The sequence below is a fragment of the Eleutherodactylus coqui genome, chromosome 8 (assembly GCF_035609145.1).
Source record: "Eleutherodactylus coqui strain aEleCoq1 chromosome 8, aEleCoq1.hap1, whole genome shotgun sequence".
NCBI lineage: Eukaryota > Metazoa > Chordata > Amphibia > Anura > Eleutherodactylidae > Eleutherodactylus > Eleutherodactylus coqui.
This window is the reverse complement of record NC_089844.1, coordinates 116,755,746-116,878,776: the sequence shown is the minus strand read 5'-3', so window position 1 is coordinate 116,878,776 and position 123,031 is coordinate 116,755,746. Positions and strand designations below refer to the sequence as shown.

Below are 123,031 nucleotides of genomic sequence, written 5' to 3'. Positions count from 1 at the left end.
AAAAGCCTTGATCCCCCATCTTTGGCTACAGAGGTCTGCCCCCTCTGTGGTCCAGTGGAGGGAGAAGGTAGACTTGATCTGCAATTTAGAAGAACTTTCAAGCTGGACAAGAGGAAGGCATGATGGATTTGTTCAGATGTGGAGTCCCTGGAAAGCCCTTAAATAGAGAACTTAATTGAGAAGGTACTGAGGAATACGTGCCGTGCCATTGATTATATCCCTCCTAAACGGGTTCCTATTTCTCCCCAGACGTCATATTCAGATATAGTACGCCCTTGGTAGGTGGTGTTGTGCCCCCGGACCGGGTCCCCAGATTGGCCCCCAGTGTAGGAGACTGACCCGGGAGTCTTTGAGGTTTTTACCGGATCAAAAAATTAATCATACTCTAAATATTCTACCCTCCTCCTTCACATGTCTTGTCTTCCCCCTTCCCTACCCTCCCTCCCTCCCTCCCTCCCTCCCCCCCTTCCTCCCGAACACCATGGAGGTGCCCAAGAAAGGAGAGTTGAGAATAAGGTGTTGGGAGAGGGGTCGGCTTTCTCATGCCCTACTTACTGTTTATGGTTATTAATGTATAAGTAATGCTCCAGGTCCTATTTGGACCAGGAAAAATTTGATCTATGGTTCTTTTTTTCTTCTTAAGCCATGTATGTAAAAACTCTGAAAAATTTCAATAAATCTTGAATTAAAAAAAAAAAAAAAAAAAGAGTTAAAAAAAAGAACTAAAACTTTAGCTGTGGGCAAGCTTATTGGCTTGGTGGGGGTTGATAATAGTACCGTAGGCCAGCAATTAGCTTGGTTTGCAATCTCCAAGCCAATCCTCTCGACTGAATTAACCAATGATGGGCATCAAAATCCAACTACAGTATTTATTGATAGCAGGTCGAGAGTAAAATTTAATTGATCAGCAATTTTCTAAGCTGATGGATCTATCTATAATTTCTCTTGCTAAACTTATATCGTTATTTGCAATTGATTCCTCACCATTGTAACAAAAACACCTTAAGCTCTGTGTTCATGGGGTGTGTTGGAAAATCAGGTTATTCCATCAAGATTTTCTCCCAGCGCAAGACGTGCTAGGAATGCCATGCTTAATCCAGTCATTGATTGTGAGCCCGGCGACATCTGTCGCTGGGCGAAAAGCGGTTTTGATGGGGTATTTTAAGTAACATGGCGACAATTGAGACCAGTCCTCTTCCCAATTATATTGCAGATTATGCAGCCATTTACTCTAAGGTGAATTCTAAAAAATGACTACCACATAGAGAATATAATTGCGCTATTGAGCTAGTTCCAGGTGGCAGGCTGCCAAAAAGTTGTAATCTCACGGGCCCATGACGAGTAGCTCTGCAGGAGTATATTACAGAGAATTTGCAGAAAGAACATATTCATCCCTCAAATTGATCGGTGACGGACGTATTTTTCTTAGTTAATAAAAAATATGGGGGTTTACGTCCGTCCTTGTTTAGATTTTCGGAAATTAAACAAGATTTCCGTGAAAAATCCATATCCACTTCCACTCATCCCTGTTTAACCAATTGGTAGGGGTGCAATGGTTTTCCAAACTAGATTTAAGTGGCGCATACAACCGTATCCGTATTGGGTAAGTAAGTGGATGAGTGGAAGACAGCGTTTAATACCAACAATGGGCATTGTGAATACTTGGTCATGCCGTTTAGGTTATCGTCTGCTTGGACGATATCTTGATTCATTCCCCAGATTTATATTCTTACAAGAATGATTTATGACAAATGTTACAGGTCTTGAGAGACCTTTTTGTATTGCAAGACATTTTCTTCTTAGGGTACATTAATTCTTCATATGGTTTTAAAATGGATCCAGTAAATGTACAGGCAGTTCTAGACTGGGTCCAACCTTAGAATTTAAAAGGTCCTTCAAAGGTTTCTTAGATTATAGAAAATTTATTTGTGGATAGTGAAGCCTCTTATTTGAGTAAAAAGGAGCTGATCTTTATAATTGGTCTCCCACTGTAAGGCTGCTTCCACATGGCAGAGCCAGATTCCACATGCGGAATCCAGAAACGGAACCCAAATCTGGCCGCAGCGGAGTCCGCATGTACCTGCTCTGTCGCCATCTTTCCTGCACTGCGGATGGACCTGCACATGCGCAGTACAGATTTATTTATTTTTAATTTTTCCGTGCCGTCACTAGGTGCTGACGTGGAATATGCAACGTGTCCACAATGTTCGTTGCAAATGGGCCACGAGTCGGACGACACAGGTCACATCAATTGTACCGTGACTTTGGGACTTATATGGTATCCATAGACATTGATTTGTCTCAGTCTGCCTGGGCAGGTAAGGTTAAGCACTCTTTCTGCTGTTTAGCTTCTAGGCTGGCTGAGATGATTGATAATCCAGCCAGCCATTCACTTTCTTCCTAGGGCTGTTTATTCCAGCTATTAGGGAAACACCCTGCTAGTTATATTCTTTGTGTACTGCCTATATAGCTAGCTTTAGTTAGTTTGGTTATTCAGCTCCAGGGATTAAGTGTTAGCTTGATAGTCATCAGATAGCTCAGATCGGTTGTGGTCTTTCTTCTATGCTGGGGTTGTCCATTTCGGGATGGGTGCTCCGCTTGAGGATCCGGTCTGGTTCAGGCAATTCTGGTATTCTGTCCTTGTAGTCCTCCATTTCTACCTATATCCGATTCCACTATTACTTGTAACCTTCTGTTCTGTAACTGTTTGCACCAGACGTGACATAGCGTCCAGAGAACGTAAAGCCAGGTAATTTTCAGGTGGTCATAATGAGATGCTGAGACCCACTTAAATAGACAACAGGAAGTTTCAGGTGGAATAACCAAGGTAATTCTAGCCGACCAGTTACATAATGAATGAAAAAAAAATCACCAGTGTGACCCTTTAACAGTAGTCCAACCACACTTGAACCATTGTCCCTTTTTGCTACCCAAAGAGGTACTTTGCCCTTAGTTTTCTCACTCCTCTCTGGACATTGAATTTTATAATTTATTTCTATGGTTATACAGAAGATTTGCAGGACCATATCAGAAAATTTGAGTTCTAACCCCTAAAAAGCTATATTATATAAATTAATCTGTATTAAAAGTTGGTCTAAGGCTGGGTTCACAGGGCGGATTTGTTGCGGTTTTGCTGCATTTTTTCCGTTGCAGTTTTGTCGCGGAAGAAATGCTTCTGTGGCAAAACCGCTTCAAAGGTTATTTTTGTCTTGCGGATTTTCTTGCCGAAAAATCCGCAAGCCTTTTTTTTTCCGCAGTGCTTTTTTACTTTTGCAGCGGATTTTGCTGCGTCCATAGACGTCTATGGACAAAAAAGCGCAGCGGAAAAGACAAAAGAATGTCACAGCGCTGCGGCTGTGCGGAAAAAATGCATCCTGTGAGAACAGCTTTTTGCCCAAACACATTTGTACTGCATTGCACTGCAAACGCAGCGGTTTTGCCGCAGTGCGGATATGCAACGGCAAACCGCGGCAAAACCGCAGCAAATCCGCCCTGTGTGAACCCAGCCTAAAATGACATAATGTTAAAATAGACATCGACATTTGAGTTTAAAAAGTAAATGCTTACAAATCTGATTTGTTGCTATGGGTAGCATTTTTCAGTTTTTGTCTGCATAGGATTGCTGCACGAATCTATAAATGATTCTGTGAACTGAAAAGACTTTTGTGATATTACTCACATCATAATTATTTCTCACACCTAAGTGAATACAATATGCGCAACAGCACTGAACAGATGATTATGGAATGACCTGGCATCTGTGTTTTGTGGAAAAAAAATGGCTGTGCCCAAGGGACGCAGTTGTATCATAGATGAATAATACCTTTGGGGACACTGCTTTCTCCATCACATCATGTTCTCACTTTGAGGCTTTATAATTACTGTGTTTATACTGTTACAAAAAGCTTTGCTCGAGAAGTATGCTCCGTCTCATACCGTCTCATACCATGGTAATATTTTTCACCGCGGCACTGATTAACCAATGTGAATAAATAGAATGAAAAACATGAGCAAGATAGCGAACTGTGCTATGGTTGCTCTGTCTCCATCTTTCAGTTGAGACTGTTTTGTATAGCCCCTTCCCCAGCCTATAGGCTACAATGTAGAATGGCCATAAGCAGTAGATCCGGTACTGTTGTATCTTGACGCCACCGGAAGTGGCGGGTGTAGCCAAGTGTTAGGCTGCTTGACAGACAGTACCTGATTGGCTGCACTCACCCCTCCGCCGCTGTGCATTGTGCTGGACCGCTGACAATAGTTTTTGCCGGCTGCGGTGAGTGATGCTGGCACTGTGGCTTGTCGTGGCCTCCTCCTCTCCCTACACTCTCACGCGTGGAATGCTGTTCAGCATCCAGGCTCCAGGCCCTGGTGATTGCCGTCAGTAATGCTGTGGCGTGTGGCCTCCCGGGTTGGTACCGGCAGTGGGGGTTCACACTGCAGGGGAGAGTAGCTCACAGGCCCTAGTGGAAAGGCCCTAGCGGCGGCAGTGTGGGAGGGGGTTCAGACATGGGCGCCTAAGTTCCTAGCAGCATGGAAGGAGTTTGTGCTGGGATGGAGGCTTAGGGTTAATTTAAGAGTTAGGCACACATTATTAGCTGTAAATGCTTCCATGTTAATGCCGGCCGGCTCAGCCATGGAAGCATTTACAGCTACTAATGTACGCCTAACTGTTAAGCTAACCCTAACCCTCCATCCCAGCACAAACTCCTTCCACACTCCTAAGACCTTGCAGCAGGCAGACAATCAGGAGCTTTGCAGACAATCAGGCACGGGGGACGTCACCTGGCTGTCAAGCAGCCTAACACTTGACTACACCCATCACTTCCTGTGGCGTCAAGATACAACAGTACCAGTAGATCCTGTAGTGGCCAACGTACTGGCTGGTCCATAGTGCAGGTGTGGCATTTATATGCATGTCGATCTATTGCAGAGACTGCGCATGCGCGCTTTTCTCACAGCAAGAGTTCATATACTATTCCAGAGAGACAGCACGCATGCGCAGTCTTGGCAATAAATCGTTATTCCCTACTAGGCAGAGAACGCTACATCTCTAGTGACCTAACCTACACTACTTTTTTTTAATGACAGGACCCTTTTAATCCCATTGTTCAGCAGAAGACATCCTTGTTAAAAGATGACCTTGGAATCTATCACTTTTGTTTTTTGTTGCTATTAACCCTTCACTACCAAGCCCTTTTTTGTTTTCTTTGTTGTTGTTGTCTTCTCGGCCCTGTCTTACAAGAGCTATAACGTTATTTTTCCATCATCATAGACATATGGGCATATACGATTATGGTGATACCACATTAACTTTAATTTTTTTGTACTACTTTAAAACAAAATTTTTAAAACGCAACCACGAATGCCGAACACATATGAACGTCCTGCGGTCCTGAAGTGTGTATAAAGTGGGCTTGGGAGCTAAGTCCGCTCCATACCTGACAGCTATTAGCTGTTTGTAACAGCTCAAAGCCATCAGTCACTACTGTAATCAGAGTTAGCTCTGATTGCGGTGGTTTACTATTGAGATCCTGTGGTTAAAACTGACTGCGTGTTTAAACAGTTAGGAAGGGGGGACTCTTTTCTATGGCCCATAGGCATCCCCATGAAGGCTCCAAGGGCTGCTACACATCGATGCTTATCAAGCCCTGCTTGTGGCGGGGTTTGAAAGGCAACATCAAAAATCACTATATAATGTAATAATGAAGTATTGCAGTATATAGTTCAAGCGATCAAGTGATCACAAATTCAAGTCTCCTGTCTGTAAATAACAAATGGGTACGATAGGTATTCCAGGCACTATGTGCTGCAAATAGGAAATGGCCACTTTCCCACAATGACATATGAAAGAAAACTTTTATGCACTCCTTAGGTGCCTAGAGGATGCAGTCACATAGGTGGAAGTAGCGAGCACGATGTTGCGCCCTGAAACTCGGCCTGATATCATGCTCATGAACATGCGATTTACCCTTGGATGCGAGACATTTTCAGGCAACAACGCCTTGCATTTCATCTATGAACTTCTGATCCTCATGCGTAAGTTTCATATGCGATAGAGGATTGAAAGTGTTTCCCATTGATTTCAATAGGAAACCTCGCATTGTACTCGCATGCACATCGCACGACATGCGGGAGCATGCAAAGCATTCAAGGTCCCATTTAAATCAATGAGTAATGTGTTTCAAAGAGCAAGCAATGATGGAGCATGCCACAAAAACATAGCTCGAGTATCTGACTGCATTCACAAGAATGGGGTTCATATTCGTGCGAGATGTGTGCGTCTCAAGCAATTTTTTCAGCCACATGAAAGCGGCCTAAAGGTTTGTTTTTTTTTTTTACATAAAACTCAGCTCTCCCTGCCAAAAAAACAAGAAATAGTCATATATTCACCTCTTCATGCTCCCACTGTGTCCTGTGCTGCCACTCCAGCTCTTCCCCGTGACATGACGTTTACTGGCTACCCCAGCCTGTTTATGGGATGTCACATGCTGCTGCAGCCAATCCCTGAGCTCTGTCATTGGCTGCAGCATCTGTGACATTCCGTAAACTGGGCAGGACTGCAGCCTGTAAACAAACACTTGGAGTGAGGACTGAGCAGCAGCGCGGGACAGGCAGCGAGCGGGGAGAGGTGAGTATATGCCTATTTCTTGTTTTATGGCAAGAGGAACTGGATTTTATGTTAAAGGGACCCTCAGTTATTTTTAACATTTATTAATTATGTAGCTATTCCCCAAAATATATATGTGAACTAGTATTATCTTGGTTAGTTATTTCTATCCATCTGAAACTCCTGGCCTCTTTCTCCTCAGATGGTCATCTCAGTTCTAACCAGCTCAGATCTGCTTGGACTTATGCGTTTGTGTTCTAGTCAGTTTCTCAGTCTGTCTGATGCTGTTACACAAGGCTTGTCTGCAGGGGGCACAGGCATTCCTATCACAGTTACTCATGAGGATCACACAGCTATAATAGAGGAGATCACAGCTCATCCTCCTGACTGTATACTTATGGTCTGTAGCTTATTTAGAAGACTATAGGAGCTAGTAATAAGTAAACTGCCCCCCTTCCTGCAGAAAGAAAGGAAGAAAGGGTATAGCTGTGCTGATGCATCATGGGATACATGCAAAAGTGAAACCAAAGTGGCCCTTAAAAAAAGGGTCTTGGAAAACCCCTTTAAGTATCTCAGAGAAAACATAAAGACTGGTACATGAGTGAGTGTCTATAGTTCTGTACTATGTCATGTTGAGATATGGAGTGTGATTAATAACTGACACAGCCAGGGAGACATTGAATTATCTCCTCCTCAAATGTGATTATAATTATGGTAAATTGTTTTTCTGGCTTTGCATAAATAAATGTAATTGATCCAAGCACCGCATGTGCTGATACATTGTAATGTATCTTTCACACTAATTTGTCCCCGGAGAGTGAATATCGGAGGCTGAGGCTCGCAGCCAGGTGTACTTACTTATATCCAGGATAATGGATCTGTGCAGAGGACACAATGGATAATGGATATTACTAAAAAGCAGCAGCAGTCTCAGATATTTGTAGAGAAAAAACAAGGGCCAATCACAAGGACCCCTCCTCTATCCCACTCGCTTTTATGTCCTGAATACAGAGATATAGAACAAAAAAACAGGGCTCTCAATAAAGAATGACTGCACTTTCGACATGTCATAGAGACATGGCCAAAGATTTGATGGGGGAGGGTATCTGGGTGCTGATTGCTGAAATACAAGGGCTGTAGTGCTCATTGGAATGCTGTGACCCCTGAGCTGTTTTTAATACTCTTTGGCTGTTTTCGCAGCAGAAGATGGGCCAAGAGGAGCAACAAACATGATGGGCCAAGAAGAGCAACAAACATGGCCAAACACAGCCAAAGGAACACCTTGACACCCCTGATTAAAACTTTTGACCTTATTACGTTTCTTCCTCTGTAGATATCCATTATCTCTGAGATACTTAAAGGGGTTGTCTCGCGGCAGCAAGTGGGGTTATACACTTCTGTATGGCCATATTAATGCACCGGTGCTCGCGCCGGAGAGCTGGTCTGCGCATGCGCAGAAGACCTCGGCGGCGCGAGCACGCCGGAGTGGCTCCATTGAACACAGCAGAAGACCGCACAGCACAAGCGCGTCTAAATGGAAGGAGAAGACAGCGTTAGACGGCACCATGGAGACGAGGACGCCAGTAACAGAGCAAGTAAGTGTATAACTTCTGTATGGCTCATATTTAATGCACGATGTATATTACAAAGTGCATTAATATGGCCATACAGAAGTGTATAACCCCACTTGCTGCCGCGAGACAACCCCTTTAATGTAAATGAATACACCTGGCCAGGGGCCTAATTCTGATATTCTCAGGAGAAAAGTTAATGGGAAAGATGCATCACAAAATATCAGTATAATGCCTTATTCACACGAGCGTTTAATCACTGCTATTTTGCCACAATTAAATGTTGGCCGAAAACCGCGACCATCTGAAGCATTGGATTGCAATGAATTTGTTCAGATGGGTGATTTTCCGACACGTAAAATTGGACGGCTGGAAAAGATAGCACACACACTGCCAATTCCAGCGGCCACCTTTATACATGGCCAGAAAAGATAGGTCTTGCCCTAACTTTTGGACACGATCAACCGGCTGCTCCCATAGCTCAACTAGCGTTGCTAAACTTCTTCCCCCTCCCTTTGTCGGCAGTTCCCATAGGCTTCTATGGGAGCTTCTATTGCCGCAATCAGCCAGCAAAGGGAGGGGAAGAGAGTTTAGCATCACTAAAGTATCTCCCCCCGGATGACGGAATTCTGGGTTGTGGCGTATATATGCCGCACCTGGCCGTGTAAATGGATGAGAAAACGCGAGATTTAGCCGTGACTTGGTCGCGGCTTTCTCTCTTTTATGCGATTTTCGTCCGCGATGGGCTGAATGATCATCTATAGAATTTGGCTCATGTGTTTCCATCACATCCTACTGCTCCTATGGGACCTCCTGCTGACAAGGAAGGTCTTACTGTAGTGTACCCAGAGGATTAGCAGAGGGGGCGACGTCAGCACATGGAGCAGGTGCCACCTTGGATTTTGAGCTCCGCCTTGCACCTTCACAACGCTGTGTTCAGCAACTCATAGGTGGTGACAGCTCTGACGGCTCTACGCAGGTACCCTAGCCACCCCCCAAGGTAGGAAGCTCGGTGCTAAAGAGGTAGAAGGGGCTGTCTGGGAGCACTTATCTGTGCAAACACATGTTTTCAATAATGAATCTGAACAGAACTAAGCACAGATCACACATCACAGGTGACAACCTCCATGCTGTTTAACGGATTGCTACAGTACAAGACCTAAAACCAGACATTGACACACTGACCATGGGAAATGAGTCAGATATCATTTTTAAAAACCTAAATTAAAAACACAATAAAATGTATTTAAACCAAGAAATCTGGTTGAATTTCATTTTAACCATTGGAATACATTTGAATGGGGGTGCTTGCATTTTGTTTTTTGTTTGTTGTTATCTTCAGAACATGAACCATGGAAGAGGTTGGCATGTAATATGGTGTCTCAGGTTATTTAACAATATGCTAGTAAATAGTTACATTTATACAGTCTTAGGGCGCATTCAGACGACCGTATATCGGCTGGGTTTTCAGCCCGGCAGATATACGGCGTCCCTCTCTGCAGGGGGAGGAGGCTGGAAGAGCCAGGAGCAGTGCACTATGTTCCCGCCTCCTCTCCGCCCCTCGCCATTATTTGCAAAGTTTCCGGGATGCAGCTCCGCCTCCGTCCCGCCCTCCCATTGCAAAAAGTGGCAAAGGGCGGAGAGGGGGCGGGAGCTCAGTGCACTGCTCCTGGCTCTTCCAGCCTCCTCCCCCTGCAGAGAGGGACGCCATATATTGTGAAAACCTAGCCGATATAGGGTCATCTGAATGCACCCTTAATGTTTCATTCACACGGGTGTATATTGGACGTGTTTTTATGGCCAGCTGATATATGCCACCCATCTGATGCATTGGTTTCAATGCATGTATTCAGATGGGTGATTTTCTGCTGCGTAAAAGCGCCCGGTCAACATAGTGCATATTGTGTGCATTCCAGCCCGATGCTTTTACGATGGCCAGAAAAGATAGTTCTGGAACTATCTTTTCCGGACGGAATATGGCCGCTGCCATAGACTCCTTTGGGAGCCTATGACACCTGCCTGAGAAGGGAGGTGAGAGGAATTTTAGCAGCATAACTGCTAAACTCCTTTCCCCTCTCTGACCCTTGCCGTCTGTCTGCAATGGTTGGGGGTGGGATGGGGCTGGGCGGGAGCTAGTGTGGTAAAGTCCTGCCCCCTCCCTGTTGCCGGCAGCTCCCATAGGCTGAAGTGGAGAGGGTGAGGGACTAGCTCTGCTAAGCTCCCGCCCCTCCCATTGCTGGAAGCCGACAAGGGTTAGAGAGTGGGTGGGAGTTTAGCACACTAGCTCCTGTCCTGTTCCACCCCCTCGTCTTGCTGATAGCTGGCGAGGGGGCGGAGAGGGGGAGGCAGTTTAACAGAGCTAAACTGTCTCCCCCCGCCCGACGGTATTCAGAGTGCAGCATATAATCACTGCACTCGGCAGTCTGAATGGGCATTAAAACGGGAGTTGCAGCCGTGACTTGGTCACAGCTGCCTCTCGTTCACACGATTTTCTGCCAGCTGAAAATCTTCATGCAAATGTGAAAGAACCCTTAGGGCTCTTTCGCACAAGCGTAGGCGTTTTTACGTCCCTGACATTTATTGGCATAAATGGACATTTTTCCGTGATCATGGACAGCATTTTCTCGCCCATTCACATGACCGTGATTGTCGTCCAAAATACATTGCACCCCGGAAAACCCTCACTCTGCAAAAATCCTCGGGATGCCTTCCAATTCCTATATAGAGGCACCTGTAAGCTTTTCGCAGCATTGGACGCTGTTAAAATAAAGGGACGCTCCTATAAGAGTCTATGGGAGCAGCCAATGTATATCAAAAGATAGTTCCAGAACGGTATATGCGTTGGTGCGTATTTCGGTCACGTATGTTCCATTTTTCATGGTTAAACACCTTTACACTCCGTATATTCGCCCATGTGAACGGATGCATTGGAAACCAATGGCTCAGATGGTTGCGTATATCGGTCTGGCATAAAAACATTGCATTATGCGCTCGTGTGAAAGAAGCCTTACAACTACAAATGTCCCTTTGAAGGCAACCATAAGACTAATGTGGCCATCGGTGAAAATAAGTTTGACACCCCTGGTGTATTGGCTTCCTCAAGTTCTGCAAATAGGGAAATGTGGAGTGCTAAGGTGGAGTTGAAATGGGGTTATTATAGATATATGATTCCTGGCTATGAAAGCTGCATTGTTTCTGCGCTGGCAGCAGCAAAGCAGGAAATAAGCAGCTTGGCAACAGCTACAAGTCATTTTGTCTGCGGATCTCATAGAATGGTAGAGTTGGAAGGGACCTCCAGAGTCATCTGGTCCAACCCCCTGCTCAGTACAGGATCACTAAATCATCCCAGACAGATATCTGTCCAGCCTTTGTTTGAACACTTCCATTGAAGGCAAACTCACCACCTCCCGTGGTAATCTGTTCCAATCATAGATCACTCTCACTGTCAGAAAGTGTTTTTTAATATCTAATCTGTCTCCTCCCTTTCAGTTTCATCCCATTGCTTCTAGTCTTTCCTTGTGCAAATAAGAATAGGGCTAATCCGTCTGCACTGTGACAGCCCTACAGATATTTGTAGACCGCTATTAAGTCTCCTCTCAGCCTTCTTTTTTGCAAGCTAAATATTTCCAGATCCTTTAACCATTCCTCATTGGACATGATTTGCAGACCGCTCACCATCTTGGTAACTCTTCTCTGAACTTGCTCCAGTTTGTCTCTGTCTTTTTTTAAAGTCGGAGGGCCCAGAACTGGACACAGTATTCCAGATGAGGTCTGACTAAGGAAGAATAGAGGGGATAATTATATCACGTGATCTAGACTCTATGCTTCTTTTAATACATCCCAGAATTGTGTTTGCCTTTTTAGCTGCTGCATCACACTGTTGACTCATGTTCAGTCTATGATCTATTAGTATCTGAAAAATACAGAGGTTGGAGAACCTCTTCAGTTTCCACAGGCTACCTAATTGTATTACTAGAGTGCTCCTGTAGGGTGTCCAAGTCTAGTAATAATATTATATTATGGAATGGCTTTATAATGCAACCTAAAATCTGCTATCATATTGTTGGGCCATATTTACATGGCCGATTTTATCGCGCGAGTTTTGTGCGTTGCAAGACACACGAAACTCACATGACAATAGAATCCATTTTTTGAAAATTTTCTCTCCAGCAATGCTGCAGGATAGAAGAATTACAGCATGTTCTATTTTTTTGCATTTTTGCCCTTAATTTCTTGTGCGAGTATAAAAAAATTAATAAATCTCACTTGCATACGGATTTGATTTTTATATGAAAATTCTCGCAAAACGCATTTCACTCACAGGAAAAATTGCAGGAATACAAGACTGATATTGGGTAGAGTTTATTGGATCTATATAGTGCTCGTCACTATAAATATGGCCTCAAAGAGGTTTGGTTTTCTTGCAGTAGCAGTCTTTCCTGTCCTGTAGCTTCCTTTGGCCTTGTCCCGGATCCATGGTGCAGTTGGCGTTGTTTTCGTGGATGGAGTACCCTGCAGTAGGAGAGACCCCTTTACCTTCCACACTGCGTTATGTCATTTTTGGCCCTCAGATCATCAAGGCCCTTTACTGGCAGCTTGCATCTTCGACCCCCTGGTCATCAGGACCCATTCCTGCGCTGCCCACCAGCATAGGAACAGTGCTGATGTTGCACTTTGCTATCAGCATTCTCCGCCACTTTGGAGGCTCTTCTGATGCTCTGCTCCCATACTGCTCTCTTGCGAAACTTAGCCCCGCCCCACCTCTTCCCATTACAAATAGTGCAGAGGGGCGGAGAGGAGGCGGAGAGGAGGCCGGGAGATCAGTTTCTGCTCCTGGCTCTTCCATCCTCCCCCCCCCCTCCCGCTGCACACGAGGACAACGTATATCGGCTCGGCGTAAAAACCGAGCCGATATACGTTCGTGTGACTTCACCCTAATTCTCAAGGGCAATGTGTTCCACAGAATGGGTGTAACAGGGTAGACATCCTGGAGAACGGAGTGAGAGGATGTAGTAAGGGAGAATGGGAGTTGTAGGTAATTGGCTGAGCAAAATGCAATAGTGTGTTGGTAGAGGAGATGAGCGCTAAAACACATCTATGGACAAATTGTACAGCAGTGGTTCTAGGTGGTAGATAGGGGTGCCCAGACTGCAATATGGGTTAAATCTGGACAGCATTTTAGCGGTCTATGTGCCTCTAAAGGCCTTATTCACACAGGCTATACATACGCAGCTAATGTGGTAGTGTTAAAAAATCGTGACCCTCTGAAGCATTGTTTTCCAATCTATTCATTCCGATGATCGATTTTTAGGCACGTGAAAATATCTCCTAAAATAATAGGATTTCGGAAACCGAAAACAGCAACCGATTTTATACAATGCATGAAAAGATAGGTCTTGCCCTATTTTTTGCCAAGGTATGCTGGAGGCTCCCATAGACTCCTATGGGAGCTGAAAAAAAAGGGAGGTGGAGGGAGTTTAGCTGCGTCCAACGCTGGGAAATGATTACAGCTGCCTCTCTGTAACCATTACAAGTCATTCCGACGATTTCTGCCAACCGAAGGATTTCTGCGCTGCAGCATATTTGTTCACCGATATGCTGCAGCTGCCCATGTGAATGAAGAGAAAGAACGGCTAAAGCTCAAGACCTGATCGCAGCTATTCTTAAATCACGTGATTTTTGCCCACTATGCGGCGAGCATAAAAACGCATACGGTCGTGTGAATAAGGCCTAAAGGGCACAAAAAACAGCAAGAAAAAAAGTAACAAAAAAAACAAACGAAGGCCAATGTCTTCCAGGCAGTCTGTAGCTATATAGGGAATTTGTCAGTCATTAGTATACCTGTAATTAGTGAGGGATTCCGGAACAAGAGAGAATCACAAGTGAGTCAGAACTCATTACAACAATGCTTGTTCCCAGGACGCTTCTTTTTTGCAGACCCGTCACTTGCGTAGGACAGCAGTGGGGTTTACTTCTGAGAACTAGTGCAAATAAAGTGGTGGTGCAGCGCATAGCAATCAATCAAATCACTCCAGACCACTAATCTATGCGACATAAATACATTTGTCGCTATAAACATTACAAATATTAGTCTGTATAAGGGCTAATGCCCACGGACGGATTATCGCTGCGGAATTCGCGGTCAGACACCCGCCGTGAATTCCGCAGCAATGTCCATCCATAGACATGCTGTGGTAAACGATTCTCCCCTGCCCACGACCAGAAATCAACTGCGATTTTCCGCTCGCAGGGAAGAATCGCAGCATGTTCTATTCTGTGCACAAAATCGCGTGGGAGTGGCTTCCATTGCAGTCAATGGAAGCCGCCCGTCCCATGATACTTCCGCTGTGAGCACTGCGGGCGTACCGCCAGAATCCGTGTCAACGCCCAGCGCCGATATGTCATGCGCTGCGGGTCATCGGGCGAGACACTTGCGGAGGAACACGAAAGGGGAGTATAGGGTCTTTCGCAGGCGGAATCCGACCCGGCTGTGGGCATGAGGCCTAAGTGTGTACCCCACTGAGCATCTGGGGTAAAATGCCTCCAGTAAGGCCACCTGCACGCGGCCGAGTCCGATCCCGCTGTGAGAATTCACCCCGGTATTGAGCTTATACTCACCCGTCTTGCGTCTTCTCTCTCTGCACTGAGATGTACCGGCTGGCGCACAGCCGCACATGCGCAGTACAGTGCCGTCGCGTCACCAGTGATGTTTCTGTGCAGGCCTCTGTGAGGCTCGCACAGAAATAGGATGTGTCGCGATTAGTTTACTACGCGAGTTTTCACGCAGTCAAATCGCAACTGTCTGCATAGGGTTGCATTATCTAATGCAATTCTATGGCAGCGTGCATGGCGGAAATTCTGCGGGAAATCCCACCACGGAATTTCCGCCCGTGTGCTGGAGGCCTAAAATAGCATTTGTGGAGATTTTAATAATTTAATATTGATTATAAACAAAGAAGTAAAAAAAGTGGTTCCACTGGGGCTCGAACCCAGGACCTTCTGCGTGTAAAGCAGACGTGATAACCACTACACTATGGAACCATCTGGTGGGGCTGTTGCTATCTGTAGGAAAATCGGATATAGTATGACTAGTACTACTTGTTTGGGAATCTTATATAGAGGTTTTGCTATCCCTTTTAGCTATTTGTACCAAATGTACCATTAACCTTTTCCTATTCTGTGCCATACATGAACCGCATAGTTGAAAAGTTATTCCTAAAAATCACTGTGCATGTTTGGCATAGTGATGGCTTGTGCTCGGAAGCTCAGCTTGGACTATAGAATAAACTTTCACAAACAATTATTCAAGACAATGCAGGTACAATTCTCTTAAGGGCAAGTAGACTAGAGCTCAGAGGTCATGGAGGATATACGGGATGAAACCGGTCCTACAGTCCACGTTATCTGTACGGCACCATCCCTGGACTGGGAGCACTCCAGAGGAGGAAAGGGGGTAGGGGTCACTCCACAGATACTCTGGCAGACAATTATTTATATGAAGGCTTAAACAGTATCACTCCACACGGCAGGCGCATGGTTGTGGCTCAGTAACGTACCTCTGTGCAGTGATCCTGACTTTGGAAGGCCACACAGGAAAAGCTTGTAGTGTGAATTGGTTCCTTTATACAGAGCTATTGGGAATTGCTCTCTCTCTCTCTCTAGGATCTTGGAACTCACTCCATTCACATCCAGATTCCAATCGCTACGGGCTATCTCTCCTCTTCTTCCATCCCCACCTACACAGGCGCTAAAGGTGCTTCCATGTGACTCTATGTTAGCACTCTCTCAGTAGACAAGATGGAAGACCTCTTCCGGCTCTCAAGCACTCCTATTTATACCCTCACTCACACCATATGACATGACAAGCTCATACATCCACATGCAGGCAATGATTTTATTAGAGTTAACCTCTCAAGCGCCGCAGCTGTGCAACACACACGCTGGATATGACAAGACAAGCTTTGCACAGTGCATCTACATAGGACAAACATGTATGACATTTATGGAGGGGACCAGAATGGTGTTCTGGGCCACTACAAAGGGGATGCGCAAAATACTAAACTGCTGGGAAAATTACACATCTGGACCTCATTAAGCTAAATACCCTTTCCATAAAGGAAGGGGGGTGTATCTAAACAGGTACCGGAAAAAACGTACAGTACAATGCTCAGACACATACACAAATAAACCTTGTTCATAGCGCGAATATGTTGCGCTAAGGCGTGCGCAAAGATGCATACACCCTTACTGCAAAATCCAAAAATATGCAGCTATTGGCTCCCACAGGTAAACGGGTTTCAGAAGATATGATTTACTCTGCATCCTCCACCTAGCTTTAGCAGCGTCACCCAATAAATAACAATGCAAGGCATTTAGAACTGAAAATATTATAGTACCTTTCACATTAGGATGTCTAAGGCTGGTTTCACACGGCTGAAAAAATATTGCGAGACGCACAAATATGAACGCTATTTGTTTGAATGGGGTCATTTACATGAGCAATGTTTTCCTGCATGACACCGCAGGAAAACATGTCCTCGCATCCCACCACCCATTATTTTTAATGGGGCCGCAGGTCCCATTGAAGCAGTGGGAGAAGCTGTGACGGCTGCACCGGAGGATCCCTGCACCCCCCCCCCCCCCCCCCCCGAAGTGATGTAGGGCTGTTTTCACATGAAAACAGCCTCGCATCCCTGGGGAATTCACATGATGGGGAGTGCGATATGGGGGCGAGATTCATGGCCCCGTATCGTGCTTATCCGTGTGAAGTTAGCCATATGGTAAACTACAGCAATCAACTAGACCCACTAAAAGGGTTCCAAGGCGTAATCGGCAACAACTTACCACATATGTTAATAGGGCAGCTCCCCTCCAGCAGATTATTGGGGGGACAGGGTAGGATTCCCTGCATGTCTGACCAGAGGACAAGAAAATAATGGTGAGGAGCTCCTTTTATGTCATTTATGTTAGTGGAAATGACGATAAAAAATAGCTGAAATTCCAATGAAAAGTTTTGTATGCTCAAAAGAAATTGTCATTAAAATGTGTTTTGAAGCTTTAATATGCCAAGCAATAATTAATTACTATCATTGATTAAGATAGATTGGGTGAATGTGTCTGCTGTACACAGTCCTAGGAACTGAACAATAAATGTGATTTCTCATCCTGGTAACTCAGACTGAGCCAAAAACCCGTTTACGATAGAAATTTGAGAACCACTGAGCCTGGATTGTTGCTAGGTGCATGAAGGTCTCACAGGATATGTATCTGGCAGACAAGGGATTTGAGGCTAACAGGTGATTTAAGGGGCAAGTCACAAAGATTGGAACGTCGAAGTCAATTCTCCCCAACAGAAAGAGGTGAAATGAGAGTGTGGAATCTGCAATCATTCAAGCTATAATGAAAGACTTTTGTGTTGCCTCCCTAAAAGCAAACATAATGAAAGTCCAGGTTATTATTTCCAGCAAGGACTCAATTAGAGATGAGCGAACGTACTCGTCCGAGCTTGATACTCGTTCGCGTATTAGCGTGTTCGAGATCCTCGTTATTCGAAACGAGTACCACGCGATGTTCGAGTTACTTTCACTTTCATCTCTGAGACATTAGCGCGCTTTTCTGGCCAATAGAAAGACAGGGAAGGCATTACAACTTCCCCCTGCGACGTTCAAGCCCTATACCACCCCCCTGCAGTGAGTGGCTGGCGAGATCAGGTGTCACCCGAGTATATAAATCGGCCCCTCCCGCAGCTCGCCACAGATGCATTCTGACAGAGATCAGGGAAAGTGCTGCTGATGCCGGAGCTGCTATAGGGAGAGTGTTAGGATTGATTTTAGGCTTCAAGAACCCCAACGGTCCTTCTTAGGGCCACATCTGACCGTATGCAGTACTGTTGAGGCTGCTTTTTGCAGTGTTGCACTTTTTTTTTTTTTTTTGTATATCGGCCGTGCAGAGCATTGCGTCCAGAGCATTGCGTCCTGCAGTAATTTTACATAGTCCAGGGCCAGTAGTGGTGAGGCAGGGACAGTGAAAGACATATACAGTCTATATAGGCAGTGGACTTTTCAAAAAAAAAATCTATTTGGGCTGCCTGTGACCGTCCTCAGTGTACTGCGTCTCTGCTGGGGGTAGTTGTCCTAATTCATACGCAGCCAGCTAAGTGTTACAGCAGGCTTGCGCAAAAGTGTTTCCTGGCTCTGCGTTGCCTCTTATATCACCGCTGTATTCCTGTCCAGAGTGAAACAGTCTGCAGTAATATTACATAGTCCAGGGCCAGTAGTGGTGAGGCAGGGGACAGTGAAAGACATATACAGTCTATATAGGCAGTGGGCTTTTCCAAAAAAATTTGGGAAAAAAAATCTATTTGGGCTGCCTGTGACCGCCCTTAGTGTACTGCGTCTCTGCTGGGGGTAGTTGTCCTAATTAATACGCAGCCACCTAAGTGTTACAGGCACAAAATTCTTTCCTGGCTCTGCTGTGCGTTCCGTAAGCGAAGTCAGCCTCCAACCACAGGCCAATAAGCGGCACATTTAATTACAGCGTTCTGTTTCTGCACTACTGGTAATACAGCATGCTGAGGGGTAGGGGTAGGCCTAGAGGACATGGACGCGGGCGAGGACGCGGAGGCCCAAGTCAGGGTGTGGGCACAGGCCGAGCTCCTGATCCAGGTGTATCGCAGCCGACTGCTGCGGGATTAGGAGAGAGGCACGTTTCTGGCGTCCCCACATTCATCTCACAATTAATGGGTCCACGCGGTAGACCTTTATTAGAAAATGAGCAGTGTGAGCAGGTCCTGTCGTGGATGGCAGAAAGTGCATCCAGCAATCTATCGACCACCCAGACTTCTGTGCCGTCCACTGCTGCAACTCTGAATTCTCTGGCTGCTGCTCCTCCTTCCTCCCAGCCTCCTCACTCCATTACAATGACACATTCTGAGGAGCAGGCAGACTCCCAGGAACTGTTCTCGGGCCCCTGCCCAGAATGGGCAGCAATGGTTCCTCTCCCACCGGAGGATTTTGTCGTGACCGATGCCCAACCTTTGGAAAGTTCACGGGGTCCGGGGGATGAGGCTGGGGACTTCCGGCAACTGTCTCAAGAGCTTTCAGTGGGTGAGGAGGACGATGACGATGGGACACAATTGTCTATCACTCAGATAGTAGTAATTGCAGTAAGTCAGAGGGAGGAGCGCACAGAGGATTCGGAGGAAGAGCAGCAGGACGATGAGGTGACTGACCCCACCTGGTTTGCTAAGCCTACTGAGGACAGGTCTTCAGAGGGGGAGGCAAGTGCAGCAGCAGGGCAGGTTGGAAGAGGCAGTGCGGTGGCCAGGGGTAGAGGCAGGGCCAGACCGAATAATCCACCAACTGTTTCCCAAAGCGCCCCCTCGCGCCATGCCACCCTGCAGAGGCCGAGGTGCTCAAAGGTCTGGCAGTTTTTCACTGAGAGTGCAGACGACCAACGAACAGTGGTGTGCAACCTTTGTCGCGCCAAGATCAGCCGGGGAGCCACCACCACCAGCCTCACCACCACCAGCATGCGCAGGCATATGATGGCCAAGCACCCCACAAGGTGGGACGAACGCCGTTCACCGTCTATGGTTTGCACCACTGCCTCTCCCCCTGTGCCCCAACCTGCCACTGAGATCCAACCCCCCTCTCAGGACACAGGCACTACCGTCTCCTGGCCTGCACCCACACCCTCACCTCCGCTGTCCTCGGCCCTATCCAGCAATGTCTCTCAGCGAAGCGTCCAGACGTCGCTAGCGCAACTCTTTGAGCGCAAGCGCAAGTACGCCGCCACGCACCCGCACGCTCAAGCATTAAACGTGCACATAGCCAAATTGATCAGACTGGAGATGCTGCCGTTTAGGCTTGTGGAAACGGAGGCTTCCAAAAGCATGATGGCGGCGGCGGCCCCGCGCTACTCGGTTCCCAGTCGCCACTACTTTTCCCGATGTGCCGTCCCAGCCCTGCACGACCACGTCTCCCGCAACATTGTACGCGCCCTCACTAACGCGGTTACTGCCAAGGTCCACTTAACAACGGACACATGGACAAGCACAGGCGGGCAGGGCCACTATATCTCCCTGACGGCACATTGGGTGAATTTAGTGGAGGCTGGGACCGAGTCAGAGCCTGGGACCGCTCACGTCCTACCCACCCCCAGAATTGCGGGCCCCAGCTCGGTGCTGGTATCTGCGGCGGTGTATGCTTCCTCCACTAAACCACCCTCCTCCTCCTCCTACGCAACCTCTGTCTCTCAATCAAGATGTGTCAGCAGCAGCACATCGCCAGCAGTCGGTGTCGCGCGGCGTGGCAGCACAGCGGTGGGCAAGCGTCAGCAGGCCGTGCTGAAACTATTCAGCTTAGGAGAGAATAGGCACACGGCCCACGAACTGCTGCAGGGTCTGACAGAGCAGACCGACCGCTGGCTTTCGCCGCTGAGCCTCCAACCGGGCATGGTCGTGTGTGAGAACGGCCGTAACCTGGTGGCGGCTCTGCAGTTGGCAGCCTCACGCACGTGCCATGCCTGACCCATGTCTTTAATTTGGTGGTTCAGCGCTTTCTGAAAAGCTACCCACACTTGTCAGACCTGCTCGGAAAGGTGCGCCGGGTCAGCGCACATTTCCGCAAGTCCAAGATGGACGCTGCCACCCTGCGGACCCTGCAATTTCGGTTTAATCTGCCAGTGCACCGACTGCTGTGCGACGTGCCCACAAGGTGGAACTCTACGCTCCACATGTTGGCCAGACTCTATGAGCAGCGTAGAGCTATAGTGGAATACCAACTCCAACATAGGCGGCATAGTGGGAGTCAGACTCCTCAATTCTTTACAGAAGAGTGGGCCTGGTTGGCAGCCATCTGCCAGGTCCTTGGAAACTTTGAGGAGTCTACCCAGATGGTGAGCGGGGATGCTGCAATCATTAGCGCCACCATTCCTCTGCTATGCCTCTTGAGAAGTTACCTGCAAAGCATAAAGGCAGACGCTTTGTGCTCGGAAACAGAGGCGGGTGAAGACAGTATGTCGCTGGATAGTCAGAGCACCCTCATGTCTATATCTCAGCGCGTTGAGGAGGAGGAGGGGGAGGAGCATGAGGAGGAGGGGGAAGAGACAGCTTGGCCCACTGCTGAGGGTACCCATGCTGCTTGCCTGTCATCCTTTCAGCGTGTATGGCCTGAGGAGGAGGAGGAGGATCCTGAAAGTGATCTTCCTAGTGAGGACAGCCATGTGTTGCATACAGGTACCCTGGCACACATGGCTGACTTCATGTTAGGATGCCTTTCTCGTGACCCTCGCGTTTCACGCATTCTGGCCACTACGGATTACTGGGTGTACACACTGCTCGACCCACGGTATAAGGAGAACCTTTCCACTCTCATACCCGAAGAGGAAAGGGGTTCGAGAGTGATGCTATACCACAGGACCCTGGCGGACAAACTGATGGTAACATTCCCATCCGACAGCGCTAGTGGCAGAAGGCGCAGTTCCGAGGGCCAGGTAGCAGGGGAGGCGCGGAGATCAGGCAGCATGTACTCTCCAAGGCCTTTGCCAGCTTTATGGCTCCCCAGCAAGACTGTGTCACCGCTCCCCAGTCAAGGCTGAGTCGGCGGGAGCACTGTAAAAGGATGGTGAGGGAGTACGTAGCCGATCGCACGACCATCCTCGGTGACGCCTCTGCCCCCTACAACTACTGGGTGTCGAAGCTGGACACGTGGCCTGAACTCGCGCTGTATGCCCTGGAGGTGCTTGCTTGTCCTGCGGCTAGCGTCTTGTCAGAGAGGGTGTTTAGTGCGGCTGGGGGAATCATCACGGATAAGTGTACCCGCCTGTCAACCGACAGTGCCGACAGGCTTACACTCATAAAGATTAACAAAGCCTGGATTTCCCCAGACTTCTCTTCTCCACCAGCGGACAGCAGCGATACCTAAACAATATGTAGGCTGCACCCGCGGATGGAAGCATCGTTCTCTATCACCATCAAAAACGGGGACCTTTTAGCTTCATCAATCTGTGTATTATATTCATCCTCCTCCTCCTGCTCCTCCTCCTGAAACCTCACGTAATCACGCCGAACGGGCAATTTTTCTTAGGCCCACAAGGCTCAGTCATATAATTTTTGTAAACAATTTTTATACGTTTCAATGCTCATTAAAGCGTTGAAACTTGCACCTGAACCAATTTTTATTTTAACTGGGCTGCCTCCAGGCCTAGTTACAAATTAAGCCACATTAACCAAAGCGATTAATGGGTTTCACCTGCCCTCTTGGTTGGGCATGGGCAATTTTTCTGAGGTACATTAGTACTGTTGGTACACCAATTTTTTTGGGCCCTCGCCTACAGTGTAATCCTATTAATTTTTAGCTCACCTGCATTAAACCTGACATTACCTCAGCTGTGCTGGGCACTGCAATGGGATATATTTATGTACCGCCAGTGGGTTCCAGGGAGCCACCCATGCTGTCGGTCCACACGGAGTTGTAACTGCATGTGTCCACTTCTAAAGAACCCCAGTCTGACTGGGGCATGCAGTGTGGGCCGAAGCCCACCTGCATTAAACATCACATTACCTCAGCTGTGCTGGGCACTGCAATGGGATATATTTATGTACCGCCGGTGGCTTCCTGGGACCCACCCATGCTGTCGGTCCACACGGAGTTGTAACTGCATGTGTCCACTTCTAAAGAACCCCAGTCTGACTGGGGCATGCAGTGTGGGCCCAAGCCCACCTGCATGAAACCTGACGTTAGCTTTGCTGTCCAGGGCACTGCAATGGGATATATTTATGTACCGCCAGTGGGTTCCAGGGAGCCACCCATGCTGTCGGTCCACACGGAGTTGTAACTGCATGTGTCCACTTCTAAAGAACCCCAGTCTGACTGGGGCATGCAGTGTGGGCCCAAGCCCACCTGCATTAAACATGACATTACCTCAGCTGTGATGGGCAATGCAATGGGATATATTTATGTACCGCCGGTGGGTTCCAGGGAGCCACCCATGCTGTTCGTCCACACGGACTTCACAATAGGGAGTTGTACCTGCCTCTGTCTACTTATAAAAAACCCCAGACTGACTGGGGCATGCAGTGTGGGCCGAAGCCCACCTGCATTAAACCTGACGTTAGCTTTGCTGTCCAGGGCACTGCAATGGGATATATTTATGTACCGCCAGTGGGTTCCAGGGAGCCACCCATGATGTCGGTCCACACGGAGTTGTAACTGCATGTGTCCACTTCTAAAGAACCCCAGTCTGACTGGGGCATGCAGTGTGGGCCCAAGCCCACCTGCATTAAACCTGACGTTAGCTTTGCTGTCCAGGGCACTGCAATGGGATATATTTATGTACCGCCAGTGGGTTCCTGGGACCCACCCATGCTGTCGGTCCACACGGAGTTGTAACTGCATGTGTCCACTTCTAAAGAACCCCAGTCTGACTGGGGCATGCAGTGTGGGCCCAAGCCCACCTGCATTAAACATGACATTACCTCAGCTGTGATGGGCAATGCAATGGGATATATTTATGTACCGCCGGTGGGTTCCAGGGAGCCACCCATGCTGTTCGTCCACACGGACTTCACAATAGGGAGTTGTACCTGCCTGTGTCTACTTATAAAAAACCCCAGTCTGACTGGGGCATGCAGTGTGGGCCGAAGCCCACCTGCATTTAATCTGACGTTAGCTCTGCTGTCCAGGGCACTGCAATGGGATACATTTATGTATAGCCGGTGGGTTCCAGGGAGCCACCCATGCTGTGGGTGCACACAGAATTCCCATTGCGGAGTTGTACCTGCCTGTGACTATTTATAAAAAAAACACGGTCTGACTGGGGCATGCAGACACCTTGACAGAATGAATAGTGTGTGGCACATAGGTTCCCCATTGCTATGCCCACGTGTGCAGCTCCTGATGGCGGTGGCACAGGATTATATTTCTCATTGCTTCTGTACAGCATTGTGGGCTATCGCCCCGCCCCTTTTAAAGAGGGTCGCTGCCTAGCCGTGCCAACCCTCTGCAGTGTGTGCCTGCGGTTCCTCCTCATGGCAGACGCACTTATAAATAGACATGAGGGTGGTGTGGCATGAGGGCAGCTGAAGGCTGCGCAGGGACACTTTGGTGTGCGCTGTGGACACTGGGTCGTGCGGGGGGCGGGGGGGGGGGGGGTTGGGCAACATGTAACCCAGGAGAAGTGGCAGCGGAGTGTCATGCAGGCAGTGATTGTGCTTTGTTGGAGGTAGTGTGGTGCTTAGCTAAGGTATGCATTGCTAATGAGGGCTTTTCAGAAGTAAAAATTGTTGGGAGGGGGGGCCCACTCTTGCCGCTATTGTGGCTTAATAGTGGGACCTGGGAACTTGAGATGCAGCCCAACATGTAGCCCCTCGCCTGCCCTATCCGTTGCTGTGTCGTTCCCATCACTTTCTTGAATTGCCTAGATTTTCACAAATGGAAACCTTAGCGAGCATCGGCGATATACAAAAATGCTCGGGTCACCCATTGACTTCAATGGGGTTCGTTATTCGAAACGAACCCTCGAGCATCGCGAAAATTTCGTCCCGAGTAACGAGCACCCGAGCATTTTGGTGCTCGCTCATCTCTAGACTCAATCACTTTGGACCACATGTCAAAAGCTGAAGAATCTTAAAGGTTTTTTATCAGAAAAGTTCTCTTTTAACCTCATTTCAGAATTACGGCTGAACAACATTCTTTGTAATGCAGTTTGTTTTGGGTATGCATTTTTAATTAGTTTTTAATTCAAGAGGGAAGATTAATAGGAAATGAAGGAATTCAATCATTCACTTTAACTGCTGTTCTGGTATTTTTCTCATATGCGATTTAAGCATGTCATAAAATTGCATACAAGAGCCAAGATCCCTACAAATGAAGAATTCCATGACTAGGACCAGTAGGGGGACGAAGGTGGAGGTTCAAGTTTAGGGCTTTTTTTTAGCATAGAGAAGAAAGGTTAGGACTGATGCAGGTCCTTAAATCTAGGAAAAGTGTTAAAAGACTGCCTCCTGAGACCTATGTAGACCGCCCACTATGTGGCACATTTATGGTACGGTGAATAGAATAGGCTCATACATTTTGCTGATTTAGCTCATAGTTTATGCAAGTGACCTTATTACAGCTATGTGCATGAACCATTTATTTAAAGCCAGAGATGAGATTGGACGCTGTCCTGGGACGTCAGAAAATAAAATCTTCCCTAAATCTGTTTTGGAAAGGTTTTCCTGATCTAGCAGGACAGGATCCAGGTCTGTCTTTAGCACTAATGCAGCATCCCGTAGCGTGACCCTGGACACATGGCATACCCTGAGGAGCTGGGAGGGCAAGATGCTGGCTTGTCATGGCGGCACTTACCATGCTCCCTCCCGGGGGGACGCACGCAGCCAAGGCCAGCATGGGGATGCCCAATAAACATTAGGACAGGTGAAAAAATTGTCATGGGTGACGCCACCGTTCTGGTACCCACTGGCATGAACATCGGTGTGGAAATATACGAGCCACAGACAGTAGTATAGTACCTCAGGTCCCCGGGAATGGTCAGGGCCTGGAAATAAATTTACTGGGTAACAACTCAAAGGATACAAGGCAAAAACAATCAGTATTGCAAGTGCAGGTAAAATTAGAAGTATATTCAGACAGACTTGAAGATGAGTACCTCCACACAGCGATCCCAGACTTCAGGACGCCTGTGTGTGTGACAATTGTAATCGTGTACCTCCACCCAGTGGTCCCAGACTTCAAAACGCTTGGGTGCCAACAATTTAGAAAAGAAGAGTACCTCTGCACTGGGCCTTGAGCAGAAAAAGACTTGGGACTGGCTCACGCTCTCTCTCTCTGCGGTGGACTCACTCACTATTCATGCTGATCTTTGCTGATCTTTGCACTCGTGAAATCTCTCCTCCTCTTCCATCTTCAACACATGAGGGCTGAAGGTGCCCCCATGTGTATTTTCTCTCAGCTCCAGAAGATGGACTAACCGAACTCCTTTTCCTGCTCTCAAGCACCCACATTTATATCTTCACTCATATCACGTGACAGGATAGAATTGATACATTCACAGACAGTCAGCTCAAACTTTGCAGACATTAGGCCGGCTGCATACAGCCGTGACGGGCTCCGCGGCGAAATTCGGCGGAGGAGCCCGTCACGGCGCCCCCCAGGAGACTCCAAACTTACCTGCGGATCCGGCGTCCTCGCTCCCGCATGACGCTTCCCCGCCCACCTCCGCCGTGTCATGTGACACGCCCACTGCGTCAAATGACACGGCCGGCCGCGTCATATGACGCGGCGGCGGTGGGCGGGGAAGCGTTTTCACGCTATCTTCCGCTGTGCTACAGTGGAAGATAGCGTGAACGGACGGCTTCCATTGACTGCAATGGAAGCCATCCGCGCATACACCCGCGGCAAATAGAGCATGCCACGGGTGAGGACGGGAGATTTCACAGTGCGGAATTCCGCGGTGGAATTCCGCACCGTGAGCATTGAGCTATTAGGTTCAATAGAACCTAATAGCTGTGGGCAACGCCGTGGATTTCCGCCACGAATTACGCGCCGGAAATCCGTTCTTGGGAAGGAGGCCTTAACCTCTCATTTGCTGCAGTGCATGTATATTATATGGCCTGTATAGATAAAACATTTCAGCAAGATAGCATTAAGCTGGGTAGGACTATTTTTAAAAGCCCTTTTACACGGAACGAGTGTCAGACAAACGATGCCCGACACTCGTCCCCGTGCTGTAACACAGAAGCGAGTATAGCTGGATTGCTGAGAGCGCGGCCAGCAGGGAGGCAGAGTGGCTGGAGGAGCGTTCTCTCCCACGCCCCTCTCCATTTGCTGTAAGCAGCGGACAGTCAGTACTGAACCGCTGCTGTTTACACTGAACGATGGTCGTTCGGATTTTAAGCATGCTTAAAACTAAACAACTGGACGATTCTCGCCCAGTCATTCAGTTTCTGCATGCTTCTACATGGGAGGATTATCGTTCAAAACCCAGCGAGAATGCAGGAGCCTGAACCATACTGTGTAAAAGGGCCTTAAGAGCTAAATCATCTTGGAATCCTGATCATACACTCCAAGCGATTTTGTCACCTACTTTTAGCTCTATAAGCTAAGCTTATCGGCTGAAAGTATGTGACCCGCTGAGTCCGGGGATGTAAGTGTACTTACCTTCCCCGTTGTTCCCCCCGGTGTGAACGCTGAAAGCTGCCACTGCAGTGCATTGAGCGGTGCGCTAAGTAGTCTGCTCATTATAAAATTAGAATGGGTGGACTACTTAGCGGGCCACTCAATGCATTGACTGGTAGCTTTCAGAGCTGACAGCGGGGGAATGAGAGGGGAGGTAAGTATAAGGCTTCTTTCCCACGAGTGCATATCGTCCGGCTGTTTTCACAGCCGGCCGATATGCGCTTTGATCTGATTCCAATGCATCAGATCCCATGGGTGTATTTGTAAGACGTAAAAATGCCCTGCCAAGCCAATATAGCATCAGACATTTTTACATCGAGCCCAAAAGTCCTGGAATAGAGATGAGCGAGCATACTCGCTAAGGACAATTACTCGATCGAGCATTGTCCTTAGCGAGTACCTGCCCGCTTGGAAGAAAAGGTTATCTTATTTGAGAACAGTGTTTCTTTCCCCACATATCAGCCTCTCCTCTTGCCTTTTTATCAGCCTCTCCTCTTGCCTCTTCCCTCCTGCCTCCTGTACTGATCATTCTCTCTAAGGCCACCTGCACACGAAAGGGTCAGATTTCGCATGCAGGAGCCTGCAATGGAATCCAACTCCGCGCATACCTCACCGTCGGATATGCGCAGTACAGTTTTTCTTCTTAAAACTACTGCTTTTTCCGTGTGATCGCATAGCGATGACGCAGAATCCGCTACCTTTCCGCAATGTCAATTACAGAAGGGCTGCAGTTCAGACAGCTTCCATTGACTTCAATGGAAGCTGTCTGGGAGGAATTAGTATGGCGTTCCGAGCAATTGATTTCAATGGGGCCTCACAGACCAGTGCTCGAACGCGGCGTATATAACGCTGTAATTTTCTAGGACTATGTGTTCTATTTTTCAGCGTTTTCGTGTTTTTAACACACCCCATCAACCATCGCAAACGCGGTTTGAGATCATGGTAAAATATTGCGGTTTCGAGTGCAGTTTAATTGAACGCATGTGTGAGAGTGGCACGAGTTTTGTGTGTTGCAAGGTACACAAAACCTGTGTGGAAATACAAATCGTTATTTGCAATGAGTGTATTTACATGCGTGCTTTTTCCCTTGTAGCAAGTTCTATTTTTTAGCGATACCGCAAAAATCTTGCCCATTTTCTCCTATGGGTGAGTTTCTAAAATTGCATTGCTCTCACTTGTACATGCAAGTGCAATGCAAGTTTTTAATTTTCCTATTGAAACAAAAGAATATTTTATTAATGCATTTTTTAAAAAAGTTAGGGCTCATTAAAACAAACTAAGAAACAAATAAATAGTTTGCGGGGACCTCACAGAGGTTTGATTCACTATCGTTGAGGGGATATATGTGTGATAATGTAATTGTAGGTACCCTGAAGAAACACACATAACATAAAGTAATTCAAGCTTAGGTAACAAGGTCTGTGTTGTGGCAAAAATGCTGACCACTAGGTCATCACTGAGAGCGTCCCAAGGGTACTTAGTATAAATACCCAGGGAGACGTCCAAGTCAGTGAGACAGAGCAAGCCCATGAGTTAATGGAAGGGAGTACTCACTCAGACCTGGAAGAGAGAGATATGATATAAAGCTGGGCACTCACAGCATATAGTGATGCATAAAGTGGGTGCTTAGTTTAAGGTGGGTAGTTTTGATGACACCTTAGGCACCGTGTTCCCCATGTGCTAGGATGAATTTAGCACTAGGTGAACCTAACAAAAAATAAGAGTGTCCCTAGAGGAAACTGATAAGCCAATGCATAATAGCTAGCTAGCTATGTTGTCATTGATCTCTAATGATTTTTTGTCATTCACCCTCAGTGGTAGACTTTCAGTTGACCGAAGATAAAGGTGGTTTCATGGATGCATGGGACCAGAAGATCTGATCTGTTTTGTTGAATGGCAAATTGATAAGCATTCTGGTAGTCCCAAGTAGTATGATAAGCATTGGGTAGTCCCCATTAAAGAATCTCTGAGTGAGTTTAACGCTTTCTTCATTGAAGGCAGCGTCATCAGAACAGTTCCGTCTAACTCGCAGAAATTGGCTTTTGGGGATCCCTTTTTTGAGAGATGGTAGCTTTTCCAACTCAGTAAGTTGTTTGTGGTTTACAAAACATTGTTGACGATATGGAACCATCCAAATACCACAGGGCTTATTGCAGCATTTATTTCTTTTCTTTTCTTTATTTCCTTTCATTTTTTCAACAACTGCACTGTGTGGACATGACCTTCCATCCATACACGTCAGTCCTGTTGTCCTGCTTTAGGCCGCCTGCAGATGGCCGGGTCGGATCCGGCTGCAAGAATTCTCGCAGCGGGACCCGACCCGAGTGTCTGCAGAGGGCAGCGTGGCACTCACCTGCTCCCGCGGCCCCGGCTCTTTCATGTGAGCCCCGCACAGAAATAGAGCATGCCGCGATTTAATTGCCGCGCGAGATTTCTGCCTGTCTGCAGGCGGCCCTATTAAGAGAATACATGTGGTTTCTCTACTTGTAGCTCCTCATAGCAGATACTATATGCTGAATTACTGAACACATACTAATTTAATTGCAACATTGAGATTTGAGCAGCACGGTTAGAGGTGTCCCAGACTGGTTGCAATGTACTGTACGTAATCTATTGTGTTTGCACTACAGTAACATTTCTGTGGCCTCACCCATAGAAAATACCTTGTCAGCTGAATCAACACTGTGACTGTGAAGGACACATCATCTTAATAAAGCCTACATAGGAGTAAATGAGTAGTCATTTGGAAGCTATGGGTGGTGTTTAAAGCGGTTGTCCCATTGCAATATGAGTGTTTAAAATTAAATCCAAATCAGTTAAAACAATAAAACTAGTTGTACTTACCTGTCCTCTCCCCCCCCCCCCCCCCCCCCACCCGTGTTCCAGAGCCACGTGACCACTGCAACTAATCAGGTCAGGTGCCTTCTATGGCATATGCACTCACAGCATCTGAGTAGACATGCCAGGGGAACTGCACCCGACTACTGCGGCCTCTGACCAGCTGCAACTGTCACGTGTCCATTCCACAAGAAAGACCTGGAGGACCATGGGGCAGCAGCCCTGGATTGTTGGTGTTGAGGACAGGTAGGTACCATTGGTTTTATGCTTTTAAGTGATTTGGATCAAATTTTAAAAACTCATATTGCAACCAGACAACCCTTTTACTTACTTCCCTGAGTTATTACACACTACTGTATAGTTCACATATTGTAAAATGTATCCTGAAAAGTAAATGTTTATCACAAAGGAGCAACGATTGGAAGATATTATGGGCATGTGCTCAGCTCAACTATGAACTAGGAAGCTCTCATATGTCAATAGAAAAATAGAAAAGTATGGCTTATGAAAAGTGAAGATGAAAATCCCAAATAAGAGTTTCGTCCTTAGCTCTGAAATAGGCTGCGTCCCTAAGGAGTTAATGACATTATCAAAATGGTTAAATATTTCTGTTAACTGTATATATATATTTATATTGAAAAGATATGAGAGATAATATTTAAGATATTAAACAGCATTAAAAAATGCTTAGCAAACATGGTGTTTTTCATTCAGAAGCCCTCCTACTGACAATGTAGCTTAGAGCTTTATTTACTATTATTTTAGGGAATTGCATTATGAGCATATAATGTTCTAATTGAAAGTTGCCTCTTTTCATTTGGGAGTAATTCCAGTAATAAACCAGCAAGGCTGCCAAGAGCTCAGGTTCCCCTCTGCTTCCTTGCAGCACTCTCAGCACTTTCTGGCAGGTATCACAACATCCATTGTCAGGAGGACATTGACAAATAGAAGTAGGAAGACACTGAGTGTCAGAAATTTAATGCAATAGTGTGGAATTTTAATTACCTCAATCCCTGCAGTCGTATTATTGGATAATTCCTGACTGTAAAGGGAACATTACTGCTAATAAGATTATACTAGGGAATTACTGATAATACAATTCCCCAATGTAATAATTAAAGTGGCTCAAAATCTCATATTCATTTAAAGGGGTTGTCCCACAAAAATATTGTTTAGTTAAACCAGACCAGAATTATAAACATTTTTTGTATTTAGGCCCAATGCACACGGACGGATTTGCATTGCCTCCGGATTCCGCAGCAAATCCCAACCATAGCATGCAATGTAAAAGTGGGTTTACATGCCCACGAGCAGAAATCAATTGCGCTTTTCTGCTCGCAAGGGGAAAAAATTGCAACATGCTCTATTTTGTGCCGGATTCCGTGCAGATGGCTTTCATTGAAGTCAATGGAAGCTGTCCGTCCCGTGGCCCTTCCGCAATCAACATTGTGGAAAGGTTGTGGAATCCGCCTCATCGTCTAGCGGTGGTGCAGTCACATCTATACTGCTCATGTGCGCCAGCGCGCCCGACGGCACATCTGCAGAACAGACGAAAACCATCCGGACATGTACGCAGGAGCCACAGGCCGGACACCAATTCGGATTCGCTGTGGGATTCCGCATGCGGAACCTGACCCCGTCAAGTGCATACAGCCTTACACGTATTAAAAAAAGTTTATACCCCAAGATATTCCAGGGCTAATGTTAGAATAGTGCCATCTACTGATTCTATTGAAGAGTCTTTCTCTGTCCGGTCCACTTCAGTAAATATTTCAATGCTTCTCTGTAGTAACCCTGTCTCACTCTCTTATCACTTGCTCAACATCTCTTTTGATATCATAGAAGATACAGCAACTTCAGGAGTGGCCACTCACCACACCACATATCCAGTGGAGCAGAGAGGGAAGTAAGACTGGGCATGGGCATATGGAAAAATGACTGAGGTGGATAGAAAGAGCAAATGGCGGTATTCTAACATTAGTCATGGAATATACTATTCTACCTGAGTGAAAATCAAAAGCAATATTTATTTACATTTGTTAATACTGAGTGGGGCCTCCTCTGCCTCTAATGACATTGGATCCTCTCTGTGGCATACTTTCTACTAACATCTGATACACATCATCTGGTTTTTCCCTCCATTCTTGCTGCAAATGTCTGGCGAAGATGGACGTTGTTCATGTTTCCTCACCCAACATTCCAGTTCATCCCAAAGATGCTAAATAGGGTTCAGGTCGGGACTCTGTGTAAGCCAGTCCAATCATGGAACATCCATATCCTCCAACCAACGTAACAGCTGACCATTGCTGACCATTCCCAGAATATTGCCACATTGTCAGCAGTACATTATTTTTTAGAATGCACCTCCGTATTCATGCCTCTTGCCACTATAACCAATGGACCGTGACCATGCCACATAAAATATCCCCAGACCATAACAAAATTATTGGCTCAACATACTTAGGCAAAAGGTGTTCCCCAGGCTTCTCCACACCCAGGTACCTCCATCTGATCTGAAGATGGAATAGTGTGATTCATCACTCCACAAAACGTTCCTTCACTGCTCAACTGTCCAATGAGAACGCTCCTCTGTAGACGGGCAGATGCACTGCGTTTTGTAATGGACGGCTTGTGTGCAGTGGCATAACCCATATATCCAATGGCATGTAGTTCCTATCACAAATTGTGGCTGATACCTCCAAGGGTCTGCATCTTATGTGGCATGGTTTAGAACAGGTGGCATGCTAAAAACACATGATCCATTCTACTGATAGTGGTGTCCAAATACTTATGGTTGAATAATGTTTCTGGGGATAGAAATGTTTTTTATGTATAAATATAAAAAGGTTCATAATTTTAATTATAAAATCCGCACATGGACCCCCACACGGGATATCCGCAGCTTTAGCTACCCATAGGGATGCATTAGCATCCATAGGGCAACTTTATCCATGCGGATGCAATTTTATTTCTCAGCGTTCAGATCGCACGGATGGGAAGAAATCGCAGCATGCTCCATTTTTCTGCGGATCCCACAGGGACGGCTTCCATTGAAGTCAATGGAACCTGTCTCTGCCATGGCACACCCGCAGCTGTCACTGTGGAGGTGCCGCAGATCTGCAGGAAAGCAGGGGATTCAAAAACAAAAAAGCAAGCACTGCACATGCGCCGGGCGTCAGCCGGAGCTCCAAGACACATCCACCATGCTGAAGAAAGAAGATCCATTGGTCTCAGAGGAGATCCGCGCTGGACCCGGAGAGGTAAGAAACAGTCTTTTTATCTCCATGTCCACGGGCACACACCGATACCACTGTGGGATTCAGCAGTGGAATCTGAGCGTGCAAGTGGACATGAGGCCTAAATCTGCATTGTGTCATTCTACTGTCATTACTCCTAGAAAGGTATGAATAAATTGACAACTGGGGATTGCTGTTTCCCTTTTCAAAGTGGTATGTGCTGACCGAAAATGGAACAGAAATGGCACCCATTCATCTGAACGGATAGATGCAAATAGCCTTTTTTTTACTTGAACGAAAAGTCTTAGTAAAAAATCGACACATATCCTATTCTTGCCCAATTGTTGGACAAAGATAGCTCAGGTACATGTGCGGGGTGCGGTACATCGCACAGCATGGGAGGTCTGTGTACTATCTGATGCAAGTTGCACCTGAAAACATCAGACGCAACTTTTTAACAGTCCGTGTACAAGTAGCCTTAGAAGAGGACTGTTTCCATACAACATATGTAACCCTGCAACCAGTTTTAGCCTTTCTGGCCAAGCCCCATTTTTTCAAATTTGACATATGTCACCTCATGTGGCAATAATTTTGGAATGCTTTTATTTATCCAAGCGATTCTGGGAATTTTTTGTTACACATTACACATTACACTTCATGCTAGTGATACATTTTGGTTGATGTGTTGGTTTAAAAAAAAAAGGAATTTAGTCGAAATTTTAAAAATTTGCATTCATAAAATGTCTTTTTATATTTTCAGGACCTCACAGGGCTTCTAAGTATAGAAGCATTTTTTTTTTCAATTTTCTTTTAGGGACCAATTCAGTTTTAAAATGGCTTTTAAGGTCTATATATCAGAAAAACACCCATATATAGCTGCATTTTGAAAAAAGTTTTCAAAACGCTGTTTATGAAGTTTGCTAATTCTTTAGGTGTTTAACATTGAGTAAAGTAAAGTGGAGGCGAAATTTAAATGTTTAATTTTTGACAGATTTTCAATTTTAAAGGTTTTTTTTTATTTCTGTTACACAGCAGGAATTAATGTCAATATTAATTACCATGATTCCGCAGTTTTTAGAAATATCCCTTGTGATCCTAATGTGCAACATAACTCAAATACAGGTCTCAGAAATGAAGGAGCACCCTGTGGATTATTTGGCCTCCGTTCTGTTAGGACTTCATCCAGGCACCATTTCAGGTTTGCTGAGGCTGTGAGGTGCCAAAACATAAGAAACGTTTCCCTAAAAAGTCTGTTTTGGAAACTACACCTCTCAAGCAATTCAGCAAGGGGTTGTCACGGCTCACCGGCTACAAATGAGGATTGTGACCGGGGTGACGTCACAAAATCAGCGCCAACTAACGCCGGCGGATGCTTACTGCATTTCAATGCTGGACGCTAATGGGGACACTTCTCTGCTGGTTTATGGACAGACTAGTTGGCCAAGAGGTGAGCCTCCTAGCAGCCAATCAGCCGAAGGGCTCCTTCACACGGGCGTATTTTTCATCAGTATTTTGTGAGCCAAAACCAGGAGCGGGTCCAAAGTACGGAAGAAATGCGAATCTCATCATTATACTTTCTCGCTGTACTTTCCACTTCTGGTTTCGGCTCACAAAATACTGATGAAATATACCCCCATGTGAAGGAGCCCTTAGGCCTGTGTCATACGGCCATATTTGTGCACGCGTACACAGAGAATAGAACCCATTGATTTCAATGGATTGGTTCACATACGCATATTTTGCGTGCACATTTGCGCAGGGAAAGAACACTTTGAATTCATTAAACTAATTGGCCATTTCAATGGCTGAGAGCTTTGTTGCGTATTTTCTGCGCATCCAAATGGGCACGATTTGTGCTAAAAAAGTACAGTAGAAACAGCATTTGCGTGCGCAAATACGCGGTGCCCATTCAACGAAAGCGGGCATAATTGGTATATGCTTGTGCGACACAGGTGTTATAGGAGTCACTTCACTTCTCCATCTAGGAGCACGCTATGAATAGTAGGAAAACCATTGAGGCCTTTTGGTTGTTTCCATAGGTATTGCAGTGTAATTGACTTATCGTAATGTCCTGCAGTACCGGCCTCATTTTTTAGCATTTTTATTAGGAAACTAGTAACATTTTCAGGTTTATTAACAGGTACAGTAAATGTTTGTGTCTAGGAGTCGTTAAAAAAGAAAAAGCTCTGAGTTTCCACCATTTGCAGGACGGACATGAGCAGTATTGCTCTTTATGTGGTAATGCAGAAAAATGCATTAAAAATGAACTGAACTATAAACTGATGTGAGTGTAGACCAGCAGGCCATGTTTTCAGGATTTCCTCAGTATTACACAGGTATCATTGCCACATATGTTCTGAGTATAGGCTATCCTGAAAACATGAGGGCTTGTGAGGACTGGAGTTAGGAAACTTTGCTGTAGAAATTCCAAGGATGGTTCTAGAATCCCCACAGTTTTCCCTCAGGACTCATCTGTGAAGGCAAAGAATTTTCTAGGACGAGCTCCCTTTAAGGGGGCGGGGCTTAGTCGTGGGACACCAGAGAAGGGGCGTGCCCAGAGGCCGAGTCTCCCCACGTCACCCTTGCCTGAGCGCTGTTTCCCAGCATCCCTTGCGCTCGCTGCAGTTAGGCCACGTCCCCGGGCCACGTAGCTCGGCGCTCGCCATTTTCACGGATTGAAGTCAGCGGCTGCAGCGGCACAGCTCGTCTCCGCGGTCCCCGGGTTACCTCTGCCCTCTCTTCTCCCCCCCGGTCACCGTAGACCCCTTATCCCGCATCTTCTAGCACAATGAACGTCTTCAGGTTAACCGGGGACTTGTCCCATTTGGCAGCCATTATTATCCTGCTGCTGAAGATCTGGAAAACCCGGTCCTGTGCCGGTAAGTGATGGCAGATCCCGGAGGAGGCATTGGTGCCAGTCTGTGTGCCCTCTCAGCTGCTCTACCAATGCAGCCATGCACAAAGCGGCATGTGCCAACCAGACTTGTGCCAGGGTGCTATTGTTTGACTTCGTCCTGTGCTGCTTCTAACCACCTAATCGGCAGTATAGAAGGCAGGCTGCAAGCTTGGTTGGCATATCTGTGCAGAGGGCAGTGCCAGCTGTGCCAACCTGGGCAGGTAAACTTTATATACAGCCACCTTGTATTCTATAACCTGCAACTTTGGGCATAGCCGGGACCAGCTATGCTTTGTTATAAGCGGAGGGGTGACTTGCCCACTATGATGCATGGGTGGCATGACTTAATTCACATTATACAAATCTTTATTTTTAATTTTTTCCCCAAAATTTTAGTGCTTTTTTTTTTTTGCACTGTGCATTAATGATTGTCAAGGGGGTTGTGCTGTAACCGTGCCGGCTGCAAGAATTCCGAAACTGTTGGGATTTTTAGTTGCAAGTAACTTCCTGTGGAAGCTGCCTGCAACTTTTTATTTGTTTATTTGTTTTTTATTTATTTTTTATTTATTTAAATCCCAAACATTTCTGCAACTTTTTATGTTTTTTTTTTTTTTTTTTTAGTTATTTATTTAAATCCCCTAACATTTCTGCAACTTTTTATGTTTTTATTTATTTGTATTTATTTTTTTAAATCCCCTAACATTTCTGCAAGCAGAATGCCTGTAAACTCCTCTGCTCTCGTAGAAGTCAATATTTAAGGTAGTAATGGAAACAATAGTAACATTCACTACTGACTCTTATTAACGTCGCCTGATTTGCGCTAACTTTTCGCTCTAATGACCTTCGTTCATTTATGAATTCCGCCTCTTCTAGGTGTCGCTCCTTTGCACAGAGCTAATACTATTGGCTTCAGGCATCCAAATTCTTCATGGTAGATGTCATGCTTGTCCTATAGATACAATGTAACTCTTTCCTTGGCCACACAGTTGCAAGTGCAACTAAATCTCTAGGCTTGAGTGTATCTGTGCTGCCCGCTTGTCCCGGGCCTTCCCTTCTATTCCCGGATGCATGTGCTGGAAGTAAATGAATCAGTGCTTGCTCTAAAAGATAGACTCTGGCTTGAACTGTGCGAGGATCTGACGTGGCAGCCGGCTGCAAGGCGTGGTGACACCGTAATCCGTTATTACATGTCAGCGATTAACTCTTTCTCCACTGCAGCTGATTAGATGCTGCTTCCCTTAACTATTCCAATTCCCCGAGACTTGGATTCCTTCCAGATCTAGTGTGACAATGTTAGTTGTGTGCCTGGGGCAGTTAGCGAGGAGGATGCGGCCACATCATCACCTCCTGATAGGCGATCGCCTACCTGCTGCAGTGTCGGCACAGGGCTGCTTGCAGCGTATTCGGTGCAGCCCCTTTGTGGACTGATCATTAGATGCAATTTGTTTCTGCTTGTGTTTGAGCTATTTATTTCAGCTTCGGAGGCGTTCGGTGATTATATATCTTAGATTCAGCATTGCACTCATGGTTGCTCTTGGACACAGCCTTGTGCATGGATTTCGTATTCTTGCAAATTCACGACTAATGCATCTGGATGTGCGAGAAACCTTAAATAATGCATTTCCCCTTTTAAATAAAAAACGGTGAGTCATGACATCTTATGATTAGTTTTCTTTTATCTGTCCCTAGGAAACCTAGGTGACAAATGGTGTTGCTGCCATAAAAACGAACAGTGGTTCTCACTCCGCTTTAGGCCGGGTGCGCACTTTCCATGTGTGCGATTTGCGCCCAAGATGCTCAGGTACAACTCGCATCGGATAGTACACGGACACAGCGCATAGATGTGCATTAACATGTCCTGTGTCATCTGTGATACAGACAGGAATAGGACATGCGATGAGGGTTTCATGCGAACTGTGGATCCGTGGGAAAATCAATCTGCATGGCCCCATAGGTTATAATTCAGACAGCACGTGGCCCAAAATACACTGGCGGAAGCCTTAAGGGCCACTAACGTGGGATGATGATCGTTCAAAATTTGTTCAAAGATAGGAGGATTGACAGTTTGAGTGATCATTTTGCATAAGCTGCTAATGGGCACTAATGCCCATTAGTAGCTTTTTGACTTCATTTGCATGTAAATGAGGCTCCCTTTGGTGTATGCAGCAAACAGCAGGTGGTCTGTTATCTGCATATAGCTCCATTGTTTTCCCATGGGACAGCAGCTGAATACAAGATTATCAGCGCTCCCGTGGAGAATGGCAGCCTGCAGTCCCTGCTATCAGCTCTCCCACCGAAGTATGGATTTTAAGCTGAACTAAAAATCATAGTTCGGACGTAAAGCAAAAATTGTACCATTTGCATGCAACAATTATCACTCAAATGACATAGTTTTGAGCAAATTTTGAGTGATAATTGTTGCGTGTAAATGGGGCTTTAGTGGACAACTAAGTTAGTTGTATGTGCCGCCACACATTGCATGTCTTGGGCTACATTCCCACGGGCAAGCGCGATGTCGAGCTGAGAAACTCTGCCCTATATCGTACTTGCTAATTTTTCACACGCATGCGAAGTGTTTGACTTAAAAAATCGCATCGCTTCTGTGAAATGGCGATCCTCACGTTTTGTGATAAAATCGCAACTGTTTCCCATTGACTTGCGAATGGCCTATATCATATTTTAAGGTCTCCCTGAAAATAACGGGTGGGCATTTGGAGGGAGCGCCCAAAGAGACAACATGCCATGATGATTTTCAAACTTTGATAAATCGGTGTGAAAATTGCGCATGTGAACCCCTCCGATTCTAGGTTCTCTTTCCGTGTACGTTCCTCCCGTTTTGGACAGTGAGAGAACTTGGGAGCGAATATCAGCCGTGTGACTACAGCCTTAATCGTCCCTTGCTCCTGTATTATTGGGCATGTGCCAGGTGGGGGCCCTGCTGCAGACTTTGCTTTGAGGTTCAAAAGCCTCAAATAACACCCAATTTGTTAGGGTGGCAATTCGTAAGCACCAGCTGTCGCCCCTGCTAGGGTGTGTGGTAACATCAAGGCTGCATATGGACTGAACCATAGCGTTTAATATGCCCAGCGGAGACGTCTTGGGTCTCTGTTCGCCTTGGTTAACATCCTCGTCAGTCGTCTTAGCTGGATAGAAAACTGGTGGTCCTCGGCACCAATGGGAAAGGCGAAGTAGGTGTCCCCCCGTTGCTGCTGGTTTGGGTCCCAGCTGTCTGGACAGATTGCTTTGCGTTCCGCTGAAATGTATGAGACTTACGGCAAGCGCTGGATTCCTCGTATACGGTACATTAGCGAGCGCTGCTTCCCTGCTTTTATACTAGTCTTTGCCTGCGGGCTGGATTTCGGATTGCAGCTTGCACCACTTGTTTTCTGCAGCCGTATATGCTGGGAAATAACGCCAAAATAATCCTTCATCCGCCATTTATATCTGTCTGCAAAACGGAAAAAAAAGGGTAACTACAAGATTACTTGGTTTCTCTCACTGAGAACAATCACACTTTTATCTATCTGCAAAAACCTGAGAAAACCTTTCCGGTGCCGCAGTGGCTGCGATACTAGTCATGAGCCAAACTCGGGGACATAGACAAGATCGAAGAGCTCGTTCACTCCGGCGTATTTGCGCAGTTTGTTCACTTGAGCGTTTTTTTGGGTTGTTTTTTTAAGCGACCATGTGAAAAACGTGACGTGTAGAAGCCCATTGAAATCAATGCGTGTGTGAAATGCGCAGGACCCCTGCATATTGGCACGCACAATCAGTGCAGCTTTGTGCTGTTGTCTTTATGCGCCCAAATACACGCAGGGAATCAATGTATTTTGGCCTGCATTTTCACGTGCCGCAATAAGCCTATAGATGTGTGAATGCACCCTTAGGCCGGACTCACACGAGCGTATGGTCAGTGTATTACACCCAGGGGGCTTTTGTGCAGAACACGCTGTAGCAATCTCCCATAGGCTACCATCTTCCCACTCACACATAAATAGTGTGAAATGTGCACTTACATGCCAAGATGGTGTATGGCAATTTGCAGCATGCAATGCCATTGCGTACTTGCTTTGCGCTGCCTCGCGCATAGCATGCAGCGAATTGCGGTAATCTGAGCCTGGCTGTAGTTTAAAATCATAAGTAGCCTCCACCACCCCCCTTGATTATGGTTCATTTAATTTTCCAGGACAAGCGTATCCTGGTCCCTTGTTTCATTAGGAAGTAAAATGCACATGCCATACAATGTGTGAGCTGTGTATCCATCCACTGCCAGTGGTGGTGTACAAGGAATCTTCACCTGCAGAGAACTTTTGTTTAGTGGGAACACCCATTTAATATCTGTGTGGTTAGCAAGCCATTTGACAACTGCACCAGACCTCATTGCAGAGCAGTCTGTGTCTTCCCTTACAGCCATTGTACTCAAAGGGTGTATCTGTAATAAGGACTAGTAGGTTATATGCATCTGGTGGGCCTCATACATCTTGTAGTGCAGAGTAAGGCTGTCTGCACATGGCAGAGTTGGATTTTGATGATCCTGCATACCTATATTTTCTCTTTCTGTTCTGCAGATGGTCACGGCAGGCCACTGTCGGACATGTGCAATACGGATTTTTTTTTTTCTTCAAATGTTTATCTTTCCTGCGCCGCCGCCATGCGATGAATCAGAATGTGACCTGTCCACAATAATAAATGGAAGCAGTCTCTGCAGAATCCATGCAAAAATGGCGTATGCTACAATTTTTTTCTCCATGAGCGGAAATTGAAAATTGATTTCTGCTCATGCGCAGGAAGAATCGATTTTTCTCATCGCATGCCATGGACGGTGTTTGCTGTGGATTCACGGTGCGGATGCTACCACGGATTCCTCAGCAAAAATCCGCCTGTGTGCAGGTGGCCTAATGTATCAGAATCTGGGCCTACCAGCACATTCTCCGGTGCTCTGATAGCCGAGTCTAAGGGCCCTTTTACACGCAAAGATAATCTTTCAAACTTCAGACTGAAAGATTTAGTGATCTCTTTGCAAAAACCGTTAATGGCCATTGACCCTTTATCATCTTCATTTGCATGTAAACGGACCTCAAGGAGTTGTTTGTAGAGCCCAGCATGTGTTTAAACGCACTCCCAACTGTGCAAACACCTGCCAGCAGATTGCATTGTTCTCAGTGTAAACATGCAGCGGGGACAATATCCTGCAGTCTATTAAAAGATGAGTGAAATACAATCAGATGGAACGCATTTGCTCAGTCTTTCAGCGGCTAAACGATGGATTTTAAGAGCTCCTGTCCACGGGCGATAGTGCATTGCGTTACTCGCAGCGATAATCTGGCCGTGACTAACGAAGTGCACTCTTTCCATAGTGTTGCTATGGAAAGCACAGCCCCCTGTCCACGAGCGAAGAATCATATCGATTCTCTGCTCGTGGGAGTCAAATCGCGACATGCTGTGATTTGCCGCGATTGTTCGCGGTGAGCCTGACCGTTCTCTTCCCTGCTCCCCGGCAGCGGAATATCGCTAGCCTTATTCTGCCTCGCCCATGGGCAGGGCACCTAAGTGAACTAAAATCCATTGTTCAAACAAAAAGCGCCCAATGCCTGTGTTTACTTATTTAATTATTGCTCATTTTTGGCCGTTTGTACTAATTTTGAGCGATCAGCATTGCGAGTAAGAGGGCCGTAACTCTGGCATGACTCTTCTGGCACTATTGAGTCAGAAAGACGTTAATCTGTTAACTGTTTGGGTCATTTTTAAAATTGCTTTTATTGTCATTTGCAGGCATTTCTGGAAAGAGTCAGCTTCTCTTTGCAATGGTGTTCACTACTCGATACCTGGATCTTTTCACATCATTCATTTCATTGTACAACACTTCTATGAAGGTAAGAGAATGTGCACTCAAATGTCTATTTAGGTATAGTACGGAGGCTCCAAGGTGCTGCTGATAGTTCACCTTAGTGGTCTCTCCAACCTGTAGTTGTCCAGTTATTGCAAAACTACAACTCCCAGCATGATCTGATAATAGCAATGTGTCTGGGCCTACTGAGAGTTGTGGTCTTGCAATAATTAGAAGAGTATTATCTTGGAGACCCCATGGTTTACCTGCAGACCTGTTCAAACCAGGTAGATTAGGCATTATCGGCGCTTGCCGGATGAGCTGGTTCCGTAGTTCCCCCTGACCAACTATAGCGCAGCAGTTGGCACAATGGTGGATTTGGCAGTTGGCACTATATCTGCTGCTAGAACATGCATATGGCTGTACCTTACTCTAGGACTTGTACAACTTCAGGAGACAACTTGCGTGTCACAGATGGCCGACCGTAGGAAATAGAAGGTGCCAGTAATACATATAAAGGGAACTGATCGTCATCGGAGGGGGGCCAACTACTAACGCCTCTGCTGGTCAGCTTTTGAAGAGACCATGGTGCTCAGGCGAGCGCTATAGCCTCTTCTCTCACCTGTGATGGCATGTTCGCTGCTTACATTACCTTTGTGTTAGGGCCTTTTTACATGGGACGATTATCGTTTAGATTGTCGCTGTATCATGAGAATCTGAACAATCATCTTTCAGAGTAAACGCTGCCGGCAAAAAAAAAATGAAACGACAATCATCCTGTGTAAACAGGAATTTGTTCATCTATGAATGACTGCCTGTTTACTGTGAATGGAGGCGGGTGAACAGAAGAGTTCTCCAGCAGATTCCGCCTCCGTTCACTGAGCCATCATTGCTTCCGTGTGAAAGCACAGTGACAATCGTTCTGTGTAAAAGGACCCTAAGGACCATTTTACATGGACCAATAAGTCTTTCACCTTCCTGCGTCCAGCAGAATCTGAATAATTATCGTCCATGACTGATGGCGATTCGTTCAATTCTCGCTTGTCATTTAGCTTCTGCATGCAGAAAACTGAACAAGGGATTGGACTGTGTAAACGGCCAGCCATTTACTTATATACGACTGCCTGCTTACCGTGAATGGAGGCGGGCGGGCCGTAACAATCCACGGCCCCTCTCGGTCTGTATTTACTAGTGATGCTCATTCCTGTGTTAAAGGGCACTAACTCCGCCCTAGCCAAACAAATGGGACTGCAATACAATGCCAGGCACTGCTAAGAACTGTAGTGCTGTACCTGGTATGTAATGGACTGGCCAGAGCGCCATAGCCCCGCATCCAGCTAATTAGCAGGGGTTCAGAGAGGTGGACTCTCACCAACCCTCTTTGTCCTATGGAGAAGTCATCAGTATTCTAGTCCCAGATGACCCCTTTAATCACTTTGGCTACCCGGCTCTGGAGATTCGTTCAGCTCTGTTCTACGTGGACATCTGTACATGGATCTCTAAGAACTTATCAGGTTCATGTTGGCTCTTGTACACAATTTAGTTTGCTTTCTCCTCCTCTTGATGGGATCATCAGACTGCAGGCTCATCCCGAATCTGCGCTTGTAAGGGATGGTGCAGTTATTACACATTCCCTGCTCTCAATAGCTATTCACTGAGCTCTTATGATGTTGGGCTGACTGGCAATAAGGCAGCACCTGTTTATTTCAGTTTTTCTATAATGACATCTCTATTAGACGTTGCCGTTTTCCATGGTAGAAATGCTTTGCCTTGTAATAATGGAGCTGAAAACTTACTGCTGCAGATCTTGTTTGTCCATGGAAAAATAACTCATTTTCACATAACTTATATTGGAAAAGCTTATATGGCTCTCGTATAACTATATGCCTGTATTGATAAGTTGACAGGTACTGAATTTGCATTTCTTTTACCCCTTTAAGGATCAAGCGCAGTAAGTTTACGGTGCTTGGTCCTAGGGCTTTAATCCCAGCTGATAGTAAAAATGTGGCGCAGGGTTAAAGCTACTGCAATCTAACAGGAGCAGGTCGGGTCCTCGGCTGTGACTGTAACAGCCAAGGACCTGGAGGAGAGGGCAGAAGCATTTTAACTGCTTCTGCCTTCTGCTTTGCAGACTACATAGCGCTTAATGAGCACTATGTAGCGAAGAAAAAAAAAGCGTAAGTGTTACTTCCACTATTCGACCCGGCAATCAAGTGACCACCGGATTCCTTGTCCTAGCAGACCCAGATTAGCTCTGTTAGTGACTGTTGTCATTAATAGGGGAATGTTCTCCCCTGTAGCTGGGGCTTGTGTGGATGCCCCAGGAACAGTGAAAAACTGTAAAATAAAATAAAAAAAGACAATGTGAATGACCCCCCAGAGGGCTTATGGGACAAAGATGGTAATGTATGTATGTATGTATGTATATATATGTATGTATGAAAATGACCAGTTGTCGGCAAAACTGTCGCCATAAGAGTCCTGTAATTTGAGACTATACAAATTCTATATCAAAATGTCCAAACCAAAAAGGGGAACCCATTCCTGTGCTTTGTTTTAGCATAAATTATACCCTATATACTCGAGTATAAGCCGAGTTTTTCAGCACAAAAAAAATGTTCTGAAAATGTCGTCCTCAGCTTATACTCGAGTGAGGTATAAAAAAAACCTCAATACTCACCTATCAGCCGGCGTCTGTGTCCCCGGCGCAATGCTCTCCCCGGCAGTCCGGCCAGCTGCTGCAGTCTTCTCCCCGCTGTCGTCTTCTTGGCTTGCTTTTGAAATCCCTGCCATCAGCGCTGTGATTGGATCAAGCGCTAGTCAATCACAGCCAGCGCTCGATAAACAAATCATAGCCATTCAGTGATGTCATTCTGAATGTCTGTGATCAGCCGGCGCTCGATCCAATCACAGCACCGACGACGGGGATTTCAAAAGCAAGTTGGGAGAAGACTGCAGCAGCTGGCCGGACTGCGGGGGAAGAGCATTATGCCAAGGACACAGATGCCAGCTGATAGCTTTTTTTATTTTTTACCTACTATATACTTGAGTCAATAAGTATTTTTTTTACCAATTTTTTTGTGGTAAAACTTATTGATTTGGCTAATACTCGGGTCGGCTAATACTCGGGTCGGCTAATACTCGGGTCGGCTAATACTCGGGTCGGCTAATACTCGGGTCGGCTAATACTCGGGTCGGCTAATACTCGGGTCGGCTAATACTCGGGTCGGCTAATACTCGGGTCGGCTAATACTCGGGTCGGCTAATACTCGGGTCGGCTAATACTCGGGTCGGCTAATACTCGGGTCGGCTAATACTCGGGTCGGCTAATACTCGGGTCGGCTAATACTCGGGTCGGCTAATACTCGGGTCGGCTAATACTCGGGTCGGCTAATACTCGGGTATATACGGTACTAATTTTAAAAATAAACTTTAAATTTAACACGTTTGTTAGCTTTTTAACCCTAAAATAACTGAAAAAGTCAGTGAACAAACATAAAATAATAGCCCTATGTCATAGGGGAAAAAACACTGTAAAAATTCCTTTTGAGGGGGGGGGGGGGGCGGGGGGCGGTTCCGCACTGATGCACAGGGGATCGTCCACGCAGGGGAAAAAATCCACCTCCCTGCCTGGTCTCCAAGCAACCTGAGAAGTATCCGCCTATAAATCCGCAATATAATTGTGGACTGAACACTTCCATAGAGATTATTGGAGCCCGTCTGCGCTAAAATGGAGCATGCTGCAAATTCTATTCCGTTCACAGAATCCACAAATCATGTGTGCGTGCAGCTGAGGACGCTCCATGCTTTCCTATGGGACCCTTGAACAGCGGTTGACACGCGCGGGTGCCGATCGCAGATTTTGCAATTCAAATCCTCCCGTGTGCAGCAGGCCTTAGGCAGAACTTGCACACGTGCTTACTGTTATAGGCTTGTTGTCCGCTCATGAGCATTTACCGCAGGTGTCATTTGGGATGTATTGCTGGCAGGGCTGCATCTGGAGACCAAGGCTAGTGCAGGTACTGCCCTGCGACTGCCCATAAGTGAGTGTTATCTGTGTCCGATAACGGTCCGTTTAGATGAGCTTTTTTTTTTTGTTTGTTTGATCAGGCGACCGAAGTCCGAGTTCACTCATGCAGCCTGTTTGAACAAGCCAACGATGTTTAACCTGGAAGTCATTCAGTCGTTCATTCACTGTAAAAATGAATGAGGATTGAATGATTGCTATTTAAACTAAACGATAAGTGAGCATAAAATGAACAGCGAACAAAAAGTTGACTTGTTTATTTAATATATATTTTTTTTAGTGTAAAAGGGCCCTTCCACTTGAACCCTGCCTTAGAGTGGCATTACTCAGTGTTTTCACGTGGATTTCAGCTTGTAATCTACATGTACTCTGCACCAAAATTCACATCCCATTGTTGTCCATGAGAGTTTGTGTCGTACTTCATATGGTGCCGATTTTTTCCACCACAGATTTTAAAATCAGTGACTAGCATATTATCCGAAATTCATTCAATTCTGTGTGTTACAAACAGAAAATCTATGGTTAAACATGAAGTTGTTTGTACAACATCATTGCTGTCTGCAGACTTCAAAACTGCATCAGAATTTTTTGGGAAAAAAAGAACTTGTCCCTACATGACACCAATTATGCGCTACAGTCTTCCATTGTGGTCAATATAATTTTTTTTTTTTAAGTTACGGCTTTCAGCCAGAATACTATGGATAACCTATCCTAAGGATAGGTCATCGTTTAGTTGATTGGTTGGGGTCCACTCCTTGGAATCCGGGCCGATCAGCTGTGTTGGGCGAGTGTAGACATCACTGCTGCTACATACGGGTTGGAGCGAAAGCTGCTGCTCAGCCCTCGGTGTAGTGGCTGGCACTTGTAACTGCAAGCACAGATCCCATGGCTTTCAGTAGACCACAATCTACAGTTACAAGTATCAGCCACTACATAGGTCTGAGTAGCTTCCACCTTAACCGCTGTGTGTAGCAGTACTGACAAGCAGTCAGCTGATCGTCCGGGATCACAAGTGGCAGACCACAGCCAATCTACTATTGATGACCTTTTCTGAGATATAGATCATCAATTGTATTTTGCCTGGAAAACTCCTTTTTAAGGGTGAATGAACACGGGAGGAAGTGAATTGCGGAATCCAGAGCGGATGATCACCTCCGGATTCTGCAGCAAATACTGCCCATAGCATGCAATGCCAAAGTGATTCTTTATGTACATGAGCGGAACCCAATTGCATTTTCTGCTTGCGGATGAAAAATCGCAAAGTGCGGAATCCGCAGGGAAATGGGGCATGGATGGCTTCCATTGAAGTCAATGGAAACCGGATGGGCCGCGGATTCCGCAAGAAAAGCAGGAGTTTAAAAAAAAAATCTCTACTGTGCATATCCATCCGCAGTGCGGAAAAGAAGAAAATGTAGGTATGCGTGGATTCCGGTTGGGCGCAGGGTTGGATTCTGTTGCAGGCTTCCTCTTTAAATCTTCATCTGAATGTACAGCATAGTGCAAAAGTGTGATTTAAATTGCTTTACTGGTACTAGGTAACATAGTCATACAACATATGGTGCAAAGATTTATCTCTATGCAGGAATACAACGCCAGTATATATATATATATATCGCACACCGGGTATCCACATATGACGATATATTAGTCAAGTTATTGTGAGCTGTTTACGACTGAAAACTTAGGAGGAAGCCCTTAAGGATCCCCCGGGGGTTCATATAATACATATTAACACAAACATCGTATCCATAGCAACTGCAATATTATGTTTGTCAGTATAGCATTAGAAAATATAACCTTTTACAAACATTAGGTAATAATCTCTTAAAGGGAAAATGGAAGAGATAAGAGACTCGGGGAGAGTGAGAGGAAAAAAGGGGAGATGGAGGTGAGAGGTACCAGGGGAAGGGGTAGTAAAGAGGAGGTGAGGGGATAAAACGTATCCTGTCTGGTTGTGCTCATTTAACTCCATATTTGAGACTGCCTTGATCTACCTACCCTAGGAATTCCTGGAAATCTGCCGTCTCTAAGAGGGTCCAAGTGGACCCCTTTCCCATGCAGTCCCCGCGCTCTGGGTATTTCAGGTGACACCATTCTTGAAACAAATTCAAGTTTCGTGGGGGGCTGTGTACTCCGCCAGGGCCTAGGGATCACGGCTCTCGCCGCTGTGAGAAAGTGGCGCAGGAGGCCCTTTTTAATCGCTGACGGACTCCCCAGTATAATGGAGAGCAGTGCCAGCTGTGCTAACTGAATTACCACTCCATGTGTCACTCTTTCCTACAGGCAGAATACATCATTCCAGAAAGACCTCAGGTCCGGCCATTCCCACCATATGTGGAGCACCGTTACACCGGCAGCACTAGTCTGAAACTGATGGATATATACGGTGGATTAGAACCGGGCACCTATACCACCTGCAGAGGATCTTATGGTTCTTTTCCTGGGCATCCCATGCCACTGGTAGCTTGAGTGAGAACAGACATGTCCTATCCCAATTGGGGGTCCGGTACCGAAACGGCCAATTCTCTCTCCCAACCGAAGACAAATGAGGGGGTATCTGGAGTCATGATACTCAGTAATATACTATATATCTTAGGAAGGCCATGGGAGGGGAGGAAATCCTGCAAGAACAAGTTTTCAAATGCCGTGGGAGCATCTCCCAGTTGGAAGGGCTTTGTTTATAAAGTGAGAATGGCTGATCGCTGTCTGCGTTCGAACCAGGAGAGCGTCCTGACTGGCGTGTGGGCAATGAGGGTATAACACCCCTGTGGGGGCTACCTCTGCCAGTCTTGCGTTATCTGATGCCTTCCAACGCAATGTATTTACAAAGTAACAACTTTTTTTGTAGGTTTTATCTAGATGTAAACGACATTTGGGTTCAAAGTTGAACCAGGGTTTTAAAACCTCAACTTTAAACTCTTAAGTGGTATATTGGTTAGAAGAAGGTGAGATAGCAGAAGCTTGCAGAATCTGCACACTCGGGCGGTTTTTAACCTTTGGCCGGCGTGTTTGACAGCCTCCTTATCCCAGTTATATTGGCTGGCCGTTGGTAAATACCGTTTAATAACTGCTGTGTATTTTTCAGTAGGCAGGAGATGTGCCAGGCTTATCACTATGGTGCCCGCTGTGTGATTGCCATGTCTATCAACATGTACCAAGTCTGACACCAGAGATCACCCTACATATTTTCCAGCAGAATTAAAATATTTTTAGCCTTTCTAAGTATTTTTAGCTGAGGAGGAAGTAATTTTCAGTAATTCCAGTTAATGAGTATATGTGGTGCTAAAGAACATGCCATTTATACAAGGAAATGACTTGCAACAACTCTGCCGTGCATAAATGGGGGATTTTAGGTAATTCTTAAGCTTTTGTACAGCATACATTACCAGGTGTGAAACCCTAGCTTTCTCGAAGCCTGAAATCTATCCAGGAAGCAAAACCGCGTGTGCCTAGCAGCGATGGTGGCAGTGGGCAGCACTTGGGACAGTAAAACCAGAGGCATTAATGGTGGCATTGTGGGTGATACTCTAAAAGGTGACATCACGGTAACGGGAGAGGGGACTCGGGTTACCCCCTGTGTAAACAGGAGCAGCATGTCTCAAATGCCCGTAAATTAGGGCTTACCTAGCTAGGAGCATGTATTTTGTGAGATTAAAGCTGTTGGATCAGCTCAGGCTGCTTATATTGGGTTGCATCTGTTTAACATGCACAGTTCTGACCCGTGACCACTGGAAATCTGATCGCCCCATGAAACACATCCTCCATACCTGTACCAGTAGGCTGCTTGCCAGTCACCAGCAGTAGGAATAGCATTCATGGTCCAGATCTCCATCTGCAGAGGCTGCACCGCTGGTATATCTTTTGTTTCCGCCATCCACTAAAATGAACCAATCAGCTGCTGCCTGCTTACCCAAGACAGAACTCCTTACTGGCTGCCTGCTATTGGCGGTGAGTAAGGAGCTTTATTATTGGCTGTCTGCTGCAGCGCCATGTGGTTCATGTTCAGAGTCGTGTATAGATATATACGTGAGACGGATTTAATGTGTGAAACTGCCTGTATGTGGTCCACTCAGCAGAGCTAAGACGACCATAAACTCCCAAGATGATCCATGTTCAGTGCTGGGTCTTGTGACTGTATTATACCAGTCTGAGGCTGTGCTCACGCGGGGCTGATTTCCAGTGGAATGCCCACAGCAGGCATTCCGCTGCAGATCAACCGCGGAATGCCTGCCTCCAAATAGTGCGGCTTTCATCGTGAATTCCGCAGCAGAGACGACGACATAATTGACATCGCAGATTTGAGTTCCGTGTGGGTTATTTCTGCAGCTTGTGAACAAGATTTTCAAAATACCCTGTTTCCCTGAAAATAAGGCATACCCTGAAAATAAGACACAGCATGATTTTTCCAGAATTTTTGAGGATGCAAAATGATTTTTCAGGCTTTTTGAGGATGCTTGAAATATAAGCCCTACTCCAAACTTAAGCCCTGCTAACAGTTAATTAAAGTCAATCCACCTGCGGCCGCTAATCTAGGGGTTAGCCAGCCATGTGGACGAGATTTCTCAGAAATCTCATCCACACGGGACGGCCAATCCGCTGCGGTTAATTGGGCCGAAGCTGTGGCGTGGCTTTGCCGACTGCAGCATGTCCATTCTTTTTTTCTTTCCGCTGCGGCCGCGCGCTCATCTATGGGAGGGTTTTTCCGCGGCGCTTCTCCCGGCGGAAATCTTGCGGTTTTTGCTGTGGCCAAACCGCGAGATTTCCGGGGAAAACCGCCCCGTGTGACCCCAGCCTTAATGCAGTGGAATGTCCATGCGGAGGGGCTGCATGGAAATTCCGCTCCATGTGAACCCAGCCTAAAATGGGCCTAACTCCTGTTTACAGCTCTTTGCATTATTGATCTTTGTTGCAATTCTCTTATATGTAGCATTTTTCTTTCTTCCAGCTCATCTATATCGCCTGCTCATATGCAACAGTCTATCTGATATACATGAAGTTCAAGGCCACCTATGATGGGAACCATGACACCTTCCGAGTGGAATTCCTTGTCGTTCCTGTTGGTGGATTGTCCGTCCTTGTCAATCATGACTTCTCTCCTCTTGAGGTACTGTTTGTTTTAGGTGATACCATTACTAAAGGGAAAATTGGGAAATCCATATGCATCAAACTAGTATATTGTGGAATGATGGTCCACTGTGTGACAGCAGTTTTGGAATGGGGTGGTTTTTACAGATCTATTTGGTGTTTATTCCCCTAAGCTTTGCTATTGTTTCCTCTTCATTCATCTAAACTAATACTAACTTCCCATGACTATTTGGGAGAGGAGTTTCGGAAATGTATACTTATTAAAGGGTAGGATCACTTTTTTGATCTTCATTCTAGTTTATGTATATAGGTTTTTATCAAAAAAGGTGATTCGTTTTGCAAACACTTTGCTTAACTTATTTTGGTCTTGTGTATTTCCTGCTTGTTGACTGTAATCTGCAAGTACTTCAGTGCAGACACTGAACCAGCAGGAAGTTGCTTGCACATTTGTAAGATAAGCTAGATCTGAAAAGAGCTGATAAGACATAGTGTTTCTACACTGGAGGGTCTGTCTGGTGCAGATGCCCAGCAAGTCACTCCAGCGATGATCGCTAGTGAATGGAGGCAAAGCGGGCTCGAAATCATTCCAGCTCGCCTCCATTCAGAGTAAACAGGTAGTCATAGATGAATGACTGTTTACACTGTGCAATTTTTCTAAAGTCCTTTCCTGCTTGTGAGCTTTCTTCCACATGGATGATACGCTGTCCATACGTGTACATCCGCGTGGAAAATGGCACGCATATGTGACTATTTGTGTGGGAAAAAATTTCAATCTTGTGGCCAATACACCCCGTGTGAACCCCACATTATTCTTGTGATTGCTGAAGTTACCAGCAGCTGAGTAGCCACTAATTAGACACCTATCACCTATCCAGTGGCTAAAGGGAACCGGTCGTCATGTTTTACCCAAGTCAACCAAGCACAGCGCTACAATTATGACCTACATGTGTTTCCCAAACTTATTTTACCACGTCTTTTTTTATAAAAGTATGCCTGAGGAATCACTATTTCCCGCTCCACATGTTAATTATGCAAAGTGGTCTAGTTGGGGGCCGGACCATTTCTGCTAGCTGCAGGTTTTATCCCAAACTGCATCACCCCTGAAGTGCTGCATACTCTTGCACTTTGCATCATGATTTTGCAGCATACACAGATCTGTCCCTTTTCCGGCCAAATTTGCCGTATACATGTGTGTATCGGTCAGTGCTCCGTGGGTGCTGCGTACGTCCTCGGCATCATAGGGAAAGAGGGGGTAGACTTTTGGGCAAAACCTGTGGCTAGCAGAGACGGTACAGTCCGCTCACCAAACTGCACTGCATAATTCACATGCGGCACAGTAACATTTAAACAGGGCTTGCCGAGGTATGCTTTTACAACAAGGTGTGGCACAATAAGTTTGGGAAACGCGTAGGTCATAATTATAGCGCTGTGCTTGGTTGACTTGGGTAATAAGTGCTGGCAGGTGCGCTTTAAGCAATGTTTGTTTTGGGCTGTGCTCAATTTTGCAACCAATTTTCTTGCTCCAATGTATTTAAAATGATGCAACTTTGCAAATAGTTGTGGATGAAAATATCCTGCTGTCTTGTGTACACAGCTCCTATGCTAAGCAATGTGTCTCCATGAAATCCGACTGCAATTAAATTCCCCATGCTTCATACATACAGGCTACATTCACACGTGCAAGCGCGATCTCTGGCCTGGAAACGCTTTGCGACTTTTTTTTTTTTTTCTCACTGAGAATAGGATTGCTTAAAAATAGCATCACCTCATCACTGCGATGTGAGACAAAACTTGTGTTTTTTTTTTTCGTTTTTTTTTTTTTACATGCACATGAAAAAGGGAAAAAAAATAATGTAAAATTTTCTTTTTCATGTGCATTTTGAATAAATCCGTTCAAAAGAATGGGTTTCATGTTCATACGAGTTTTGGTTGTCTCACATCGCACAAAACTCGTGCGAGATTCTCACCAGTGTGAATAAGCCCTCATTTTAAAAAGTGCATATTGAAGGAAATGTCTGACAAAAGGACTCGGAAAAGCGACACATGACTATTTGGGGGTTATTGTTGCATTTATTTTGATTGGCTTTTCCACTATAACAAGCAATGGCATACTGACTGCTGGTACCCCGTTCAATCCTCACAGGGGTCACGGCCATAGTTAAAGTGGTAGTCTGGGCCCTTTTCAACTAATGACCAATGCTCCGATAGGCCATTGATAGTTGGTAGATGGAATTTTGCCGCTCAAGACGGATGCTGTCCTCAGCGACCGGCAGAGGAAGTGCGAGCCCCAGCATTTAAATCGTGTGGAAGTACCGCGTTGCTATTCCATTTCCTGCTCCTGTTTTTGACAACCTGTCCTGGACAGGAAATGGAATAGCAGTATGCTGCTCCCATTGATTTCAACGGGAGTAAAGTCGGTGTTCCTAATTTCCCTCCTGTCCACTGAAGACCACATCTGGACAGTTGGCCGGGTGATCAAATAGAAAGAAAGTTTGTTTGGCTCACCTTCTCAAACAGGACCTCCAGCTGCCTGATGCAGACCCTCCACGGAGCTCAGACTTAAGCCTCCAGCTTCAGCAGGGCAAGCAATGTGTAAAAAAAAGTTTCAGTAAGAGCCGGCTTCAGGTGGGGTAATCTTTATTAACGTTCCTTTTAAAACAGAGACAACCTCCAAAGTGCCAGACATGTTTCGGCTGCAAACCAGCCTTTTTCGCAGCTGATTAAGAGGGTCCATTATATGTATTGGGTGGATTTAAATGGGCGATCTTTCTTTCGCAGTCATGCTGCAAGATGGGAAAAATATCACTGCATGCTCTTATTTTCCTGCGAGTCTCGCATGAGAATGGAACATACAGATGTGCGGCTCCTGTACGTCGCACGGCACGTGGGCGGAGTGTCCATGTGATGCGAGTCGCACCCGAGAATGTTGGGCGCAACTCGCTGTCATCCATGTAAATGCACCCTTAGTGACGGCTTTGACTAGGTCCATCGGAAAATGTTTAGTTTTATCTCCTAGACTTGCTTTAGTATGTTGGCTCCTTGGCTATTGTTAGACTACACATGTAACGTGTTCTACTACTCTGCAAAATTGATGATTCCTTAAAAAAAAGTGACTTGTCCATCCATGAAGCAGCTGAGCAGTCCTGCACCTCCACGCTAGCGCCACCGTGTGAGCACATGGTATGGATTGTTTTTATTTATTTTTTTTGTTTTATTTTACTTAAAGGGGTTGTCTCACGCCGAAACGGGTTTTTTTTTTATTCAATAGGCCCCCCGTTCGGCGCGAGACAAACCCGATGCATGTGTTAAAAAAAACAAAATGGGTAGTACTTACCCGAATCCCCGCGCTGCGGCGACTTCTTCCTTCTTACTTACCTTCGTAAGATGGCCACCGGGATCTTCACTGTGAGGTCCATTGCCTATTCCAGCCTCCTGATTGGCTGGAATCGGCACACGTGACGGGGCGGAGCTACGAGGACCAGCTCTCCGGCACAAGCGGCCCCATTCAGAAGGGAGAAGACCGCACAGCGCAAGCGCGTCTAAAATCGCCAGAAGAGGCGATTTTAGACGGATCCATGGAGACGAGGACGCCAGCAACGGAGCAGGTAAGTGAATAACTTCTGTATGGCTCATAATTAATGCACGATGTATATTACAAAGTGCATTAATATGGCCATACAGAAGTGTATAACCCCACATGCTTTCATGAGACAACCCCTTTAATAATATAACAATACTTGATGACACTATTTGATTAGTGGATTTCCTGTCACTCTACCACGGATCCCTTACGTCAGGCTTGTCAGGGCTGTTTGCATATTGTATGGATGAATGCCATTGAGTTCTTGGCATCATTTTAGGCATTTCATTCTGAAAGCCATTTTTTTTTCCACGGTTGTCCTGACGTTCACCGTGCGGGATAAACGTGATAATTTATTAAATTGGACTTTTACAGCCATGGTGCTACGTGTGTGTGTGTGTATGTGTATAATATATATATATTTTTTTTTATTTTTTTTTTAAGCTGATTATTTGCACAATGGTTTTTAAACTTTTTAAATCTTTTTACATTTTCTAGTTAAAACAACTTTCATTTATTTTAGATTTTTATACGGTCCCGTTCCCCTCATAGAGGACTTGAACTGGTGAATTGTCTGTCTGTACAATATACAGTGCAATATTTCTAATTGCAGTTTATTGTAACTTTATTAAAGGAGTATTCCGGCAATGTGGCGTGCTTTTACAGTTTGGGACCAGACTGATCCCAAGAACAGGGGCGCCTGTTTGCCCCATTTCCAGTCACTTCTGCATCTCTGCTCTGACTGGCGTGGCGTCACTTTGAACCAAGCACTGGCTACTCTTGGGTGCTGACGAAAATGGCCAAGCATAGTGCTCAGCCATTTCCATCAGCCCCATTGAAATTAATGGAGCAGCACTGCACATCCGTTGCCAGCACTCTGTTCACTTGGGTCAGTGCTGCGAAGCAGCAGTGACTGGAAGTGGGGCAAATGGGACCCAGTTCTCGTGATCATAGGGGTACTAGCAATTGGAACGAACACAGACACATTCATCTGTTTTTTTTACCCATTTATGGCTTCAGGCTGCCGTATCGACCGAAGTGCCATCTGCTGTTCCAGTGACCGTGCCTTTTGTACCTTCCTTCTGTCTTCTTTTTTTTTTCTTTTTTTTTTTTTCCTTTTTGTGTTTTAAGCCCAATGAAATTAATGGGAACAAATGGAAATGCTAAGCTTTACGGATGACAGGTGGAAATTCTGATCAGAATAATAGTCCGCCTATCTTACGTCTGCACTATATTGTCTTGTAGATCCTATGGACCTTTTCCATTTACCTGGAATCTGTGGCCATCCTGCCTCAGCTCTTCATGATCAGCAAAACGGGTGAAGCGGAGACAATCACTACTCATTACCTGTTCTTCTTGGGCTTGTACCGTGCCTTGTATCTCTTCAACTGGATTTGGCGCTATTCCTTTGAAGGCTTCTTTGACTTGATTGCCATAGTGGCAGGTGTGGTACAAACCATCCTGTACTGCGACTTCTTCTACTTGTATGTTACAAAAGGTAAGTAGTTTCCTTCCATTGTGGGCAGGCTCTATAGTAGATACATTTGGCCCACCCAACTTTTTGTCACATTGTTTTCCTATATGTACTGATAACAAAAGTTTTTATATGAAGCCTTGTTGGACAGGTTAAAGGGGTTGTGCCAAATTATACGCTATATCCACAGGATGGGGTATAGCTTTATGATTGAGGGTCTGACCACTAGGACCTTTGCTGATCCTGAGAATGGGGGTCTCGTCAGTCCCAGAGTTACTTCAATGACAGCGCTGGAGAAAGTTCAATCACTGGTGCTGTCATTGAAGGGAATATAGTGGCCTGCATGACCTCCACTCCATTCACTTGGGGACCGACTGAACCCCCGTTTTTGGGATCAGTGGGGCTCCTATCACTAACCCCCCCCCCCCCCCCCCCCCTCATCGTCCCCCAACCAATCATAAAGCTATTCTTTATCTTGTGGATAGGGCATAACTTTAGAATTTGGAACAACCTTCAATGGGAGCAGAACACACTGCAGGTTGTGTGCTCTCCGCTATCTGTGTGTGCCCCCCTGAGCTGCAATGCCAGGCACAGTGTCACATGTGGACGTGCTACCATACCTGAAATGGCATTGGAAGGGCTGCAGTGCTTGCTGGATCACCATAGCACCATTATTCTGCTGATTGGTGAGGGTCTTTTGGGGTGAGGCCCTAACAGATCACACATTGATGGCCTGTAGAAGATCTATTTGATCAACTTTGGCCGCCTGCACACGGGCGGGATTATCCGCATGATTTCCGCCACTGAAAGCCTGCATAGGAGTGCATTACAATACGCACTCCTATGCAGACGGCAGCGGTTTGGCCGCGCAAAATGTCGCGCGGCAAACAAACCGCGGCATGTTCTATTTCTGTGCGGGGCTCGCAGAGCCTCACACAGATACGTCACTCACCCAGCCGCCGGCTCCGGTCTGCGCATGCGCCGGCACATGAGAGCCGGCAGCTGGCACATGAAAGAGCCAGGGCCGCCAGGCGCGGGTGAGTACGCGCTCCTCCCTGCAGGTGCTGGGGTCGGGTCCCGCGCTGAGAATTCTCGCCGCCGGATCCGACTCGCCCGTCTGCACGCGGCCTTTCTGAATAAAATTTATTGCATTCTTGAAGTATTACTTACTACTTTTTTTTTCTCTCCCCTTTTCAGTACTAAAAGGAAAGAAGTTGAGTTTGCCAGCATAAGTGCCAAAGATCGGGACCAGCAGCTGTCCTCCACACCGTTTGGACAGAACAATCCTTACTATGAGCGAAGGTGTAAGATGCCTGAAGCAGAGTCAGACACACTACTTTTTTATGCAGAACTGCCCTATTTGCTGCCGGAGTGGCCCCGAGACAGAATGAGATGCCAGCCCCTCCAACAGCAAAGTGGTTGAATTAATGACTCTCGGATACCAGCTGATTTGTTTTATGCATCTTGCCTTCCTTGTTTTTTATGATGTATAAAGAATTTTTTTTACATAAAAGGTATACTGTAATAATAGATCCAGAGCGCAGTTTCAATTCAATAGTTGTAAAAAAAAAGTGAACATTTCCTTTTTTCCCCCTTTTTTTTGTGCAGTTTACATCTAGGTTTAAGTACAAATTATTTGCTTTTTTTTTTTTTTTTTTTTTTTTAAATCCCCAGTTAGTGGCTCTTTTTATTTAGCCTATGATTTGTATGATTTTTTTCTTTTGCGTTGAATGCTCTTACTGTTTTTAATAACTGCAATATTTTCCAGTCATTCCACTATAATTTATTTTCTCTGGGGAGGAAAACTTGCTTTCTTTTTTTTAAGTGATCAGTTTTCTCAAGGAATTTTGTTGTCTGATGTAAGTCGTATTCATGAAAGGGTTCTCGGAATAAAGCGTATGGATCACAGCGTGTTGATGTAGGCATGTTGCAGGGTACTGGCAGCAAATGGGTTTAGTTCCCAAAAACGCAACCTCACAAATTCACATTTTATACATGTTATGTCCTCTAAAAGGATACTGAAAGATTTGCTAAAGAGAAGTGCCATTAAGAAATTGAAAATTAACCTTTTTCTTTTTTTTGATACAAAAAGGAATTTTGAAATGTCCACTTTTTCTTTTCTTGTGGCTGCCCCTAGAAATTTACTAATAGGACATTGGTGCAGGCGATCAATGGCTTTTTTTTGGCGCTGGGGTTTTGAACCTGTCATGGATGTAAACATGTCTGATTTCATTCCCATTTTACACTTTAGGACGCCATTGGTTTACTTGTACAGGATGGGGCCACAATAAAGTAGACTGGGACCAACACTCTCATATAAGCAGTCTACCGTGTGTCCCTGAAATAAGACCCTGCCTTATATTTATACTCACATGGTCCACGGTGTCCCGGTGCCTCGCACTGCTAGTCTCCGTCAGCGATGTGGAAGTCTGCTGTGTCCTCCGTGCTGAGATATCCTCCTCTTTCTGGAGACGGGGCTTTGAATACCCCGCCTCCAGCAAAGTGAGCACTGAGATTGGATCAAGTGCCAGCCAATCACAGTCGTTGCTCGATGAGCCAATTGCAGCCATTCAGTGATGTCATTCACTGAATGGCTATGAATGATCGAGCACCGGCTCTGATTAACTGGCGCTTGATCCAAAGTCCTGTCACCAGAAAGAAGAGAATTGCTCAGCGCAGAGGACACGGCAGCTTGCCACAGCGCCAGGGACCATCGCTAGAGACTTAGACGCCATGGGCCAGGTCAGTATTGATTTCTTTTCTCTTCCATGTACTTTAGCTAGGGTTTATTTTCGGGTGAGGGCTTATATTTCAAGCCTCCCCCAAAAACCGGGGTAGGTCTTATTTTTGGGGGAAAGCGGTTAAAAAAAAATCTGTCTTGGTTGCTATGGGCAACATAACAGCACAGCTTTCATTTTAACTCGGCAGTACAAAAAATGAAAGCTGCACTTTGGTTGCTATGGACAACAAACACTTTCATAAGAGTGGGTACCGGCCTACCATTTCATGGCCCACTGCTTAATTCGTTAAGCTGGAGAGTCGCAGCTCTCGGCGTTCTTACAGGTGCCAATAGGTATGGCCTCTGACTAACTTCTCAGCCACAACATGGCCGTTCCTGATGTCTTACTGTTTTCTGGAATCTAACCATGCAGTACATTCTGTGTTAAAAAGGAAATTGATATGAAATATCAATGGTTTGAAGTAAAAGTATATATGTTCAAAATTGAGTTTTTTTTCTTTTATTTCCTCGTTTCTGTTTAGTGGGCACACAATTAACTACACAGTGCATTTTGCCACCTCCAGCTATGGATATCATTTAGCTTTAAAGGGCACCTTTCACCAACTGGAAGCACCATAAACTAAGTTATGGTCCTTATAGTTTAGCTGATGTGCATTTCATAAAGCTTCTCCATACTTGCCTGGTGTCCACAGAAGCCTGTGCATGCGCACTGCCATAGAGATGAATGGGAATGCATGTGCAGAGCCTTCCAAAAAGGGTCAAGCTGGAGTGTGTGGACAATGCAGCACCAGGTGAGAATAAAAAGAGGCTTGTCGGACTCCACATCGCCTAAACTTAGTTTATGGTGCTTATAGTTGGTGACATGTTCCCTTTAACCCCTTCCCGCTCCAGGGCGCACTTTTTACATCCTGCAGTGTTGGGGTATGTATGAAGAGAGATCGCGGGGTGATCTCTTTTCATATAGCGCCGGTGTCAGCTGTTTATTACAGCTGACATCCGCCGGCAATAGCCGATCTCTGCTATTAACCCTTGAAATGCCCCAAACGCCCCCCTCTCCCCGATGAGATCGCAAGGAGACGTGCGGGTGTCATGGCAGCCGGGGGCCTTCTGAGAGGCCCCAGGGCTGTCTTAGCTGACTGCCTTTCAAGCCACCCCCGTGGGGAGGCTTGATTACCTGTCAGATTGCAGTAGGATGTAGTGCTATAGCATTACATCATACTGCATGTTGTGGGCCCCTATTGGGGGGGGGGGGGCTTTAAAAAAAAAAAGTAAAAATAAGATCAATAAAGTTTTTTTTTTATTATGAAGGGGGGGGGGGGGGGCGCTAATGTTCAAGATTAACCTCATACTTGCATGGGGTTTAGAATATTTCTTGTTACGATTCCCCTGTGTTGAGTTACTCAGCTATAGAAAAACATTCTGGCCACAACTAGTAAAGTTCTAGTAGATGGATTATTTTTTAAAAATTAGTAGCAAAAGCAATTTGCGTGCTGAGCGCGCCCCCAAGTGGTGGTGACGGCAAGCAGCTGGGGTTTTATTTTAAATGTATGGGCTTTGAAAGGGAAGCAGGACTATTGAAGCGCCAATCAGAAAGACTGAGTTGCAACCCCTTCAAACATAAATGAAATCTATCAGCATAGAACTAGTTTAAAAATGTAGTTGCCCTCTAACATATTACAACTTCTTCTACCCAACCCATTGCTGATTTTACAGCACATCCTGGAGCAGATTTAGTAAGCAGTTACTCGAGAAGAGCGATGCTCGCCCGAGTAACTGCTTTATCCGAGCGTGCTCGCTCATCTCTAGTTATAAATGGTTACATTTTGTATTTTACAAACATGGAGAATACAACAATGATGAACTTCGTATACAAGTGATGATAGTTTGTCCTGCTACAAAAAGGCTAAGGTACAGACAGTCATAAAAATGTAACCACTCTTTTTAGAATTGGACCACATGCAATGTAAAGTACACCAATCATGACACTGAGGCACTTGAAACAAGGTTGTCTGAGATTCCTATAAATGGTTAAAGGGGTTATCTAACCTTTTAAAACGTGATGGGCCATCAATATCTGATCAGTTAGAGCAGTTGCTTGGGATTCCACACAGATCACATATTGGGCTATCTTCAGGGCAGGCCATCAACTTTAAAATGTTAGAGAACTCCTTTAACTAGTGGGTTCCAGAAGATTTCAGTATAGAGCTGGCTCAGTGTGGGGATTGTATATTGTGCCTGGCATTCAGCTGAAGAGGAACTTGTGTTTACTAGTGTTGCTTCCCTCGATTTAACACTGCACTATTCTGCTGCAAGGGCCTTTTTAGGAGAGTTGGAGGTCCTGATTGTATGTGTCGGCTTGAGGGACGGGAATATCGTAGCGGATCTGGGAGGTGAGTAAGGGGGTTTGGGGGGGCGCCGTGGCAGACTCTGCTGCGATAATCCGCTAGTGGAGTCCGCAACGGCCATGGCTCACTCAAACAAGTGAATGTGGCCTGCTTATTTTTTGTGCATGTAATAACTATACACAGCTTATACCATGCATAATTGCTGCGTAAATCCACATCGCCTATATTGGGGCGTAATATGTATCAAAATAGGACATGCTGTGTTTTTAAAGGAGTTCTATGCATACTAGTGATTTGCCACCCCCTCAGGCTAGAATGGCATTTTTGGATTGCATATAGCCCCTTGACACAGGTTGTACAGCTCTGCACCAATTCAATACTCCTTATGCTTCCTACCGTGTTTCCCTGAAAATAAGACACCCCCTGAAATTTGCAGAAGTCTCAAATATAAGGCACCCCCCGATAGTAAGGCATAGTAAAGTGTGCAGACAAGTCAAGAGGCCTGTCCCCTGCTGCCATCCCCGTTGTCTCCTACCTCCAGATGTATAGGTAGATCTGCAGACAGTCTGCTGTTATCCTGTCCCTGCTGTGCTGTACGAGTGTGCTGTTGTGAGCTCCCCTTGCTGGCTGGAAAAGTCCATACTGTACGTTCTGTTCCTGCTGTACACGTCTGCTGTGATGAGCTCCACCTGGTGGCCGGAAGCTGCAATACCATCCCTGCTTACAAGTGGTACTGGAACTTCTGTCTGCAGACAGGTACGTTACTTTACAGCCCTTATTTTTTTATGGCTCTGTGTGAGAGTCAGGCAACCTGTGTGTGATTCTTAAGACTGGGTTCTCACAGAGCGTATTTCCAGCGGAAATCTCGCAGTTTGGCCACAGCGATAAACAGCGAGATTTCCGCCGGGGAAAGCGCTGTTTCAAAACCCACGGCACTCAGCCGCTTGTTTTGAAGCGACCTGGCTGCACGCTTTTCCGTTTCTGTGGCCGGTGAATCCGCACCACAACACCGGCTTCTCCCAGCTTTGCCGTGACAGATTTGCTGTCCCATGTGGACGAGATTTCTGAGAAATTTCATCCACAAAGCTGGCCAATTGAGGGATTAGCGGCCACAGACGGATTTGCTGCGGTGAAATAAGACACCCCCTGAAAATAAGACGTAGCACATATTTGGGAGCAAAAATTAATATAAGACGCATCTTATTTTCGGGGAAACAGGGTAGTAGATGCCATGTTAAGGGCCTTTTACATGGGGCAATTATCGTACCCATACGTTCCAATAAAGAATTATTGAATTCCCACTGCAGATTTCGTTCATTGCAATGCTGCAAATAAAATCCATATGGAAGGATATGTTCACACGGCTGCGCATGATGTCTGGCTGAGAGGCTCGGCTTGATATTGCACTTGGCAATGTATGTGTGTATGTACAGGGGCGTAACTATAGGGGATGCGGTTGCACCCAGGCTTAGGGGGCCCATAAGGCATCTCCTCTCCATATAGGGAGCCCAGTACTATGAGTAAAGCATTATAGTTGGGGGCCCCATTACAGGTTTTGCATTGGGGCCTGGGAGCTTCAAGTTACGTGTGTGTGTGTGTGTGTGAGAGAAATATATATATTACAATACACACACATTATTTTCTCTCTCCAGGATCACATAGGAAACAATTGGCAATTTCTTCTGTAGGAACTCCTGAAAATAGAACATGATGTGATTGCTCATATGAATAAACCCCTTCAAAAGAATGGGTTTCATATCTGTACACGTTTTGTGCTTCTTGCCTGTCTGAATAAGCCCCTAACTTGTGGGTTTTGGTGCAGAAACTTTTTTAGCCGATTCCACAGCATGATATTTACGTGATGTGTGAACCCAACCTTTATTATATAGTAACAAATTCCTTGGTGCGTCCTACAGATTAGAACCGCCACTGTTCCTACAGACTCATTCTAGTGTGCTGTCACTAATGTTTTGTGATCTTGTTAGGATATTATGTAGCCTATCGCCCAGGTAGCCAATCTTCCCACAACTGAGCGTGTTTGTATACTGTGAAGAAAGGATTTCCTCAAATCTCCTGCTTTGAAACAGAATTTTAATGCAAATCACTGAAGTAAAAAGATGAGACTGTTGAAGAATGCTTTAATGGTTTCCATGGCAACATGTGTATTGTCAGGAAAAGTGCATTCCCAGGGTTCAGATTGCTGTGATTTGATTGATGTCTCAATCCGGCTGTTTCATGACCCGCTGCGAAAAAGAAAACATTTGTTGCACTCATCAAATAAGTAAGCAAGCAATAGACAATGTTGTGTACTGTGGGTAAAGATACCCTTAGAAGTGCTGCTGAGGGAAGACAATGGGGGAAGTTTAGACCCTCCCCTGTGGTTTTTCTAAAGTTTAGTTCCGCAACTTGGGACAGTTAAAGGGAACCTGCGACGCCCCCATAGCCCAGGCAGCGATGTTCAGGTGCTGTTATGGGAGGTGATGGAGCCAGGGGTGGTAATCTCCTCCCCCCCCCCCCCCCCCCCTTTTTTTTTTTTTAACTCGCCCACTCCAGTGGTGTCTTTCTCTGAAGTCGGCACACAGCATGAAAATCTGACTTCTTTTTAGAGTCCTGTGTGTGTTCCACAATAAATTATCCTTTTTCTCTGTTATGTACTTCTATCAATATTATAATCGCACATATAAGAGTTTCATTCGATGTTGACAACTCCTAGCTCCTACATTTTTTGACAATGAGGGTATTTAGTGACTCGCAGGTGGCATCATCTCTGTAGTTAACTTTTCCCAAATGGCCAAAACAACCATAAAGATTTCTTCCAGCCCCTTTGGACTCCCACGCAGAAAAAGTACCTTTTTGAAGCACTTGTATAATAGTGCCCACTGTTGTGCCCCTTACAAAGTAATAGTGCTTCCTAAGTGCTCCCTTAAGCAGTTTTCGGGGCAAAAACTATTGATGGGCTATCCTCAGGGTAGGTTATGAATGTTTAAGTGCTTGAGAAGAGCTCATCAATACTCTTAGTAGAGCCTCCTTAATAGAAATAGTGCTCTCTATCTTTCCTTAAAGGGGTGTTCTGGGCATTTAACCTTTTCTTAGTGCTGATGACACATCCTCAGAATTGATCAGCTTGTATCTAACACTTGAGCCCTAGCCATCAGCTGCTGTGGATTTTGTGCGGATCCGCTGCATTTCCCCTACGTGTGAATGCACCCTAAGGCTGCTTTCATCCAGCCGGAAACATCGTATGAAATTTGTGCGTTGTGAGATGCACAATTATTGAACTAATTCAAGACCCATTCTTTTGAATGGGGCCATGCATATGAGTGGGTTTTTGTTTTTCCCCTGCATCATACCAAGATGTGAGAAACAAATAGCAGCATGTCCTATCTTCGGACCGGCAGCAGCATCATCGCACCGCGTGCTAGGTGATGGCGATGTGAGGTTTCCCTGTTATAAACAATGGGAGAAATCTGCGATCCTCCGGCATGGCTGCCAGCTCCTTCCCCGAAATGATGCAAGGCGGTTTTGATATTAAAACGCTTCGCCTTCGTGGTGAAGTCGCATGCTGGTGAGCACAATATCAGGCCATGACTCACAGCCCGATACCGCACTCACGCGTGCGAAGTTGGCCTTTGGCTGGGTTCCTACAGGACAGAAATCTTGAGGAATGTCTTCAGCGAGATCGCACGGAAATTCCGTGATATTTCCGCAGGCTTTTCACCTGTATTCCGCTGTGGAAATTTCTCCCCATGGAGAGAGGAGAGCCCTCAGCAGAAACGGTGATGCCATTGACAGATCACAGATTTGAATTCCGCGCCACGTCAGTTTCAGCGCGGCTTGTCGGCACGTATGACCGAGATTTTTGCAAATCTCGTCTACTTTGCTGCTTAGTCTTGGGCTTAAAAATGCCTGCGGAATTTCTGTACGGAAATTCCACGGCAAATCCACCCTGTGTGAACGCAGCCGTAATGTACTCTGCCATATACAGCATATAACCTAAAGCTGGCCATACAGTTGAGATAACAGGTAGTGACTTATCTCTGGCAACTTATCTCCTGTGGGAACAAAGGGATGGGAATTTAAAAATCCAACATGGCTGCTCCCTTTTTCTTCCCACATCTGCTGTCCGAGAACAGTCAGGGGGTCCACATTCATATTTTTCCGAAATCGGCGAGTACTGATGACTTTTATTCCAAGTCTATGTAGCCAGCTTAAGATTCCGAACAACTTGCTATTACATCTATTAGTATTATTACATCTCTATGCGCTTCATTTAAATGTAAATGATATCTATGAATAAATTAGCTGTAACTACTGCTAATCATGCAGCGCACGTTTACTTCATCATGACATATTCTCTACTTATGAATATTCCTTGCCAACAATTTTTTTTCACGTGTAGATCCCCATTGTCCAGTATCCTTGCCATTACACTACGCTACAACCACATTCAAGAGATTAAATATTGCTCATGGTTATTCCTAGAAAATGTGACCCTGTAAATGTGCTAAATGCACAATTATATTGGGTGTGGATGTCCTTATTTGGGTTTGTTTGATTACTCAGCAAGAATTATTACAAGTGTCCTTATTAATAGAGCGAGCACACTTCAGTCCAGTTGAAGCAAGATTTAAAGGGATACACACATCTACTGTACATAGTGAAAAAAAATACTTCTCTGCTTTAAGGAGATATCCTTAACCCCTTAGTGACATGACCTGACCTACTATGAACTTAAAGGGGTTTTGTCATTAGACCGTCTTCTTACTAGATCTTCACCGATCTTCTCCTGGCTCCTCCACTCCCCGGGTCACCTCGCCTCCAGCCGGCTCGATCCTCTTCCTGTTTTGGAGCATCCATTAGCTGCAGTTCACTTCCTGTTTTTTTGCAAGACAAGCTGCAGTTTTTATTGGTACCATTTTGGGGTACATACAGCTTTTTTGATCACACTTATTGTGTTTTTTGGGAGTCAAAATGAACTAGATAAGCATTTTGGCCCTGTTTTGTTTTTTTTTTCCTCGGGGGTTACACTTTTCTATGCAGAATGAACAGAATGTTCAATTTATTGTACAGGTTATTACAGATGCAGTGATGCCAAGTGTGCGGGGTTTTTTTTAACATGTTTTAGATATTTTTTTTTACTACTTTTTAGTTATTTTTTTTTACACAATTTTTATGTCCCTGTAGGGGACTTGAACACCTGATCATATGATCACTATGATAATACACTGCAGTACCAGTACTATATACCACTATTACTAGTGATCATATGCCATGGCAAAGCCAGACACCATACTTCTGAGCCCGTGCCATGCACAGGACATAAGTTTAGTACCAGTTCATGACTTCTTAGAAATTCTTGCCTCTAATTCCACCCCTTTACCAGTGCATCATACGAGGCCTGCTTATGAAATACAGATCTCCTCCCTACTAACCACAACCGGGAAATTGCTCACTAATCCATTCCCTCCCAGATCACATTAAACAATCTCCTCAGCACCAGGTTAGAACTTAAACCACTTTTAGACAAGAGATTGGCTAGTTTCCGACAACAGATTGAACTAAACTATATTCTTATGAACTCTCTGACAAACGCGGTTGTCCCCTAGCTGGGCTCTTAAATCCTTGCACCTCACACACTTATCCCTTTCCTCACAAACTCCACAGGTAACAAGATCCACAACACAATAGCTATCACAGATCTGGTTCATACTCAAATCTTCCTCCAAACGCCCTACACCCTAAAATCAAAGAATATATCAAGGAAAACTCGCTCCCCACAGTCCCTACGGAAAACAGATCCTTTCTAGAACAAGATTTTACTGAGGAAGAGGTGGAATCGGTTATTAAGTCTACTCTTAATAACCCTGGGCCGGATGGGTTTTCCTCTGGCTTCTACGAAATATTTTGAGAGCAATTATCCCCTTTCCTTACTAGGGTATTCAGCTGTATGTCTCAACTATCGCCCTTCCCCATATAATATCTCTCTGTACTCATTATGATCATAGCCAAGTCAGGTAAGGATCCCTCTATATGTACCAGCTATAGGCAGATTTAGCTGATAAACCGCAACATCAAACTATACTCCAAATGTTTGGCCAACTGACTGTGTCCTATTCTCCCATCCTCGGTCCATGGAGATCTGGTCAGATGTGTAAGGGGCCAGGAGGCGAGGGATAAATAATGCCAATAAAACCCTACCCCTGATTAATAGTGGTTTATAACATAAATATCCTCTGTCTGCTATCTGTCGATGTTGAAAAAGCTTTTGACAGTGTGCACTGGGGTTTCCTTCGAGTATCTCTGAAATAGATAGAAATAGGATTGACAAAATCATGTCTCCATACCATAAACCCTCTGCTCAGGTCCGAACCAACAGAATCCCCTTGAGCAATGAAACCAGACAGGGCTGTCCTCTGTCTCCATTCTTATTTGCTCTAGTCATAGAGTACCTGGCCATGGCTCTGCGGCAGAGTCCCAGTGTGGACAGTCTCCTCATTGGATCTCAACATTACAAGGCCTCGTTATACGCTAATGATTTATTATATGTTTCTCAACCCTATAGCTCTCTTCTCTCTGCAGAATTTCAAAAATATGGCAGTAACTTCAAAGTAAACCTCTCTAGGATAGAACCTTTCAATATTTCCTTGCCTGAGTCTGAGATCTCTCACTTATCTCAACAATTCTCTATTAACTGGCGCAGCTCCAATATTAAATACTTAGGTATCCTCATCCCTAAAGATCTATCCTCTCTTTGCTCTTTAAATTATCTCCCCTTATTAGAGTGTACAAGTAATAACTATGACAAGAAACATCTCATGGTTTGGTCTTATCAACGTCCTGAAAATGGAAGTCATCCCTAGTTTCCTCTACTTGTTTCAGGCCCTAGCTGTTAGACCCCCTATCTGGCAGGGCTGGCCTTCTTGACCCTAAACTATATCATACGGTCGCAGTCTTACTAAGGCTCTTCGACTGGCACTTTCATAAGGATTCCAGGCAGTGGGTCAGACTTGTGATAGACCTGATAGGTACACCATTAAAATCTATACCGTAGTTAACTCCCTTAGACAAATCCAACTATGTTACACGTTCCCTCTTCGCCCCAGATTCTCTATTTACTTGGGATAAATTAGTTGTAAAAAACATTTGGTCTAGAAAGAAGGGCCCCCTAACCCCTCTTTCCCACAAGGCCTAGACTCAGAGAATCTCCAGGATACCTTTTTTTTTGCAGACCTACAACAATCTCAGTCCAAGGTCTCTTTCTTGGTTCTCTTATATGCAGCTCTCACACTTCCTTCATTCCAACATAGCTAACTCAGACTTTACGTTCTTTTTAACTCCCTTTGAGTTCCTGTTCATCAAGAACTCGTCTACAACTAATTGCTTTTCACAAATTTACAGTTGGTTATTTAAAAATTTTTCCTATTTTGATCCTTCTTTATGAACGCCTGAAAAAGGGAACTGACAGTTGGCATCACACCAGATGACTGGAGTAAAGCATTCCTTTTGTCTCAAACCTCTGCAGAAAAACGAAAAACTGTTGACTAGATGATACAGGTGCCCAGCTCTCTTACATCATATCTACCCCTCTGTATTGCCGAATTGCTTGAGGTGTGGATCAGACCTTGGAACCACGATTCACATTTGGTAGGACTGTCCCTTCCTGAAACCCTTTTGGAACTTTATATTCTCTACATATACGAAAGTTACCAAACATCCTGTGACAGCAACACCGCGAATAACACTTCTCTCTATATTACCCAGATCAATTGCTTTTATCAAGAAAGATTTTTTGGTAGCGGCACATGCTGTTATCCTGAGACACTAGAAAACTCGCCAGCTGCCTTCGATTGTGGAATGGATCAGGGAGATCAATGAGATAATGGCAATGGAGTAGTTGATGGCCGAGGACATGTGCATACCGGAGAAATTCTCCACTATATGGGGCCCCTGGATTATCCTTCAGCAATCTCCAGAGTTTCTTTTTCTTTTCTTTCCCTTACCTCTCCCTTCTACTTCTCTCTCTCAGGTTTTGCTATTTCATATTTGTTAGTAATTTGCCACACCCTGTAATGACACTTCCTATTTCAACTCGATAGACTGTTGCTGCATACTTTTACTGAAACGTCTACTTCCCTATGTGTTGTAGGCAAACCCAGGTACATAGAACATCAGTGGTTCCCAAACTTTTTCAGCTATGAAGCCCTTTTTGAAGCAAAAGTTTCTCGTGGAGCCCCAGCGGGACAGTGTGTGTGGTCATTATAAAAAGGACAGGTAGTAACTCTGGAGCACTGGATGGGTTATTGATATACATTTTATTTAAAATGAACATACTGCGGAATTAAATCCCACACTACATGTCAATATCCGCACGGGTTTTGTGCACATTTGTTTCACAGCGTGTGGATGAGATTTTAAAAATCCCATTCACTTTCCTACTAAATCCATCCTGTGTAGTAATAGTGACTCCCCATATTGGTGGCCCCAGTAGTAATAGTGTCCCCTATTGTAGCCTCATTAGTAATAGTGTCTCCTATCACGGCACCAGTAGTATTAGGGTCCCCCATTGCCACCCTAGTAGTAATAGTGACTCCCCCCCCCCCCCCCCCCACACACACACACAGTGGCCTCAGTAGAAATAGCGACCCCCCCCCCCACAGTGGCCTCAGGAGAAATAGCCCCCCCCCCCCCCACAGTGGCCTCAGTAGAAATAGCGACCCTCCCCCACAGTGGCCTCAGTAGAAATAGCGCCCCCCCCCCCACACACACACACACACACACACAGTGGCCTTAGTAGAAATAGCGACCCCCACAGTGGCTCCAGTAATATTAACCCCACAGTAACATAGTATGTTAGGCTGACTGAAAACAATGTCCATCTAATTCAGCCTGTTTCTACCCATGCCCCCTTGTTGATCCAGAGAAAGGCAATTTAGCTCATTTGAAGGAAAAAATTATTTCCCGAGTCAGAATAATCCCTGGATCAACGTTTGAGTTCCTACTTGACTCCAGGACCCAGATCAACAACCCCGCTGGTCACCTAATGTCTATATCCTGTAATATCATAGCGTTCTAGAAACACATCAAGTCCCCTTTTAAACTCCTCTATGGATTTTGCCATCACCACATCCTCAGGCAGAGAGTTCCACAGTCTCACTGCTCTTACAGTAAAGAACCCCCTTCTGTGTTGGTGATGAAACCTGCTTTCTTCTAAACGTAGCGGATGCCCTCTTGTTACCGTTGCAGTCCTGGGTATAAACAGATCATGGGAGAGATCCTTGTATTGTCCCCTCATGTATTTATACATAGTTATTTGATCGCTCCTTAGCCGTCTTTTTTCCAGGGTGAATAATCCCAATTTTGATATCCTCTTTGGGTATTCCAGTCCTCTCATTCCATTTATTAATTTAGTTGCCCTTCTTTGGACCCGAAAAGCACTACAACATCTTTTCTGACCCTCAGTAATATTAACCCCACAGTAGCTCCAGTATTAATACCCTCCCCCCCAACCTATATACTTACCTTCTCGTAGTCACCACCGCTCTTCCTCTGCTCTGCGCTGATCCCCAATGCACACTTGTCCTCTCGTACGGAACTCAGGAGGAGAGGACTCAAGGGAGGAGGATCCCGGGTTCACACTGACATCAGAGTGTGCATCAGGATCGGTGTCGCAGCATGATTACCGGCAGTGAGCTGTGGCACTCCGCCGGTAATCACTACGCCGTCAGCTGCTCACCACGGAGACCCTCGGATGGAGACCCTGACTGACGCTCGAAAAGCCGCAAGGGCTCCATGGAGCACAGTTTGGGAACTGCTGGTTTACATTACATTATTCTACGTATTTGTCTTTATATATTCTTTCTTTGTGATAACCAATAAACTTTGAAGCATAAAAGTAGGTGACCCGCTGAGTCCGGCGATGTGTTATACTTACCTTCCCCATTGTTCGCCCGCTGTCAGCGCTGGAAGCTACCACTTAATGCATTGAACGGCGCTACTATGTAGTCTGCCCATTCTAATTTTATAAGCAGCGGACCAATTAGCAGCGCCGCTCAATGCGCTGAGCAGCGGTTTTCGATGCTGACCCCAGAAGAATAAAAGGGGTGGTAAGTATAACGCATTTTCACTGGACTCACTGAGTCATCTACTGCCAGCCTATAAGCTTAGTTTATAGAGCTAAAAGTAGGTGACAGAGTCTCTCTAAGACTGGCTCCACTGGGTGATCGCGATTCTGCTGCGAGAAAATTGCGGTAAAATCTCATTTTTATTCACTGCGATTTGTGGGTGTCAATTTTTTATCGCATAAGTCAATGGGACTTTGTAATGTTAAAATCGTTTTGCATCACAACACACATTTGTAGCCTTGCAATGCGATAAAAAGAAGCCTCCATAGGAATACATGAGAGAGAAAACCAAATGGCGCATTGCAGAAAGACAGAGCAAGCCACGATTTTTTATCCTCTCAACTTTGCATCAGTGAAAACATTGCAGATGGGAAGGAAACCATTGTAAGTCATTGGTTTCATATTCTACTTTTTTACTGACTATTGCAGCAGGCGAAAATTGCGCAATTTTCTCGCCCATGTCGAGCCAGCCTAAGGCCTTCCTCACGCAGGTGTTTGCAGAAACGCAGCATTTTTCAATGCTGCGTTTACTGCGGTGTCAGCAGCGTTGGCATGCATTTTTTACAACGTTTTAGCTGCCTGTATAGCACAGCTGAAAACACAGCCAAGGATGCTGAAAAAAAAAAATCAATCCTCACCTAGTGGGCGCTGCCCAGTTGCCTGCCACTGTACGCCGGAGCTCCCGGCACTTGTCATCGTCGACAGAGGGTTTTTTTTGCCAGTGACTGGGTTTGAAGACCCCGCCTCCAGCAAGAGATTGCTCTGATTGGCTGAGCCTGCTGAGTGTCAGTGGGCTGAGTCAATCACAGCCAGCGCTGGATGCACCAATCACAGCCATTCATTGAATGCATCCAGCGCTGGCTCTGATTGGCTCAGCCTGCTGACACTCAGCAGGCTCAGCCAATCACAACAATCTCTTGCGGGAGGCAGGGATTTCAATCCCCGTCATTGGCAATAGATGCTTTGTCGGCTTGACAAGTGCATAGTAGCCTGCCCGAAGCTCCGGAGAGCAGCGGCAGGGACCCCGACGTCTCTAGCTAGGTATTCCTTTTTTTAGGTCGTGCATCTAGCATGTGCGTTTAGCACTGCCAAAAAAATGGTACCAAGTTGTGCCACGTTTTCAGCAGCGCTGAAACCGCTGCCCGTTCATCTCAATGGGCAACGCAGGGCTGAGAACGGCCAAAGATAGAACATGCATCGCTGTCAAAGTGCAGTGTTGTGTGATCAGCCCCATTGAAATGAATGGGAGAGTTGGACAGTGTTTAGCGCTGCGCTGAAAAGGCAGCACTAAACGCTGTACGAAAATGCCTGTGTGAGGGAGGCTTAAAGGGGTTGTCCCGCGGCAGCAAGTGGGTCTATACACTTCTGTATGGCCATAATAATGCACTTTGTAATATACATTGTGCATTAATTATGAGCCATACAGAAGTTATAAAAAGTTTTATACTTACCTGCTCCGTTGCTGGCGTCCTCGTCTCCATGGTGCCGACTAATTTTCGCCCTCCGATGGCCAAATTAGCCGCGCTTGCGCAGTCCGGGTCTTCTGCAGTCTTCTATGGAGCCGCTCGTGCAGAATGCAGGCTCCGTGTAGCTCCGCCCCGTCACGTGCCGATTCCAGCCAATCAGGAGCCTGGAATCGGCAATGGACCGCACAGAAGAGCTGCGGTCCACGGAGACAGAGGATCCCGGCGGCCATCTTCAGCGGTAAGTATTGAAGTCACCGGAGCGCGGGGATTAAGGTAAGCGCTCCGGTAAGCTTTCTTTACCTCCCTGCATCGGGGTTGTCTCGCGCCGACCGGGGGGGGGGGGGGGGGGGGTTGAAAAAAAAAAAAAAAACGTTTCGGCGCGGGACAACCCCTTTAAGGAATGATGATTGGTTGCTATGTGCAACAAACACAGTTTTTACACGTTTTCGATAAATGAGGTCTATTATATAATCCAGTGTTTCCCAACTCCAGTCCTCAGCGACCCCCAGCAGGTCAGGATATCCTCAGTATTGCACAGGTGATGTAATTATTGTCGGTGCCTCAGACATTGCCACAGATGTTCTTACTGTAGGATATCCCGAAAACATGACCTGTTGGGGCTCCATGAGGACTGGAGTTTGGGAAACACTGATATAATCTGTGGTAAAATAAGATGCTTTATGATTCAGCAGGGTGAATAATTTAGATGTGTGGTGGATCTGGAATGCCTCAGAAAAAAACAGAAACCAATCAGACAAGTCAAGCCAGAAGCAAAAAAAAAATTACTGCAAGCGAGTGAGACAAGCGAACAATGTGAGCAACAATTTAAGCATGAGTGGGAAAGAGCCAGGACATCAAGGGCTGCAGAGACCCCAGGACAACATGATGCCAGAGTTCAAAGAGAGGGAACGAGCCATGATCTAAAGGGATACCCAAGCAACACTGGGTGTATAAGCTAGTTAGTATTTAATAATCTCTTTGGCTGCTTATAAGGCCTTATGTCCACAGGCGGATTTGATTTGTGGTATCTGCACGGGTCACCCGCGCAGAAGATCTGCAATTCTCAATTCAAAGTGCCCATAGGGAAGCATTGGCATCCGCAATTGAATTTAAGCATGCAGTTTTGATTTGAGGACCGTTTAGTGCTGAATAAAAAATCACAACATGTTCCATTTCAGTGCGGATTCCGTGCGGACGGGCTCTATAGAAGTGAATGGGTACGGGCGATCCGCAGTGCATCTCCAAATACAATTGTGGATACACTGAGGATTTTAAGGTTAAAATCAATTAGGGAGGTGGCGAAACAGGCTGAGAGGTGGGGTTGCGGATTTTTTTCCGTGCGGATGATCGTCAGTGCATGTGCACGGAAAAACCAATACATCCGCGATCTCTTGCAAATAGTTTCCGTAGGTCTCCAAATGCAGAAATCCGCATGCGGAATCCAATCCGCCTGTGGACATAAGGCCTAAGGCCCAATACACTTGGGTGGGTTTTTGCTGCGGAATCCGCAGCAATGTCCGTCCATAGCATGCAATGTAAAATGATTCTTCCACGCACACGAGCAGAAATCACTTGCAATTTCCGCTCACAGAGGAAGAATCGCAGAATGCTTTATTTTGGTGTGGTACTCGCATGGACGTTGCAGTCAATAGAGACTGTCCGGCCCGCGCCGATTCCAGATTGTCAATTTCGAAATCGCCGGGGATCCACATCATCCCAGGCATGACATTCTCTGCATGCACAAGTACAGGGGGTCACCGACCGGCACAGGGCCTGATTCCACTGCGTGATCCCACATGCAGAATCCGACCGGGTGCCCGGCCAGTGACCCCTGGGTACTTGTCCAGATCTGTCTTGTGGATGTGCTGGCCGGCAAATGTGCAGTACAGATGACGCTGCGTCGTCGCTAGGCGCAACATGGATCGGCAGGCTTCCATTGACTTCAATGGAAGCTGTCCACGTGGAATCTGCACCGAAATAGGACATGCTGCATTCTAAGTGATTAAAAAGTTGTATGTACCCCAAAATACAACGTACAGTTCCCCCTACAACAAACAAGCCCTCACACATCCCTATATTTTTTTTTGTTTCTCTCCACTTAAATATTTTTAATTTTTAAGCTTTTCAAGTGTTCCGCAAAACGAAAAAAAAACAAGCCCTCCTATGATCCTAATGTTGGCCGAAAAAAAAAAAGTTATAGTTCTTAGGATGAGAAAATGAAAAAGAAAATTTGAGAACTGCCTGGCCAATAAAGGGTTAATATCAATGAATCTGTAGCTATAAACAAGCTATGATGCCGCTTCATAGGCTTGAAAAAGAGCGATGAGGAGTGAAGATTAAAGCTGCACAAAATCCTTCCCGACCGTAAGGGATTAAAAAAAAACAACGAAAAAGCTGCCAGCAGTGACAGTTGGTCACGTGACGCCGTTACTCACTCTCCAGCGGCCGCTCTGGTTGGGTGTCGCAGTTTCTGGTCGGACTGCATTGAGCGCTGCACAACTGCTGACAGCAATGACGGGGAGATGGCTGTTTCTCCCGAGGAGCGGGCGGTGATCGGCCCGCCGGGTGTCGCGGGGGGTTAGACTGCTGTCCGTGCCGGGTGACACGTCAGGATGCCGGGGCTGCAGCTGTTCGGCCGCCGCTGGGCTATAGCCAGTGATGATCTGGTCTTCCCCGGAGCTTTTGAGCTGCTGATCCGGTTCATCTGGTGAGTGATCAGATCTCCCCCTACCCCTGGTGGTGTTTGCTGAGGGTTGTAGTCCCCCTGGTGATGTGTGCTGAGGGTTGTTTCCCCCCCCCCCCTTCGTTGCTGCTGGGATATGACTATTGAGCTTACCGCATAGCTCACGTGACTGGTGTCATTTACTAACGAGTCACGTGACCAGTGTGACTGGTTGAGTTAATAAACAGGATGTGTCTGGCTGTGGGACTACAATACCCAGCAGGCGGTGGTTGGGATCTGTGCTTGTTATGGGGGCTTCTGTAGGGTTTCTTTCCATTAAAGGGGACACTTTGCTGACTGTTTCAGCCATTGAAGTCTACAGGAAATCTCAAAACATCGGATCAGCGCAGTTCCCTATACGTCCTCTAGGCTGTAACAGAGTGTAGCTGCTGAAGCTGTGATTGGACGCCCCTGTTCCCAGGACAGATGAGGTCCCAGCGGGAAGACCCTCACTGATTGGGTCTTTATGACATATTACATTGGTCCTATACTTAGTTTACAGAGACCCCCCCCTTTAAATGTTCTCCCTATACCGCCTACTGTACTAAAATAAAAGGCTTAGTACTTCCCCCTCCTCTGTCGCCACGATCCAGAGCTATAGTCTCGCTGTGGTCCCAGTATTGTGGTAGATAATGTCAGCAGAAGTCAATGTTCTGAATTCCTGGCATCATGGTGCCCAGGATGTGAGCGCTGATGCCTCTGTTTGGCTGCAGCAGTCAGGTGACTGTTACTGACGTCATCTGCCACAACAAACACTGGGACCACAGCGGGCTATAGTGTTGGATCATGGCGACAAAGAAGGGGTAAGTACTGATCCTTTGCTTGTCTTAGCATAGTTGGTGGTATAGCAAGCATCTTGTCCGGTCACCAGACAACCCCTTTAAGAGCTTCTGTAATACATGGAATAGTGCACCTTTATAGGGTATGATGGAGAAAAACAGTGTCATGATGGAGCACAACTGTCAAAAGTGCTTCCCATTCCTGATTCCAGATCATCCTAGGATAGAAGCAGAATCTAAACAGGGTGCCCGATGTCCAGTCCCTGAATATAGGACCTCTTCCACAGGCGAGCTGGTAAATGTCTGGTCACTGGAGGTCCAACTGGTGGCACCCCCAAGTCCATGAGGGTATTAGTGTATCTTGATGCCACCAGGAAGTCCTGGTGAAGTCAAGATTGACAGGGGGTGACGCCCCCTGTACCTGTGGGATGAAGAGCAGGGTGGGCTGTAGGTCCTGGAAGGCCACTAAATGTAGCAGAAACACGCATACAGCAGCCCCCCGCAGCAGCTGCAAAGGGCTTCCTCGCTAGGGACCCAGAAGCCAGATCTCCCCTGGCTGCTCGAGCCCCGCTGCCGCTGGCCCCAAAAAGGCCCCCTCCTCCATCGCAGCCGATGTAATTTTCAAGCCCATACAGGGAGCCCTACAGGGCCGCCGGCCGCACACTTCAGGAACACAGGGCTGCCCCGGCCGAAAAGCGGCGAGCGCTCCACTCCCCCACCTTTCACATCTGCGCCGCTGCAGGGAGGCCACATGACCGCCGGGAGAGACAGTGAGAGCCGGCACCTGCACAGTCCTGAAGCACACGCTGCCCCCAGTTCCCAATTGGCTAGCACTTCATACCAAGTGTCTAGAAGCACACCAGTGATAACAGTGCGCACAACGTACCCAACACCCTCGGGGGACTGGCAAATGCACCGCGTGTCCCGGAGCAACTGAAGGCTACAGCTGCGGAACAGTCACAGCGAGCTGAGTAACACACAGACAGAGGTCGCCTCACTTACGTGCAACGCCGCTTCAGCCATTCCTGCAGGTTAGAGGACCTTTACCTATTGCGTCCATCGGGAGCTAGGGGTGTGAGAGGGGCGTTTTCCATGTCAAACCCCTAACTTCCGGTGGCGTCAAGGTACACTAATACCGACCATGAGAACACTGCTCCCCCTAGTGAATGGAGTAGCATTGCACATGCTTGACCACCACTCCACTTACTATCTATGGAGATGGAGTCCCATAAGAGTGTTGAGGTGACGGTCACACATGAGCACTAGGCCCTGGGGGACTCGGAGAGCACCATTCTCATGATCCGTGGGATTCCTGGTGGTCGGACCCCTAACTGTCCATCTTGTGGATAGCTGATAATTGTATGTAGTGGGAAAACCAATTTAAAGGGGTTATACTAGGATCACAAGATATCTACTTGTTGTGCTGCAAGGAGCAAGAGTTTGGTTTGGATAGAGCTTTAAAGAGAGCAAGACAATAAGGAAGGTTTAACAATGTTATGGGAATAAATCATATTCCAGAAGATTTCACTGATCTGCTCCAAATTGGTTATAATGAGAAGCGTCATGCATGAATATATGTATTTGAATTTCCAAAACTATACTTCTCTCAACAGCACTCGCCACACTTCCAAATACGTATATGGTAATTGGTGCACGCCTCAGGAGGGACTGGATCCCAAATCCCATGCAATTCCAGGAAAGATAGATTGTAAAGGCAGCACTCCGCACAGCGATAAATAATCAACATGTGACCTTTATTAAGTCCATGGTCCTAAGCGTCAGCAACGTTTCAACCCTGACCGGATCTTTTTCATACTGGTGTGTGTGTGTGTGTGTGTGTGTATATGTATATGTGTGTGTATAACACACATACATTTAACTAGGCTGATATAAGAAACACATATATAGTATTACTACTACAACAATAATAGTTTATTCAAATTAAGTGATAATTGAACATCGTGATGAATAATTACCATTCTATATACAAGGGATAAAGGTTACACCTTACATCACTGGGAGGCAGCATCATCTGCCTTGTAGAACAGCAGCCGCGAAGCCCACTTTCAAACTGTGCTAAGATACGGAACTTTTCTCCAGGAAACTGTACCGACAAGTAGGGCACCCCCTCACTTGTTTGAATGGCTTCTGTCTTGGCTCCGGAATGTAAAACCTTTCTACTCTCTTAGCACAAAATGGCTATGTGTCTATTTTCTAGTCCTCATGACCGAAGGAAGCCAGTGTATTATGTCATGAGACAGAAAGCAAACATATTGTGTGCAAACGTAACTTAAATATACAGTTACATCATATTATACAACATGAATGTTTATCCTCCTCCCAGATGCACAATAACATGACTCTTTCCGGACTCGCCCTCAGCATGGACTGCAGCTCTCTGTCCAGGACAGAAGAACTCTGTTCATGCATGGCTGAGAGAATTAAAATGGAATCTAAATAATCCCAGGATCAGCATATTCCTGACTCCCCTAGCCACGGGATAGGCGATGACTAGTGGTCACCGAGGGAGGTCTACTGATTGCGAGGTGAGAGGAGCAGCACGTAATCGGCTGCAGATCCGCAGCGGATTCTGAGTCAAAATCCGCACCAGTTGTTTGGATCTCCACTATGTTTTTGATGCACAAATGTTGCAAATTTTTTCTCCTAAATTTTCAGCTGTGGAAAGTCGGCATCATTTGCGCCATGAGCGGACGCACCGTTATGGAACTCTTTTTTTTCTGTGTCTCTGCTTCAAAATAGAAAAACACTTCTGCTTAGAAGTGCTCCAGTGACCGGGCGAACACCTACTGTTCCTGGAAACTCGTTAGCACATTTAGTTTTTTATGTAAGTGTAGGTCACAATTGTTTATATCATAAAGCCAGTTTATATGTTTTACAACAATCTTTATGTAATAAAAAATTGTGACCTACACTTACATAAAAAACTAAATGTGCTAACGAGTTTCCAGGAACAGTAGGTGAGCGCCCGCTTTATTCTTGTATGTACCAAGAGAACTGCAGTGAGTACGGGTGAACTTCACTCTGATCCCGCCATGTAATCTGCATGAACTCCGCCTTGTGTTCATTTCTGTGCCATTGTACTTACCATGGGAATTTAAAATCCCCAGCCCAGAAAAAGTGACACTAGAGGTGAGTCTGCGCGCGTGGGGCCAGGGGGCGGGCGGCCCGCGCCTGGGTTAACGCTAATCTGCCTGTGGATCCCAGGTATGTCCAACTGTACATTAAAGGCCAGTATGTGAAGGTCAGCCATTACACACTGACGTGGATTCTGTTGGCAATTTATGTCATATTGTTCCTCGTGGAAAGTGCAACTTGACCATAACATAAGGACCCTTCACATGGGTGTATTTGCGCATGCGGAGAATAAAACCCATTGATTTCAACCTGTTTATTCACATGCCTGTATTTTTTCTGCACACTTCAGTCGCCATAAAAGTCAATAGGGATGCGAGCAATACACTAGAACAGCGATGGCGAACCTTTTAGAGACCGAGTGCCCAAACTGCAACCCAAAACCCACTTATTTATAGCAAAGTGCCAACACGTCAGGGTACGGAGCTTGTCACAACGTCAATAGACAGGGAGGAACGCCATGTTTGTTTGTTTTTGTTTTTTTTGCCTAGCTGGTACTCTGGAGTACCATTTGTGCGAATTTTGACTGGAAATCAGTTGCGTACCTGCAGCTGATTTCATGTTATGCAGCGCTCCCCTCACCTCCTCCGTAGGCTTCTTGCTGTCAGCACTCCCCTCAATTCCGCCAAGTGTAAACATACCCCCAAGTCATCTTGAGGTATACTGCCATGTGCAGAGTGGCCCCACTAGAAATGGTGTCCCCCTCAGTAGCAATATTAACCTTACAGTAGCCCCAGTAGTGATAGCCCCCCCAAACCATACAATTACCTCCTCCTTGTAGTCAGTGCCACTTCTCCTTTTTTTGGCGCTACTGAAAAGCTTCCTCTCTTCTCCTCTCCTGCGGAGTTAAGTAGGAGAGGTCAGGGGAGGAGGATCCTGGGTGCACACACTGACGCCAGAGTGTGCACCAGGATCAGCGCGCTACGTTATTACCGTCCGGAGAGCCGAAGCACCCCGGCTGGTATCATTATCTGGGTGAGCAGCTGTCAGCATGCGTGCCCCAGGTTCGCCACAACAGCACAAGGAGATGTGTGAAACACTGTGTAGGAAAAAGAACTTATTAGGCTAATTAGCCATTCCAATCAGTATGTCTTTGTTCGCGGCATGCAAATGAACATGCCTTGGGGCGCAAAAAGTACAGTAAAATACACCAGTGTGTGCAAAATAAGTGGTTCACACAGGTTTGCTGCACACGATAATACGCATATGCTTGTGTGAAGGTGGCCTAAAAGTAGGTCCACAGCATTTCCATTTCCGGTACATGTGGACATAGTGTAAGGTATAAGGGAGTCTTGTTGGACAACTCTCTAACGGGGGCAGCTCAACTTTCTTCCAATGATATTGGGGGAAAAGAAAGATGGAGGAAGTTGAATTTTCAGACCTCAATCTTTTTGTTTCCCAAGAAACAAGCCGGTGCCTGAGCGGTCTGTCAGTGGCTTACCTCCTCAAACACGTGAACGTCCGGCCAAGCTGAACACTCGTGTATGGGGCAGCTGGGGGAACTGTTGTCGGATCTACGATTGTCTGTCTGAAGTTGTTGAGTATACGGGCAGCTTTAGACTTTTTTTGTACTGAAGCTCTAATGTTTTTGAGGGAGCAGCGAGGTCCTTTGATGTCCCCCACTTTGCGCATGTATTTGCCTCAAAGTCCTAGATCCATTCAGTCGTGGATATATTTCTATGCTGAAACCAACGGGAGCTTGAAAATCTATATCAAAATCCGGCAGTAAGCTAGAACGCTGCATCCGAAACCTGCAAGTTAACGTGGATTGGTAAACCTTGAATGTTTGTGTCTCTTTAAAGCGGCCTGTAACCGTACTTTTATACATCTCGTGTGGTGACCACCATGGGGTCTACTGCTAAGAAGGAAAAAGCTTGGTACATTTCACCGCAAAACCGTAGAGTGACTTTCGGGCCTACCTCCGCTACTTTGATGACATCCTAGTCATCTGGACCAACTCCGAACAAGAACTAATAAAATTCCATGAGAGATTCAGGGCATTTCACCCAACATAAACCTGACCATCAACTTTATGGACACCGCACATTTTCGTTTACTGCTAACTTTTGCAGCAAGTATAAGTGAGGGCGCCTGCACACGAGCGGAATTTCCGCCGCGGTATTTCAAGCGCATTGTCTGGCCGCGGCCAATATACTTCTATGGGGATCCGCAGTTGTCCCCAGACAGACGGATTTGCATCGCGGATTTTCACGTGCTATTAAAAAACCACAGCATGTTCTAATTTGGGTCGGATTCTGTGCGTGGAGACTCCAATACAAGTGAATGGACGCGTTTTTTCACACAGTACATCCGCGGTCCAGCTGCGGATGAAGACATTGGTTGCTATGACATTGGAGGAAGTAGGCGTGGTAGGAGGCGTCCAGCACACAGCACAAAGCTCCACAGGCAAATTTTAGCCGCACCACTGCCCTTAGTCACCGCAGCCACCAGCCTAGTGGTTTTTATGCTGTTGGGTTACTATATGGGACGGCTGCTGGGTTTTTCGCAACACAGCCGCATATATCCGCGCGTGATTTTTCACGCATCCACACCTACCCGCAAGCACATTTAGGTGCAATACGCAGGTCTCCCGCGTGTGAAAATCCGCCAGCGTAATCTGGAACGCTCGTGTGCAGGGGGCCGCGGGATTTCCGCCACTGAAAGCCTGCATAGCAGTGCATTACAATACGCACTCCTATGCAGACGGTGTGCGAAATGTCGCGCGGCAAACAAACCGCGGCATGCGAGCCCCGCACAGAAATGTCACTCACCCAGCCGCCAGCTCCGGTCTGCGCATGCGCCGGCTGCCCGGCAGCAGGCACATGAAAGAGCCGAGGCCGCTGGGCGCGGGTAAGTACGCGCTCCTCCCTGCAGGTGCTCGGGTCAGGTCCCGTGGCGAGAATCCTCGCCGCTGGATCCGACCCGCTCGTCTGCAGGCGGCCTTAACCATATAAAAACCTTGTGCTCTGCCTGTTCTTGCCATGAAACTTCTAGACAGCGTGCGGGTACCACACTTTAGCACAACATATATAGTAAGGCCGGCTTCCCACGGCCGTGACGGGCTCCCCCCAGAGACCCTAATACTTACCTCCGGATCCAGCGTCTTCCGTCCCGCATCAAGCTTCAGTGCGCATGCGCAATAGAGTGCGTGATGCGCCGGCCGCATCATATGACACGGCTGGCGGTGGGTGGGGAAACGGTTTCACGCTATTTTCCGCTGTGCTACAGCGGAAGATAGCGTGACGGATGGCTTCCATTGACTGCAATGGAAGCCGGCCGCGCGTACACCCGCGGCAAATAGAGCATGCCTCGGGTGATTTCACGGTGCGGAATTCCGCAGTGGAATTCCACACCGTGAGCATTGAGCTATTAGGTTCAATAGAACCTAATAGCTGCGGGCAACGCAGTGGATTTTCGCCGCGTATTACGCCGCAGAAATCCGTCCGTGGGAAGGAGCCCTAAGGCCGCCTGCAGACGGGCGGGTCGGATCCAGCGGCGAGGATTCTTGCTGCGGGACCCGACCCGAGCGCCTGCAGGAGCCAGCGTGTACTCGCCCGCGCCCGCCCGCTTCGGCTGTTTGATGTGTCGGCTTGCCGCGCAGCCGGTGCATGCACAGAACGGAGCCGGCGGCGGGTGAGTGACATTTCTGTGCATAAATAGAGCATGCCACGATCTGTTTGCCGTGCGATATTTCGCGCAGCGGAAATTCCGCGGGGGATCCCGCCGCGGAATTTCCGCTCGTGTGCAGGCGGCCTTATAGAAGGAATTTTCGAACATATTAATGGATGTTGTAACACACGTGATCACGCTGTATTTTCTCTTCTTTTCCAGGTGGGTCGGGATGTTGGTCCTCTACTCCATCCATAAGGGGCACTTTGATTGTGCCGGGGGCCCCTTACTACAGAGCTATTTCATCGTACTTCTTGTCATGCTGGGCGCCATTATCTGCTCCATGTCGGCAATCGTCTACGTCAGTATGCAAGGTGGGCACATCTCATTCTAACGGGTTTCTTCCTTGTTGGTTTAGTACGGTGCAGTGAGCAGCGGTGTTGCTTTGCATTATACTCTGAAGGAGAAAACCCAACGCTGTTCTGTAGGGAGCAGAACATTTTCACCCCTCCTGCTTGCTCTCCTATTGCTCTGCCTGTTACATGTCACATTTGTTTTCTTTCTGAACCAAAAAGATAAGGATGGACAATGTCTAAGGTCCTCCCCAGATAGCGACAGTTACTGCATGGGAAGGTGGAGGGACAAAGGATAAAGTACAGCGCTGTATCTTTATGTCTATGGAGCCTCCTGAAATCATTCAGGATTATATGTAATCTGATCGCTTTTGCAAGTTCTGTCTCCTCCTCCTCTGAAGAATTTTTTTATTTCTTGCTGGAGATGATATAGGAAAAAACACGTATATGCGAATAGCTTCATGCAGAATTGTAATGGAGTATATAGCATGCTTGTACATGTAAGTAAACTAGAACCTTTCACATAAGACTTAGGCCTGATGTGCATGGGCAGGTTTGATTTGAGGGAGATCCATAAATCAAGCCGCCCATAGGGAATCACGGGCGCCTGCAAAATAATTTAAACATGTGGAATTGTTTTGCGGACCTTTTGGTCCAGAAAACAAATCGCTGCATGCTCAGTATTTCTGCGGATCCCTCACTGACTACTTCCACTGAAGTCACTGAAAGCTGTCTGATCTGCAGCTGACACTGCAGAAGTGCCACGGATCCCGCGGAAAAGCAGGAGTTAAACAAACAAAAAAACCTCCTACTGCACACGTGTGAAGGTGCGCCGGAACACATCCACCGTACAGTAGAAAGAAGATCCGTCCGGGGCGCAAAAGACCTGTACAGATCTAGAACTGGTAAAATAATGCCCTCTTCCACGGGCAGGGTGGAAATCCACTGATGGCTCCTGCCCACGGAGTCCAATCTGCCCATGGACTGGAGGCCTTAGGCCCGGATTTGATTTGCAGCATCTGCACTGGTCACCCACGCGGAAAATCCACAATTCAAAGCGACCATAGGGAAATATTGGCGTCCGCAACTAAATGAAAGCAGGCGGATCGTTGGGTGTGGAAAACAAATCGTAGCGTGCTCCATTTCAGTGCCAATTCTGTGTGGATGGGCTCCATAGATGTCTCTGCCCCCGGATCCACACTGATCAAATCTTCTGACGGGTCGTCATATCATCAGACATTTGCTGAAATTTTAATTGCCCTTTAACCCCTTAAGGACGGGCTATTTTGGTCATAAGGACATGACGATCCTTTGTGGATTTTCATCTCCTGTTCATAAGCCATAACGTTTAGTATTTTGAGCGCCATATGAGGGCTTGTTTTTTGTGTGTTGAGCTGTAGTTTTTATTGGTACCATTGTCGGGCACATGTAATGTATTGTAAAACTTGGAGCGAAACCATCAATTCTGCAGTTTTATTTAATTTTTTCCTTACAGCATTAATCATGGAGCGTAAATGACACGATTTATTTTCCGTGGGCTGGCAAACTTTTTTTTTTTTTCTTCTGGTTTTTGCCCTTTTCAACAATTCCAAGGAATCGGCTGGACAGCTTGGCTGCACGCTATTTTGCTGGAAAATGGTATAGTGTACTCCCTGAAGATAAAGTAGTGCAATGGACTGAAGTACCTCATCAGCATAACTGTGTGCCATCACTGTGCCCCTAATGTGTACTAGAGGTGATCAGCTGATGGCGCCTCAGACCATGACTTCAAGGTGACGAGCTATGTGGTGGTCCAAAATGGTGGAAGGATCAGCCGGATTACCACGACCCTCTCTCGGCAATTACTGGCGCTGTGGAGACAGTCTCCCAATTAGTCGATAAACACTACTGCAAGGTAGCTGTGGAGAGACCCCACTGCAAGTGTTCATGATAAGGGTATAGTGTGAGGGGTGGCCTTGGCTGCAGATGGCTTGTCCACAAACCTGCCTCAGCCGATCTTCAAGAAATGGTCATACTGTAGCATCCGTATCTGTACGTATACTTTAGCATTTCGCCGATTGTGGAGCTGCTACTACATGATGCATCAATTTGCACATTGGGATGTTCATCTTAGTGCTGCAGTCTGACTAGGATGGTGCACATTTCATTCTGCAGTCTCCAAATCCGACCCATGGGTGATGTGTAGAGATGAGCGAGCGTACTCGGAAAAGCACTACTCGCTCGAGTAATTTGCTTTATCCGAGTATCGCTGTGCTCGTCCCTGAAGATTCGGGTGCCGCTGCGGCTGACAGGTGAGTCGCAGGGGAGAGCGGGCGGGAGAGAGGGAGAGAAAGATCTCCCCTCCGTTCCTCCCCGCTCTCCCCTGCAGCTCCCCGCTCTCCCCTGCTGCTCCCCGCTCCGTGCCAGCACCCGAATCTTCAGGGACGACCACAGCGATACTCGGATAAAGCAAATTACTCAAGCGAGTAGTGCTTTTCCGAGTACGCTCGCTCATCTCTAGTGATGTGGCATTCTGTTGAGTTTCTGCTGCGCTATGATGAAGCAGCCAACGGGCTGTACATGGCCCCCTGATTAAACCTTTAGTAAACTCACCCATTTGATGAAATGGCTCCCAGTGGCGTCTTGGAGGCATCTTTATCTAGACACAAAGCCGTTTTGTGGACGTGACAGTGTCTACAAAGTTTGCTTCAAAAATGGATGTGTCGTCATCGTCACCACCATCCAATCACTCGGTCTTTTGAGATGGTGATTGTCGGTGTAGTTTAGCCATTTGCAGCTCTGACAATATGTGAGACTGCAGCTCTCAGGGCATCTTGACAAGCATCCTGGGAGTTGTAGTTGGACCACAGTTAGCAGGGCCCTAGCCTGGACACATTGCTGTATATTGGTTATGTTTTGTAATTTTGTTTTTTCACATTTTATCTTTTGGCAGGTACAATATCCAACCCGGGGCCCAGGAAGTGCATGCCCAAACTGGTTTACATCCGCATGGCCCTTTATCTGCCAGAATGTGCATGGGCCATTATGGGAGCAATCTGGGTGTCTGACAATGGGGTCAAGTGTGACAAAACACTGGTGCATGTCATTCTGCTTACTGTTATTGCCAGGTAAGAGCTGAAATTCAGTTTTTTTACAAAATTCGGTGAATTGTTTTAAATGTATATTTTCCATTCATTATGCCGCTATCTCCTCAGTATTCATAAGTGAGCTCCTGTTATCTTGGTTAGTTATTCCTTTCCTAGCCGCCGCCTCCTCAGAGGGTCATGGGATTTCAATTCTGATCAGCTCAGATCATTTCAGATTAATTGACTATGAACTTCAGACATAAACCTGTATGATGCTATTACATGCATCTACCACAGATACTACCTAGAGGGGGACACAGGCACTCCTCTCACAGTTACGGATGATGATGATCACACAGCTCCTGTCAGACTGGTATAATAGAGGAGCTCACAGCTCATCCTTCTGACTGTATATCTATAGTCTGTAGCTTATTTAGGTGATTTATAGAAGGTAATGATAATTAAAATGTCCACCCAGAAGGCAGAAATGGTATAGCCTCTAGCTAATGCTGTGCTGATGCATCATGGGATTGACTTGAAAGTAAATGTAAAAAAAAATCTCAGCATCAACATGGTGCCTGATGAGCATCAGACAGGGGGCTGCACTACATGGAAGTGGTTGGAGTACACAGAGCAAACCTTCAGAGTGTCACGGGTAATTAGGTGAGGTGGGGGGAAGGGGAGGCATGGGCAAAATGTGTTTTTTATCTGGAAGGGCCTTTTACTTTCTACAACAGTTTTGAAAATCACTGCCATTCTCGCTAGTTAGTTTTTGCGACTAGAAGGTGGGTAGGATGTTGGCCATGTGGAGAAAATGTAGTTGTAATGAAAAATAATACAGCAATCGCTTAGAAGTTTGTAGCGGCCGCTTGAGTGGTTTTCTTCATTGGTCTGTGGATGAACTCTATATTGCTGACCAGTCTCTGATCTCTTAGAATGATCTAGCTAGTGGGTATAATACCCCGCTCCCCAAACTCCCAGCCAAATAGAATGAAGGCTGATAGTGCTATCTGACTGATGCCAAACTAGTGCGGTGTAGCAGATCCGGTGTTCCCTCGTTAGGATCAGAGGTTTTTATTGGCCTAATATGAAACCATTGCTATAAATTGGGTTTTTCTGAGCCTTAAAGTTTGGTATCAGAAACATTTGTCACCCAGCAGGAAAAAAAAAAAGGGACTTGGCTGAAGCCGCCTGATAAATATCACATTGAGCAAGTTTAGGACTTTCTTCCAAAAAAGCATGAACACTTGGACATGTCCACCAGATACGCAGATGGTCGCCTGGTACAGTACACCCACCGTAACAGAGATTTGACGCCCCCGCAAATTTATTGAGGACATAATGAGCACAGTGGAAACCCTTAACAGCAGCCTACACAAGTTAGACCTGATGGCTGGCTCTGGTGACCATCTCTGCAGTAGTTCGGGGGAAACGTGCACTTTACTAATAGCAACAACGCAGAAAACTAGTCCTCCACATTCATGAGCTGCAGCTAGCCACCCCACCCTGCCCTCCAGCCAATGGTTGACAGCTCTCTGCACAGGAATAGGCAGACAGCTGTCAACCAAAGGCTGGAGGTTGGATGGGGAAAGCCTACAGCTTATGCATGTCGAGGACTACTTCTTGTAGTCCTGTGTTTGTGTGCGGTCACATCTTATCAGTAAGTTTCTCCCAAAATATTGCACAGATATACACAGCCGACTGTAATCAGGGTGACTGTCACTATGCTGCTCTCAGAAAGCACTGCAGAAAGATGTAGCTTTTCCCCTACAGTAATATTACAGGTCACCCATTCAAATGATCTATGTAGTGAATGTACATGCGGCGTTCTTCTGTAGGATGTTGTGTGGCATTAGTTCGAATGTTTGTATGGGGAGGGGCAGTGCTAGTAGATATTAGGTAGACCAGACCATTTGGGGGGGGCGGCAGTTCTAGTAGATATCATTAGGTAGACTAGACCATTTGGGGGGGGGGGGGGGGGGCGGCAGTTCTAGTAGATATCATTAGGTAGACCAGACCATCAAAGTGCATAGTAGACTGGAACACCTAATAAAAGGCAGACAAGACGCCAGATCCCATCTCCTGCCATCTCTATTACAGCTGGATCATCATGCTATTTACCACTATAGCGGTCGTCTTCGTATTTGATCCGCTGGGCCACAAGAAAGCGTTATATTATGAGAGAGACGAAGATCACAACCTGGAGAGCAGCCAGTCCGAACAGCTAATGTACAACTTTAAGAAGACGGCTACTAGGGTGTGGGAGACACGCATCCGCCTGCTCTGCTGCTGCATAGGCCGGGACAATGACAACAGGGTGGCATTCTCTAGCATTGCAGAACTCCTCACAAGCTACTTTGCTGTAAGCTGTTCTATATGATGGGGGTTGTAGCTTAATGTTTCATTGTAAAATGGCTTTTACGTAAAGGGAATCTGTTATGAGGGCTTTTCCCCTATAAATGTAGGCTTCTTTATGATGAGATGCATTATTGGGTGCCGTTGCCTTCACTTCATGTACCACGCAGGGCACAGACATGAGCATATTGCATTCTTTGCTTCCCAAATATGGACAAGCTTAAGTCAAATAACATATGATCTAATGTCTAGATCATCTATATACAAAGAGATTTACCTATACAAGTTATACTTGAAGGTCTCAAGCGCTGCTCTGATTCTCTTGGTCATGCAGCGCTCTCTCAGCCCATTTAAGAAGTTGCTTGACTTATTCAGCTATGGTCTCAATAGGCTCCTCATGTCTTAAAAAATAGAAACCATCTTAAACTCTCCTCTCCTGGCTCCCCGTAGTGTCCAGCGCCGCTGCTCTGGGCCTCTCCTCTGATTTAATGTTTACAGGCTGCAGCAGCTCTGAAATTGGCTGCAGCAGCCTGTGACATCCCAAACAGTCTGTAAACATCACCACTCCAGGTCTTCACTTTGATAGGAGTATAAACTGGTTTGTTATTTTAAGACAAGGAGAGGCTATTAAACTATTTGAAGTCAGACAACACCTTTTTTAATTCTATTAGTGAAATTAGAACTTTGGTCTACGGCTCCAGATTAGTATATTTCTCTTCCAGGACACGGACTTGGTTCCCAGTGATATAGCTGCAGGACTGACTCTCCTTCATCAGGAACAGGACAAAGTGGACCTCAGCCGGGATCCAGATGAAGTGGTGTCCCAGTCACCGTCACATTCTGGGGTTAGTCCTGATAAAGGTTTAAAGTGGTTGTCTAGCCTTATTTTCAACAGCTGACCTATAGCAGCGCAGCACTCCCATTAATTTAATTGGGAGTGAAGCCAGCGCTTCCACTTTCTCCTCGGTCCATTGATGACACAGTCCGGCCCACTGTCACTGCTGATTGATGGGTACCCCGAGCCGCCAACCCCCATCAGAGGATAGGTCATCAGTTGGAAAAAGGCTAGACAACCCCTTTAAAGGAATTGTCCCATGAAATGAACTATTACCTGTCAACAGGATAGGTTATAAGTATCTGAGCAGAGGGGGTCCCATCAGTCTTGCCTTCACCTGGTCATAAAACATTCAGGGGGTCTTGAATATCCTAGAATTAATTGGTCAATGGTTACATATACGCACTACCGCTCTAATCATTTCCGTGAAACTGCCGATGATGGCTGAATATAATCACTCTATCTCCATAGTAGTGTGTATGCGTGACCACCACTTCATCAGCTGAGCCCCCATAAATAGTTAATTTAATTGAAAATGGCCTTTGGTGAGGGCTATCCAATCTTTCTATGTTAGAAGAGGTCACTTGACCCTGAGAAGAAGCTGATCTCCCTAGAACACTGCCTCCTTTTTCTCTTTTAGGTAGACGATCTGGACGTGGAGTTGGATAAAGCTGCTCACTACATGCAGTTTGCAGCTGCTGCCTATGGATGGCCCCTCTATGTATACAGTAACCCCCTCACTGGACTATGCAAATTGTGTGGAGAATGGTGGGTGTCTTGTGTTAGCTGTGATTTTGGGATTGTGAGGAGTGATCTTTGTATGTAATGAAATGTTGATTATTTTCCAATCGGTGAGGACACTCTGACTTCAGAGAGATTTTTCGTATTCGTTTCACTTTATACATGTACCTGGGCGGTGTAAATGCTGCCAGAACTTCTAGAGAGAGCGAGAGGGGAAGCGGGACTCTCGGGCTGAGTGATGGACTCTCCATTCCATTGTATTATCACGTAGATATGAGTCGTATCCTTTTTCTTTTCTAGCTGCCAAAACCGAAGAGCCCAGCATGATATTGTGGGTGGTGATCACCTGAATTGCCATTTTGGCTCCATTCTGCAAACGACAGGGCTGCAGTATCGGGACTTCATCCACATCTCTTTTCATAACCGGGTGAGACAATGACCCTCAGTCCCAGCAGGGAGTAAAATGAATCTCTGGGGCGGTTTTAATAGGTTTTCTTTTGTTATAGATCTATGAAATCCCATTTTTTGTTGCACTTGACCACAAAACAGAAACCATCTTGGTAGCTGTAAGAGGAACATTGTCCCTTGAGGTGAGTGATGATAAATGGAACATTTGCTGTATGAGCAGACATAGATGGTCTTACACATGTTTTACTTTCATATCTGTATTCTCTGGCTCTAGTGGCTTTGTGTCTTGAGTACATTTGTGTCTTTTTTTTTTTTTTTTTCTTTTTGAGTAGATCTTGTAAGAAGAGTTTGTTCATTTTCGATAATCTGAAAATCCCTCCCCCAAAATAAGCTAATCACATGGTGTTCTATTGCTGCGCCCCCAGCAATTATCTGTAAACGATGGAGGAACCTGGAAGCAAGATACATGGTGTTCATTGAAATCCGTTGGGTAGCAGCTTGTCAGTATATTTTGCTGTACCTGGTTCTGCAGCTCGGGCCCATTCACTTCATTCTGCTGATCAGGCTGTGTCCTGGGGGTCGGACCCTCAGAAATTTTTGGATATTTTTTTTTTTTTTTTTTACAAATTTTCAGTCAATGCCATAAAAATAGTGATTTTCTTTCCCAGGACTGACATTCTTGCTATACACTGGGGATGGTTCACCAAGTTGAGCAAATAACCGCATTATCAATAAACCTCATATTTTTGATTCATGCCTATATAGATTTATTTAATTGAAACTAAAATGCCTCATTATTTTACTAATTCCATATTTTCTGCTTTTGTAGGATGTTCTGACTGACCTGTCAGCGGATTGCGAGAATCTGCACACAGATGGGGTGGATGGAGACTGCTTTTCACATAAGGTAAAGAACCTTCCCATAAGGCTGTTGATCTATGACAGACTATAACATGCTTGGGGTCTGTGGGTGCACTTAAAGCGACCCTCCAGGGCTGAAGAAACATGGCCAGACTGCTTTTCTAACTACCTGATATACACTGTGTATAGTATGCAGTGGTAGTCCAAGACACTACATACTGCTCTGACTAAAAGACAAAAAAAAAAAAAAAGACAACTTTTACCTAAAGGGCCACTCCGATAAACACATTATACCATTCTTGCTCCCCTCACCTGATTGCCTTGTCGCCCTTTGGAGGTCTCCTTTGTGCAGTACAGCCACCTCCCTGTCTGATGCTTGTCAGGCACTATCTTGAGGCTGGAATTTTTTTACTTTGTTTCACATCTGTCCCATGATGCATTAGTTAAAGGGGTTGTCCCGCGCCGAAACGGGTTTGTTTTTTTTTTATTCAATAGGCCCCCCGGTCGGCGCGAGACAAACCCAAGGGATGGGTTAAAAAAAGAAAAGGTTTAGTACTTACCCGAATCCCCACGCTGCGGCGACTTCTTACTTACCTTACCAAGATGGCCGCCGGGATCTTCACCCACGATGCACAGCGGGTCTTCTCCCATGGTGCACCGTGGGCTCTGTGCGGTCCATTGCCGATTCCAGCCTCCTGATTGGCTGGAATCGCCACACGTGACGGGGCGGAGCTACGAGGACCAGCTCTCCGGCACAAGCGGCCCCATTCACCAGGGAGAAGACCGGACTGCGCAACGCGTCTAATCGGGCGATTAGACGCTGAAATTAGACGGCACCATGGAGACGAGGACGCTAGCAACGGAGCAGGTAAGTGAATAACTTCTGTATGGCTCATATTTAATGCACGATGTACATTACAAAGTGCATTAATATGGCCATACAGAAGTGTATAACCCCACTTTCTTTCGCGGGACAACCCCTTTAAGGCTATACCATGTATGCCTTCTGGAGGACAGTTTAATAATAACCTTTTATATATTCACCTAAGTAGGCTACAGATCATAATTATACAGTCTGAAGGATGAGCTGTTATCTCCTCTATTAGAACACTGTGACAGGAGTGTCTGTGTCATGCTGTTACATGACTCTTCCGCAGAAACTGACTACAGGGCATACAGACTGAGAAACTGACTAGAAATTTAATACATAACTCCAAGTAGATCTGAGCTGATCAGAATTGAGCTCACATGACCTGGGGAGAAAGTGGCCAGTAGTTTCACACAGAAATAACTAACCAAGGTAAGGCCGGTGGCACATGAACGGATTTTTACTGCGGAATCCGCTGTTGGCGTCAGCACAGTGGATCCACAGCAAATACCACTTGGACCATGTAATGTAAAATTGATTTTTCCTACACACTCATGGAGTCGAATTGCGATTTCTGTGAGAGGAGGGGAGAGAATTAAAAAAAAAAAAAAAAATTACAGCATGCTCTATTTTCTTGCGGTTCCCGCACAGACAGCTTCCATTGAGGTCAATGGAAGCTGCCCGACCCGTGGCCCTTCCGCAATTGACATTGTGGAAAAGTTCGCGGATTGCGTGGCATTACCTAGCGACGGCGCTGAAAAAGTAAAAAGTACTGCGCATGTCTGGCCGGTACGTACATACGCCAATCGGGAACAGAGTCTGATTCCACATGCGGGAGCCTGCTGCAGGGTCTGATTCTGCAGCAGGCTCCCGCATGTGGAATCAGATTAGTTTGTGTGCTGCCGGCCTAACACTAGCTCACTTATACATCCTGGGGGGACTAGCTACATGATGGATTAAAAAAAAAATTAAAAAATGCTGTAATAGCCCTTTAAGAAAATTTTTTTTTTTTTTTTTAAAAAGTAGTACAAAAAAACTATATGAACTATTGTGATCATTCTGACCCACAGAATAGAGTTAACATGTAACTTTTACTGCATTGTGTACTCCATAAAAACAAGACCCTCTCCCCCCTCCAAAAAATGGAGTAACTGCATTTTTTCAATTTCACCCTACTTTAGAAATCTTTAACCCCTTAACGACGGCCCCATCGGGAAACTATGTCCTGCCTAAGTGGGCTTTAATCCTAGAGGACGTAGTTTTATGCATCCTCTTTGGATTAAAGCCCTGCAGGCTCTGGACGTGACAGCTCCATGCTGTCGGTGCCCGCAGGTAGCCGACAGCATGGAGCTGTCATCCCAGGATGCGGGCAGTCCCCCCCGGCATTGCGATCGGCGCTGTCGCAAAAAAGGAAACAAAAAGTGAAAAAAAGATGAAGTTTCAGCTCCCCCTCATGGATCGCAACCGGAGGTAAACGGTGATCGCGAAAAAGTTACAAAAAGTTGTAAAAAACTAAGGTTTCACCTCCCCTCATGGATCGGATCCATGAGGGGAGGTGAAAATACTTACCCCTGTCCTCCGAGATGTTCCGTGGCGATCTGCCATTGCCGCGGGACTCTGCGCATGCGCAGAAGCTCGGGTCGCCCGGGAGATTTGAAATCTCCTGGCGCCCAGCTATCAACAGATAGTCGGGCGCTGGTAGATGTCAGCGGGGACCGTGGTAAGCGGTCCCTGCTTCCGTGATCGCTGCTATCCCATGGATAGTGGCGATCATGGAAAAGTTGTAAAAAGTTAAAAAGTGTATAAGTTTCATCTCCCCTCACGGATCGGATCCGTGAGGGGAGATGAAAATAGTCCCCCAAAGCCCCCAAAATTGCCGAAAATAACGGCAAAACTGCCAAAATGGCGGCGCATGCCCAGTAGAGCCTAAGGCAAAAGTTGCCTTAGGCATAGTGACTTGCAGGGACCAAAGTGATTAGTCCCTGCTGACATGGATGGCTGTGATATACCTATCACAGCCATCCATGTCATTTGTTTAGTAAATATCGCACACGATGAGTCCTGTGTATCTCTCCCCTGTCACTCAGAGTGATTTGTGACAGGAAAGAGATAGCTGAGAAAAATCGTGTGCGATATTCAGTGAAAAAACACAGAAAAAAAACCCCGCCGCCGTCCCATATTTACCGCCCCTCGTACCCTTATTACCCCTCTATACCCACGCCCGTTTTTTTTTATTTTGGGGGGGGGTAAAATATTTTTTTTTTATTTTTGTCTACCTCCTTACCCTGTCTTCGCCGCCCCTCATACCCTAATTACCCCGCTATACCCACGTCCGTCTTTTTTGTGGGTTACATTATTTTTTTTCATTTTTTTTTTTTTTACGCCATTTTAAAAAAATTTATAAAATGGATCGTAGACGCTATACCGCAGAGCAAGCGTATGCGATGCTCTTTGCGTCAAGCTCCGGTAGCGAGGCTACCAGCGAGTCGGAGTTTTTTTTAAGCGACGACTCAGCCTCTAGCGCTGTAGAGGCTGAGGTAGTTGTCGGGGCAGCAGGGCCAAGCATTGTGGCGCCTGCGACTGCATGGAGTAACGCAGATGAATTTTTGCCCCGCATCCCCGCATTTACCGCCCCGCCTGGCATAAATGCGGAGGTCCCTAATTTCACTCCATTTAATTTTTTAAATTTATTTATAAGTGATGCCGTCCTGGATCTCATTGTCCGGCAGACTTATGCCGGACAGTACATAACCGCGCACCCCGCATCGTTATACTCCAGGACGTGGACCCCCATTGACATCCCAGGAGTTAAAAAATTCCTGGGAATTGTACTTCTTATGGGACTTGTAAAAAAACCATCTTTACGGTCCTACTGGTCTGCTACCGCCGTTCACGCAACACCTGTGTTTGCGTCAGTAATGCCCCGCCAGCAGTTCGAAAACACCATGCGATTTTTCCACCTCGCCGATAATACACAAATTCCCCCAAGAAACGACCCCGAGAATGACCACTTGTCTAAGTTGAGGCCCCTTATTATTTTATGAAAAGATTTTAAAAACGTTTACACCCCAGAAAAAAAATTTGGCGGTAGACGAGTCGCAAATGAGCTTCAAGGGCCGTCTATCTTTTAACCAGTTCATACCATCAAACCGCACTAGATATGGTGTGAAACTATATAAAATATGTAAAAGCACGAGCGGATATACGTCCGATTTTTTTATTTATGAGGGCAGAGACCGCCACCTAAATCCCCCTAATTGTCCTGAAGATATCGGTATGAGTGGGAAAATCATGTGGGAGCTTGTGGGCCCTTTTTTAAATAAAGGGCACCACATTTACATGGACAACTACTACACAAGCATCCCCCTGTTCAAGGCATTACATGACGCAGACACAGGTGCCTGCGGAACAGTGCGCAGAAATAGAGTAGGGTTCCCACAACCCCTAGTTTCAAGACGCGTGGACAAAGGAGCGTCTTACGCGCTGGCAAAGGACCCCTTACTTGCGATAAAGTGGTGCGACAAAAAGGACGTTTATATGTTGTCCACCATTCACAGACGCCTGCGTTGCAGTAAGGGAGAGGGGGGCTGCAACGCAGAAAATAAAACCGGTCTGTGTCACTGATTATAATAAATTTATGGGGGGGAGGGGGGGGGTCGATTTATCCGACCAAGCTCTACAACCGTACTTGGTTAAAAGAAAGACGCGTGCGTGGTATAAGAAGGTAGCGATCTACCTAATACAGATGGCTACCTATAACGCGCACGTCGTCTATAAGTTATCTGGGGGCACCCTGAGCTTCCTCCAGTTCCAGGAGGAGCTCATCGAGCATCTATTATTTGAGACCACCGCACCTCGAAATGCATTGGAATCTGAGGAGGTGCGAAGGCTCACAGAGCGCCACTTTATGCACCCCATCCCGGAGACTCCGGGCAAAAAATACTCTCAAAAAAGGTGTCGCGTCTGCTCCAAGCAAGGGAGGAGGAGGGATACGCGTTTTTATTGCCCCACGTGCCCATCCCACCCTGGCCTTTGTAATTACCCGTTTCGAAATTTATCACACTGCTTTACATTATTAATTTTACTTTTTTAATTTCTTTATCACTTATGCCGCCCTATAACTTATTGTCCTGAAACGCCAAAAGGAGGGGGGGGGGGGAGTGTTCTTTTTAGGGAGTCCTTTTTATTTAGTTGCGCCCTGAAATCCAATAGGTGGTCCCTCCATTATAGGCCTAGCAATGTGTCCTGTATGCAAATTGGACCTATAATGGGGGTATTGCTAAACACAGAACAATTACCGCTATAAACCTTGGGGTACATCTCCCCAGTTTTCTCAGCTTAAAACAAAGAAAACGGTCATGAAAATGACAAATTTATGAAAAAAAATGACACAATCAGCTAAAAAAAATCAAAATTGGGATTTTGTTCCTTCCGCTTTATTCCAATTCATTCAAAAATTGTGGAGTCAAAATACACAGTACACCCCTAGATGAATTCGTTAAGGGGGTCTAGTTTTCATAATGGGGTCATTTGTGGGGGTCCTCAATGGTTTTGGCAGTTTAATGATTCTACAAGTGAGCAATGAGGCCTGGAATTTATTCAGTTGTGCCCTAAAATCCAATGGGTGTTCTCTCCATTACAGGCTTCACCATGTCCCCATTTAGCAGATTGGGGCTACAATGAGTGTGTTTCTGAATGCGGGAAAAACAGGGGTATCCATTTTGGGGTGCAAGTCTTCATTCATAAGTTCGCTGCACAAAAAACCTTTCTATTAAAAAGACAATCAGCTAAAAAAAAAAAATCAAAATTGGGATTTTGTTCCTTCTGCTTTACTCAAATTCATTTAAAAATTGTGGAGTCAAAATACGCAGTACACCCCTAGATGAATTCGTTAAGGGGTCTAATTTCAAAATGGGGTCATTTGTGGGGGTCCTAAATGGTTTTGGTCGCTCAAGAGCTCTACAAAAGTACTATGGGGCCTAAAGAGCCTTCAAGCTAAATTTCTGTTCTGAAAGCCACCGACTACCCCTTTCATTTAGGGCCCCGTTGTGCTTCGAGACATAAAATTAGGGCCACAATGGGTATGTTTCTGAACACGGGACAAACGGGGGTATCTATTTTGGGGTACAAGTCTTCATTTATATGTGTGCTGAAGAAACAAATCTGCTTTTAAAATGACAGAATTGCCAAAAAAATGAAAATCCCAATTTATTCTTTCTGCTTTGCTTGAATTCATTCAAAAACTGTGGGGTCAAAATAGTCAGTACACCCCTAGATAAATCCGTTGAGGGGTCTAGTTTTCAAAATAGGGTTATTTGTGGGGGTCCTCAATGGTTTTGGTCGCTCAAGAGCTCTACAAATGTGATATGGGGCCTAAAGAGCCTTCAAGCTAAATTTCTGTTCTGAAAGCCACCGACTACTCCTTTCATTTAGGGCCCCGTTGTGCATCGAGACATAAAATTAGGGCCACAATGGGTATGTTTCTGAACATGGGACAAACGGGGGTATCTATTTTGGGGTACAAGTCTTCATTTTTATGTGTGCTGAAGAAACAAATCTGCTTTTAAAATGACAGAATTGCCAAAAAAATGAAAATCCCAATTTATTCTTTCTGCTTTGCTTGAATTCATTCAAAAACTGTGGGGTCAAAATAGTCAGTACACCCCTAGATAAATTCGTTAAGGGGTCTAGTTTTCAAAATGGGGTCATTTGTGGGGGTCCTCAATGGTTTTGGCCACTCAAGAGCTCTACAAGTGTGATATGGGGCCGAAAAGCCTTCAAGGAAATTTTCTGCTCTGAAAGCCACTGACTACTCCTTTCATTTTGGGCCCCGTTGTGCATCAAAACATAAGATTAGGGCCACAATGGGTATGTTTCTGAAAACAGGACAAACAGGGGTATCCATTTTGGGGTGTCACTCCTTATTCTCATGTGCACTATAGAAAAAAAATATGTCTTTAATGACATATTTGCAAAACTGTGAATTTTTTTTATTTTTTCTCTTCTAAATTGCATTAACTCCTGAATAAAAACTATGGGGTCAAAATACTCATGACACACCTCAGTGAATACATTAAGGGGTGTAGTTTTTAAAATGGGGTCATTTGTGTTGGTAGCTATCATTCTGACACCTATGAGCCTTTGCAATCTTGCGGTGGTGCAGGAAAACAAAGTGTTTCTCAAAATGCTGAAAAGTAATGTTAAATTTATGTCTCCTAAATGGTTAAAAAAAACACAAAAGTTTTTCAAATGTGCATTCAGAATAAAGTAAACAGATGGAAATATATACCTTAGCAAAAATTTCTACAGTATATTTGCGTAATGACAGTTGAAAATGTGAAAAAATGACAATTTTTTCAAAATTTTCCCAATATTGGCACTTTTAATAAATATCCATAAATACTATCAGTCTATTTTTTCCACCTATATGAAGTACAACATGTGGCGAAAAAACAATGTTAGAATCACTTGGATATGTAAAGCCTTTACGGAGTTATGCTATGTTGAACGACGCATGTCAGATTTCCAAAATTTGGCTACGTCACTAAGGCGCAAACAGGCTTTGTCACTAAGGGGTTAAGTTTTTTTCAGTACATGTTATACTACATGAAATGATACCATTAAGTATTACAACTTCTTCCATAAAAAAAATAAGCCCCTTCATACAGCTCTGCAATTTTTTTTTTTTTTTTTTTAAATAAAAGGTTTTGTTTTTGTTAGTTTTTTTTTTAGCGATTGAAACAAAAATGGATAATGCCCATGTGCTCAAGGGGTTAAATAGTAATAATTTTGTATAGTGCCAACATATTCCGCAGCGCTTACAATACAGTAACTCAAGTTCAGCATGTTTTTTTTATGTTACCTTTTGGAAGAGCTAAGGTCTAACATCACTAAAACTGTGTTTGGTAGCACTCCCTCATGCAGATCGAATGTGGTGCGATGTCCCAGAGTCCCTCTGTTCCAGACTATAGGTTTGGACAGCACACCTTGTAGTTTTTTGAATGCACATAGCTGGCGACTGAGGTCCCCCTTTTCATACCAGATCTTTTTCTGATTGATTCACTTCTGGATGTTGGCCAGAGCCAGGCTGAATTCTGTTACCTATTACTTCATATACTTCAAGTTTCCTTATATGCTTGATAAAGGGCATTTGAGACCGAAACGTTGCTTTATGTGAACCTCTGGACTGTCCAAATGCCAGTGCATTCAGAAAGCTACAAGGTCTAACATCACAACTTGACATTTGAGTGAAGGTTGAATTTACATTTCTCACGCTTGTGGAACTTCTGTATGTTTTTAGGGTATTTGTCAAGCTGCTTGTTACATCTACAGAAGGCTTATAAATGACGGCATATTGAATCAAGCATTCACTGTTGCTCCAGTAAGTGTTTATTTCGTAGACGTAATCAAGATCTCTAGTCTGTGACGACGCAGAATACTCTGCAATAACTTCTCATTACTTTTTCTTGCCAGGAATATAAGCTTGTCATTGTGGGACATAGTTTGGGGGCTGGAACAGCTGCTGTGTTGGCGGTGCAACTTCGAAGTTCCTTTCCTACACTCAAATGCTATGCATTTTCACCACCAGGCGGCCTTTTCAGGTGGGAAAGCGAAAACATCTATTTGTGACCCCCATTGTATGATGTTGCTGTCTACTATCGTAAGCCATTATATAGTCCCTGCTCCATTCATCTGGTGCGAGAGGAATAAGGAGAGGATATTGCTGTGCTTATCATATAGAAGACCATGGGGTGCTAAGATACCTACATATTAGAGTAGTGGTGGTCAATTCAGCACATTATGAAGGCCTACAAGGTGCCTTTTGGCAAGTACAGCACTCCACTGACCTTCGCAGGCTTCACACTGCCAGCTCAGTCCAGCACTAAGTAGGCTTGTGAGCGCAGCACCGCTAGTCAGGTGATGCCACTTACGTATCACCTGACTAGAGGCCGCAGGGTCCCAGGTGAAAGGCTGCACTGATGGCATGAAGAATTGGGATGTGAGGACAAAATCAGCTGTGGATATGCATCTAATTTCAAGTCAAAATCTGCACCAACAATGCGGTTTTTCACACCTCTTTAGATGCATAAATGCTGCAGAATTTGCAGAAGAGTTTTCCACTGTGAAATTCTGCAGTATCTCCACCCCTTGCGAACATACCCCAAGAGTGCCAACTGCAGGGTGCACATCAAGTCCCTCGTAGCACCTCCATACAGTGACAACTACTTGCCCATATATACACATGGCTTCTAAAAATAGAGCAAACCCCATGCCCCTTCTACACCATGCAGACCCTTGTGCCGTATTTACTTTTATCTACCCCCTTGCCTTCTTGTAGCATTACTGTGCATTGCTGCCACCTGTTGGTTGAATTGTTTCCACTTAAACAGTGAAAATAAGATTGGGAACTTTGAGTTGGCGAGGGGGGGGCGGGGGGTAGTCTCTGCAGGTCCCCAGTTCCCCTCTGCTGTGTTAGGGGATGCTATGTTGAATCTGTTTGCTTAGTTATTACTTGTGCACAATATTATATGATTTTCCATACAACATGTGTGGTAAGACTTAATATGCTTATCTGCAACTTTTCTCCCCCCTCATGATTTCTCTAGATCATTAGTGAGGGTCTGAATGATTCGGTGGTCCAGCATTCGCACTGTCATTCCATTCATTATAATGGTAGTGCCAGAGCTGGTGGAGCACTTGTACCTGGCTGTACATAGACTTACCAACCCTAGAGACAGAAAGTGGCTCAAATCTACGCTTGCTCATGGCAAATGTAGATTTTGTTTTTTGTCTTTGGGATAGCTGGGCATGCACCTCTTTTAGCATATTTTATACCAACGCACTTCAGATTGAGACTGGTATATGAAACATCTTAATAGATGTCCCCATGTTTTAACCCCTTAAAGCTATAGGACGTACATTTACGTCCTGCAGCATTGGCGTATGTATGAAGGGAGATTGTGGGGCGATCTCCCTCCATACAATGCGGGCATCGGACGTTTCTTACAGCAGACATCTGGCAGCAACAGCTCCAATCAGCCGTGCAGCTGATTGGAGCTGTTAACCCTTTAAATGCTGCTGTCAGTTTTGAAAGCGGCACTTAAATCCCCTGAACATCATTCAGGGGTGCCGTACGGCCTCCCCGCAATGATGTTGCCGGGAGCCGTGCAGGTGACATAGCAGCCAGGGCCCTTCTGAAAGGCCCCAAGGGCTATCTTGGCAGAATGACTATCAAGCCATCCCCATGGGGTGGCTTGATAGGATGCCTGCCTGATGGCAGTATTATGTAAAGCTATGGCATTACATCATACTGCAGGAACGATCTAAATAATAAAACAAAAATACATATTTGGTATCACTGCGTCTGTAAGAGTCCGATCTATCAAATTAACGCATTATTTACCCCGCATAGCAAACACCCAGAAAACAAAAATCTGTGTAGGGAATGTAGAGTTTGTAGCAGAAAAACAAGTACCAACCTCTATAAAGATATAGTAAGAAGTTTAATCCATACAGACGTGATCAGAAGTGGGAGAAAAAAAAACATCACTCCTACAATACGTGGCATCCCATGGTTGCCGGCAGATTGCAGTTAAGTTTGAGGTCATGGCCAAACTTGCAACCATCACAGAAGTCTAGTTAGGTTGTGGGCTGCAAAAAGTCACCTTGTAACTCTGGCGTAATACTTTCTTTGCAGAATGGGGAGTTTCTTTGAGGTTTGTCATTCATTTCTTTATGCAAAATGGGACTATTAGTGGTGGTCCTAACTACTGATTTTTCTCTTTCTAGCAAAGCTCTTGCCGATTATTCAAAGAGTTTCATCATCTCCATAATAGTTGGGAAAGATCTTGTACCAAGGTAAGGGCTTGCTCTAATGCACATTATATACCGGTAGTAGGTAACTTGTCTCATGATCTCTCATGTACTGCCCTCTACAGATTGAGTTTACCCAACATGGATGATTTGAAGAACCGAATATTAAGGATGGTGGTCAACTGTAACCGACCCAAGGTATGAGCTTGTGCATTAACATGCATACTGTGTGGGGAACTCCACTGGGGAACGTCTTGGTCTGCTAGAAAACTGGCAGCCTCCTAAATACTTTCAAGAACAGAGAGATTTTGTTTTCTTTGTTTATTGAACTTTCCTTCCAAAAGCCATAGCTTGCTTGTTTTTTGTGGAGTGAGTTGTGTGTGTGTGTGTGTGTAGATATATATATATATATATGTTACAATTTAACCCCTTAATAACGCGGCCCCTTTTTTCCCCCCCATTTTCGTTTTTTTCTCACCCCTTTAAAAAAAATCGTAACTCCTTTATTTACCCATCGACGTCACTGTATGAGGCTTGTTTTTTGCGGGACGAGTTGTATTTTTCATTGGTGCTATTTAATGTACCATATAATGTACTGGAAAACTTAGGATTTTTTTAAAGTGGAGTAAAAAAAAAAAAAGACATTCCGCCATCTTTCAGTGCATCTTGTTTCTACGGCACACAAACTGCAACAAAAACGACATAACTTAATTCTATGGGTCAGTACAATTACTACGATACCAAACTTGTATAGGTTTTTTTTTTTCTTTCTTTACTGTAGTACTTGTATTTTTTTTAGAGACATTTACTTTTTTAAATTATTTTCTGCCACCATCTTCTGTGCGGAATACATTTTTTTATATTTCCGTCGACGTAGTTGAGTGAGGGCTCATTTTTTTTGCGGGATGTCCTGTAGTTTCCGTTAGTACTAGAGATGAGTGAGTATACTCGCTAAGGCACATTACTCGAGCGAGTAGTGCCTTAGCCGAGTATCTCCCCGCTCGTCTCTAAAGATTTGGGGGGGGGGGGGGCGTATGGGACCCCCGAACATTGTTTGGGGCATTTAAAGTGTTAATGGCCGCGAACGGCCGTACAGCCGATTGCAGCTATTGCCCGCGGGTGTCAGCTGTAATAAACAGCTGACGCCTGCGCTGTATGAAGAGAGGTCACCCCGCGACCTCTCTTCATACATACCCCGACGCTCCAGGACGTACATTTACGTCCTGGAGCGGGAAGGGGTAATGTGTTGAAAAAGTTTCAAAAGCGCAGTTGATATTAAGAATGGAATTTGGGGAGGGGGGAGTTGATTTTTAGGATTTTTACGGTGCAGTAAAAATGCTGTGCAGCGGGCCAGTACGATTATGGCGATGCCAAAATACAGTTTTTTGGGTTTTTTATTTACTACTTTTAAGGTATTCATATGACACTGATTTGCTGCAGATTATGGCTTGTATTTTGATGCAGATCTGCAGTAGATTTCACCTCTTAATTTGAATTCAAGTGTAAAATCTGCAGCAAATCAGCAATGTGTGAACGCTCGCATAAAATAGTTGGGGTTTTTTTGGCCCAATAGTAGACTTTCAGTTATCTTGTACTAGATTCAGTTTTTTAATATGTAGTAATTTTCAATGTCTTCTTAATGGGTATCCCTGCATGGCAGACCTGCACTACACTCCCATCCAGCATTTGCATCCCAGGGGAACAGATCGGGTACCAGAGGGCTCCCCCTCCAGCTGGCTGCTTAGATGTGTAGTCAGTTCTGACCGCAGCATCGAAATGGTTAAAGGGGTTATTGAAGATACAACTGGTCCCCTATAAGTAATGCATGAGTGGGGAGACCTGCAGCTGTTGGCTGGGGACTTGTGAGGAGACGTTTAGTATAAGCTGCGCCTTTTTTTTTTTTTTTTTAATTAAGATTATGTGCCATGTTAACTATATTCACTTTTTTTTGTTTTCAAAATTGCACATTGATAGAAGAGTCCAGTAATGATTGATATCTTCTTTACTCTCCCCAGTACCAGATCCTGCTGCATGGATGTTGGTATGAATTATTTGGTGGCAGTCCAGATGACTTCCCTACAGAACTGGATAGCCGAAACATGGCATCTCTAACGCAGCCGCTGCTGGCCGAGCAGACCATAATGGTTCAGAAATCCTCTTCGTACAGCACATTAACAGATGGCTGCCCTCTTGACTCTCCACGATATCCTCATTTGTTTCTACCAGGGAAGGTTATCCATATTACAGAAGACAGCAGGTCAGGATGGTAAGTATCCCCACCCATTATATGGTATACGGGGGGATTCAAAAAGACTGTTGCAAAAGTTAAACTGATGATTTCAGACATAAATTGCCATACAACAGCCAGAATGACATGAAAAGTTAGAAGAACGCTCCAAGTTTTTAATGCACCCTACAGAAGTTTGATGTGAGCGCAGTTATGACATTAGATGACTTAAACAAACTCCTCTCTCTGCAGTAGAATCCATACCGAGGATATGCTGGGATGCATCTCGACAGATCTGGTCTACCTACATCTGCCATGTAACCAACAGCGCCCATATCAAACAACTCACATGGTGCATTAAAAACTTGAGTTCCTTAATTTCATATCATTCTGGCTGTTGTATGTCAACTCGCGTATGACTAAATCAGCTTTACTTTTGCACCTTTTTTCGGATCGCCCCATAGAGTAGCCATTATAGGAGTGTGCAGTTTTCTGAACTTCATGTCAGTAAGCCCATTGAAGAACATGGTATGCAGAATTCATAAAGTCATGAATGATGGAGAAGAGAAAACCATACAGGGAGTGCACAGAAGATAGAAACAAGACATTCTTAGGCTCTGTTCCCATCTGCGTTGTGGCTTCCCTTATAAATAGAAAGTATGATGCAGATGCTACCAGTGGAGAACGGAGTCCCTTGATTTATGGGCACCCTGGCAGAACCCAAACCAACGTTCCCTGTCATTTTGGTGGGATAAATGGCGCTGCATCAATATGAGATTGAAGGGAATCCAGCACTCTCCACCCCTCACCCCAGTCCATCAATATCAGGTCAGTAGCAACCCTGCTGATTAGAGGTTTGCACCTGACATAGTAAAGCTTAGTCATATGTTTATTTAACTCATTTGTATACACTATCCTACCAAAAGTAGTTGTATACCTAAGCAAGAACTGAAAGTCGAATTTATTTCCATATGTTAATACTTAGTGGGTCCTTTTTTGGCCCGAATTACATCGGATACTCTCTTATACATTTTTAATGTCCATTACACTTTAGCAGTATTTCCCTCCATTCATCCTGCAACTGTCTGCCTAGTTCTCTCAAAGAAAATGTAGGCTGTTCATATTTCTTGATCTATTCTAGTTCACCCCAAAGATGTTAAGTAGGGTTCAGGTCGAGACTCTTTGCAGGACAGTCCAATCATTGGACATACATATTCCGAAACCACCGTAAAACAATGCCGGATTGGTGACGAGGCATGTTGGAAGTATTGTTGATTATTCCCTGAGTATTGCCACATTGTCGGCAGCACATTATTGTCTAGAATGTGAAGGTACACCTCATTGTTCTTGTCACTACAACTACCGGAACAAGACTTTGCCCCATAAAACATCCCAGTCCATAACGGAACCTTCACAGTACTTAACTGTTTGCACAGCACACTCAGGCAAATGGTGATCCCCATGCATCCAATGACTATGCTCCTTGCACCATTGTAAACTGGCCAATGCATCTACTTGGAGAGAATTTTCCAGATATTTGCAGGATGACTGGAGGGAAATACCAGCTGAAGTATATCTGATGTCATTATGGCTAAAGGAGTACCCACTAAATATTAACGTATGGAAATAAATACTATTTTTGCTAAGGTGTCTAATTACATTTGGTAGGTTAGTGTACTCCACAGCACTGTACAGAAATTGTTGCTACTTACATCTAGGCCACTACACAGTATACAGAGGAGTTAGTTCTGGTGTACAGCGGCCCTGGCAAACAGCTGATCAGACAGGGGTGCTACCGATCTGATATTGATGGCCTGCCTAAGTATTCTAGTCCTGGAAAACCCCTTCTAATGTTTACACTCAGAGGCTGAAAAACCTGTCCTGACCGAGTACTACTCACATACCTGCACAGCTTATTACGTCGCATGTTGGCTCACTTGTAGTAAGCCCTGCGGCTGTGTAAGTAACACTGTCAGTAAAGATTTTCAGCGTATTTATGCATACATTTGCGATGCACATTTGCACAATGGTTGTTGCATTTTGCATGCGTCTGCGCATACTATTACAGTATTTTTGTGCGTGTCCTGCATATTTATGTACGCAAAATAATACGCCAGCGCGCTCCCATTGATTATTGAAAATAGAATATGCCGTGCAACTTATTTTATTTTTTGCAGCAACTCAATGCGTGTGCAAAATGCGCTTATGTGAACAAACCCACTGAGACCAATGGGTTCTTTTCACTATGCATTGTGTGCACAAATTTTGCACACGCAATACGCAGCGCAAATTCTTTTCTGTGAATAAGCGCACAGCTTATGTTTTTCTTTTCCTTCACAGGCTCTGTTTATCCGATGTGAAATACCGAGCACAATGGTCGACGGAGGCGTCCTTCAGCAGTATATACATCAGCCCCAGGATGCTAACAGACCACATGCCGGACATTGTACTGGGCGCTCTTAGGAGCCTGTGCCAGGAGCGGGGCGGCTGCGGGCCCTGTCAGACTCCACAACATGATTTGCTCACAAATCGGTTCTAAGCCATGTTGGTAGCAATAGATCTTCACACCTCTATGGATGAAGCAGTCTTACAAGTCACACCATAACCTTCCTTTTACCATAGGACGATGCAGCAGCTGGAAAATGATCGCGGTGACAAGAAACGCACAAGTTTTGTTGTGTTTTGCACAATCCTTTGTTTCTTTGGACGAGTTTAGTGAACAGTTTTGTGTCTCCTGTTAAAAGAAAAGGGAAAACAAAGGGTAAAAAAAATGTTCTCTACGTAAATTTTGCCTAAGTTATATTCTTGTGACGGGTTTTATGCTTTTACCCAAATAAAGTGTTATCAGTGTATACATGAAGTTATACAACTTTTTTTTAGTTTTTTTTAATTGCTCAGTTTTTAAGATCTCTGCATGCTGTCAGCGAATATGAATATTTGTTTTTATATCTGGAAGCTGAAAATACATATGTAGCCCTGCTATCGGCTGAAAAGTGGCTCTAATAGTATCCAGCAGCACAATCCTCTGATAGTTTGCTACAATGTATCATTAGCTTACAGAGCATCATGGATGAAATTGTATCACCTCTCATAGAAGAGAACAGCTATGTACAGGTCATCAGCATCTCAAGACAAACTATGTTCACTGACAGCAAGCAGTCATTTTAAAAATGTTGGAGGAACACAAAATACATTAGAAAATAGAAGAAACTTTCATTTATTACAGTGAGAAGTTTGTTTGGAAAAAAACTGAAAAGCCCTTTATGAAGAGAACAGGGTGGGCTGCCCACGTCCCCCCGCAGGTTAGTGCGTTCTACCATCATGCCTGTGTGATCTATTAGTAATTCTGAAAGCGGGTGCACAGTTACAAGGTGTTGTAAGCCATATTCCCCACATCACTATTGCTATGTTGGTGCTTGGAAGATGACAGCACAAAACTTGTTTATAGCATCTTTTTGTTTTTGCACCAGTTTTTATAATTTTTCATTAAAGCTGTTGTAATGGACACTATAAATGTGGTGTCGGTGCAGTCCTGGCTCAGCATAGGTAGTAGGGCAGACAACTACTTTTCATTTTTCCTATCCGGGCTCCTTTTAGAGCTATACTTTTTTGCACACATGTGGCCTGTTCACCCGCACACGTGACAGCGCATCACCCTTGCCGTGATTTTAAAGGCCATTTAGCCTAGTGAGGTCCAGATGTGTTCTATTTCTCACAAAACTGCACAGCATATTGCGGATTTGCGCGTGCATTTATACATATCACATAGACTTAAATTGGAACTTTTGCTGTGCAAATATGCAGAAAGAACATGTCCTTTTTTGAGCTTGACTGAAGCGTACGTAAAAAGAAAAAAAGCGCTCATGTGAAAGCACCCACTGACATCATTGGGTTCTATTCTCTGCGTACTGCACGCGTATATTTTATATGCGCAGATACATCCATCTGAAAAAGTCCTTAAGGAGATCCAGTGCTGCCAAGCTGATATATTGCAGGACTTTATCATGGACCACAGCGGCCTGAACCGACTTGTGCAGTTGTAAGGCTCCCTAATACATTGTTTAAGCACCTTGGAGATATGAGTCTTTGTACAATCCCATACAACCAGACGTTCAACATATATCTATAATGGAAACCGGTAATATTGAAAAAAATCACATACCCGTCCTATATGGAACCAGACAATCTCCGCTGCCCAGTCTCTTGACGAAACCTGCACCTCTCTGCTTGCGTGACGTGAAAATGTAGTAGTGCCAGTCCACAAACTCCAGGCAGGTGTCAGACCCGGATGGCTCTGGGGATTAGATTTACGGGAGAAACTCCGACCAGCGGAGACGGCCCGGTTTGTGGCCATTTTTGTACAGCACAGGAAACTTAAAACCAGTATTTTTGTACGTATGCGACTTTCAATAGGCAAAGTAAAGCGCCGTACACATCTGCGTTTAGGCTCTATTAGTGCTTTCCGGTTTTCTGTTCTACTTTTAAAACCGAGAAAGGGAAGATAAACTGCACTATCAGTCCTGACAAAAAAGTAAAAATGCAGTGGATTCAAATAGAAACCTTTTTCCTTTTGATTCCAATGGGCAAAAAACATCTGTTTCGAATTCAGTTTAATTTGTTTATCTGTTCCAGAAACAGAAAGCCCTAACGGAGCCCAAATACAGATGTGAATGGGGCCTAAGGATGTATGTCAGTATCCTTCCCTTATGGGCAGTTCAAGAGGCTAGAGATTGAGGATAGGATCCTTTTAATGTTTTTGTACAAGCACCCTCTGTTAACTTTGTCACCTATTAACTTTTTGCACAGTGGAAAACGATGCCTGAGGGTGAAGTCACACGAACGTATATCGGCTCGGTTTTCACGCCGAGCCGATATACGTTGTCCTCGTGTGCAGAGGGGGGGAGGCTGGAAGAGCCAGGAGCAGGAACTGAGCTCCCGCCCCCCCTCTCTGCCTCCTCTCCACCCCTCTGCACTATTTGCAATGGGAAGAGGCGGGGTGGGGCTAAATTCCGAGAATTAGCCCCGCCCCCGTCCCACCTCTCCCCATTGCAAATAGTGCAGAGGGGTGGAGAGGAGGCAGAGAGGGGGGGCGGGAGCTCAGTTCCTGCTCCTGGCTCTTCCAGCCTCCCCCCCCCCCCCCCTCCTGCACACGAGGACAACGTATATCGGCTTGGCGTGAAAACCGAGCCAATATACGTTCGTGTGGCTTCACCCTGAAACTCGTACACAGAAACTGCAGGGTAATAAAAATAAGTGCACGGAAAAAAAATGTATTGCCTACACCAACCTGTAGCTCACAAATCTTGTGAAACTAGGACTCTAGGCATGCTGAGGGTTGTAGTTTCACAAAAGCTGTTTGAACACCACTGACATTTAGTATCAGGCGATTGCCATGCTATAAACACTACAGATACAACATCTTTTACACTGTTATATGGCCAATGCAGCAACACTATATAGCCCTGTTCCTAAACAGGCAGAAATCCTTTATTCTGATTGATGACCCCAACGATGTGTCCTCGAAATGGATTTACCAACATATAAAGTGAACGCGAATGCTAATTATTTGAATATTCCCTATTTAGCACAAACTATATACACCTTGATTACCACTCTGTCCATCTACTTTGGCATTCTTTTTTTTGTCTTGTGCCTTCACTCTAGAGTGACTTAACTCTTAACCCCTCCATGAATGATAGGCAATTTCATTTTTTTTCCTTTCTAACCCTGAATAAGTATTCATTTGTTAAAAGGGGCTTTCACCTATAAAGCTGATCAGTGTCCTCTTGCTGACCAACTGTAATCTGTGGGAAAACTTGCCAAGTGTTTGATTTCCTTGCAGCACCCCTGCTGGAGAAATGAAGCATTGCACAGTTCCTATTGAAATCAACAGGCTGTCTATGTTGGATGCTCTTCCTAACCACCCTTCTCTCGAATAGGAGAGTCTGCATTTGTGACCCTCATTCAAAGGTGTTTTCCAGGAAAATACTATTGATGACGTATCCTCAGGATACATCATCAATAGTTGATCGGTTAGGGGTTGCAATAAACTGCTGCTCCGACCCCATTGGAAGGGCCAACATTTGTAACTGCAGGCGCAGCTGTTAGATCAATGGGAGCTGAGCCTGCAGTTATAAGCGCTGGCCACTACACCGAAGTCTGAGCCTTCTCTGACCCCTATTCTGCAGCGCTGACAGTGGGTGCCCAAGCAGCTGATCGGTCGGGGGCCTGAGCTGCGGACCCCAGCTGATCAACTATTGATGACCTATCCTGAGGATACATCACTAATAGTATTTTCCTGGAAAATGTTCCGTCTGTGCACTACTGAGTCTCCTAACGGATGATTCCAGAGTGACACAGTGCTGCCACCGCATGTACAACCTTGTTCATAGCCGCCTGGTCTGTACCGATAATCAATGTATGTATGAGGGACCGACGCATAACAAAAAAAAGTTAACGTGTGAGTTCTCTTCCCATAATGCTCTTGTTCTCCATTTTTATCTGGCTTCTGTCCATAATCCAGAGTTTTGCACACTTTACTTTGTGAATTGGGAATGTTGGAATGTGTGTATTATAAATAAGTGCATATGTATATACATTGTGAATGTTCAGCTTCTATTGTATAAACATTTCATATACCGCTGAGTTCTTGGAATAAAATATTTAAAACCAATCTTGTGGTCTATCATCCTTATTTCTTATGGTTATACATATGCTGTAGAACAATGCACGCCATATACTTGTCTACCTAGTAGGCCTTTCCTTCTCTGGTCCTGTCAGGCAGCGCTGGCCACTGGACCAATGATATAGTAGGGATCAATGAATCTGAGTGCTGACCTGTTTTGGGGATGCCTAGGTCAAATTCTGGGGCACAGACACATGACGAGTGCTGCACAGCAGAGGGTATGCCTATGAATGCAAATATTACTGATGTGGCCCATAGGAGGCATTACTGACAATGGGAGCTATAATGGCATTATTACTGTGTGGGGGAAATGAAAGGGCTGTACTACTGTATTGTGAGAGGGTGGGACATATTAATATACTTTTACTGTGTGGAGGACACTAAAAAGCACTAATTACTATCTGGGACACTATGACCTGGGAGAGATTGTGTAGAGGTGTGGAAAATGTAGGAAGAGTAGTGCAAAAACAAGGAGCCAGAGATTTCTGTATGTCAAAATCTGCATAGACCAGTTGTGACTGGGAGAAGTTGTCATGGCAGTCTGGGGCTGATCAGGAAGAAAAGGGAAAGCGAACAACTGCTGTCAGTGTAGGACACTTATCACTGGAGATAATGGTACTGTAATCGCTTATACTGTCTGTAGAGCTGGTATTTAGAGCTATATAGTCACTGTACAGATTGCCCATCCATCTCACCCACCAATCTAACAGTTCAAGTCAGACATATGACTTGAGGCTTGTGCCCCTGATTCTTTCAGGGTAACGGAAGGCATGAAGAGAAGATGTAGGAGGGCCATGAGCTGTTTGATCCCTGCAGCTGTATAGCTATCATTTTGTCACCTAGATCAATAATCTCTTTAAATACATGTCACAATTCTGATTCATTAGTTTTACATTTCAAACTCATGAGAATTGATCAGATTTGAGCCGTACATGCGCCACAGTGGTTTACATACACTGAATGACCACTTGTTTTTTATTTTACGAACACCCATCTAGTAGCAAGCTGGACCGCCATTGGCCTTCAGAACTGCCGCAAATCATTGTGCTATTCTTCCACAGGAATCTGAGGACTCCACACCTTCAGTACAGCTTAGTCACTGAATACTCAAGCAAGACTTGGGCATACTATAAAAACGTAACCCATTAATGACTACCCATTTTTCTTTTAATGGCAGCTGTTAAGGGGCTTTATTCTGCAGCGCTGTCTTTTGACGGCACTGTTTTAGAAGCCTGGCGTAGGTCTCCCGTGCCAGGGAAAGCGGGTGCATGGCTGTGGGATGACAGTCAGACACTTGCTCTAACAGCAGGGACAGACAAAATATCAGATCCCTGTTTAACCCTTTATACAAGTGGCATGTAAAAGGCTGGCAGAGGGAGGGAGCTCTCTCTGTCACCCATCAAACCCCCGCACTGTGATCACAGGGGCGCAATGGGTCACTATGGCACCCGGAGGCTTGAACATAGCCTTTGGGTCTGCCAGCTACAGTGGCCTATCTGGGCTCAGGCTCTTTTTGACAGACTTTCTAATTGAGGTCTAGTAGTGTATTAGAAGAATGATAACAGATGGTGATATAAGTCCCCTAGTGGGACAAAAATAAAAAGTTAAAGTATTAAAAATAAAATCATCAGAACCCCACCTTTCTCGGAAAAAAAAAATACCTGTAGTATTGCTATTTTCTTAATGACCCAGGAAAAAAAAATTGGTATATAATTTTACCGACAGAGTGAACATCATGAAAAAAAAAAAATACAAAAAACATGTCGAAAATAGAGAAAATTAACTATCTCGCCTTACAAAAAAATGGAATAGAAAGTGATCAAAACGTTTCATGGATCAACAAATGGTACCATTAAAAAGACACTCCCGGCATCTACCTGCTCTGCTATGTGCCCAGCGGACGCGTCACCAGTGACGTTTCTGTGTGGGCCTCTGTGAGATTCGCACAGGAATAGAACATGCCACGATTTGTTTTCTGCGTGTGTTTTCACGCGGTCAAATTACAGCTGTCTGCATAGGATTGCATTATCTAATGTAATCCTATGGCAGCGGGCATGGGCAGAAATTCTGCCGGGAATCCCGCAATGAAATTTCCGCCTGTGTGCAGAGGCCCAAAGTGTGAAAAAGTTGCAGGAAAAAAAAAAATAAAACAAAAAAAATAAAAAATGCAAACGTGCAGAATTAATGTAACATATTTATACTGCACGGTGAACATAAAAAGCATGCCAATATTGCAGATTTTGTTAATCTTGCCTGTAGAAAAAAAATGGAATAAAAAGCAATCAAAATGCTATAGGTTCGCAAAAATTGAATAAAAGAAGACTAGAGTTCATCCTGCAATAAACAAGCCTCCATAGAGTGCCATTAATGGAAAAATAAAAATGCTGTGGTTCTTGGAATGCGGCCAGACAAAACCAATTTTTTTGAAGTTTTTTTTTTTGTACAAAAATAGCAACACATAATAATACTATATAAATCTGGTATTATTGGAATCGTGCTGACCCAGAGAATGTTCTCATGAACGCCGTAAAAGTGAAATTAAAAAACAAATAGAGTCTCCCCCCCCCCCTTGAATCCTCCTAAAAAATATATATATATATATATATAAAAAGATATACAGTACATTATACCCCAAATTGATGCCATTAAAAAATATAACTTAGCCATATGAGGGATTGTTGTTTGTGGGACATGTCGACGGAAAAATTAAAACGTTATGGCTCCTGGAACGCAACGATAAAAAAACTGAAGTATTAGTTGGCCATCAAAGCAGGTTAAAGGGGTCGTCCCGCGCCGAAACGGGGTTTTTTTTTTTTTCAACCCCCCCCCCCGGTCGGCGCGAGACAACCCTGATGCAGGGAGGTAAAGAAAGCTTACTGGAGCGCTTACCTTAATCCCCGCGCTCCGGTGACTTCAATACTTACCGCTGAAGATGGCCGCCGGGATCCTCTGTCTCCGTGGACCGCAGCTCTTCTGTGCGGTCCATTGCCGATTCCAGCCTCCTGATTGGCTGGAATCGGCACGTGACGGGGCGGAGCTACACGGAGCCTGCATTCTGCACGAGCGGCTCCATAGAAGACTGCAGAAGACCCGGACTGCGCAAGCGCGGCTAATTTGGCCATCGGAGGGCGAAAATTAGTCGGCACCATGGAGACGAGGACGCCAGCAACGGAGCAGGTAAGTATAAAACTTTTTATAACTTCTGTATGGCTCATAATTAATGCACAATGTACATTACAAAGTGCATTAATATGGCCATACAGAAGTGTATAGACCCACTTGCTGCCGCGGGACAACCCCTTTAAGGAAAAGAACAGCAATCTCCAATGGTACGTAGTAAAACTGCAGCATCATTCTTAAAATGTGAAACAGCGGCCACTAGTAGTTAAATCCTGAAAAGAAAACACTCTCAACAAGATCAGGCCATAAACATAACACCACGCCATCAGCATATAACAATATTTTCTCCCCACTGTTACCTAACCCTGTCACATTATCTTGTCTTGCTAACAGTGTCAGAGGTTCCAGCATAACAGCAAACAGCAGTGACAGAGGGCATCCCTGCCTTGTATTACGAAAGGGGAAGGATATTTGACTAAATACCCCTGTGATGCTAAAGGGCATACATGTCTGAGATTGCGAGAAGCTGTTTAGTTGTGATGGCTGCCCAGAGCCTTTTGAAGGCCCCCACTGCTGCCATGTACTGTGTTTCTAACTAATAGAATTCCAGTAGAAATACCATACACTGAAATATGGAAGTATTGCATTATGTGGTATAGGAGATCAAACGTTCACAAGTTCAAGTCCCCAATGGCAACTAAAAGTAAAAGGAGTTTTTTTTTTAACTGTTAAAACAAATAAAAACTCTTCCCATATAATAAAAAATAAATAAGAAATGTAAAGAAAAAAAAATTGGTATTGCCATGTGCATAATTGTCCAATCTATCAAAATAAACATCATTTTATCCTGCACAGTTAATGTCATCAGAAAAACGCTAGAAATGCACTTTCACGGTCACGCCGTCTCTAAGAAAAAAAATTGATAAAAAGCAAGCAAAAAAAAGTCATATGTATTCCAAAACATCACAGGCTATCTCATAAAAAAACAAGATAATACTAAAAAGTTTAATCAAATTAATAAATTAATTGCCAAAACCTAACTTGACCATAGCTTCCCAATAAAAGACCCATTCAACTGTATAACATACCTTGGAAGCATCGAAGACCAAGATCGTCATCTCTACCAGATCAGATGGCTTCATCTGTAAATACATATAACAACTCCTAATATTCCCTGAAGTGGATTATCAGTAGAGATGAGCGAATATACTCGTTTCGAGTAATTACTCGATCGAGCACCGCGATTTTCGAGTACTTCCGTACTCGGGTGAAAAGATTCGGGGGGCGGGGGGAGGCGTGGCGGAGCGGAGGGTAGCAGCAGGGAACAGAGGGGAGCCCTCTCTCTCCCCCTCTCCCCCTCTCCCCCCCACTCCCCCGCTGCAACCCCCCACTCACCCACGGTGCCCCGCGAATCTTTTCACCCGAGTACAGAAGTACTCAAAAATCTCGGCGCTCGGGCGAAAAAGGGGCGTGGCCGAGTAGGTTCGCTCATCTCTAATTATCAGGCATAAAACCACACTGATCCCTATGGACAACAAGTCAATGATGCTTCATAGCCTAGAAGCCAAATTCTTCACTAAAAACTTCAGTAATGATATAGGACTATATGAATCAATTTTAGTGGGATCTTTATCAGACTTCAACCAGTTTAGAACCAGGCACCGTGGAAACACTGTGCTAGATGCTGGGCTTTAGGCTGCTTTCACATGGGAGAAAAAAAAAAGGAAACAATTTTATCGCAATGCGACAGTGCTACAAGTCGCATGCATGTGAAGCCCATGCTTTGCAATGGGTTACTTCACATTAGCAATGTTTTGTAGGCTGCTACGTGGTGAGAAAAAAACAAAACAAAACAAAAAAACACAGCATGATGAATATTGCCGCAATTTGCGATGTTTTGTAGCCCATGTTTCCCTATGCAGCCTTCCTGGAACCCCGCCTCCAGGAAGCGCTGGCTTTGATTGGTTCTCGAGCACCGTGGCTCAGCTAATCACTGCAGCGCTCGATGAACCAATAACCACCATCGCATTGAATGGCTGTGGTTGTGTTATAGATTTAGTGGATCCAATATGTCTCCCTGCTAAGTGGACCCACCAGGCAGGGGAAATAGTTGACACTTAGGTGACAGCAGGACAAATGCGAGAACTCGGTGCATGAATAGAAATGGGTCTTACCTTTATCTAGGCGGATGAGGTGCCCCAGTCCTGGAGGTACTCCAGATAGTGAAGAGGTCCAGGCCGCCTTTCCTGACACTGACTCCTAGATGTCCCTCCCTACCTGGTGGTGAGGGAATCCAGGGTCACTGCACCAAGCATGCAGGAGCAAACATAAAGCAGAACCGGAAGCAGACCTCAGCAGCGATAACATATATAAGGTATAGACAGACAGAACCCAGATGTAGGCACACAGGAATCTGGGAAAACCACTAAGAGACAGTGCACTGGGTAGGTGCACAACAAACTACATTCAGACACAGACTGAGACAGGCGCTTGCAAGCAATCACAGGAAGTGACATCAACAGCAGGCATTGAGGAAGCAGACTTTACATAGGAGCTTGATTATCAATCTTTACCAGGTGGATGGAGGAGCTGGACACAGTAACCCTGTGACTGCTGGAAGAAACAGGATCAGGAGACCAGGCGACACCTTGGTCTCCTGGTCCAAACAAGTTGGTTCATCGAGCGATGCAGTGATTGGCTGAGCCGCAACGCTCGAAAACTAATCAGAGCCAGCACTTTCTGAAGGCGGGGTTTTTAAACCTCCAACCAGAAAGTGTTGGCTGAAAACTACAAGAAAGTGTGCCAGAGCTGCAAAGAAGTGCGACGGAGCGGACTGCGCCTGATAGGTGATGTATTAGCTTTGGTTTTTTTTTTAAAGGGCAGATAGGGCTTATTTTAGAGCTCAAACAGGACTTCCTACTGTAAAACTTGCATCACACCGCACGAAAAGCATTTTCGTGCAATGCAACACAAAGGAAGGGTCCATAGGTAGACATGGGCTACAAAACATAGCAAATTGCGGCAATATTTAGCATGCCGCAATTTTTTTCCGCGCAATGTAGCAGCCTGCAAAACATTGCTAATGTGAAGGAACCCATTGCAAAGCATGGGCTTCACATACATGTGATTTGTAGCGCTGTTGCATCGCAAGAAAATCGCACAATTGTAGCCCTGTGAAAGCGGCCTTAATCCTGGCCAGCAATAAAAATACAGCACGAAATTTAAGCTCCTACAATCTAGCAGAAGCAGGTGAGGTGCTCCACTGTCAGAGACAGCTCAGGACCCAGAGGAGAAGATAGAAGTGGTTTTAAGCTGTTTGTAACTTTTTTTTTTTGCTGGCTGCATAGCGCTCAGTGCGCAGAGCTGCAGGGTTTTAGAAAACCCAGATCAGCCCAGGCAGTGACTATTGTCAAACCAGGGGGATGTTTTCATCTATAACTGGGGCTCCTATGGATGCTGCTCCTATGCATGCCCCAGTTACAATGGGAAACTGCAACATAAAAAAAGGGGAGACATAGTAAGAAAAAGTTGCAAAAAAAAGGCCCAGCACTCACGAGCATGTCGATAAAGCGTATTTCCCGCACAGGTCTTGAGCGCACAATACGCTATACCGATCTAACATAGGCAGCCATGTTGCCACTCACACAATTTGCATGAAATACGCGCACAAGAAAAATTGCAGCATGTCCTATCTTGGCATTTTTTATGCGATCATGCACACCAAGATAGTACATGGCAATGAGGGGCACGCAGCCAGTATGCAATGTCATTGCGTCATGACTGCATGCCATGTGCGTATATCTCGCAGCCTACACACTGCCAGATATGCTCATGAGAGCCTGGCCTAAGGCCTCCTTCACACGGGCGACACGGCACCGCCGTGAGAAAATCGCAGTGATATCGCATCACTGCACCGTACGATATCGCTGCGTCTTCTACTTTGTAGCATCACATGCGAGGATTTTCGGGAGGGGGGCTTGAAATATAAGCCCTACCCCGAAAAAAAAGCTATAGCTGAAGAAAAAAAAAGGTATACATCACCTCTCCTTCACTGTCCTGGGCGCTGCCGGAGCTTCTCCCTGGGTCCCGGCACTGATCATCTTTCTCATCTTCTGGCTGGGGATTGAAAACTCCCCAGGTGCTGGAAGCGCTGGCTGTGATTGGCTGACGCGTAGCCAATCACAGCCAATGCTCGATGAATGGCTGTGATTGGTTTAATAACAGCCATTCATGGGCTATCGCTGGACCCGTGACGTTTTTGTGTCGGGTTGTTGCATGCTACAAAGCATCGCATGTGTGAAGGAACCCATAGGAAGGCATGGGCTTTACATACATGCGATTTGTTGCATTGCAGCAACGTGACAAACTCATGCAACTTTGTTGCTCGTGTGAAGGAGGCCTAAAAGTAATTGCAGGATAAAATCCAAATCTATATACAGTATAGAGAAAACTAAATGGCCCATGCCAACCTAAACCATCGCCTTAGCTGTCCAGTAGAACGAGACTATACAAATTATATATCAAAACAAGCAAAGCGGGGGACCCATTCCTGTACTTTTTCTAAATTGTAAATATAGTAATTTAATAAATTAACTGTAAACCAATGCATCAGATGGGCAGCGTATATCGGCCGGCCGTGAAAACGGGGACGATATACGCTCGTGTGAATGAGCCCTATAATAGACCAGCCAAGCTTAGATCTACCATTTCCCTGATAAAGGGCAATATTAGGGAAGTAAAAAAAATTGGGGCAGGTGTATCCGCATGCTCCAAGGTATGTAAGGATTAGCATTTTAATTAAGGTAATTCTGTCCACGACTGAAAGTGGAAGTAGTTTCCAGGTAGGGAATTTATCCTTTAAGTATGTGAGAAGGAGATAAGTATTGAAGTCATAGGACATGGAAGACTCCCTGGGGATTATAATACCTTGCTATTTAAAATAGGGAACTATCTTAAGCCTCTGACTCTCCCACTGTAGCTCCCCTAAGGGACAGGGGCATAACATAGGATTTCTGCCAATTCACAAGTAGGCCAGAAAAGTTCCCAAATGTATTAATTATATTTATCGCATGAGGAAGCGACATGCTGGGCTGATTTAAAAATAAAACCATATCATCAGCATATAATCCTGTCCAATTTTCTCAGGGGTTTATCTGGATACCTAGGTAATGTTGGTCTTTACAAATTTTAAGGGCTTGAGGCTCGATAGCCAGTACAAATAACATAGGTGACATATGGCAGCCCTGTTGTGTTCCTTTGCTTAGTGTATAGAGTAAAGGCCCATTTACACGTAATGATTATAGCTCAAAATTCGTTCAAACGATCAAAAATTTGGCGATAATCGTTACATGTAAATGCAGGCATCGTGCACTTTTCGTCTGAACGATGATTTTAAGGTGAACTTAAAATCCATCAGGTAAAGTGTCTCTCAGTAGACCGCATGCTATGTTCTCCAGGGGAGTCAGGAGATTATATTGTAATTTGCCGGCAGCCTGGACGAGAACAATGCAGCTGCTTGAACAGCTGGGCGCGTGATTAATTACATGCTAGGCTCTGCAAACAGCTCCTGGAGACCCTTTTACATGCAAATGAAGATGATAAAGTGTTAATGGCCATTAACACTTTATACAAAAAGATTGCTAAAACTTTCAATCTTTTGAAAGATTATCTTTGCGTATAAATGGGCCTTCAAGATAACAACCCATTAATCAATATATGTGCTGTGAGGGAGGTATACATAACGGAAAACAACTTTTGGAAGATCTGCTCAAAGTTAAATCGTTTTAGTACTGCCTGTAGGTATGGCCATTCTACACAGTCAAAAGCCTTGCCTGCATCCAGAGCAGCCAAGGCCCAATCTTCCGAGCCAAGCCACTTGAGTGACCACTTGCACCAGCCTAATGTTATCTGATGTCCTCTTTCCAGGAATAAAACCTAACTGATCTGGGTGAATGAGACTCAGAGTTACCTTACCCAGTCTATTAAGTCAAGATTTTAGTTAACATCTTGTTACTGGTTTTAGTAGCATCGCCATATTTGTGTGGTTGACTGGTGGGGGCAGGGAGCCCAAATGATAAATAACCTGGTATAGTTTAAGTGTTTGAGGGGCTGGAAGGGCACTATATTTCTTGTACACTTCCAGTGGTACAATGTCCGGCCCAGGAGATTTCCCCGTTTGGCATGTCCACTATTTGTTATCTTCAGTAGGATCTACTATAAACCTGTCTTCCTGAGAACGAAACATTTTCCAACTCTCTATCCTCACTATGTCTTGCTTAATAAAAGGAGATTTGAGAATTTGAGGCAACCCCTAAGAAGGGCCTTAAGAGTCTCATTGCAATAATGGGTCAAAATCTCCATCATGCATCTCTATGAACACTTGCAATTCATCTGGAATTCGGTCTGACCCTCCTAATAATCGCAACCAAAATGGGAAAATTCGCCATTTCCCATAACTATTGTGGTTAGATAGGTTTAAAGTTAAGAGCATAGGGCAATGATGCCTCTAGCAAAATACTCTATGGATGCTAATGTCGCATATAGCTGGTCATTCTGAAACATATAATCGATTCTAGAAAGTGTTGTCCTATGTGGGGTGAAACAGGAAAATAGACGAGTATTAGGGTAGGTAACTCTCCATATATCTAACCAACCCAGCTCCATTATAAAAAGGGGAAAAGGTAGATCCCATAGAGGCATTCCCTTTAGATTGAGGTGAAAATCTGTCTATGTGAAGGTCAATATACATATTGAAATCTCCCATACATAAAATGCAAGCCACAGGAAAATTTGATGACAATATAGCGGCTTCCTACAAGATATCTGTGGAACATGTGATGGATTGCCGCACTGGATCAGATTTGGATTGGAGCTCTTCCCATCCAGGTGATTTGTGCACTGGCAGAGAAACCCCTCTTGAGAATGAAGTATGATATGAATGTCTACTCCACTGAACACAGGGTTTGTTCAATCCCTGGACTGTCGCCATCGTAATATGTTTCTCTTGAAGACAAGTCAGATTAGGAACATCCTTGCATATATATGAGCACATCATTGCCCTTTGAGGTGGGTAGCCAAGGTCCTTCACATTCCAGGACGGAATTATTTTAAGCTAGCCATTTTTGGTTCATATGTAAGATGAATCAGCATGATAGAATATTAAGTGGGACATTTGCACTAGATCTGTGCTACAGAACAGCAGATAATCTAAACTATAGAAAAAGCTTAATCTACAAAAGTAACTAGGGGTAGAATGTGTGACCAATCCACTTTTCCCAGTAAATACAGTAAATTACGGCATTTATACTTGGAAGAAAAGGAGGGGGAGTAAGAAATAGAAGAGAGCAACACAGAAGGAGAGAAGAGAAAAGTTTGAAAATGAACGTAAAAAACTAACAAAAAGTCCAATGTTAGTTACAAAAATGTCCAGGTGCCCCCCGGCAAAGGAGGAAAGAAAGAGGGAGAGCAGAATTGTACTGCAATTCAAGAAAGATGTACAGCATTTGTCTCTGGTGTTAAGTCACTCTTCCGCCTTTGTAGCAGTGAAAAACATCCTCTTTTTCCCATTAATGATTCTCAGACATGTGGGGAATGCTATAGAGCAATGGTAGCGAACCTATGGCACACGTGCCAGAGGCGGCACACAGGGCCCTCTCTGCTGGCATGCCTGCCAGCGGCCGATCACCACAGTAGTGAATACCGGGTGGGGTGCTTCGGCTCCCCTACCAGTATTTACTCGGTGGCGCTGCTAGCGACACTGATCCCAGGCGCACACTGTGATGTCAGTGTGCACCCAGGATCCTCCTTCTCTGACGTCTCCTCCTTGGTTCTGCAAGAGCAGAGGGGAGGAGGCATCTGGGGACACACACCGATGTCCTAAACAGAGGAGCAGCGGCACTTCGACCAGGAGAAGAGGGTAAGTATATGGGTCTCAGCGGGGCGCTATTACTACTGGCACTGATATAGGGGATACTATTAGCAGTAGTGTCCTCTATATCGGCCCCAATAGTAATAGCATTACTACTGAGGCTTCTGTGGGGGGGGGGGGGTCATTATTTCTACTGTGGCTGCTGTGGGGGTCACTATTGCTGCTGGGGCTACTGTGGGGGACACTTACTACTGAGGCCGCTGTGAGGAACACTATTAGTACTGGGGCTGCTGTGGGGGGGGTCACTTACTTGTGGGGCCACTATTACTGCTGAGGCTGCTGTGGGGGACACTATTACTACTCAAAACAACTGTGGGCATCACTATTACTACTGGAGCTACTGTGGAGGTCACGATTACTGCTGAGGCCACTGTGAGGGGCATTATCACTGAGGTCACTGTGGGGGGGGGGGGGGTCATTATTTCTACTGTGGCTGCTGTGGGGGTCACTATTGCTGCTGGGGCTACTGTGGGGGACACTTACTACTGAGGCCGCTGTGAGGAACACTATTAGTAC

The 123,031-nt window shown here is 45.4% G+C and overlaps 2 protein-coding genes and 1 non-coding gene across 3 annotated transcripts; 2 read left to right on the top strand and 1 right to left on the bottom strand.

Annotated features, from left to right (window-relative positions):
- Nucleotides 1–15,146: 15,146 nt before the first annotated feature.
- TRNAV-UAC (transfer RNA valine (anticodon UAC)) lies at nucleotides 15,147–15,219 on the bottom strand. Its single transcript has one exon. It is a non-coding gene; the product is annotated as a tRNA-Val (tRNA).
- A 20,832-nt stretch (nucleotides 15,220–36,051) lies between these two features.
- KDELR2 (KDEL endoplasmic reticulum protein retention receptor 2) lies at nucleotides 36,052–59,545 on the top strand. Its single transcript, XM_066576270.1, has 5 exons — nucleotides 36,052–36,312; nucleotides 42,102–42,202; nucleotides 51,129–51,287; nucleotides 56,094–56,346; nucleotides 57,520–59,545. The coding sequence occupies exons 1-5, from the start codon at nucleotides 36,222–36,224 to the stop codon at nucleotides 57,552–57,554; spliced, it is 639 nt and encodes a 212-aa protein (XP_066432367.1). The 5' UTR covers nucleotides 36,052–36,221; the 3' UTR covers nucleotides 57,555–59,545.
- A 16,018-nt stretch (nucleotides 59,546–75,563) lies between these two features.
- On the top strand, nucleotides 75,564–107,635 carry DAGLB (diacylglycerol lipase beta). Its single transcript, XM_066576269.1, has 15 exons — nucleotides 75,564–75,701; nucleotides 83,480–83,631; nucleotides 86,543–86,717; nucleotides 88,776–89,037; nucleotides 89,753–89,875; nucleotides 90,506–90,633; nucleotides 90,907–91,033; nucleotides 91,113–91,196; nucleotides 91,844–91,921; nucleotides 100,044–100,124; nucleotides 100,217–100,344; nucleotides 102,533–102,601; nucleotides 102,682–102,754; nucleotides 104,572–104,822; nucleotides 107,124–107,635. Exons 1-15 carry the CDS (start codon nucleotides 75,607–75,609, stop codon nucleotides 107,320–107,322), a joined length of 2,025 nt encoding a protein of 674 aa, XP_066432366.1. The 5' UTR covers nucleotides 75,564–75,606; the 3' UTR covers nucleotides 107,323–107,635.
- The last annotated feature ends 15,396 nt before the right edge of the window (nucleotides 107,636–123,031 follow it).

Excerpts from the sequence above, each read along its gene's own strand:
- KDELR2 (XM_066576270.1), top strand. The coding sequence starts at position 36,222 with ATGAACGTCTTCAGGTTAACCGGGGACTTGTCCCATTTGGCAGCCATT. Across the intron at positions 36,313-42,101 it reads GAAAACCCGGTCCTGTGCCG|GCATTTCTGGAAAGAGTCAG; the intron begins GTAAGTGATGGC and ends TGTCATTTGCAG. Across the intron at positions 56,347-57,519 it reads CTACTTGTATGTTACAAAAG|TACTAAAAGGAAAGAAGTTG; the intron begins GTAAGTAGTTTC and ends TCCCCTTTTCAG.
- DAGLB (XM_066576269.1), top strand. The coding sequence starts at position 75,607 with ATGCCGGGGCTGCAGCTGTTCGGCCGCCGCTGGGCTATAGCCAGTGAT. Across the intron at positions 91,197-91,843 it reads GAGGAACATTGTCCCTTGAG|GATGTTCTGACTGACCTGTC; the intron begins GTGAGTGATGAT and ends CTGCTTTTGTAG. Across the intron at positions 100,345-102,532 it reads CCACCAGGCGGCCTTTTCAG|CAAAGCTCTTGCCGATTATT; the intron begins GTGGGAAAGCGA and ends TTCTCTTTCTAG.